The sequence below is a fragment of the Neofelis nebulosa genome, chromosome X (assembly GCF_028018385.1).
Source record: "Neofelis nebulosa isolate mNeoNeb1 chromosome X, mNeoNeb1.pri, whole genome shotgun sequence".
Taxonomy (NCBI): domain Eukaryota; kingdom Metazoa; phylum Chordata; class Mammalia; order Carnivora; family Felidae; genus Neofelis; species Neofelis nebulosa.
Window position 1 is genome coordinate 126,289,642 of NC_080800.1, and position 115,505 is coordinate 126,405,146.

Genomic DNA, 115,505 nt, shown 5'->3' on the forward strand with positions numbered 1-115,505 from the left:
CAGCGCCCTCAGGGGGCACTGGCTGGCCGGGAAGGGCAGGCACCCCGGCGCATCCTAGGGGACAGAAGGGCGCGCGCCGGGAGTGTGGCTCTGGAGCCCCGCGGCCCCCGCGCGGCGCGCCGCCCCCCGCGCCCGCTCCCTCCTCCCTTCTCCTCCTCCCCCCCCCCCCCCCGCGCTCTCTGCCTCCCTCCCTCCTTCCCTCCCTCCCTCCCTCCCTCCGCGCTCAGAGCTGCGGCTGGAGCCGAGCGCGCCGCGTCGCCCGCCGCCGCCGGTGCGGAGCGTGGGGAGCATTCGGCCGCAGCCCTCGCCTGCCGCGGAGGGTCGCGCCCGGCGCCTCCAGCCAGGCCGCCCTGTGCCCGGGCCTTTCCGTCCTTGGAGCGGATCGTTGCCCGCCGGGCGTCCGCCTGCAGCGACAGCAGCCGCTGGAGCCGAGGCCGCGGCGTCGGCCGTGCCCAGGACCTGGTAAGTGGTGCCCGGGGCGCGCAGGCAGGGGCGGGCGGGGCGGGCAGCCCGGCAGGTGGCGCGGCCCGCAGGTGGGGGGACGCGGGTCCCCGCCCACGACACCTGCGCCCCGCGTCCGGCCTGCGTGTCCTTGCCGCGCCTCGCGTCACCCCGGGGACCCTGGGCCGGCGGGCAGCGCCCCGCACCCCGCGCCCCGCATCCCGCGCGCACGCGCATCTGCGCCCCGGGGTGGGGGGGGGGGCAAGAAAAGGCCGCCGGGGGCTGCGGGCGGGGTCCTCGGGCGGGGTCCTGGGCGGGCACAGTCTGGGCGCCCGGGCCTGGGCCAGAGCCAGGCTGCGCCGAACGCACCTTCCCCGAGTCTCTTGACACCCCCTCCCCCCTCCATGCCCTCACACTGTGTCATCTTCCCCCAACACGCTGAGAAACCCTCACACGTTCCCACACTGCCCCCCGCATGCCCACACGGCTGCCCTGCAGACCCTGCTGCGGGGTCCGGGCAGTGCAACAACCAGCCTCCCTGGCCACATTTGGGTAACTCCTTTTCTATCCCTCCAAGCGCAGCTGTCCACCCCCTCCTCACCTGTGTGACCTTGGCCAGATGGCTTCTCCTCCCGGCCTCAGCATTCTCTAGGTTTAGGATTCTGGAATTTGGAAGCTGGTATGGCATTTCCCAGAGGAGGGAGCCCTGGGTCTCCGCCTCGGACAGTCAGGTTCTCTCTCTAGGACCCGGTCTCTTTCCTTCTGCCATCCCTGCAAGCTTAGCAGCTGGCCAGCTGACAAGGGGTGGCAGGCAGGACGGGGGCATGGCCCAGGGCTGATCTGTAAGGATCCTTGGAGTGAGGGTGGGTGAGAGGTTGGGGGAAGGTGTGGAGACACTCCCTCACCAAACAGGACAGGGCCACTATCCCTCAACTAGGAGCTTGACAACCCGGGTCCAGGCAGCTGAGTGGGGCCCCTAGGTATTCCTGACCCTCAGACCTGAAGTGGGTCCCTGCCGGCCAAAGGGTGGACTCCAGCCTTGACCCCGGCCATCCCAGCCTCCCCTGGCTGCCAGCCTGGAAGGCATCCCCCTCGTTGCCCGCTAGCTCTGTGCCCTCCCCACCGCCCTCTCCCTTTAGTGGTCTGTGAGCATTTTAAGGCAGGGACCTCTTGAGTGCCCAGCACAGGCCCGGCTCAGAGTGGGTACAGGTTTCAGTGCGGCACGTTCACGACCTTGACCTCACTGAATCTGCAGAATCACCCAGTGAAGAAGGCAAGGCTGGGATCTTTGTTCCCATTTTTCAGTCGGGATAATTGAGGCCTCAAGCGGGGAGGGGTCCTAGCCCTACATTGACTGGCTGGGTGGAGGGCTGGGGACGCTGCCAGCAGCCTGGTGGGGCAGAGTGCCTCCCACGTGTCCCAGCACCATTGTAAGCACCTTCTTGGACTCCCCCCCTCCCCCCCCCCCCCCCCCCCGCCCAGCTGAGTCTCTCCGTCAACACCACTGTTTGCATCTCCCCCTTTCACAGTTGAGGAAAGCAAGGCCAGGTGGCTGCTGAGGAGGGAGCCGGGAACCCCTACCAGAACCGGCCAGCAGAGTAGAGGGCTGAGGGACTGCCAAGGCCTTGGCCTGGCAGAGGGTCTGAGGGTGGAGCTGGCCCCTGGACAGGGAGCCAATTGGAAGGGGCCGGGCGGTTTCGGTCCTGGGGCATCGATCGTCCCTGCTGTTGGCCTGGAGGAGAGGGAAGGCCAAGGACACAGCTAGTCTTGATCAAATCAACCTGGTCCCTGCCCAGCGCTGCCAGGTGGTTTGAGAGAAGGGGCAGGCGGCTCTGGCACAGAAGTGTGGGGGGGACGGGTGGGGAGGGGTAACGCAGGCAGATGGAACCGGGGTGGCGTGGGAGGGGGCTTTGCGCAGAGCCAGAAGGAAAGCCATTCCTTGGGGAAGGAAGCCCCCGAGGCTAAGAGCACTCTGGGTAGAGAGCTACAGCGGGTAGCAGAAATGCTACGGCAGGGCCCTGAGGGGCACAGAAGGCTGGTCGGAGGTGTCTTGGCCCAGGCAGGAGCTCCATTTTGGTGCCAGCTCTGGGCCCAATGGTCTTCGTGACCTTGGCCAAGTACCTTCCCTGCTCCAGGCCTGGAGCTTTGGAGGTTGAATCATTTGTGAGCGAGTGGGGAGAGGCCAGGCCCCGAGTCAGTGAGTGCTCTCCACCCCAGCACATCTTCTCCCAGCCCAGGAAGGCAGCCAAGGGTGCTGGGGTCAGCTTCGGTCCCTCCGCCTCCCCTAGCGTAGCTTATAGAGAGGGGCCCCTTGCCTTCCCGGTGGCCAAGGTGAGGGCGCCCTGGGTCCCCGGGGGCTTCGAGAGCTGAGCTTCAGCTGGTTCTCCTGAAGCCAGCAAAGCCAGGCCCAGCTTCCTCCTCCTCCTTACAGATCAGGTTGTCAGCACATAGGCAGGCTATGCATCGCACTCCCTTCCAATTCTAAACTGAGGGCTGCCATCTCCGGCAGAGGTTACGGGCACATTCAGTAATGTCAGTAATGACGATAATAGTAATGGCACTTGTCTTGCGCCAGACACCGTTCTCAGTGCTTCACACACATCCCCTCGCTTCACCGAAACCACAACCAGTGAAGCAAGAGCTGTTACTGTCCCCATTTTGCAGATGAGGAGACTGAGGCCCAGAGGGGTTAGGCAACACGCCCAAGATCACGCAGCCAGCAGGTGGCAAAACCAAGATTGGAAGGCAGGCCAGCAGTGGTACACATGAGCTGATTGTCGCGGGCACTTCCTCTGTGAAGGAGCAGTCTCAGTGCGTGTCAGTGGCAGCTGACAGACGGGGACCTGGGCTGTGGCACCAAAAGCAGATGCTCACCTCTAACCGATGGCGCGCTGCCCCGGGGCCTCGCCAGTGCCATCTGTGAGATGGGCTCAGGAGCCAGGCTCCGGCTGTCTCTTTGCTGGGGAGGGCAGGCAGAGACCTGGAATGTGCAGATGTCTCCTCCATAACCCGCCCCCCCCCCCCCCGCCCCGTCATTTCCCGGAAGCCACTTCTTCGGCCGAGGCTCCGGCTCCTCACCGCTCCTCGCTTCTCTGCCCCGCCTGAGCAGGCAGAAGCCAGGCCAAGTGGCGCCCGGCGGGAGAGCCCTCCCCTGCCTATGCACCTTCTGTTGGGTGGGAGGTACTGGAAGGTGGCCTGGGGTACAGCCTGGGGAGCGGGATCTGAGCCCACACGTCACCAGGAGGGAGGGAGAGAGGATCCCAGATCCAGCAGTAAAGGCTGGGCGTCCTGGACTGCCAAGGTTGGGAAGGGGAAGAGACTGAGGTCGCATGGCTGAACCCAAGCCAGAGCTGTGGGGGGTGAAGTGGCAAGGCCCAGGTGGGAAGAAAGGGCTGGAGGTTTCTCCTGACCCCCACCTCTGGGGACCGAAACAGGAGGTTTCCAGAGGGCTGCCCGGTCAGTGTTACTGGGGAGCACCTTCTCTGAAGTGGTCCTGAGCCTGCTTTGGGTTCTGCGGATGGGCCCCTCAGTAAGACGGGACCCTTTCACTCAAATGCGAGGCTCTTGCCCGCAGCTACGATCTCGAGGCACCGCCTAGAGCCTCGTGGTCCAGTGCAGTAACCACTAGCTGCAGGTGGGAATTCAATTGAAATGAAGTAAAATTAAAAATTCGGCCTCTCAGTCACACTAGCCACGCTTCAGGTGCTCAGTGGCCACATGTGGCCAGTGGCTACTGTATCAGACAGTGCACATAGAGAGCACTTCCTTCATTCCAGAAGGTTCTGTCACACAGCACCACTTCAGGGCCACTGCAGGCCAGACCCCAGTCCTCACCCAGACCCCGAGCTCACTCCCCTGCCCGTCCCCTGTTGGCCCCCTGAAAGGGAGCGGGCCGGGTGGGCGTGGACACCTCAGGGCAGTGTCTGGGGAGTCTGGGAGCCTTGTCCACAATTGCCAAGGGCTGGCCCAGGTGCCCCGACAAACGAGGCCCCGGCACGCTAGCTTGGGGCAAATCTGGAGCCGGCCCCACTCCATTCTGATGAGGCTCCTGCCGTGTGCTCAGGCTCGCTCACCTGGAACATGCCGGCGGGGCCCAGGCGGCTCCGCACAGATGGGCGAGGCTCTTGGGTTTCAAAAAAAAAATAACGTTTGTGTCTCTCCATTTAAAAATAATGCTCTTAACATGCATGCTGTTTATAGAAGATTCATAAAACCCAGAGAAGTAGAAGACGTAGGAACCCCCCTCGGTCCTATCGCCAAAATGCAAGCCAGTGTTTCCATCTTATAGGACTCGTTGCCACGCCGCTTTCCTTGCATAGGCTATTTATTTTCACATTACTGTAATTATACCATGGGCACAATTGTGTAATCTATTTTTTACTTTACATAAGCAGTTTCTTTATTAATATAATCCCTTCCTAAATGAATTTCTTCAAAATGGATATGGTTTAATTTTTTTTTTTAAAGATTTTGAAAGCCGTAAGTGCTTCTTGCAAAAATCAAGAGAGAGCTCGAACTGTGCTCATTTGCCCATTCGACGGCGACGTATCAAGCACCCAGGATGTATCCAGGCGGGCCTCAGGACTGTAATTACAATGTTTAATGGCTGAATAATATTCTCTCAAGAGATTATAACTCGCTTAATTATTTGGCTATTTGTGGAGATCCAGGCAGTCGGATCCGTTTTGCTGTCATCCTTGAGGCTCTGCGGACAGAAGCTCATGCTGCCAAATTGTTCTCCAGAAGGGCTCTTCAGTACATCCGAAAGCCTGGCCCACTGAAGCCTTGCCAGCATTGGGTATTATAATCAAACAACCTGGCATAAATATCCGGGGCCAAAATATCTACTTCGATATCTGTTTCTTCCATGGTTCCTGAGAGTGAGCATTTTTCCACGGGTTTACTAACTGTATTTCTCTTTTCTAGTGATGCGTCTTTTCCTCACCTGGTATTTTCCTGGTGGGTTTGAATAAACTTTCCACGTGAAGGATGTCGACAATGTAGCACACTTGTTCCAAGTCACTTTTAAAATTCTTTGCTCTTTGCCTTTGAATTTTTTCTTGTACCAGGTGAACACTTTCTATGCCACATTTTTGGGGGGTTTCTTCCCCTGCTTCTGGGCTTACAAAATCCCTGACAAAACCCTGAGAGCTATCCATTTCTGGGTTTGCCCTGCACGTGCGTGTGTGAGTGTGTGTAGTTGTACTTTTAAGATTTTTAACCCTTTCATTCGAGGGTGGACAAGCTTTTTCCACAAAGGGTCAGATAGTAAATATTTTCCCCTTGGCAGGCCACACAGTCTCCGTCCCGAATGCAGACAGGACAGAAATGAATGGGCGTGGCCCTGTGCCAATAAAACTTTATTCACAAAAACACTTGGCTGCCAGATTTGGCCCTTGGCCATGGTTTACCAAACCTTGTTCAAATCCAAAGGAAATCTGTCTTGGGGAATAATAGGAGGCGAGGATCTAAGGTACACCGTTTTCCCGAGGGCCAACCCATCATCCCTGTTTCTTTTATCAAATGATTTGTCACCCAGCTGATGTGTGATGCCTCCTGAGCCCAGACGGATTCTGACGTGCAGGAGGGTCTGTTTTGGAGCTGTCTGTCCCATTCTGTGGACCCGTCTGTGGGCTCATGCCTTTTATCTTTTAATACCTAACCTGCAGTCACACCTTAGCAATCTTAAAGCAAAACAAACCTCTTGCTTTCCACAGACGCTGTGGATTTTCCTCACAGAGATACACAGGGGGAGACGGGTGTGGGCAGGAGAGTGTGATCAGAAGCAAAGGCTCACAGCTGAAGATGGCCAGACAGCCCAGGAGCACCAGAGCCTCCTGATTAAGAAAGAGAGAAGCAAAGCTGGCAACCCAGGAGGAGACAGGGAGATGTGGGGATCACCGCAGGCCGCCCCCACCCTGGCTGCCGGGGACGCAGACGACGGGGCTTTGGTCTTTTTGCTTTTCTTTGGGAGTCGCGTCTCTGGCTTGCCCCAGAGGAAGGAGTATTGGAAAGAGCCACCGCAGTCAGGGTTTCCCCTCACTGGCCTGGGAACACCGTGGGTCCCTTCACTGTCCCCATCCTGGGAATCCCCGCGCGCTGCCGTTTTGGCACAAACCCTGAACACGGGTCGAGGCGCGGGGAGCAGACACCTTCGGCTTGACGAGGTGATCGCCGGGACCCCTCGATGGCGGCCCGGGACGTGACCCAGTCACATCGACCAGCCCTACGGAATGCGCTCGGCGCCCTGGGCGCATAGGATGGCGAACGGCCTGGGCACGTGCCTCCCGGGCCACGTTCGTGCCTCCTCCCGCCCCGCCCGGTCCAGGGGACCTTCCCTGACTCCCGTCCCCTCAACGGGCTTCAGCTCTGCTCTTCCTGGAAGACCTCGGGGCCAAATTTCCCATCTTGCTTTGAAGCCACAGGCGCGGGAGGGGTGCACTGGGTCCAGGGAAACAGGGCAGTCTGGGCTCCTCGGGCTGCTGGGGTCCGCGAGTGCTGCCCCCTGAGTGGGGCGACCCCCGCGGTCAGAGGGAGGCTCATACCTGAGTGGCCCCGCGACGGCAGCAGGACCGGAGCGTGGGGCACGGGCACGGGCCCCTCGAGGGCGGCCGCCACCCCATCTGTTCCCTCCTTCCCGCGGCCCCTGGCTCCTGGCTGATGGGCTGTGGTGTGGGGTGCGCCGAGGGGGGAGACTCAGACCCCACCTTGTTGTCACCGTCCAGGAGTCCCAACGTGAGACGGGTCCTCCTGCCTTCACACCAGCCCTCGGTCCCTCTCGGCACCTCCCAGGCCTGCAACAGCTTTGCAGCATCCTCTCAGGGCTTTGTGGGAAATGCTTCTGGATTTGTGTGCCGGTCCTCCGCCAGACATAGGCTTTCAAGACCTGGCAGGGCTTGATCTGTGTGATTGAGATAGCAGCCAGGCCCCTGGTGAGCCTCAGGTCCTGCCCTGGTCGCTGACCGGGGTCATTACGGGCCGCTAGAGCTAAGCCTGGAGCCCTCGCAGAGGCCCCTCCCCCGACTGCAGCCTCCAAGGCACCGTCTCCTCCATCAGTGTATTGGGCAGCGGGCCTCCGAAGTCAACCTGGAAAGGTGGCGGGAACACTTTGGTGTGCCAGTTCTTTGCGTCTGGGTCACAGAAGGCCAGCTGGGCTCAACTCCCATCTTTAGTCTGAACATGTCTTCTCTGCTCCACCCAGCACCCTTGCCACTCCACTGCCAAAGGAATGGCCAAGGCCAAGGTCTTTTCTAAGTGCTCAGAATGACCCGTGTCTAAGTTCCCCATGTGGTGATGGTCTTGGTCAGTTCATTCTGCACGTTGAGTTGGCTTTATGGACCTGACTTGAACCTCTAGCCTGAGTTTGCCCACAAGTCTCCCATCCCCCACTGGGGCCTGGTCTTCTGGACTCTTACTGGCCATGGGGACGTGGGTCTCCTTCCTTAACAGTCCTCCTGACCCCTGACTTTGACCCAGTGAGTGTTCCCAAGGGCTTCAGCCTGTTTCCAGAAACCAGATCCTCTCCCCATCAGGACCCACAATGGGGCCTGCATGGACCCTACCCCCAGGGGACACCTGTGTTTCCTGACAGTCTCCTTATCTAGTCAACCCTGGGCCTGCAGTGTCCCGTGGCCTTCAGCTGTCTATAGTTTCCTTAGTTACTTGCCTAGGCTTTGGGTGCTTGTAGTGGCTTACAGCTGCCTTTGGGGATTGGAAGCTGGCAGGGACAGCCAGCCCAGTACCACGGACAGAGCTGGGGAGACTTGTGGGGAGGATTGGGATCGGGCACTCCTCATTCTGTCCCTGTGTTCTCTATGAAGGCCTGGAGGGCAGGGATCTGCTACCTCCCAGACCCCAGATGTATTTTCTCTGCTCCTTTGTGGGCTGGAGAAATGCCCCAGAGGCAGCCATGGTGTTTCTGGGTCCCCTCCTGCCTGCTACTCCTGAGACCACATGCCAGGCCACGCTCTGCCCTCTGCGGGGCAGGCCCGGGACCTCACTACCCGCCAACTGCTCGTGGGATAAAGCAGGAGGGGCGTGGGCCAGAGTGTGCCAGACCACGGGTATGGGGGGAGGGGGCGGCTGGCTCAGGCTCCCTGCTGCAATGCAGTTCTCTCCTGAGCAGCCCGCTGTAATTGGATAATTAGTGTCATTATGCTTCCTGCCCATCAGCTCTCCTCTCCTGCTCTCTCGCACTCTCCTTTTCCAGCTCTCGCCTTCTCTGGCAGGAAGACAGATGACTGCCTTCCCCAGGGGAGGGTGGTGACCCCCACAACGACACTTCAAGGCCCCAGCCAGAAAGGGGCTTCCGACTTCCCTCTGGGACCCAAGGGCACCTGGTGCTCTGAGAGCCACCCATGTGGGAGTGTGGACTTCCCTCCAGAAGCATCCTGGGGAGCCAGCTGTCCCCACAGGACCTAGCACTCTCCAGAAGAGATTCGCAGCCCTGGCCAGCTTGAGGATGGCCCCAGAAATGAGGAAGCCTCTGAGCATTGCATACAGCCAGCCCCTGACCAAGTGGAATGTTCTGGCCTCACTAGTGGAGCCAGGTTCTGACCTATGACTCCTGGAGTCCAGATGGGCTCAGAGAGAACTCAGGGCTTCAGGGCGGATGGAGGGCGAGTGGGTGTGGCAGATAGATGAGTCAACAAGGGGCATTCCCTTCATCGTCTTCCTGATGGAGACCTGACGGACACCAAGAAACCCTCCAGGAAAGAAGGTACCCTGGCGACCTTGTTAGGTATGCGGGCATGGTGTCTCCCTGTCCTCAGCAAGGAGGAACAGTGATCCATTTCCCAGATTCAAAAATGGACACCCAGAGAGGTTGAGGGACTTGGGCCGACTCAGACAGCCAGGCTGCACTCCCAAGCCCTGAGGTTTACGGGGACACATTGCCTGTCTAGACACTTTGTTGAACTCTTTTAATTGGTTTTAATCATGTGTTCATTGCTTTCCCGGGGTTTCCTGGGCAGTCACTTGGCAGAGGAACAATGTAGAATTCTCTGGAGCCAGACCACTTGAGTTCACGTTGGCCTCTGCTCCTTGCTGGCTGTGTGACCTTCAGTGAGTTCTTCGGTTTCTCTGTGCCTCAGCAGTGATGTGGAGATAATCACTTAGCGGCTTAGAGGCTTATGGCACCAAGCAAATGGGTAACTCCGTAAAGCGTGGAGAAGGGTTGCCTGTGACCTGACTGCCATTCTGTCTCTCTTCAGTGCTCCCATGGTTCTGTCTTCTGCTTTGGCTAGGGCTTCTAGGACCACGTTCCAATACACAGGCAAGAGGGAGCCTAGCTCCGGGTCATCGCATGTCCCAGAGAGCACATGGAAGTGTGGGCCTTTGTTAAGTCATAGAGACTTCGGGGAGACATGGGGGGAGCAGGCAGATGGTGACATTCGTCCCCTTTAAGGACACAACCGTGAAGTTGGCCCTATCCCCCTTTTGTTCCATGTGCTGTCCCAAGTGTAGTCCAAGGGTAAGGTGTGTCCCTGTCCCATTTGCTTGAATGCCATTGGCCAAGACATAGTCACATGGTCATATGTAGCTGTACCGGAGTTGGGGGAATGTAGTCATTTTCTTGGATGACAAGATGCCTGATTAAAAATTAAAATCCAACGTTGGAAAAGAGAAACAGAAATCGGGGAATGTCTAGCAAGTCTCTGACACAACCTCCTGGGGGTTCTTAGCACTTCCTAAAGCCATATTATATAAACAGAATGCAGATCTGGAGGCCAGGCCTTCCCCAAGTGTTTTGGCCATCCCTTCTGGTCCCTTCTGAGGGCAGGGTGGGGTCAACACCTCTGAGGAAATGCATGCTAGCATGTGGGCGACACGTAGGGAGCGGGACCACACTTTCTCCAGGTAGAGGGGCAAGAACGGTGACAATGGCCTCCAGGAAGCCCCACTTCCCAGCTCCTCTGGGTCCCTGCCACCTAATAGGGCAACCACCCAGCTGAGGCGGAGTGCGGGTGCTGTCGAAGGTCACTGAGGCCAAACGGTGGGGGTAGGGCGTGTGCAGAACAATCTGCTCAGGCTTCCATTTCAGACAGGGATGCTCCTGCAAGTTACAATTGCCACGGGCAGAGCCATGGGCTCACCGCCAGTCACCAGTCGGGGCAGGGGGATTCCTGCGATCACTGGACACAGCGCGAAAGGGGTGGCAAGACCCGTTTGGTTTTTCAATTGTGGCGAAATAACGCGTAACATCAAATTTGCCGTCTTCACTATTCTTTTAAGTGTCTAGCTCAGCGGCATTGAGTATATTTACTTTGCTGTGCAACTCTCCCCTCCGTCCTTCGCCAGAACGTTGCCATCTTCCCAAACTGAAACTCTGTCCCCGTTGGACACTAACTCCCCTTCCCCCTCCCCCAGCCCCGCCCCGCCCCGCACCCACCCTGCTTCCTGTCTCTCTGAATCCGACTGCTCCGGGCAGCCCATAGGAGCGGAGTCCTCCGGTATCTGTCCTTTCATGTCTGGCCTCTTTCACTCAGCCGTGTGTCCGAGGTTCATCGACGTGGGAGCAGGTGTCTGCCTCCCCTTCCCTTCCAAAGCTGAATAACGATGCATTTGGTGGACAGACCACATTTTGCTGATCCATTCATCCCTTGATGGGTCCTTAGGGTTGCTTCTAGCTACTGGGAGTCATGCGGCATGGAACATGGTTGTGCCAATCTCTTAGAGACCCTGCTTCCAATTCCTTTCGTAGGTATAGGCCCAGGCATGGCGATCGTACACGTAGTGTTTTTGATGAGCCACTGTTTTCCGTAGCAGCTGCACTCTTTTACGTTGTCTGCCGGGGCTTGTTTTCACTGGACAATCCTGGACGCTCCCTGGAGCCCCTGAAGGCAGGCAGCCGTGTGGCATCAAACCTGGCCGAGGCCTGGGATCCCCAGGCAGAGGGCTTTACAGAGTCCCAGTGCCACCCCCTTCTGACTATGGAGCTGCGACTGGGACTGTGCATTTTTAAAGCCCCTTGGTGGAAAGGGGGGCCCTCCGGGTCTGGCATGTGCTGCTCTAGATTAAAGCACTGGGCCATCAATTAGCAAGGGGTGCTACAGACGTTCACCCACCCATAGGCAGGGGCTGCACCAGGTAAACCCCAGGTCCCTGCCACCTCCGGGAGTCTAGACTTGGGTTTCTCTGGGTTCCAGAACCCTCCTTCGCCCGGCTCTAGTCAGCAAGGACTTCCCGATGCTTGAAGTCCGTGCATCTGTCTTCCTGCTGGTCTCAGACAGTCCTTTGAGCCTGGACCAGGCGCTGGATGGGAAGCATCCTTCGCCCTTGCTGGCAGCCCCCAGAGGGTCCCTGAGGTGGCCCTAGTGGCCTGGTTGCAGCACAACAGTCCCTCCCTGGGGGCAGCCCTGCAAGGGCAGACGTGCCTGTGGATGGCCGCGTGCATCAGTTTGGGGAGAGGGGGCCATGGAGTTATTGTTTTTGCCCAAAGCTGTTCGCTGTGAGCGCTGCTTGGCGCGTGCACAGATTGTACCAGGAACAAGGGGGAGGAAGGAACGGAGGGGGGACTGTCCCTTTAAATCTGTTTTCTCTGTTTTATTTCCTTCTTTCTTCCCATCCTCCTCCTTCCACTAGCACAAGTGGTGGAGCTGTGAGGGCCCAGGAGCTGCAGTGACGGCGCCTCTGAAATATTAATGAGGCTGTTCTCTGCCTCAGCTCCCCCCTCGACGCCTGCTCCCTCCCTCCCCAGCTGAATGCAGGCTTCATCCTTGGAGCCCTCTTTTCTCCTACCAGGTGGCAAGCCAAGGTGTGCCGAGCAGAGGGGAAGGACAGGGGCCGGGCAATAGAGAGGGCCCAGGAAAGGAGGGGGTTGCGAGAGAAGTCAAGGGTCAGAGGGCTGTCCAGCCACATGTTCACCTGCCTGGGATTAAAACCAGGCCCAGGAGAGGGCAGGGCTCTGCCAGTGGGGTTTCCGGAGGGCCCCTGCACCCACTCCCCACCTGCTCTCGGCTGGCCGCACCCCACATCTGCAGGTGTGAGGGAGGCCTGGGCCGGTATATGGGGCCCTTGCGCTCTTCCTCTCTGGGTTCTGTAGGGCCTGGCCTGGGCTCCAGGTGCCTGGAGGCAGAGAGAAGAGGGGACGGTTTTCTCAAGGAATCCCCACAGTGAATCACACTGCTGAGCCGTGGGTTCTTCTGGCGGTGGGTCTGTCGGGAGATGCCAACAGGCAGTGTGCATCATGGGGGGCAGCGGTGGAGGGCATGTGCCTGGGTGGGCCCTCGGGCCCACATCTCCTGCCCTCTGACCCTGCCTCAGACATGACCTGGCTGTGCCGGATTCTGCTCTGTTCTTGCCTCGGGCAAGCGCAGGGGGAATATTCTTGTCACCAGTTTACTGATCGCAGGGCTGAGGGCACAGTGACTTGAGAGTGACGCAGGGACCTGGGACTTCCTGGCTTCTAGTTGGTGCTCCCGGCCAGGTTCCATCCATCCTGGGGTGGGGGCAGGGAGCGGTGCCTGGCAGCAAACGCCCTCTCACCAGCCCGGGGACACATGCCCGCTCAGACACACGCGGCAAGCACGGACTGGTGGTAACGTCCAGTGGCCGCTGCCCACAAATGAGTGTGACCTCTGACTTGTGGGGTTTCACCCTCTGTTCCTGTCCCCTCTGTGAAGGCGACGGCGGGCAGCCCACACAGAGTAGGGACTGAGCAACATGGAAGGCAGGTCCAGGAGGTCTGGGATCATCGAGCCTCCCTGAGCCTCAGTTTCTGCATCTGTGAAATGGATAAATGTGTCCTTGCCCCTTGTTTATGAGGTACGATGAGGAGAGCATCTGGAGTAGGGGCCCGAGAGAAGGGAGCCTGGGAACAGAGGTGCTCCCACCTCATTCAGGAAGCTCCTACCTTCCTGGAGGGTGGTCGGCTGCCCAGGGCCTTAGGGGAGGTGGTTGAGGAAGCAAAATGGGGGATTCAGGCAGATTAAGTCAGAGGTGCTGGGAGATCCTCCCAAACCTGATTAGAAGTGGCCAGGAAGGGCCGGCGCAGAGGGGACGAGGACTCCTGGGTTTCTGGTTAGGCAGACTTGAGTCAGCAGGCCTACGGACAGGGGGCGTCAGGCCACACTGGAGGGAAGGATCCAGAACACGGTTGGGTGACTGGTGTGAACGTGGGCGATCTCCTGCAGTGCTCTGGTAGCAGCCTGTTGAAAGTCCCAGAGCAAGGGTGAGATGGTCCCGGGGACGCACTACAGCTCACTACTCTCGCCATTGCACTGCACAGGCCAACTTATGCCACGACAGAGCAAGTATCGGAAGGTGTGAGTCCGTCCCTGTGAAGGTTTGCAATTCAATTAAGCCAATTAAGGTCTGGAAGATGGTACATTGCCTGCACTTTTAGTGCCTACAAACCGTTCTAGGCAGCCAGCCCAGGCCGGAAAGCCTCTGTCGGGCCTGTAGAACTGATAGGCCTGGTCACTTCCGTTCTCGGCCATTTCAGTGATGGCTGCCGTCCTTATTAAGAATGAGAGAGGCAATTGCCCAAGCTTACAGAGAACCCAGAAAAACAACAGTATATGCCATTTGGTCTCTACAGCAGCCAACAGTCACTCAAGACAGACTTTGATTTAACTGATGGCTCCTGTCTGGCCTACAGAGTTAATGAAGACGAGGAAGGTTAGCATGAGCACAGTCTTTGACTTGAGGGGGTCCCCCCAGAGCTGCGTGGAGACCCTGGGCACACTGCGAGTAGCCTGCTGGGGGTCAAGGCATCTCTGCCCTGCATCCCTGTGCCCCACCTCATGCTCTCCAGGAAGGCGATCCACACCCCCCCTCAAAAAAAAAAGGCTCCCCGCTCTTCCTTGGCCAGCCAGGCCCCTGTTCGCTCCCTCCTCCGGGCCCCCATCCCCAGCCAGGGCTGACCATTCAGTGAACTTCCTGCCAACTCAATAACCGCATATCTCAAAAAGCTTTCACCCCTGGGAGTGGGAGAGAAAGCAGAGAGCCATAGGAGCGGTCGGCGGATTAGAGACTCGGCAGCGATCAATTTTGGCACAGACTTTCTGGAGAATGTTCCACTTGAATTGCCACTCAAATTCGTCAGAGGTCATCAGGCGGAGAGGGGACAGCAGGCTGTGCGGGGCGGGGCACATATGGAGTGCTTGGAGCTGGCAAGGCTGTGCGTGGCGGCCAGGTGAGCGCTGACGCGGGTAGATGGGCATGGGGCACAGGCGGGAGCAGGAGAGGAGCCGGCTTTTTGCTTGAGGGGGGCAGGGGGGGTTACCTGCACTGGGGAAAGTGGTGACCCAGAGCCGGGTGGTGACAGGCTGCCCAGCTGGAGGGAGACAGGCGACGTGGTAGGCGGGGACACGGGGCCTGCTCGGCAGGGGATGAGGCAGAAGGACCAGGCCACAGCCGCAGGCGGGGTGCCAGGGGATGCTGAGGTGCAGAGGAGCAGCAGGGCCAGCTGAGAGGCGGTGGTGAGGGCGGGCACGCTCTGTGTCCCACAGAAGGTCAGGCCTCGCCTCCCTGCTCAGCTCCCTTACCGTGAGTCACCACAGGCACAGGAGGCCTCAGTGATGACAGCACACAGATTGGGAGCAGCTCAAGGACCCTGTGTGGCTGTCTGGGCCACGGCTGTTGCTCAGTCGAGGGCAGGGCCACTCCTGGGGGCCGAGTAAGGAGCAGGAGGCAAGGACAGGGCTCACCTTCAGTGAACCCTGTTTTCAGGGAGCGGGCGGGAGAGGCCGGCGCCTCCCGTGGAAGCAGGCGTGTGAAGGTGTGACCTCCACCAGCCTGAGCTGCTGTCTCCCACCACCTGCCTCAGAGCCCACCCAACTATGGGCCATTCCTCTGTCACCCCCAGGAGCCCTCCAGTGCCATACGGGCGGGGTCGGGCGCCTTCCACCTGAGCCTTCTCTGAGTGGGTACAGGTACCGAGAAGATAAAAGGGTTCCAAGGGAATAAAATCATTCATCTGACTTCACTTTTAGAAAGAACCCCCGCGGAGTCCCTACACAGCTCAGTGGGGGCCATTCGGGCACATAGCTAGCCCCTGGGGCCTAGGTGGAAGGTGTGGGATGCAGGCCCGGGGCCTGCCTGCCAGGGGCGTCAGAGCCTCCCTTGTGCTCATCACTCCCCTCAGCCTGGGAGGAGGGGCCTACAGGGCACCCCACGGTGCTGTGCTCAGGGACAGTTGACTCCCCCCCACCCCTGCCGGGACCCACACAGCCCATAGATGGGTGTTCTCTCAGCAGCCGAGTGTGCCCGGGACCTACTCGCCGGGGGCTCTGTGCCTATGGCAAACCAATGCCCGCACACGTGAACCAGCCCCTGTCCCTCCCGTCCAGCAGCCAACAGGCCAGGGGGCTGGGGACACAGAGCCCAGCCCTGCAAGTTTCACCCAAGTTGCCTGGTATGTGGGAAGGGAGACGCATGGCAGCGACACTCGGGGTCAGAGAAAGGAGGGGAGAAGGGACACCCAGCAGGGGCGCTGTCCTGAGCCACAGTCTGGACTGGGGAAGGAATCTGGCAGGACGAAGGCAGGGGTGGGGGTGACAGTCAAGGCCATCTAGAGAGGTCAAAAGCCACCAACGCTGCCTCCAATGGCTCCTGAGATGGCCTGAGGTCGGGACAGCCAGGTCTCCCAGTGGCCAAGCCTCTGTTTCCCGCGCTGGTGAACGGGCCAGTGATTCCTACGGCTCCCACCCAGGTGCGTGGGCCACATTCGCAGAGCACCCCCGAAGGAGCCCCACGTGCCATGGAAATAAAAGGTTTGCCCGCTTGAAGCTCTGCGTGCCGGTGCTGCCGGGAGCTCAGGGTCACCCGCGTTGCCTCCGCCCTCTCCCCCACGTGCCGAATGACCTAGCAGCTGACTGCAGCCCTCCCTCATCTCTAGGCTTCTGCCCCTCCAGTCTGGCGTCACCCGGCAGCCGTCTGCTCGGTGATGGCCCATGTCACTTGTGGCCCCGTGGGATCTGCAGCCCCATTCCCCCACCGACCCGTCCCACTACCTGTCTTCTCCTTAGGATCAGAACACTCTTTCATCCAGAAGAACGGCTCGCTCCTCCCCCTTGTTCTGGTCTTTTCACAAACGCGCCCCTGCCAAGAGGCCTTCCCTGCCCCTACCCCCAGCGGAAACCATTCTGTCCATCACTCTGTCACCTGCTGCGAACCCACCTCCAAGCCAGAGAGCACAAGGATGCACTCAGTGCTGTCACCTCTGTGTCCCCAGCACGGATGACCAGTGCAGGCCTGTAGTAGATGACAAAGTGGAAGGATGGGCAGTGGGAAGATGCGTGGGAGTGGAAAGGACGGCACGTTCTCGTGTCTGCCATTTTGTTCCCACATCTTCCGGCACCGAAGGCTGCTCCATGTGGAAACTGTCTAAAGGATTAACACTTAGGTGCCCAAACTTATAAAATGGGGATCACTTTTGATGGGCATTTTTTGAAGTGCCTCCCTGGGTCCCAGGCCTCCTGGGTAGGACTGCCCTAGGTATATGTGCCTTTTTTTGGACACGGCAGGGTCAAGCGTGCAGAGGAACTAAGGCCCCCACATGTTCTGAACCCCCTCGGGCCGGTCTTGTCCCCTGAGGGTTGTGGTGCACCCCTGCTTCTGGTGTCCCCTGGGCTCTGAGTAACAGGTGGGTCCTCTCCTGAGAGTAGGCGCCATAGGCTCTGGGCTGTGTTTCCATGGGCAGTTCTAGATCAGGAACCTGGATTGGTAGCCAAGTTTTGCTTCCAAGAGGATCCTTCGGAGCCTGCAGCCTCCCCAAAGGCAAAAGATTGGGCCCAACTGAGCCATGCCGTCGGGAGGCCTCTTTGCTGTTGTGAAGGCCAAGGCCATGTGCACTGACACTAGTTTAATCCTGGGAGTTTGACCTTTGGGGATGCTTGCACTCATGCTCCCAGCCTGTGTGTGTGTTGTGGGCAGCCCCCCAATTCAGCGCCTGGAGGGCAGAAGGGTGTGGAGGGGAGGGGACGGCACCGTGCTGTGGGCGGGCTGATGGGGAAGTCGCCAGTGACCTGTGGCTGCTTTCCACCTTCTCCTATGCGCCCTCTCCTTCACCCCTCCTCTTCTACTCCTTTTATCCCCTCCTTTCCCCTCCTGCCCTCCCTCTCCCTCCTCACCCCCTCCCCCCAGGCCACCTCCCTTCCTTGCCCCAGACCCCCCAGGTGCCCTCGGGGCAGCAGAGACACCCTGCACACTAAGTCTTGACCTGGCTCCCGGCTGGCCCCGCCCATGGCCTGGCCTGCTCCCTGGACCCCCCGCACAGCTCCAAGCCTGAAACCGTGAGCCCCAGAGGCTGTGCCAGGCCGCTGCAGGGAATTTATAGCACATCTGCTACACCGGGCGAGTGTTAATCAGGCAAGAGCAGGGAGCATGACAGAGGGGACAAGCTTTCACCCACGGTGGGGCACGGACATGAGAGAATTGTGGCACAGATAGCCTACCCACCCGTGCCAGTAATCAACGCCAGGACATCACCTCTGCTTCGGTGTGGGTTCCCAGACGGATTTGGGAGGCAGTCAGAGTCTCCATATCGCAACAGCAGACCCCTTCCAGGAGACACGAACGCTCCCTCCTTCCCCACCTAAGCGAGTCCTCCCGCCTTGGGTACTCGGGCTGGGCAGGACTAGGGGATGGCCTGGCAGCTGGGCCTGGCAGGGCATGAGGGCCACTGACCCAGCCTAGGAGGTGAATTTTGCAATCGGCAAGTCATGGCTCAGACTGAGTGCCGATTTTCGGAGAACGTTCTGGAAGAGTGGACCTCAGTCTTGTCTCAACTTCGCCCCTGGCTTCTTCTCACCTCTCCCCAGGTGTCCGTGCTCGGCCACTTCCCCGCTGCAGCTCCCTCCACTACACCTCACCCAGGCACTGGGACCTCGGGTGGCTGCCTGCCCCTAGCTGAGGCCGCACCTGTGAAGAGGTCGGGCACCCTGTCCTCCCGGCACGACAGGCGGGATGGGCGACATGGCCAACAGTTCCATCGAGTTTCACCCCAAGCCCCAGCAGCAGCGGGAGGCCCCCCATGCGGGCGGCTTTGGGTGCACACTGGCTGAGTTGCGTTCCCTCATGGAGCTCCGAGGGGCTGAGGCGCTGCAGAAGGTCCAGGAAGCCTACGGGGACGTCAGTGGGCTTTGCAGGAGGCTGAAGACCTCGCCCACAGAGGGTAAGGCTCCCAGCAGAGCCCCAGCGCAGGCCGCGAGTGCGCCAGGGATGTAGGGTCATGGGCCACCGGACACTTCCCCCAGTCTCCAAGGGCCATCCTGAAGACGTCCCGTACCCCCGGGGCGGGCCTGGTCGAGGACCGGGTGGTGCTTCTGCAGCAGCTTCCGGAAGCACTCTTGACCCTGACTGTGCCCTCCCAAGGAAGCCATCCTGCCCCCGCCACCACCGAGCGGGAGATGCTCTGTAGGGGGGTGAGGGGGATCGTCCTCTGGGTAACCTGGGGTCCTCCGGGAGCCGTGGCCTGACCCCCTCCATCAGCAGCAGCTCCCTGCTCTCGCTTCTTTGGATTAAATAGAAATCGAGCAAAAGAGGAGGGAAGGAAGAGGACGGCACGGTGTCAGGCTGGGCCCCAAATTGAAACCCCAGAAGCTCTTCTGGGCAACAGGGCAACAAGGTGGGACAGAGGAAGAGGAAGGCCAGGCCCCTGTCTGTATGCTCCAGGCTGTGTGCCCAGCCCCGTGTCTGGTTAAGGGGCACAGGAAAACGAGGGTGCCGGCCCTCTGCGGGCTTGGGTTGCAGGGGGCTCTCTCTGGAAAGGGGGGGCAGAGTGCTGAGTGGAGGTGCCACTGGCCACAGGCTGTCCCAAAGAAGCAAAGAAGCAAGTCTGGTGCTTGGGTGGTTCAGCGGCAGAATTCTCCCCTGCCAAAGAGGTGCAAGCCTCAGGCAGCATAGATCTGAGGAGATCTGCTGCCCAGAGCCTTGAGGAAGGCTGAGGAGCATTGTCTAGAAGGTTCCAGAGGCAGAGGCCTGACTGCCACCTTGGGTCCCTGCCTCAGCCCTGTAGCCCTTGCCCCCTGCACTGGAGGCAAAACTGTGCCTTGCTCTGCACCAGCCTTTCCCGGTCCTGCCTGCTGGGTCTGCTGGGAGGCCGGGACCACCAGGACCCAGGCTTGGCCCCAGATTCCAGGAGTTGGAGTGTTTTCTGGCCCAGCTGGCACCTCCCTGGCAAGGCTGCTAGGGCTGTCCCAGCCCAGTGCCAGGCCTGTTCTCAGCCAGCCCTGATTGATCTCATCAGCTCCCATCTCAGCTGTCACACCTTTGTCCACCCAGGGCTCTGGCCATCACCCTTGTCTGTTGCTCCCTGTCCCTGTCTGTGGATGGCACATGGGCTGGAGCAGGGGGTAGAGAAGGCCCACCCGGGAGGAGATGGGCCCAAGGGCCGGGTGAGAGGGTGCCCACCCAACCAGGTCAGGAACTCCAAGCCTAAGTGGCCTTCTCAGGGCCGCCTGGGTTCTCTTGTTTTGTGCTCTAAAGGGACCCAGCCTGGTGTGTTGTGTTATCAGGGCAGATGGCTTGGCTCGGGGCCAGAGGGATCTCTCTCCTTCCCCCCTCCTTGCCCCCCCCTCCGCCCAGGATTTGGGGCAAGGGGGGAGGCTGGGGTGGAGGGCCATTTAGCCACAAGGGCTCTGGCCTCTTCCAGATAAAAGGAAGCAGATGGGCTTCAGCTGGCAGCTCTTTCCTCTGCCTGTCAGGCCTTGTTAAATATTTAAAATGTCAAGGCCCCTGGGAACCTGCCTGATTCTGCCACAGCGGCTCTGGAGCTCGCCCAGTGCCTATGGAGGGGCGGGCATGGAGAAGGGCAAGTGCCCAGGTGGGTGGCCAGGCCGCAGCAGAGGGAGCCGGCCAGGCCTGACCTGCCTCCTGAAGAATGAGCAGTGCGAGGACTACCCCTCCCCACACCAAGCCCAGGAGCCCTGGCCCCCAGTACACCTGCCGACTTGGCCCTGGAGTGTTCACCCAGATGTCCCTGCTCCTGCCCAGACACAGTGGCCTGAGCTTTAGGAGGGGCCAGCTTAGCCGCACCCTGGGCCCCACATCAATCCCCTGGCAAGGTGTGCTGGCAGATGGGTGCTTTGGGAAGGGTGGGGGGCGTGGGGACGTGCATGGTGTACTGAGGGGGGGGGGGATTTTGTCTGTTCCCGGCAATAAGCACGTCAATGGGCTCAGGCTTTGTAGCTATCCAAGAGGATTCCAGAAGCCAGAGAACCGGGTCTTGGGCCAAGCTCAGTGGGAAGCCCACCAGGGGGACCTGGGCCCCAGCCCTTCCCCTGTCTGGCCTTTACCAGCAGCAGTCATGGAAAGGAGAGGGCGGATTATCCAAGAGCCGCACGATGTGGTCCTAATCCAATTCTGATGGCATCTGGCCTCTGCTCTGGGCAGGACACTCATCTGTGTCCAAGCCAACCAGCCGGCCCCTGCCCCAGCACCTGGACCTGGGCCGCTGTGGGGGCCTGCCGACTGGGCACATGCTTGGAGCCAGAGGGGCTGCAGCTACCTTCTGTCCCCCACATGAGTACCTGAGCAGCTGTCTGGACCCCCAAGCCCAACAGGAAGGCCATGGTCTTGGGCTGGTGCAGGGCAAGGGAGAGAGAAGCGTTGCTAGAGTATCAAGGGCAACCCAAGGCCAAGGGACAGGCTGACAGTGGGAGGGGAGGAAGGGAGCCAGCTCACTCCTGGGGAGGGGGCCCCAAGGGCCTGGCTTCCCTTGGGGACAATCTGGCGTATGGGGTGAGGCAGGCAGGATGCAGACTTATGGTGGCACAGGGACCCATGGGCTCTCTCTTGAGGGTCTCCAGATCCGTGCCCTTTCTCAAGGCAGGGGCAGTGGAAATTCCGGGTGTCTGGGAGAGCGGGGGTTCAAGCACTTCCATAGTACTGACCTCACTTTTCATATCTCTTGTAGCTTAAAGATGCAGGCCTCAGTTAGGAGTGGGGCACAGGCCCTCAGCTGGGACCCCAGGCCCTAGGAGCTGAGGTCCTGAGCTTGTCCCAGACACCCAGGTGGAAAGTTGCAGCCTTCAGAAACCGGAGCCCCGGCAAGGCCCAGGCACCATGAGGCCTGGGGAGAAGGGCAGGGGCAGCCGCAGCCCCACTGGGTGCAGAGATGTGCCCAGGCTGTGCCCGCTGTGGGCTTTTGCTCTTGTCAGGCCTTCCACCTCTGGTGGGCTCCACCCTGCCCCTCCCCAGGCCCCTTCCCTGCCTAGTGGACAGCCACCCTCCTTCCTCCCAACTCTTTCTGCACCCCACTTAACACTTCCTTGCTATCAAGTCCTATGTGCCTTCCCAAGCCAGCTGAGATCACCCCCATAAGCTGGGGAACCCGCCCCCCATCTGCCCTGCCGGTAGCTCCCTGCCCCCGGGAACTGCAGTCCAGTGTCTGCCCACGAGGTGTCAGTGTGGAGCCGGACCCTTGGGTTCAGGCCTAGAAGGAAACAGCATCCAGAGGGATGAGGGTGGGGCCAGGGGTCGGTGTCCGGCGGGCCCGCCTCTGGGGAGGGTGGCCAAGTGGATGTCTGGCCTCGGGAGGAGGTAGCCTGGATGTCAGTTCCACATGGAGACTTCTGGTAGCTCCAGGCATGGGCCTGAGGGGACTCATGCTGTAGAGGCAGAGCCCCAGAGGGCTTGGTGCGGGCCTGGGTGGGAAGTGGGCTGTCCCAAGGATGGGAAGTAAGGTAAGGGCCCAGCCTCGAAAGCCGGAGCTCGCCCCTTGGTGAATGTTGATTCTGAGCCCTTCACCCCAGCCCCAACACACTAGAGTGCCTGCGATGTGGCGGGGGCCTCCCAGGGCTCTAGAAGTACGGGTCAGGCCTCTCAGCCTCTCAGCCCTCCTTCAACATGTTTCACCTGCTCTGGCCACCAGGGGTCCCCACTGAGACCGGCTTCTTCACCCTTCACTCTCCTCTTCCTCTGCCTGGTGGCCTGGGGACACCGTGGCATCAGTATGAATCACTCACTGACAATCCCAGAGCCTCAGAGACATTCACCAAGTGCCACATGTGCAGCCCCAGAGGAGGCAATAGGTGGGGGCGTGGGCAAGGCAGGGAGCTCATGTCCCATCCCTGCCCTTCGCCGTGACCCCCAGCTCAGAGCTCGAGGTTGGCACTGCAGTGGGGTCTAGGGAAAGCATTAGGAAGGAGGCAGCTGACTCCTTCCTGACGGCCACGAGAGCTCGGGGCAGGGGCAGTTCCTACGTACCTCCTGGTGCCACGGGTGCCACACCCATGCTCAACGGTATGGGCAAAACTGACGATGTTTTGGGGCCGCCAGAGCCGACTGTCTCCCGCGTCTCGTCAGATGACACAGGTTCTGTGTCCCTCGCGCATGGCTTGGCCACGCCCCCCTGTTGATGGCTTAGCATCTGTGAGGCTCCCGTCATCCTGACCTAGGGTCAGGTGCACAGGGCAGCAAAGGAGTCCTGGGCTGCCAGCAAGAGCTCCGACTCACAGGCACAGGGCCCTTTCCCTCCCTGGACTCAGTTTCCTCCTCTGGACCCTGGAGGGATTGTACGAGCACCTCGGCCCACTCACAGCCCACAGGGGATCAGCTACCCCTGATCTGGGCCTGAGCCCAGGGCCAGGCTGACAGCAGGCTGCCACACCTGTGCCCTCCACCCCAGTCTTGTACCAAGCCCTGCACTCCTGCGAACACCTGGGCTGTTCTCTTCTCCTGTCTCCAGGTGACACTTGGCCATCCCTGGCCCAACTGGGTTCCCTCTGCCCACCCCTACCCCGTGGTGGCCGTTATCACCGTCCTTCCCATCTTCCCTCTGAAGGGACCCACCGTAGCCCATAGACGTCCCCAAGCATATCAGGAGGACCACCGAACCCTTCCTCATACCAGGGGCTCCACATTGTTGCGAGTCGCACGCCTGAGCTGTCCAGGCAGCTGGAGGGCACACACGCCCACATACCTGTCCTCGGGGTTTGCAGAAAGGCTTGGAGGACCGGGCAGGTGCAGTTCCCGCCTTCCAGGGGCTTTCAGGCCAGAGAACAAGACAGGCACTCTGGGCGAGCAGGGGAGAAAGGGGCAGGGCCTCACGCTGTTGGCCCTTCCCATCTTCTTGCTCTGTGTCCCTGCTCTCCATCCCTGCACCACACAGGCCTGGCCAACAATGCCAATGACTTGGAGAAACGCAGGCAGATCTATGGGCAGAACTTCATCCCTCCCAAGCAGCCCAAGACCTTCCTGCAACTGGTGTGGGAGGCCCTGCAGGATGTGACGCTAATCATCCTGGAGGTAGCTGCCATCGTCTCCCTGGGCCTTTCATTCTATGCACCGCCCGGAGAGGAGAGCGAAGGTGAGCAGGGGAGGACCCGGCAGGAGGGAAGGAATGGGACCTGAGCCGAGGGGCCTCAGCGTGACTTTCCTGCCACCCCACCCTTCCCTGCTGTCCTCGGGTGCAGCATGCGGGAACGTGTCAGCTGGGGCAGAAGACGAAGGGGAGGCCGAGGCAGGCTGGATCGAGGGAGCCGCCATCCTGTTGTCGGTCACCTGCGTGGTGCTGGTCACGGCCTTCAATGACTGGAGCAAGGAGAGGCAGTTCCGGGGCCTGCAGAGCCGCATCGAACAGGAACAGAGGTTCTCCGTCATCCGGGACGGCCAGCTGCTGCAGGTTCCAGTGGCCGCACTGGTGGTGGGCGACATCGCACAGGTCAAGTACGGTGAGTGCATCTGGCAAGGGCCTTCCCCACCCCCTCCCCCCCCCCCCCCCCCCCCCCCCCCCCGGTACGTGGGCCTTCACCTGCGGGACAAGGCGGGGCAGGGGCAGCAGTGGGCGGTGGGGGGGGCTCAAGCTGGAGACAGAGCCCCAGGAAGCAGGCCGTAGGGGGCGGGATTTGAGGGCCAGATGACAGGGCTGGAGGTGCAGATCCTCTCCAGAAAGGAGGAGCCTGAAGCTGAAGGGAGAGGGCCCCACCCCCTAGGTTCGAGACCTCTCCTGGGGCAGGCGGGAGGCAGCAGGGCGGAAGGCTACCTGGACCCACAGCGTGTGGTTCCGGCTGCCTGGCCGGCCTTAGGAGACCTGCTACCTGCTGATGGCGTGCTCATCCAAGGCAATGACCTCAAGATTGATGAGAGCTCCCTGACAGGCGAGTCGGACCACGTGCGCAAATCAGCTGACAAAGACCCCATGCTGCTCTCAGGTGAGGCCTCGGGGCACTGGCCAAGCTGTGGGGGGGGGGGGGGGGGCGGGGGCAAGATGCAGGCTGGCACTGCCCTCTGGACCAGTTCGGCACCAAAGAGCCTTGGAAGCCATCTGGCCCAGCCACCCCCTCAATCGCAGGCCTCCTGAGTCGCCCTTCTGGCTGGGGAGTCTGAAGTTTTTGCCCCCAAGAGGCCAGAGTGGCCCGTGGGAGGCCTGATGGTGGTCGCTCTAGCCACTGGGGAAGGAAATGGGTGCTCCCCGCCTCAAAGGTCCCCTAATATCCTGAAGAAAGCTCCTAGAACGTTTTGGCCTAGCCCAGCATTTATCCCGGTGGCAAATGCAGTGTGAGACAGGACAGAGAGGCTGGAGGCCCCAGGTGGACGCTGTGAAGACCTCACCTTGTGTTTCTGGGCAAGCAGCTGCTCATGTGTGTGCCTCCGGGTCCCCTCCAAGCCAGGAATGAGGCTTCGTTCTAGGATTAGGGTCAACATAGCCTCCAGGGGCCTCCAAACACCGAGTTCGTGCTTCTGGGATTCCTGGGGGAGAACTTGTAGGTGTTCAGCCACGCCTCCCTCAAGCAATGCAAATCTGTCTCGGTCCCCCGTGTTCCCAGGTACCCATGTCATGGAAGGTTCTGGAAGAATGGTGGTGACTGCTGTTGGTGTCAACTCCCAGACAGGAATCATCTTTACCTTGCTTGGAGCTGGTGGGGAGGAAGAGGAGAAGAAGGATAAGAAAGGTAAGGAAATAGTGACCTCCGGTTCCCAGCTGCAGCGAGAGCCAGCCTTGAGCGGTGGGAGGCCGTACCTTCTCTTCCGATTCCTTTGGAGGACCTGCTTCTGGCATCTTTGCCCAAAAGCTTTGGGAAGTGTGTGCCAGGGTGGGGGGAGTGCCCTGCCTGGGGAGGGACGGGGTTGGAGGGACAGAGGCCAGCCGCCTTGGCTTGGGAGAGTGCCCCCAGGGACCCTGTGCCCGCTCTTGGGTGTGCTGACGCCCCGTGGTGAGGTGCCGAGGGCCCCACCAACATGGCAGCCAGGGAGATGTGAGTCATACAGCCAGAGGTAGAGGGCTCCCAATCGAAATGGACTGGACTCCCCAGAGGATGTCTGAGGCCAGAGGAAGCTGGGATGGGGTGGGGGCCCAGGGGAAAACAGTGTCAAGGGACAACTGTCTTGTGAGAGTCCAGCTCCCTGGCACACGGCCGTCCCACTGCCTCCTTTCGCCACTGCCCCGAGCCCCAGGCGTGGCCTCTGTCTCCTCCAGTCCTCAGAAAAAAACTATGGAGCAGTCCTCAGCACCACCCCACGCCCGGAGTCCCAATCCCACCAGGCAGGACCCCGTTCGGTTCTTTGTTTCAGGCCCGCACCAGGTCACGACTCACCTTGATCTAACCTGGGTCTCCCCCGAACCAGGCGGGGAGCAGAGTTTCCTAGAGGTGTGCCTTCGAGAACATTCGCTTGGGTCCACTCGGAGTACAAAGAAGCTGCACACATGTGGAGACAGCGTGTGCTGAAAGCCCGCAGCCAGGGTCCCCGGGGGGAAGTGAGACAGAGGGGTGCCGGTCACCAGCCCTACATCAGTCAGTCAGGGCACCTAGACCGGGCAAACAAGCGGCGAGGGGACAGGCCAGCATAAGGAAGGATGTGCCAGTGTCTCCAGCCCTAGGCTGCCCTGCTCCTGGAGACAGTGAGAGAGGAGGTGGGTGACCTGATGTGGCCTAGAAGCTTCCGTGGGCCCCGTCTCCCAGCAGCCAGCCAGCACTAGCAGACCCTCATCCACATTTGCCACACCAAGCATCCTCTCCCTGCGGGGCTCAGCGCAGTTTCTCTCCACCGTGAACAGCCGAGGGGCCGCAGGCAGGCAAACAGGCGGGTGGGTGGGCCCTGGGCCTCCTCCAGGCTGGACTGGGGTACCCATCCCCCTCTCCAGGGAAGCCTTCTCCTCCCCTGCAGCCCTGTCCCTGAGATGTTGGTGGTCTGCAGGACTTGGTTTTGGGCCCCTCCTCTTCAACCTTGACAAAACCCCACCAGTCCCCCCAGGCCCCTCCCCAGCTCTGGCTCGTCTGACCCTCCCTCTACTTCAGCTGCCCTAGGCTGAGCTACTGAGGGGTCAGAGGGGGCACCTCCACAGCCGGCTCCCTGGAAGAGGGGAACCCTGAGGGGGGTGGGCTGGAGGAGAGGGGAACAGAGCTGGCCAGGCTCCAGGCAGGGGCAGCAGCACCCACAACTCCCCACCGAGGTGTGAGCCCAAGGCCCGGCTGCTGCTGCGGTGGCCAAGCCAGCGCCCCACCCTGGCCCCCATCCCCACTCCTGCTGCCTCTCAACCCCATCTCTCAGCCCGATGCTCCCAGGCCACCTGCTGCCCTTCAACCTGTTTCTTGCCTTTTGGCCTTGACTCCTAGTCGCCCTCCTACTTGAGGTGCTCTCCTTCCCCTCCTCCCCTCCCTGGGCTTCTGTCTTCCTCTTCCTGTAGTGCTGATCCCGCACGTCCCTCCCTCCTCCAGAGGCCTCTCTGGGCCCTTCTGCATTGTCACCGTGTGTCTACAGGTGTCTCCTCTCCCCCCAGGAGTCTCCTTCACCTCTGAGCCTCCCCACTCTGACAGAGGGACAACCTGCATACCACCCCAGCCGGGAGGGGGCCTCTCTCTCCTCCCTGGGGCCCCCAGACTAGACCCCACTGCCTAGAAGCCACCTGGCACCCTGCCTGCGCTCCTGGATCCCCAGTGACATGAGTTATTGGGTATTGGTCAGCACACAAACCCCTCCTGTCACACGTCAGTCATTTCCAGATCCCGGGCTAGCACTTGTGTGGTCCCTAAGAGAGCTCTTTGAACTGATGCCCCCACCACAATGCCCTAGGGAAGATGAGGCCAGAGGGGCTGGTACAGAGCCCGACCCAGAGCACAGTGCTGGCCTCACTGCCAGCGCCGTTTACCTTGGTCTTGGAAGCCAGTCACTGCCCTGGTCCCCAACACCCAGCTGCGGGCTTTGTGGTTGCAGACCACATTCACGAATGCGCCCCCCGTCCCCGCCGCCGACACACAGGTCCAGCTGGGGCCCAGCCCATTCCGTGTACCATTGCTCCCTCCAGTGCCGGGTGCCTGACACCCATGTGGGCATTCAAGGCCAGCAGGTTTCTAGAGTCTCCCTTCTCTGTCCCTCCAAACACTCTGCAGAGCTGACTGCTGGCTGCGCTGCACAGAAAGCTGACCGCTAGGCCACTAGGGGTCAGGGACCACCTAGGTAGACAGTTCATGCCACTCCTGTGGAGGGGGGGTACATATCCCGACTGGGGGGGCCCTGCTCAACGTGGCAGACCTGGGACCAGACACCTGGCGGCTCTCACTCCCCGTGGCGGTAACCTTTTCAGAGACTTCCCCCACTGCTGGGCACACATGACCCAGGGGTCGTCCAGGACTGGCTCGGGGAGTTCACTGGAGGGCCGGGCCCTCGTCTGGGAAGCCAAGAGTGTGGCTCTCGTGGGCCGAGAGGTGGAGAGAGGGCATCAGAGCAGGCCCGGGGAGCACAGGGCCCTCCTCCCCGCCCCTTTGCACCGCGCTCTCTGGCCTCGCTGTCTGTGTCCCGCTGTCCTGTGTGCGTGTGCGTGTGCATGTGCCAGGGCCACGTGGATGTTCTGAAGCCTTCGTGTCTGTCATTCCTCTTCCGTTGTAGGCAAGCAGCAGGATGGGGCGATGGAGAGTAGCCAGACCAAAGGTAATGCGCGCCCCGTGCTCAGGGTGGGGTGGCGGAGGGGTGCGGCACAGGGTGGGGGGCCGCCCGCATCAGTTGCTGGAGCAGCACCCAGAGACCAGGTGAGTGGGGCGGGGGGCCCCTGTGCAGACCCTGCCAGAAGTATGCAAAGATCACCCGTGAGGAAACTGAGGCTCAGAGAGGGTGACTCACCCAAGACCACACCAAGCCTGTGGGTTTCCCGGTCCAGCTGCCTTTCTTCTGGGCTTTTGAGGCAGGGTGACCGGGTGCCGGTCCAACACCCACTCTCCTCTTGGCCCAAATGCCTGGTAGGTGCTGATGCCGTGTGGCTGGGATGAGGGTTGTCAGCGGTGAGGGGCTTTGGAGGGAATCCAAAGGTGTAAAGCACGATACTTGCCCTCAGGAAGGTCAGAACGCAGAGAAACGGACCCAGGGGCAAGACTCAAGTGCATTGTGGGGCCCAGGGGCCCAGGGACCAAGACAGGGTCAGACAAGCAAACTAGAATTCAGAGGATAGCTGAGGTTGGGAGGGATCTGGGTCAGGGGGACAGCCTGATGGCTAGGGTCCCAGGCCGGGGCAGGAAGTGCCAGTCAGTGGGGCGCAAGACTAGAGTGACCCAGCTGGGTGGGGCATTGAGTATCACTGAGGCCGTGGGCTCTGGCCTGAGGCCCCTGGGGACAAGAAGCCTTGTGGGTCAGGGGCAGTGTGAAGAGAGCAGGACCCAGTGAGGGAGCCACGAGGACACCACCTGTCCCAGACAGAAGGCGAAGAGGCAGCTAGAGGAGAGAGAGGTGTGAGGCTCGCCCATGGTGGCCCATTCTGGCAGGAGCCACCTGCAGCCAGGGAGCGGTCTGAGGAGGGGCACACAGCGAGCCGGGGCTCTGATGGAAGTCAACGCGCCCACTCGAGAGGCTGACAGGAGAATAGACAGCCTAAGCAGGGAGCAGGGGAGAAGAACGCAGGGGCTCCTAGGCCTCCTGGGGAGGGGGGCGGTGCTTGGACACCAGTGGGCCACTGACTCAGTTCAAGGTTCTGGAACGTTCCCTGGGCCCCAGACCTCTGCTGTCAGGTATTGAGATTTGGGGCATTATGGGGCTGGCCATCCTGTCTGTGTGCCCAAAGTTGCTCATGCTTGTGTCTGTCCTCCTTTCCCCTGAGAAGCCCGAGACAACCGTCTCTGCACTGACCACAGCAGCACTGGAGCCTCCCACCCATCTCGGGAGGGCCTGAGCTGCCAGGGAGACGGGAGGGAGAGGAGACAGCCCCTGGGCTAGGTCACACTCAGAAAGCAGAGAAACCCCTTGAGCCCCATTTCCTCTCGTATGGTGTGGCACGTCTTTCCCTGTGAAAGCCCCTTGTAGCTGCTGCCTGGGCCCTAAGTTTGGCTGTGGGGTTCCTCTGTGCGCAGCCAAGAAGCAGGACGGGGCAGTTGCCATGGAAATGCAGCCCCTGAAGAGTGCGGAGGGTGGGGAGACTGAGGAACGGGAGAAGAAGAAAGCCAGCGTGCCCAAGAAGGAGAAGTCGGTCCTGCAGGGCAAGCTCACCAAACTGGCCGTGCAGATCGGGAAAGCAGGTAGGGCCAGCGGACGTGTGGTCCAGGGGCCACCAATGGGCGAGGACACCAGGTTCCCGGGCCTGAGGCCAGGCTGTGGAGGGCAAGTGGGAAAGGGATGTTCCAGGGGGCGCGGGCCAGGTAGCAAGGGGACCCCGCCAGGGGCCGGCAGTGGCCGGCAGGGGCCGGTCCGGCCCCCATTTGGAAACCGTGGCTTCCAAGCGTCCGTCCGCAAGGCTGGGGACCGAGTGCCTCCCCCGACCTGGCTGGCCGTGGCGCGGTCTGCAGCCTCCCTTACCACTCCTTCGCTCTTGCTCTCTCCCTCCCTCGCCCCGGCCGACTCCCTTTCCCGCACCCACCCTCTGTGGCTTCCGTGGCTGGGCAGGGCTGGTGATGTCTGCCATCACCGTCATCATCCTGGTCCTCTACTTTGTGATTGAGACCTTCGTCGTGGACGGCCGGGTGTGGCTGGCGGAGTGCACGCCCGTCTACGTGCAGTACTTTGTGAAGTTCTTCATCATCGGTGTCACTGTACTGGTTGTGGCCGTCCCGGAGGGCCTGCCTCTTGCTGTCACCATCTCCTTAGCCTACTCTGTCAAGGTAATAATTATAAACACAGTACGCGTGAGAATGCCTTCATACTAGGGTACAGACCCAGAAACTGGCGTTCCAAGCCATTAAGCAAGTTGGGATCGGTTGAGGGGAGAGTGGGGCGGCTGGGATGAGCTGGACGGCAGTCAGGTGGAGGGATAGACCTGGCATCTGCAGGTCTGAGGACACTGCTGTCCCTTGCAGAAGCGGGTGCAGGCGCAAAGGGTGATCCGGAGAGGGCCGAGAACACCGGGAGACAGTGGGGGGAGATGGCATTGGGCGGGGGGAGCACAGAGACAGCCAATGACCTGAGCGGGGGGCCATGGGCAGGGGGGAGGCCCCGGGGAGCCCTGGGAAGAGGGAGCGCCGCGAGTCGACCGCTTGGCCTGTCTCACGAGAGTCCTCCCGCTCTGCCGTCACTCCAAGCAGTACCCGGCCGCGAGGGTATGTGCCAGCTGACACATGACCGGCTGATGACCTCTTGCTCCCCTACCCCATGGGCCAACCTTTCCGAGGACAGCTGGCTACCTAAGCCCTCATCTATGCCCTTTACAGAAAATGATGAGGGACAACAACCTGGTCCGCCACCTGGATGCCTGCGAGACCATGGGCAATGCCACAGCCATCTGCTCAGACAAGACGGGCACGCTCACCACCAACCGTATGACCGTGGTCCAGTCCTACCTCGGGGACACCCACTACAAAGAGGTTCCGGCCCCCAGCACCCTGACCCCCAAGATCCTCGACCTCCTGGTCCACGCCATCTCCATCAACAGTGCCTACACCACCAAAATACTAGTGAGCAGGGAGCAGGCGGCAGGCTGGGCCAGGTCGGGGTGGGATGAGGGCAGGGCGCCGGGCCGGAGGCTGCGGCATCAGGGGTCACCAGGGCCCCTCTGGACTCCTGCCCTGGCTTCTGGGAGGGACCTGCAGGTTCTGGAAACCCCCTCTGAGCCCAGTGAGTGGTGGGAAGCCTGCCCACGTTGGAGTCCGCATGGAGGCCCTCCTCGGCTCCCTGCCACCACACCCTAAAGACATGGTGGCCACAGCCAGGCCGGGGTCCTGGGGACAGCAAGGAGGGGAGACTTGGGCCCCCAGTGCCACGCTGGTTCTCCTTGCCTCGTAGCCTCCAGAGAAGGAAGGCGCTCTCCCACGCCAAGTGGGAAACAAGACGGAGTGTGCTCTGCTGGGCTTTGTCCTGGACCTGAAGCGGGACTTCCAGCCTGTGCGGGAGCAGATTCCAGAAGATAAGCTTTACAAAGTGTACACCTTCAACTCGGTCCGCAAGTCCATGAGCACAGTCATCCGCATGCCTGACGGCGGCTTCCGCCTCTTCAGCAAGGGCGCCTCGGAGATCCTGCTGAAAAAGTGAGCGGGCGACGGGAGGCAGCCTAGGGCTGGGCACTGCAGAGTGCAAGGCTTCTGAGTTTACTGTTGTGGTAAAATAGACATAGCGTAAAAGTGGCCATTGTAATCTCGTGAAAACACACAGCAAGTATAGTCCCGGTGTGGCGCATTACAAAACGTTCTCGTCACCAGCCCCCCAAAGGCAACCCTGTCCCCATTCAACAGTCCCTCCTGCCGCACCCCCAACCAGCCCCTGATGGCCACTCATCTCCTTTCTGTATGGATTTGCTGATCAGAGACATTTGACATAAACGGGATCGTACGATATATGGCCCATGTGTCAGGCTGCCTCTACCGAGCAGAACGCTGTCAGGGTTCATCCATTCGGCCTTCGGCCAGTCCCCCACCCTTGGGCTGCTGTGAGCCTCGCTGCCGTGAACAGGGGTATACAGCTGTTCGTTGGGGTTCGTACTCTCAGTTCTCTCGGACATACCTGGGAGCGGAAGGCTGGGTCCTGCCATAACACAGGTTAACTTTTTGAGGAACCACCCAACTGTCTCGCGCAAGGGCACCATTTTCTATCCCCCCAGCTTCTCCTTATCGCTCTTCTTATCGCCATCCTAGTACACGTGAGCTGGGACCGCACAGGGGCTTGGTTTGCATTTCCCTGATGACTAGGGATGTCGGCCCCGAAATGGCCAAATTTCAGGCCATTTGTGTGCCTTCTTGGGAGAAACAGCCACTCAAGTCCTTTGCTCGTCTTTGATTTGAGTTATTCGTGGTCTTGTCGTTGTCCTGTAAGAGATCTTTAGCACATACCTGATTGGCAAATGCCTTTTCACTGTCTTCATTCATTCTTGGAGGTGCATGTGTTTTTCACTGATGAAATCCTGTTTGTCTCTTTACTTCTTGTGTCCCTCGTGTAGGGCTTTTTTTAGAGGTGATGGAAATGTTCTAAAGTGCACTGTGGTGATGGTGGCACAACACTGCGACTAGACTAAAAGCCACTGAATTATACATTATATTTTTTTAATATTTTTTAAATATTTATTTTGAGAGAGAGAGCACGCATGCATGGGGCGGGGGACAGAAAGAGAGGGGGATCGAGGGTCTCAAGCAGGCTCCATGCTGACAGCAGAGAACCGATGCAGGGCTCCAACTCACGAACTGTGAGATCATGACCTGAGCCGAAGTCAGACGCTCAACCGACTGAGCCACCCAGGCGCCCCTGGATTGGACATTTTAAATGGATAAGTTGTGTGGTGTGTGAATGATATCTCAATAAAGCTGTTATAAAAACTGAGTGGGGCGGGGAGCATGGAGCTCCACCTCCAAGTGCCCCCCCAAACCCCCCCCGCTGCTCTGCCCTGCCCACCTGGCTCCTCACTTATTCCAAGGCCACCTTCTAAGAGAGAAATGTTCTCCCCCAAGTCTCTGCCCAGGCACATACTACCTGGGTGCAAAGGCCACCTCCCCCCTGAAGCTGTCCTACCGCATCCCAGGAGGTGTGGCGGCCGGGTTTGGAGGCCCCAGCTCTCTTTCTGTGCTTCCTCAGCCTCTGGCAGGTACCGTGGCTAGAAGCCCCATTCCTGTAGTTGGGCGCTGGGCCCCACTCCTGGCTCTCCTCTTTGCTGGCCGTGTGGACATCGACTCACTCCCCGGCACAGCCTCAGTTTCCCCTACGTGGAGACAACAGAAATACCTCCTGGGAGTGTTGCGAGAGTTACGTGAGTGACTCCACAAAAGGGCGAGGTCCCTGCCAGCTCCTCCTTTCCTCCTTCACCAGTCTGTCCAGGGCTCCCATTCGCCCCTCCGCCATGCCTGCCTCTGGGGACCTCGGTTCCTTTGCTCCTTCTTCTTCCGCACCTGAATCCTGCTTCTTTGTCACGGCCACACTCCATGGCATTGCCAGAGCAATGTACCCCAGAGAGTCCACAAAGAGCTGGGGTGAGCCCTGCACTCTAGGGTCTCCTCACCTACACCAGCCTATGAGTTTCCAGCTCCTGGGGCTTCCAGAACGGAGGACCATAAATCTGATGGCTTAAAAACACAGAAATCTGTTTTCTCACAGTTCTGGACACCAGAAGTCCGAAATCAAGGTGTGGGCAGGGCCACGCTCCCTTCGAAGCTTCCAGAGGAGGGTCCTTCCTCGTCTCTTCCAGCTTGTGGCCATGGCCAGCAGTCTTTGGGGCTCCTTGGCTTGTACACGTATCACCTCTGTCTTCACGGTGCCTTGTCCTTGTGTGCGTCTGTGTCTCCATGTGTTCTCTTCTCTTTTGATAAGGACACCAGTCATTGGATTAAGGGCCCACTCTAAACCAGTATGACCTCGCCGTGACTTTGCAACAACCCTATTTCCAAATAAGGCCACATCGTGAGGTTCTGGGAAGGATGTGAGTGGTTGGGGAGGGTACACCGTTAGGCCCCAGGAGGCAGAACGCCTCCCTCCTTGTACAAGCCTGTCTGCCGCGCTGAATGCGGGGCTCACACCGACTCCTGCCGAGACTCTCCGTTGCTCCGGCTCCCCTCGCTTCACTGGCACCAACGCTGTTGTTCTGTCCCCGCCCCAGGTGCACCAACATCTTAAACAGCAACGGGGAGCCGCGCGGCTTCCGCCCTCGGGACCGGGACGACATGGTGAAGAAGATCATTGAGCCCATGGCTTGCGATGGCCTCCGCACCATATGTATTGCCTACCGGGACTTTCCCGCAGCTCAGGAGCCCGACTGGGACAATGAGAACGAGGTCGTGGGCGACCTCACCTGCATAGCCGTCGTGGGCATCGAGGACCCCGTGCGGCCCGAGGTAGCCACCCTCTGGTCCGGGAGCGGCCCGGGTCGTTGGATGGGTGGAGGGGCAGCCCTGGTTCCCATACGGCCTCCACGGCACGGCCCCCTTCTGGTGCCTTCGCCACTCTCACACTACTTCCTGCTGGAGCCCAGAAAGGTTAGGAAAGGTGGGCAAGGGCAGGGCCCCGGGGTCCTCCAGGTCAGACCTCCCCGGCAGGACTGACAGGCTGGAGGGAGCGGCGAGGGAGAGGGAGAGTCAGGCACCCCTCCCAGGGCTCTGATTAGGAGGCGGCACTGGGCCACTGGAGCGGGAGTCCGACGGGACGCAGGTTTGGGGGGCAGGGGGCTGTCCCCGGTCACGGGTTCGGTTGGGGCCAAGTGATGTTCGGGACATCCCTGCAGAGATGTCAAGTGGGCAGGTAGCTGCAGGAGTGGAGCACTCAGAGCAGAAGGTCCTGGCCGGAGAGAGATTCCAGAAGCATGTTTATATGAGCGATGTCGCAGGGTGAGTGGACAGCTGGGACGGAGGTGGGAGGAGCCTGCAAAGAGACTTGAAGGAAAGGGCCAGGCAAGGAGCCAGCATGTGTAGCCGGCTTTACCAAGAGCTTTTGTGAAGAGGGAACAGAGAAACTGGGCAGAAGCCGAACAGGCTGTAGAGCGAAGAAGCAAAGGGGAGGGTTGCCGGTCCATAAAGACGGAAGAGCCTTGAGACAGGGAGAGCGAGCGGGCCCCAAGGGAAGAGAGCAAGCCACAGGGGTGCGGGTTGCCAGAGGCAGGGAGGGACCCTCTCTCACCTCCCAGGGCCTCTCCAGTGGCACCCACCTCATGTCAGAAGCAGGGCCACCCCGATCCTGCTGATTAGCCTGAAAACACGCGCGTTGCTGAGACGAGGGAGGACAGGCTTCTGGGCCTTTCTTCAGGAGACAGGTATTCACTGACATACCGGAGCAGGCGCCTAAGACCGGCCAGTTCCACAGTCAATGCTCGCTACGTGTACACAGCGACCGCAGGCCCTCGGCAGCAGTGTGTCCCCGCATTCTGAGGACACTGGGGCCTCTCTGTGCAGAAAGGGGACACCTGGAAGCTGGCCTGGGAGGAAGCGGATGGCAGCAGAGGGGACGGGGAGCAGCAGCCTGGGGGAGCAGGGAGAGAACATGCTGCTGTGGGCGACAGGGCCATCCCCGGAGACACAGGGCCTTGCCCTTCGTCAGGCCAGGGAGAAACTGAGGCATGGATGATTGGCCTGTGTCCAAACGGCAGAGCCGAATCATAAAGCTGCGTTGTGCTCGCATAGACCTGACGGCCCCCCCCCTTCTGAATGGAGATGTTCACCCCCCCACCCCCACCCCTGCCAGGCCGAAGGCGCCCGGCTGGTGTTCAGTGCTGCTCCTAGGCTGGCGGGTGCCAGAACACCTCACAGACCCAGGAGGGCAATGTCCCTGGACTGCCAGGACCCTGGCCACAACCATTTCTACTCCACAATAACCAGTCTGCCCCCACCCCTCTACCTCAGCCACGTGTCTACTGGTTCCAAGTAGTGAAAATACCTTATCATGTAGAACCTATAGCTGTGAATGCCTCTGGTTCTATGTTGTAAAATGGTGGGCGGCAGGGGCGGGGGGGGGGGGGGGGACAAGTGAGAAGTGTCCAGAGCTTGGCCACAAGCCAGCTGATGGCCAGAAGCCTGCCCTGAGTCAGGGCCCCAAAGCAACAGGCCTGCCCTTGGCCTTGCCATCTGGCAGGGTAGCTGGGGACAGAGGTCTCTTTGCCATTCTTCCAGAGCTAAGTGATACAGCCACCCTGGCAGCCAGCCTGGTAACCAGGGCCGATCCTGGCTCGGCCGCTCTGGACCTCCAGTTTGCAGAGGAAAATGAGATTGATGGAGCTGGTGATTTCTGTGGTCACCTTTCCAGACAAGACTCCAATGGTGCCCCTCAACAGCATAAAAGCTTCCAGTGGCTTCTCCCGGCTTTACTTGTGTCAGGGCCTGGGTCCGAGTCGTCGCCGGTCCCGGGGCCCAGCGCAATGAAGGAGGCACCTGGGGTCAGGGGGTGGGGGTGGGGGTCATGCTGAGGGAACGAAGGAGAGGTGCTGCGGAGCCGGACGGAGGGCAGGGCTCAGCCCAGATGCGGATGTGTCTCGCCTCGGTGGCCGCACCCATGCCTTTTGTCTCTTCCAGGTTCCTGAAGCTATCCGCAAATGCCAGCGTGCCGGCATCACAGTCCGCATGGTGACCGGGGACAACATCAACACGGCCCGGGCCATCGCGGCCAAGTGTGGCATCATCCAGCCCGGGGAGGACTTCTTGTGCCTGGAGGGAAAGGAGTTCAACAGGCGGATCCGCAACGAGAAAGGCGAGGTAGTTCCTGCTTCTGCTGCCCTCCCACCTCATTCCGGGGCTCTGGCTGTTTCTTCCCCCCCCCCTCCCCCCCCCGCCTCTGCTCGGTACCCCCTCCCCCGCTCCAGGCTCTGCAGCGTCTGTGTGCTTCCCCCTCCCAGATAGAACAGGAGCGTCTGGACAAGGTGTGGCCCAAGCTGAGGGTCCTCGCCCGATCGTCTCCCACCGACAAGCACACTCTGGTCAAAGGTAAGGGAGCTCGCTCACCCCTGCTGCCCCCTGCCGCCCCCTGCCGTGCCCCTTCCTGAGGTGCCATGATGCTGGCTGGGTGTGGCCATCGTCCGCACATGTGCTCTTGCCCCGGGGTTCCCAAAGCCAAGCTCCAGGGCCTGCCTAGGAAGCGGGGTCCCGGGCTGCACACGTGTTGCTGCTGGACATGGCCCTCCCTAAACTTCAGTTTCCTCCTCAGGAAAATGGGGATAATGATGGAGACGCCCTCGAAGGGCTGACATGCCAGAGCTCACTCTGCTTCCCTGGCTAGCAGCATGAATGGAGGACACCACTAGAGAATGGCCTCTCATTGTAACAGATGGGGAAACTAAGGCCCAGGACGGGGAGACATTTCTCCAAGTCACATAGTGCTTGACCGATGACACTTCATAGTTGACCGATGACAACTTTACCACCTGCCTCCCACCCAGTCACACCACCCTGTGTCATCTCACTGGGGGATGGGCCAGGGCAGGAGGAGGGGAGCAGGGCTGCCGGTCGAGGCACAAGGACTTGACCCCGAAGGCGACAAAAGGGCAGGGGATTGGGGGTGGTTGGCACGGTCGCGATCCCGAGGGGTTTCCCGAGTCAGCCAGCTGCCCCCACAGCCCCCAGACAAGGACCCACTCTGCATTCCAGGGATCATCGACAGCAGCACTGGCGAGCAGCGGCAGGTGGTGGCCGTGACCGGGGACGGCACCAACGATGGGCCAGCCCTCAAAAAGGCAGATGTGGGCTTTGCCATGGTAAGCCGCCCAGTGCCGGCCTGGCTCACCACATCAGGCGGGGCCTTGTGTCTCAAGGACATTGGCTTCGTGCAGAAAGGTGCGGGCTAGTGTTAAGGCAGGTTGCAGAGTGCTGAAGTCTGTCTCTCACGTCCTGGCCCCTGGGACCTCCAAGGGCTCATCTGGTCAGGGGATACAGGTGTGAGTTGTTTAAAGGCATTTGGCATGGGGATGCCCGAGGTGACAGTGGGCCTCAGGGGTGTGGGACGTGGGGCCTGCCACCTGTGCGCCCGCCTCAACCACTCCCCATGCAGTCTAAGCAAAACTCGGCCCCAGGGGCGATCACTGGAGTCCCCACATGAGCTTTTCCTCTGTGTTTCTCTCTGGTTACTTGTATGGAGCTCGTTATTTCTATAAAACCCTGACCCCGCCGCCCGGGTGGCCAGCCCCGGCATTCTGCAGCGAGCTGCGCTTGGTCACTGAAGGCACAAAGCAAGCGAGCCCCTTTCCCCACCTGCCACGAAGGAGCCCCCTTCACTCTGCCACATTCAGGGTAGCCCACTGTGGGCAGGCACCAGGGGCACGGGCCAGTCCGTCCCAGAGCTCAGGACAGAGAAGGGCACTGAGCCACAGCCCCTGGGCACTGTGAGAGCCAAGCCGAGCTGCTCAGGACCCGACCTCAGGGTGGCAGACAGGGTGTGCGGCTGTCCCTGCATCAGGGGCTGTGAGCAGCCAACACCCCCACGGGCCGGCAGGACATGTCCCTGCTCTGCGGAAGGCATCCCCGCCCAGGAGTCATGGAGCTCCTTATACAGCAGGCCGCTCTGGCATGCTAAGACCGGACAGAAGACCACTTGGTGGTCACGTGGTGGCAGCTGGGCCTCGTACGTGAGGCCGTGGTGGTGGCCGTGGTAGCAACACCCTCTCTGTTTATGAGCAAAGGCCCTTACCAGGCCATGAGACAACCTGCCCACTCCTAGTACAAAGTCGCATTGGATGAAACCAGATCTGTCTGCAGCTGGCGGGGAGCCTCATTTGGAAGGGAAGCCAGACAGTAAGCCCGGGTAGGCTGGGTCGTCAAGGGGGCTGGGGAAGAGGGGCCTGTGGACACTGTGTGTGTGCCCCCCAGGGCATTGCGGGGACTGATGTGGCCAAGGAGGCCTCAGACATCATCCTGACCGATGACAACTTCACCAGCATCGTCAAGGCGGTCATGTGGGGCCGGAACGTCTACGACAGCATCTCCAAGTTCCTGCAGTTCCAGCTGACAGTCAACGTGGTGGCCGTGATCGTGGCCTTCACGGGGGCCTGCATTACTCAGGTGGGCACTGGGGACCGCTGTGCCCAGGGAGGGCCCTGGGCTCTCCCTTCCACAAGGCACAGGGCCTGCAGGAGGCAGCTGGTTTCCCAGGCCCGGCCTGCTTCCTGCACCCTGACCCCAGTGCAGAGAGCAGGCCCCGGAAACCCCATCCCGGGAGTTGCAAGAGCCAGGGGGTTCTTTGCCACAGATTTTTTTTTTTTTTTGAGATAAAAGTCACATACCAAAAACTTCACCATTTGAGAGTACACAGTTCAGTGGCAATCAGTACACGCACAGTGTGCACGACCACTGCCTGTGTCTAGTTTCTGAACGTTTTCATCTCCCCTGAGAAGACCCCGGGGCCCATTAGCGGGCACTCCCCACCCCCTCCCCCACTCCCCAGCAACCACGGATCTGCTCTCTGTCCTTACAGACTTGCCTATTCTGGACATTTCATATAAAGGGAACCAAATAACATGTGGTCTTCCATGTCTGGCACCTTTTCATTCAGCACAATGTTTCCAGGGTCCATCCATGTTATAGCCAGTATCGGTACTTCATTCCTTTTGATGGCAGAATATTGCTCTGTCATATGGAGAGAGCACATTTCATTTGTCCCTTCCTTCGTCAGTGGGCATTGGGGTCATTTCCACCTTCTGGTGATTGTGACTGATGCTGCTGTGAGCACACCTGTACGAGTCTGTGTGTGGACCTACGTCTTCATTTCTCTTAGGTGTGGATCTAGGACTGGAAGTGCGGGCTGAGATGGGAACTCCATATTTAACCTTCGCAGGAACCTCTTCCCCTTTCCAATAGTCTCGTTCTCCCCAGTAGTGAGTGTCCAGAACTCGTCTCCCTTTGAAAGGTTTTTTAATTGAGATAAAATCCACATAACATAAACTGCACCGCAGTAACCATTTGAAAGTGCACAATTCAGTGGCCTTTGGCGCATTAACAATGTTGTCCAACCACCACCTCTAACTCATTCTACAACCTTCTTGTCACCTGTGTGCCCACTAAGCAGTCATTGCCCCCTCACCATGCCCCCAGCCCCTGACATCCACCCATCTGCTTTCTGTCTCTATGGATCTGTCAGTTCTGACTGGAGGTCAGAGTACCCACCAGTCGAGCACTTTCACGGTCTGGGATAACACACGGGTTGTCAATCTCCTGCTGACAATTTGGACCACACCTTCTAGGTCACTGCCACCAGGTGAGAGAAGGGAGGCTGGCAGCATTTTCAGAGCAGGAAATCCAAAAGCCCAGTGAAAACCCACTGCTAACCTTCGCACAGGGATGGAGATGTTAGATTTTGATGGGAAGGTCAGATCTGCCGCGTTTCACTGGAACGAATCCTTATGATGTTGCTCCCAGGCTGAGTTTCTTCCCACTGGAGTGGTGGGCCACTGGGCCTTCTGGCCCCATGTTAGGGTGACTGCCTCCTCTCGACAGGACTCTCCTCTCAAAGCTGTGCAGATGTTGTGGGTGAATTTGATCATGGACACATTTGCCTCTCTGGCCCTGGCGACAGAGCCACCCACTGAGTCACTGCTGCTACGGAAACCATACGGCCGGGACAAGCCCCTGATCTCCCGCACCATGATGAAGAATATCCTGGGCCACGCGGTCTACCAGCTCACCATCATCTTCACGCTGCTGTTCGTTGGTAGGTTGGCCCCGGGTCACACTGCCCTGCCGCTGGCCGCACAGGTTCGGGCCCTGTTTGCCAGTGGAAGGGACAGATGAGCACCCATGAACCAAATTTCCAGCACGGGCCCCTGCACGCTCACCTCCCCGCTGTCTCTCTGTGTGCGTGCCCCGTGCAGGTGTCATAGGCCCCTGTGCATCTGAGAAACTGCTGTCCTTCACTGAGACCCAGATCACCCCCATCCATCCACTCACCCTATGGCCATTTCTCCAGGGCACGGCGAGCAGAGCACTGTGCCACAGACAGTGGGAAGACGGGGACCAGGAAAGACAGGTGGAGGGATAGGGAGGGGATAGGAGAGATAGGAGAGGGAGAAGCAGTCGAGGTGAGGCAGAGAGTGGAAGACAGAGAAGAGGCCTGAGGGGCAGAGGAAAGGAGGGCGAAGGGGGAGAGAAGGAGGAAGGAAAAGGAGGAGGAAGGAAGAGAAAGAGGAGGAGGAGGAGGAGGAGGAAGGAGGGGTGGAGGGAGAGGAGGAGGAGCAGAGAGGAGTAACTGTCAGGAAGCCAGAAGAAGGGGGCACGAGAGAAGGCGGCTGTGGGTTGGGTATCCAGGGCCGGCTGGGCTCTGGCTCTGTCCAGCAGTTTCCTTGGGGTGGGTTTGTTGCTTTGTCTGCTTGTGGCGTCTCTCCGTTATGTCACCAACCCTGACCTTGAGGGCGCAGGCGCGTTCCCGGGAGCAGATTGGAAGCTCAGTTTGCAGGACAGTATTTGCTGAGGGGCAGGAGGGACAGTGTGTGGGGACCACAATGTCACTACTGGGGATCCTCTCGGGGGGCCTTTCTCTGATATCTCGGGAGCAGAAGCTTCTCTCTCATGGCCTGCCTGAGGGTCTACGCCTGGCCGCCCGGTCTTAGGGACAGGGCGGAGGAGGGCTGGCCCACCCTGTGCCCAGCCCCATTCAACCCAGAAGGCAAACGGTGTCTTCTTCCGGGGTTTCTGCGCCAGACCTCTGCTCCAGGGGTGAGCACGTGTTGTGGGGAGATACCCGTTACTTTCCCTCCAGGTCCCTGTCACCACAGGGTGGGGCTGCCTGTGGCCCTGCCACAGACCCCCTGGCGCTCCTCAGGCGACACTGGCCGGGAGCTGCCTCCACGCAGGGCTCCGCCCCCCTCACGTGCCCCCTCACGTGCAGGGGAGCTCTTCTTCGACATCGACAGTGGGAGGAACGCACCCCTGCACTCTCCACCATCAGAGCACTACACCATCATCTTCAACACCTTCGTCATGATGCAGCTTTTCAACGAGATCAACGCCCGCAAGATTCACGGCGAGCGAAACGTCTTCCACGGCATCTTCAGCAACCCCATCTTCTGTACCATCGTCCTGGGCACCTTTGCAATTCAGGTAGGCGGGGGGGTGGGGGGAGGGGGGGGCGGGGGCGACCGTATACTGGCACCAGACGAGGAGCAGGGGACCATGCCCACTACCGGCCTCCCCATCCCCGTTTACAGAACCAGAACCAGTTCCACCCCTCCCACTGTCCCAGGCCCCACCGGCATGCCTTGTGACCCCAGGCCCTCTGCGCTCCCCTGCTGGCTTCCAGAGAGCCTTCCAGGGCCTTCCTCAGAACGAGCCTCCTCATAGTTCCCTCTGCGTCTTCCACTCCCATTTCCAGCGCTGGATTCCTTGCCAGGGGACTATCATAACTTTAGAAGGTTCCCTTGGGATACTTTCTGTCCCCAGTGCTGACCATCGGCCTCTGCCTGCCACCGTGCTGTGGACAGGCTGGTCAGTCAACTCTTCGGGAGTCTGAGCCTTTAAAAGTAGGGTGTATTCATAGAAAGCATGACGTATAGTGAGGACAACAGGCCAGGATCGTTTGCTCCTCACAGGGATCAAAGGAGGGGGCCTGCCACGCCATGAGGGGTCCACCTGGGGAAGCACCTGGGTCGGTTGGGGACAGAGGGAGAGGGGGAGCCTTTACTGTGGTTTCTGGGGGAGAAACTGGGGTGGGGCGATCAGGCCGAGGACTCATGACTACGAATAATTTCAGGGTTCGGGGGGGTGCATAGCGCCATCTCTGCTTGTGTGCGCCCTGGCCTGGGGAATTAGGGCAGAAAGGACAGCACGGTATCAGAGGCGGTGGTGGCCTGGGCTCGGGATTGCTTGGTCTGTATTTAAACAGCTCACCCCCAGGAGGAGGGTTCTTCCCTAGGAAGGGGCAGTGAGGCAGCAGGAGTCCCAGGCAAGGCTGGCTGGGCATGTCACTGGGGCACCCGGGATGAGGCATGTCCAGCACGGGCGTGCAGGGCACACGGTAAAGCGTCAAGTTTACAGAAGTGGGAGATGTGGCTCATCTGCTGAGCCACGGCCAGAGCCCCATCTGCCGGGGGGACCCAATGGCCCATCTCTGACCTGCCTCCCTCCCATCCCACCCCTGCAGATTGTCATCGTCCAGTTCGGCGGAAAGCCCTTCAGCTGCTGCCCCCTGTCCACGGAGCAGTGGCTCTGGTGCCTGTTCGTTGGCGTTGGGGAGCTGGTCTGGGGACAGGTGAGTGTCTGCCTCGTCACCTTTCCCAGCCCCGACCCTTCCTTGTTTCCAGGGATGGACACAATGCCGGGTGGGGGTGGGGGGGGCCACGGCACCTCAGAGCCCGTGCTCAGGAAAGCATTCGGTGTGCTCAGGGTGGGCAACACAGCAGGGCTCAGGCCCGGGCCAGGCCACGGCTCAGGTACACGGCCACAGGCGACAGTTGTCAGCAGAGAGAGGGCAAAGGGCCACGTCTGGGATGTCACAAAGCCCCGGCAAAAATCACCCAGCACTCCCCTTTCCATGATAGAAGCCCAAAATCGTCCCCTAAAACTGGGCGGCTTGGAAAACGCTCACGGATGTGAAGCTAGACCACACCGTGCTAAATCCTCCAAGGGGCAGAAAGAAAGTGTCAAGGAAAATGAAGAAATATTTTGAGATGCTAGAACGTGAAAGTCAGACACCTGTAGCCCTTGATGGTTAAAGGCATGCACAGAGGGAGGCTTCCAGCACCCAATGGTGACGTGAGGAAGAAGAAGCCCATGCCACAGGCACGCAAGAGGCTTCTGAAAGCATTGCTCTGCAGTTCTAGAATATTGGTGCAGGACCCACTTTGCCCTGCGTCTTAGTCATATCTCAGGAAGCTGGAAGTCTGAGATCAAGCATATGTAAGGCAGGGTCCGAGAGAGACCGGGAGTGAGCTTCCACGGAAGCTTCCCTGAGCACCGGGGACTTCAGTGGGGGTCGGTCCTGTGGGCCCAGGGCTCCCGCGTGGCTGACCTCAGATCCTCAGTCTCTGACCCCCAGACGTGAAGCCGGGGCCCCACCAGGAATCACACTGTCAGCGTAGACGGCCCGGCAGGGCCCTCGGGGAAACTGAGACTGCCTTGTCAGGCAGGATGTGCCAGGGGCCTAGCGGTCCCCTCTCAGGAGCGGGGCGGGGGGGTGGGGCGCCAAGGCCAGACCTCCCCTCGCTGGAAAACGCTCCTTGGCCCCAACAGCTCCCGCACCCTGCTCCCCGGGGACCGCTCCTGGTCATGCAGCCTCGGGGACCAAAAAGGATGTCCCATCCCCCAGTCTGCCCACAGAGAACGGGTGTTTAGGAAACAGTGGTGCATGATGCTGGAGTGCAAGGGGCATACGCACTAGCTGTCAGAGGGAGGCGGGAGGTGTGGGTCCCTCCCCAGCCCCAGCAGAGCTCCTACCCCAAAAGGACCAGCTGTGCTCTGACAGCCACCTGCGCCTGCTACCCCTCGCCTCTGGCCCCCCAGGTCATCGCCACCATCCCCACCAGCCAGCTCAAGTGCCTGAAGGAAGCAGGGCACGGGCCAGGAAAGGATGAGATGACCGATGAAGAGCTGGCCGAGGGGGAGGAAGAGATCGACCATGCCGAGCGGGAGCTCCGCAGAGGCCAGATCCTCTGGTTCCGGGGCCTCAATCGGATTCAGACGCAGGTAAGCCACCGTGCCGCTTGGCTTCTCTGGCTATCCTGCCTTGAGAGGGTGGCGAGCAAGGGCCATCCCCGGATGTGCGTGCTGGCTGCGGTGCTGCAGACATGGCCCACCTCTGACGCTTCTGTCAGAGCCCAGGCGGCTCTCCCCCGCGCTGGGTGCCGGTGTCAGCTAAAGACGTGTGTTGTGATCAGTGGCTGTCTCTTGGGGTGGGTTGGAGGGGGCGCAGGCCACCCACTGTCTGCACGGCCGCTGGGCCTTGCCTCATTTGCCGGAAGCAGCCTGGTGACAGGGAGGTGACGTTGTTGGGAGGAGACAGATGCCCGTTCCAAACAGCCTTTGGTGAGCTCACCGTGCACTGGGTTATATCGTGAGCCCTATGGAAGCTTCTTTCTATGGAAGCTGCTTCTTTCTCTTCATCTCCGTCCCTAAGTCACATAGTCACAATGACCACTCAGCCACGGGCACTTTCGAAGGCTTCAGGAGACCCGTCTGCCAGAGCAGCCCCTGCTCTTTGCCCCAACCCTTCCCAGCTAGCCTTCTTGCCAGAATGTTCTGTACTCCGTCTCTCCGCATCCTTTCCTCACACTCGTGATCGCATCGCAGCCTGGCCTCTGCCCGCAGGGTCCCAGACGCAGTTCTCACCAAGGTCTGTGCGACCTACAGGGCCCGGAACTGGGCTGTCCCTCCATCCTGCGTCAAGCCCTCAGCTGTAGCCTCTGAATGCCACACCTTGAGCCAAGATGTCCACGGTGGGCTTGGCCAAGACCACGGTCCCTGAGCCAACCTCCTTTCAGCCCCTCAGCTCCCAGACACTCTTCCTGTCTCCCCGCACAGCTGGCGCAGCAGCATGGCCCATCCGTTCAGGTCCGCCCCCTTGAAAGCACGTCCCCAGTCCAGCCACCCCTGCCCCCCATCCTCCCGGCCTAGTCACCAGTGTCTGACCGGAGTAGTCTCCCTGCTGCCTCCCTAGCCCCCAGTGACACCTGTCACTCTCTGCCCTTCCCGTGCTTCCCAAAGCCCCGCCTCTGACCTTTCTCCACGTGCTGTCCAGGACCCCCAGCCCCCGTGCTTCTTCTCCTGGGGGTCCCACCAACGGGAAGGCCACTACCCTACACGTAGCCCTGCCCGGCCCCGCACTCCTGCCGCGGGCCCCTGGGCCTGGGGAATGGCTTCAGACCACACCTCTGCCCTGTGTCTGCCTCCAGCCTGTCACACATCACCACAAGCTCATCCCAAGGAATCTTTCACGCACCTCACCCAAAGCGCCCTCGGCAGCCGGTGCCTACCCTGCCCCCGGCCTGAGGCTCCCCGTACACACAGCTTGCCTGCTATTCCCATACGGTCCCCAGAAGTCTCCCGGGGCTCAGCCTCAGGGCCCCCTACTTCTTTCTTCCGCAGGCCCCAGCCTCAGCTCCAGCCACAAGCTCTCAGCCTCCTGCCCGCTGCTCCCACCTTCGTTCAGCTAGCTTGCCCCCTGCCCCGCCGTGGCCAGTGTAGCCTCTCTTCTGGTCTGAAGGGTCAAGTCCAGAGTCCTGACCATGGCCTTCAGGCCCCTGCCTCTTGGCATCACCCCACACACCCTGTGTCCCTTGTAACCCCTGCTGCTTTTCCAGATGTGCACCCGCTGTGCCTCCATGCCGGCCACGATCTGGGCCCCAGGGCTCCCCAGCTGCCGCTGTGTTCCCTCGGGGCCCCCCTCATCCGGCAGCAGCCCAGAGACCACCACTCTCTCCCGCCCCCGTAGGCCCTCGCGTGCCCAGGGCACTGGAATCAGTGAGGAGCAGAATGCCCCAGGGAACTTTCCAAAGCTGCAGACTCCTGGGCTGCCCCCAGGGCTTGGGATATCGTAGGGCTGGGTGAGGTGGCCCCAAATAAGTCCGGTTTAAGGAGCTCCCCAGGGATGCAAGGGGCTTCTCCAGTGGAGAAGCAGGAGTCCAGGTCTGTGGCTCATTCCCCCTTGCGCCCCAAGCCCCTAAGCCAGCGCGGCCAAGCAAGAATGTCTTAGGCCCCGGGTGCGCTGTGGAGCCTGGAGCCTGACACCCGTGAGCCCGAGGTGGTGGCCATTCTTCTGGCAGCTGGGACAGCCCCTGCCCAGTCTGAGGCATGGGGGGGGGGGGGGGGCTCAGTGGTGCCCGACCAGTGTGTGTCTGTGCCTTCCATGCGCCTGTGGGCTCTGAGTCCTGCCACCGCTTCCTGGCCGGTCGAGCGGGTCTCCTCAGTCAGAGCCTGGGAGTCACTGCCCCAGTAGACACTGGCCAGTCAGGTCCCTACTTCAAACATGATGCAATGGGGGGGGGGGGGGGCGCCCAGAGAGAAGGGACTTGCCCAAGGTCACCCAGTGACAGCGTCCCTCCCCCCCCCATCCCCTAGCATAGTGCATGTCCTTTCCAGAGAGCCCCTCACTGCTCCACAGGATCATCCCTTTGTCACATCCGATTCACCACCCTCCTCAAGAATGCTGAGCCAATCGGCTACTTGAGCTAACTTTTTAAGAGCATCTGTTCTTTTTGATTCAAAATACCTGCTTGAAGGACAGACATAAAGCGCCCCAGCGTGTAGGTGCCGGCAGCCAAGGGAGACATGCCTAGATTTCTGGATTTTGCAAACAACGGAGCTGCAGGGTTTGGGGGCCAGCACAGCTTTGCTAAGTGAAGGCATTTTGTAACCTGCTACCTGCTCTCACCGCCATTCCATACTAACATATTACTGCACCAGACAGGGGGGTCATTCCGGCATCAAAAAGAGTCCTTGAAACCCAGAACACGGAGCTTCTCGAAGCACTCACGACGTGGTCCATTTCACATTCCATTATAAACCAACGAGAAGCTTCAGCAGCAACTGGGTTTTGGGGGGCAGGGGGGGGCAATTGTGAGGTATTTTGATTGACACCGTCATCCCATCCGGACACCGTGAGGAGAGGGGTCCAATCAGAGGCAGAAAAGGCATCTTTTCCTTGCCTCGTCGCCCTGGCTGCAGTTAAGAGTGCATCACATCACGGGCCATCTTCCTTCAGGTCATCGGGGCACACTAGACACACTGTGCCAGCCCCCTGTGGCCACTCTGCGTTACGCACGGGTCTCAGCCCTGGCAGTGAGGTTGCCCTGCTCACGAGCGGGGTGTGTTGGGGGCAGGGGGCGTGGGGGAGGAGGGAGCTCGGGGGCAGAGTATGGGACAAAAGTCTTTTTCCACCGCGCGTGTAGGGATTGAAATGATGCACATCTTCATGTGCCAGCACTCAAGCTGCCTTCTTCCCAGAAGCCTGGCCCCATGTCAGACTCCCTGCCGAGTCTAGGGGCCACCACAAAGCCACCGCAGGGCTTGGGTGTGGCACAGGGCCGCCTACTCTGGGCCCAGAGTAGACAGCCAGTGGGCTCCAGGCTCCAGGACTACACATTTGCTTTGCCGCTCACGTCATCCAGTGAACTGTATGGCACTTTCCAGAAATCAGATCCACCTTCTAAGGCCAAAGATCTGCACACACACCCATCTCCCCACCCCACCCCACCCCCACCCCCGGAAGGCATTCCCAAAGGGGCAACCAAAGGTGTGCCACGTTGGCCTGCCCTCCCAGAACGTAGACACACGGTCTCCGGATGGGGAAACATTCACTGTGGCCACTCAGTCACAGGTCTCAGGTCTGAGTCACCCCCAGGCCCGCTCGCCAGTCAGAGATGGGGGTCGGGAAGTCAGAAGACACTAGGACTCCTAGTGAGTCCACCCCATGGTTGTCATTTCCCATAGACCCACGTCCCTTTTGACCCCTAGGAAGCCTAAGAGGGAGGGGGCTGCAAATAAAAGCCATCTCTGCTCCCGGGACACTCCAGTCTCTTTGCTCTCCCTCCTGCCGGGCCTGTGGCTCTGCAGAAAGGAGTCTGATAAAAGAAAGCAAGTGCTTTTGCATTTTAAATCCTTTCCTTTCACGGAGGCTCCCCCAGGGGCACCCGCCTCCATCACTCTGAAGAGATTGAGCCTCCCGGCAGGGCAGGGCAGGGCAGGGCAGGGCAGAGAAGCAGTTTGCGTCTGTTGCTTAGAGCAACGTAAACAAAGGGCATTTGGGGAAGGCCCCGGTCCCGGCACCAACCACGAGCACTGCCACAGGGAGCCTTGTCCTAACGGGAGCGGGGAGTGGAGCGAGTCCTACCCCTCAGGTATATCGGGGCGGAAAAGGGGGTGGAGAACCAGTGATCTGGGATCTCAAAGGACTGCCAGACCCAGGTATTTGTTGACAAGTGGCTCGCAAAGAGCGGCTGGTGACTGCGAGTGGCTCTTTCTGCAAAGGCTTGCCGCGCGCCCCCCCCCACCCCCGCCTCCCCGCCCTCCCGGTCTTCTGAGTGCTAATCATTTGCTCAGCAAACCCTCTCTCGGTGGAGGACACGGAGGCTGGCCCCAGCCGTGACCACGTGACCACGGCCCCGTCCGAAGCGCTGTCAGCCCCAAGGGGGCGGGGCGGCCTAGATGCCGTCTCCTGTCACCATTCGTGTACCCAGCGTGGCCCCTGCCCTCACCCAACCCCACCCCCGTGCGGTAGCCGGGACGCAGTGCAAGCCAAACTTTATCTCATTTTCTCTCCCACAGATGGAGGTAGTGAGTACCTTCAAGAGAAGCGGTTCATTTCAGGGTGCTGTGCGCCGGCGGTCTTCAGTCCTCAGCCAGCTCCATGACGTAACCAATCTTTCTACCCCTACTCACGTAATTCTCTCTGCTGCCAATCCCACCAGTGCCGCTGGGAGTGAGTCTTGAGTCCCCTTTTCTCTCATAAATGGCATCTCTGGGGGAGCAAAAGCCTCCCCAACTCTTCCTTCTCTTTTTTCCCCGTCCAGTCCTTTCTGCCCAGACGGTGTGTGTCTCCAAAGCCATATCCTCTTATGAAATGTACTGAATCCATGGCCCTGCCGGACCTTCTGTTCTTTGCCTTGTTTGGTTGTTCGCTGTTCGTTCCTCCTGTCGTTGGTTTGCTTTTCTTGAACTTGTCTGCATCTGCCAATGGTTCTTCACGAACTTGGGCCGCTTCTGGTGGCGTCCGGTGGCAGGATGGGGCCTTGGTCGGTGTTCTGCGGGGCAGCCAAAGGGAGGCTCGGGACCGCCTCGCAGGGCCGCAGGGGGAGGCGAGTGCCTTTCCGGCATCGTTCGCAACAGAATAATCCGGCCCACCTACTTGGGACTAAACTGACAGCTTCCAGAACTCTCCTGGAGGTGGTTTCCAAAGGCAGTGCACCTGAGGTGGGCTTCGGGAGGCCGCTGTCACGTGTCCCCAGGTGGGCTCAGTGGTGGCCGACTGCTTCTGCTCGGGTGTTACCTGCCCTGTAGGCCTTGGCCCTGAGCCGCCCGTATGTGAGGTGTCTGAGGGGTTCCTCAAACAGGAGTCATCCTCACACCCCCCGCCCACACTCTGCCATGTGTCCCTTTTGTTCCCAAGGCACCTTTGCTCTTTCCAAACAGGCGTCAGGATTGGAAGGTCTTAACATGGTCTGGTCCACATTCTCTCTCCTCCTTCCTCCAAGAAGCCGGGACAGGTAGATTCCTTCCTACATGTTCCAGTGAAACGTTCCCACCATGCTAGTCACGTTTTCAAGAGAACCCAGGGGCTGTCGTAAAGAGAGAAACTTCCGTGTTTGCTCGTATCTTTTTACAAAGACGAAGGGAAAGCTCTTAGAACCCACCGCCCCATGGTTTCCCTAATGAGAGAGAATGCAGGGAACGTCCCTGCTCCCGGCCACGGCCACCTGCTTTTGTAACAGACTCGACATCTCAAAAACCAAGCAGTAAACTTTCAAGTATGGGCCCAGAGCCCTTGCTGGGATGGTTCAATGCTACCTCTTTCCTTTCCTTCCAGTGAAACCTGGCAACTCTCACCTCCGTGAACACATCACTTCCCCACAGACGGGAGCTGTTAACCGTGCCTTTTTCCCTCACCAGACTCTGGCATTTTTCTTTTTGCTTGATTTCTTCTCTTTGCCTTTTGCCTTTTGTCTTGTCTTTTCTCTTTTTTTCTTTTTGCATTTTCTTCGCTTTTTTTTTTTTTTTTTTTTAGGAACTGGTGAGAGGTCCCCAGTGGGGGGGCATCCCTCCTCTTGCTCAAACTGTCGTTTCAGGCCACTCTGCCCTTTAAGGAAGGGATGTGGGCCGCACCAGACCCCGCTGGACCATGTGGTCCCCTTCGGAAACAGCACATACATGTGCGTGCACGCACACACCCCACCCCCAAACCACAGGCCACACACACCTCCGGCTCCCTTGCACACTCACTGGGCCCCCCACCTGGGCCACAGACATTGGCCAACAGCCATCACAGACAGGCTGGAAAGCTCCAGCCTTGTCCCAGAAGGGTCTCACCACCAGTCCACCCAGACAAGTCTCCACGGGGCTCAGCTACCTCCAGTCAACTGAGGACAGAAACGGTACTCAGCCTCCTGGGGGCGCGCCAGCTAGGGCAAGACTAGGACAGCGCACGTTCTTCCTGGAAATGAAGGGACAAGAGGGGGCGTGGTCTGCCGAAGGGGCACATACTGACCTGCCCCTGTCCCTCCCTCACCCGTGACTTTTTTCCACGTGTTTCTTTGCCATCTCTGTCTGTACTTCCTCTCTGTCTGTCTGTCCGTCCATCTGTCTGTTGACTTGAGGCAGGGGAGGCAGCCGACACAGCCCCCACTCCTCACGCCCCTCGGGCCTTCTCCATACCTCTGGCCTTGTTCCACTCCAGGGCCAGCCCGGGCCTCCCCTCCAGGATCCTGGCGAGGCCTGCTGTCTCTTGGCTCCCTCTGGATTCCTTGGGCTTCCTCCCTGGTGGGAGACTCTTTCTCTCCTCTTCCTAGCACCTTCCTTCCTTCTGCAGCCATCTGTCACCCCCGTCTTCCCACCTCTGGGAGCCCAGCAGTGCCTGGTAAGAACAGTGCGAAAGACACCACCCCTCCCCCTGGTCCTGAGCTACTCCAGGGGCATCTAACTAGTGCCTGTCTTAGGAGGGTGCTGGTGTGATAGCAAGGGGATCCCAATGTCCCAGCCCATCCCAGTTGAGCAGCAGCACCTCAGAAAAGACCCCACTGTGGAGGAAGATGCTGGTTGGAGGACCAGGCAACACCAGGGGACATGCCTGCTTCTGGAAGCCACCAACCAACACCACCTCCTGCCATCACCACTGCGTGGCAGATTGGTTTGGAACTCTCTGAGGGCCTAGAGAAACCATTAAACCCAGCACCCTCATTGTGCAAATCAGGGAAAGGCCCGGTGGTGGCGGCGGCGAAAAAAGTGACTAGATGCAGGTCCCCACCCTCTCTTGGAACTCACTGGAAGGAAGGCAAGGCACAGACCACAGCAGAGCTCCTAGCCGAGCATTGTAGAAGGTGCTGTGGGCGCAGGCCACAGGGTTTTCCTGAGCAGAACCCCAGCTCTGATGGGACATCTCCTATCACCCACCGCCCGGCCAGCCTGGCCCTTATCCCACATGCTGGAGCAAGGCCGCTGGTCTGACAGCACTTCCACTGAGAACCTGAGGCCCTCTGGGCCTTAGATGGCCCAGTGCAGGTTGTGTACAAGGAGCCCGAGGGCCACAGTGATAGGTGACGGCGCTCACCGACACGGGTCCCAGCACATGGCACCCAGGCCAGAGGTGGCCAGAGAATGTCCCTGGGGCCAGAGGGAAAGGAGAGCCCCTAGAGGGGTGACCAGGGAGAGTTAGAGACGCAGAGACCCTCGGAGTTCAGCACACCCACAGCCTCACCTCCTCAACCTTCTAGCCGACCTCTGACCCCGCCCCCCCAGGCTTCCCGCACCCGGCCACCCTCCCTGAGCCACACACAATACTCATTCTCAACCTGGGGTGTGGCATCTGCCCTCCATGGCGTCCACCTCATTTCACGGGACCTCAGCCGTGGCCTGGAGGCCAGCCCCTGTGAGTGGCTCCAGAAAGTGCATCCGTTAATAATAACCGCTTTCGGTCTTAAGGAAACCAGCCAGGAGGGAAATCTTGTCCCCTGCTGGGATGCCGGTCACCCCGGCTCCTCCCCGCTCACACACTAATGCCAGAGGCTTGGCGTCACACCCTGGCTGCGTGTGAGGGTCCAAGCCATGGCCCCAGATGGTATATGGGGTTCACCCACGTTTACTACCCAGCAGCAAGCCGGGTGCCAGACGGCTGCTTCCAGGTGTGAGCGGAGACACGGACACACCCCAGCCGCCCCCCCCCACCCCGCCACCTCCCCAGCCACACCTTCCAAAGCCTGTCCCCTGCAGCAGCACTGGGTCTCTATACTCGAACATTTATTGCTACAGTGCTTCACGATACGGCTCCTGACCCAACCGGGCGGAAGGCGCGGAGGTGGGCAGTGAGTTTGGTCACATGTGGCCTTGAAGAGCTCCCTCAGGGCTCTTTAGTTCGGATGAACCTAGCCTGAAAGAGATCATAGCAGTTGCTTTATTTTAATTGCCTTTGCAACATGAAAGCCTTGCATCCAACTTGGCAATGCTGATGCCGGGTAAGCCCCCATGATTTCCTTGCACACGTCCTTCTGGGGCCTGAGGAATCGAGCCAGCCCCATAGAGGAAGGAGCCCCGCAAAGCGAGCGCAGCCTCGTCTGCTGGAGTTTGCTCCTTTCTCAGGCAGTCCATCCATTTCAAGCCAAGTCTCTCTCTCCCCTTGGGTTTCTGGGTACTGGCATTTCTTCTCAGCTATTTGACAGTGTTGTTTCCACTCTAGGACTGGTATCACCCTGTCCTGCACGAGCCCTTCCTGCAAGCATGGGCCCCACCCCAGGGAAGGACCTTCCAGGCAATTCTTACAGTACGAGCCAGCTCGCAGCCCAAGGCAGACCCCAGGACCCCTGCTCCTAGGCCCTCCCCAGTGGGCACTTCCAGGCCAACTCCCAGGGCTGGGGGCTAGGGCCCAGGGAGCTCAAGAGACTTTTTTGAGGCCCTGCACCTGGCCACGGCCAGGATGAGAGGCAAGGCCCACTACCCGAAAGGCCAGGGACCCACCGTACCTGGGTCACCTCAGTGCCACGGCTTGTTGACATCGGCAGCGTGAATCTGGACTCTCCCAGTCCTGGACACAGATGCACGCACACAGGATGGGAGGTGACCTTCACGAAAGTTGCCAGCCGCTAGCATGTCTGATTTGCCCACATACACAGAGCCCTGCCTTTGGTTTAGGGTTCGATCCATCAGTGGGAGGGCCAGCTCTGGAGTTCAAGTTTCTTAATTCCTTGGTGAGGAAAGGGAACCTTCCTCTTCAACTGTGGGTATGTTGCCCCACACCTCTTTGTGTCGCTTTCAAGTCACGATTCACCCTCATGCCTGCAGGGAGGGTTTGGGACCTGGGAACCCCAAAGTACTTGGAAAGCAGTTCCCCTGGCTCTCCCCAGCTGCTCTGCTCAGAGTTTGCCGTAAACCCAGAGCTTGAATGCCAGGAGAGCAGAAAGTCCCCTCCCTCCCACAGAAGGTTCTGGATTAGTGGCTGGCACAGAGACAGGCATGTCCATCAAGCATGTGGTGGGCAGGGGGTGGGCGGGAGGGCTTTGCAGGAGCAGCAGTGAGACAGAAGTGGAGGGCGGAGAGCATGAGGACCCCTCCCCATCTGGGGCCTGCTTGTCCTACAGCACAGAGGAGAAAAGGCCAGAAGGTTGTCAAACGCAGTTTCTGTTGTTACTGTTGTCATCATCGTTCTGGAGCCTTGCTTTTGTTTTTCTCTTCTCTTCTTTTCTTTTCATTCCCTTTGTGCATTTCTTTAATGGGGCGGGTGCTCCCTCAGGCCTCCCCTTGCCTCCCAGTGTTCGCATCCCTACTCTGCCCCCATCACCACCTGCATTGCAAACTTGAGCGATTGAAGGTCAAAACAAAAGCGGAGTCCATCCACTTTGCCCCACTTTCAGCCTTGACCTTCAGCCCCTCTGCTCGCACCCCAAGCATCCATCAGTAGCATAGTGCTGTTGCAGAGTCTGACATAAGCATCCCTTCTGCTTTGGCTCTATGTGGCTGGCGTGGTGCTGTGAGTTTGGGCCATCACCTGCCCTGTCCCCACTAGTGGAGCTCATGGTTCAGGTGAAGGCAGGCCAGCGCTCACATGTCGGGGCGGGCGGCGGACAGCAAGGAACAAACAGAGAAGTAAGCTTATGCTAAGTGTCCGGGACAGCTTCTAGAAGGATGTATGTGTGAGCCGGGTTCTGAATAAAGAGAAAAAGCCAGCACAGGACAGTCTGGCAGAACAGTCTAGGCAGGCGAAAGGGCAGGTGTAACGTTGCTGGAGAAGACTTTCGGCAGAGTTGCCCACTCACTGAGCCCTTGCTGGGTGCAGGCGCTGTGCTGGGTGCTGAGAGCTGAGGAGCTCGGTGAATCAGACGGAGCCCTGTCTTCAGGGGGCTACGGCAAGGAGACGGAGGGTGAGGGGGAGCCTTGAGGCTCAGTGGGGAAGAGCTTGTGCACAGGCCCTGAGGCAGGGGTGTGCCAGTGTTCTTCCCGGAAGAGCCAAGAAGCTGAGGCTGGAAAAGAAGGATGAGAAAGAAAACGGCCCGAGGCAGGCCCTGACTTGGCAGGAGGTGCGGCTACAGAAGGGTTTAGACCAGTGGAGGATGTGACTTGTTCGGGCTCTTATTTGAAAAGATTGCTTGGGCTGCCATGCAGAGAATAGACGGTAGAGGTCAAGGGCACTGGCAGGAAGACCAGGGAGGAGGCGTGGGGCGGGTGAAGCTAAAGTAGCAGCCGGAGCCCACAGTCTGGAGATAGGGACCCGGCACTCATTAGAAGACAGATGGAACTTAGGGCCACGGCAGATTCGAGCACCTGGGAAGTGTGCGGGTGTAGATGAAGAGAAAAGGTCCCAAGATGAGCCCTGGGGCCCCCAGATGTGAGGGGGGTGGGGGTGGACGGAGACCCTGCACACCCGTACCCAGCCAGGAAGCGGGGATGTGGCATGGGGAGCGCTGGATGCCCAGCTGGGGAGGTACCTGGGGAGCAGGGGGTGAGGCGAGAAGCGGCCATTGCCAGCATCTAGAGGGGACCGCAGCGCCAAGACAGGGTCTCTTTTAAGAGAGACAAATGAGTACGCTAGGCGAGGGAGGAGGCAACATCCGTGAGTGGGTGCAGGGCCCGGGGCGGGGTACCCAGGCAGTGCAGGAGCAAGCTGGCTGGCGCTCCGATGTCAGGAAATTGGCGGGGGGGGGGGGGGGGAGCACGGCGGGTCTCGGTTGGGGTGAGACAGGAAGGTACGGAAGAGCCCTCCAGCCCCAGCCCGACCTGATCCCCCTCGGCCTTCCCAGGCACCTTGGCTGTAGCCTTAGGAGTCAAGTTTACTGGAAAGTGCTTTCATGTCTTTTACTTTCAGATTAGCCCTCAGCAAAATGGAGTTTCGGGGGGTTCAGTGCACGGAGTGGACCCAGAGCAGCTCCTTCACCTGCTGTGATGCTCAGAGTCCCGACACCAGCCAGGCTGGGAGGGCAGGGCCTGACTCAATAGTCGGAGAGGAGGGAGGCTGCAAGGCACCCCGGGGATGTCAGCCACACAGGCAAGAGCCAGGGAGAGATCAAGAGACCAGGCAGTCGGAGTCTCCGCCCCTGGGGGCTTGAGTCCCAAGGGGCCCCCAGGGCCCTGCAGGTGTCACAGCAGTGGAGGTAGAGGGGCCTCCGCCGTGAAGGGGTTGGGGGACTGGGGGCCATGGGGCATGCTGCTGTAGGACGCTGGGGTCGGGGGTCGGGGGTCGAGGTGCCTCTGTGGTTTCGCAGGAGCCCGGCACTAGAACCGGAAGACCAGGGCTGATGGGGCCAAGGCCGAGGGCCCTCCTGAGCCTCCTTCAGTCCGGTAGAGCCCTCGGCCATCCCAGGGGAGGTGGAGCAGTGCATGCTGGGAAGGGGTGCACGCTGGCCGCAGCCATAGGCGGAGGTGGTTCAAAGGGGAGATATGGTGTTACTGCAGCGTGTGGGCTGTCGGTGGCACTGACAGCCTTGAGGGTGGCAAGGTCCCCTTGGGAGTGGTAGAGATGGAGAGGCGACCTGATGGTCCCAGGTCGGGAGAGTAGCCTGAGGCGGCCTGAGGGGAAGGGCAACGTTTCCGCTCAGCCGTGGTCACTCTTGGTGGGCGGTCCTGAATTCGGCTGTGGGGATGTGGTCAAGCCCCCGTGGGTGAGCTCGGGTCTCTAGGGCAGGCCTCTCTTCGACACTGCTGGCTGTCACCAAACCAGTGTCCCAGGAAGTGACTGTGTTCTTCAGTGTTGGGTGGCCTGAAAACACCCCATCGTAACACCAATACCAGTGACTTGTTAACAGCCCAGGATGGGAATGCGGGGAAATGGGACCTGTAGGAAGGCCAGAAGAGACTCTGGCGGCCAGGAGCCCCAAGAGCCCCAACCGTGAGTTTGCGCCAGCGGCCCTGGCACCCCCTGTTGGTGATTGAGTGACTGCTCGAGTCCGCACTCTGTTGATAGGCGGAAAACAAGGCTAGGGACAAGACAGTCATTAAAGTGAGGCTGGTTATACCTGGGAGGAGCACCCTGAAGGAACATTCCAGAGCTGCAGAAGCTGAAGAGGGAAGGGCTGGCTGCCCTTTTTGGGCAGAGACGATGGAGTTCAGCCAGGTGCAGGGAGACCTGGGATGGGTCTCAGCAGGGCTCTGGCCTGATCACTTGACCCAGATCCAAATGAGGGGAGGAGCTCAGCTAGAGGAAAGGGTGTAGCCCAGGTCATCAGATCATTGCAGGAAAACTTACCACAAAGGCCCCCAGGGTCAAGGGCAGTGGGATCCAGCTTACTCTCCTTTCTCCACCACTGCCAGGTAGCCGCAATAAACGTCCCGGTAGCTCTCCCACAGTTCTGGCACCAGGAAAGGCCCAAATAATGAGTCCACATCTGCCGTGACTCCAAAAACTGAATTCTATTTCTTTTTATTAAAAATGTCAAATGATGCTTACCTCAATTTCTGTGTTAGCCCTTTCTCAGGAGCCAGTCTGGGGGAACTAAGGAACTGAGTGCAAGTAGTTGGCCATCTGTAATCCAAAAGATGTGACTTCACCAAATTCAAAGAAAATCCTAACCAGACTTAAGATCTGGAGTTAGAAAATTCCAATTTTACGGAGCTCTTTGGCTGATTATTTTTGCACTCAAATGACTGAGATTCAACTGGTTTAAATTGATTTAAATTGTGCTTGGCCAAGCAGTGACAGTCCTGGGTTCCAGACACTGGAGGGTTGAAGGAGACTCATTGTCAGCGCTGTGATTCATGGTCTAAACTAGGGGGCAGCAAACTTCTCCTATAATGGACCTTAGAGTAATTATTTTTACTTTGCAAGCCAGGTCTCTGTCGCCACTACCCAACTCTGTCCTATGATCTCAAAGACCCCCACGAACCATGCAGAAATGAATGGGTGTGGTTGTGTGCCAGTAAAATTGTATTTATAAACCCAAGCCAAGGGCCAGGGTTAGCCCCTGGGCCCCAGTTTGCCGACACCTCGTCTAAACCAAGAAAACCAAATCCTAGAACCTTTGACCTGGAAATGACGTTACAACCGATGTTGTGTCCAGCCACTCACATAGGAAGGAGCTGGCTTCCCCATCTCAGCACAAGGCCAGCTGGCTCACGCGGGGCCCTGCAGAGGCCTTCCCTCTGCCCAACAGAGGTCGACTCTGGCTTCTAGAACCCAGAGGGAGCCCAGGGTGGGGGGCCAGGGTGGGAACAAAGAGAGGCAGCAGCTCTGTGAGGATATTTGAGCACACATCTAAGTGCAGGTGGGACTGAAGAGACGACAGGGTAATTCTGGGAGCACGAGCCTGTAGGAGGTGGCTGAGCCCAGCTGGGGCCGAGGGCCACGGTAGCCAGGGATCAGGGCATTGTGGGATGTGCTTCCCTGCGGGGAGTTATGCTGATCTGAGGTCTGCAAATGCCAGTGGAGCAGCCAGGAACAAGGGCAGGAGACGCACAGGCAGAAGTCCTTGAAGGGAAACGACCACCCAATCAGCCACAGGCCAGGAGGGTTGTAAGGAGGCTTGAGGAACCATCTCGGTGGGTCAGGGCCTCCCAGCAGGATAGGCTTGGTGGGTGCAAATTCAAAGCGGGGCCATTTTCAGTCTTGGATGCCTCCAGATGGGAGACTGGCAGGCTCTCGCGCCTGGAGCTCTGAGGAGACGCCGGGGCCACAGTCTCTGATTGTAGCCAGATGAGTCCCCGGCGAAGAGGTGGGCCTGGGCGTTTGAATAGAGGGGAGGAGGACAGGTTCCAGGCCGGGGCTCTCGGGCACCATGGGACAGAGGAAGGAGAAGTGGAGGAGACAGGGCCAGAGCAGTCAGGGAGGTAGGAGGAGGGTCACGCGGTGGCAATGTCAGGGAAACCAGGAGGGCTTTCCAGGAAGCAGGGCAGTCAGCTGTGTTGAGTGGCCCCAAGATGGAGACACAAAAGTAGCCAGTGCGCTTAGCAGCAGGAAGACTGATGGCCACGTGGGTCCGGGCACGGTTCGTGCTAGTTACAGTTACGAGAGCTGGCGGGAGAGAGGAAGAGTCTATAGAGAAGCTGGGGAGGGTGACCCATTTGAGGATAGGCTGGGGACTTTCTCTTACCAGAAAGTTCTTGAGACTTTCTGGTAAGAGAAAGTGGGGAGTCCACTCTCTACCATTCTCCCTTTTTCAAATCATCTTTTTGTTCTACCAAGTTGGAATTCAGATTTGGCAGAGGGCCCGGGGGCCACCTAAGCCAGTCCTGCCCGCTCCTGGAGCTGGGAAAGTGGGGGTAACAGCTAAGAGTCCCAGGCATTTACCACTCATGAGTTCCAAAATATGTGCACAGGTCAGCCTAGAGAAAGCTACCGCCCTTTGTCCCGCATATGGATCAGTTGATGAGACATAGCCCCAAACCCGAACACCCTTACTGCAACCACACAGAGCTGCCCGTTGTTCCATTCCAATGGATGGCCATTTGTCAGCGGTGACCTTGTGCTATTGGTGTGGGTGGAATTTGCCAGCATTAGCCAGCCATTGACTATCTCCTTCCTTCCTTCCTTCCTTCCTTCCTTCCTTCCTTCCTTCCCTCCTTCCTTCCCTCCTTCCTTCCTTCCCTCCTTCCTTCCTCTCCTCCTTCCTTCCTCTCCTCCTTCCTTCCTCCCCTCCTTCCTTCCTCCCCTCCTCCTTTCCTTCCATCCTTTCTCCCTCCCTGTCTTCCTGCTCCCCCCTCGCACCCCTGTCCTTGCACCTTCCACTCCAGATCCGGGTGGTGAAAGCGTTCCGTAGCTCACTCTATGAAGGCCTGGAGAAACCGGAATCCAAGACCTCCATTCATAACTTCATGGCGACGCCCGAGTTTCTGATCAATGACTACACCCACAACATCCCACTCATCGATGACACGGACGTGGACGAGAACGAGGAGCGCCTGCGGGCCCCCCCGCCCCCGTCCCCCAACCAGAACAACAACGCCATAGACAGCGGCATCTACCTGACCACGCACGGCACCAAGTCAGCTACCTCGTCAGTGTTTTCTTCCAGACCTGGGAGCCCGCTCCACAGCGTGGAGACGTCCCTCTAGGGGACCCCGCTCTCAGCACGCGCACGCCACACGCACGCGCGCTCGGGCGGGATGGCGCAGGCCTGCAAGGAGGATGGTGCCCCGACGGCGCTTGCGGGAAGCCGATCCATCCAAGGCTTCCTACCCGGGACTGAAGACGAGGAGGGAGAAACTAGAGAGTGACAAGAGCTGTGTTTCCCTTTTTTCTATCGAAGCATTTTTTTTTTTTAACGGACACTACAACTCTGCCAGACGGGTCGCTGTCCGGGCTGTGTGGTGGGGCAGGGGCCCGTTCGCTGGGAGCTCGGCGGCACCCTAGGGAGAGCCCTGCAGGGCCTGGAAGGATGCCCAGCCCGGACCACCCACCGCCGGGAGCCGCCTGCAGGTGTACCAGCGCCACCAAGCGCCCGTTCCCCGGGACACATGTGCAGTCCGTATGTGTGTGCGTGTGCATAGATATGAGCGTGCGTATAGACATATACGTACCTATATGACCAGATGCATATTTAAAGAATAAGGAGCTATTTATCAGCATGAATTTCCATTCCTCTTATCGGGTGTTTTCATTTTGAAACCTCATTATTTATTGTGGCAGGTTTTTTTTCAGGGAACTAGACTGCAAGAATATCTTTTTGGTGGCTTGCCCCCCCCCTCGCTGCCCCCCACTTTCCGCCCAGCCTCCGTTCCCCATCCCAGCCCTTCCTCCCCGCACAGTTCCCGAGGATGTTGCACTTTGAGACCCCTGCCTATAGAGGAAAACAAAACAAAACAAAACCCTTGCAATGGAATTTTTTATTTAAAAGGAAAATACCAAAGTATTGATGAGAAAGATCCCCTCCAGGGCCTGGAAAGGGGACTTTTGCTTTCGGTTTCAACTGGTTTCAACTCCAAGTCCTGGATTCTGGCTGGTGGGCTTTCTTTGTCCGCACCCCTACGTCAACAGCATGAAGCACCACCCCCTGCCTCGCTGACGCCTTGGGAGAACCCAGAATTCCTGGAGCAGCCCCAGGAGAGCCAGGGCCAGAGGTGGGGGGTGGGGCAAGCAGCAAGAGTGAGGCAAAAAGCGGCAGAGGAAGAGGTACCATCACAACCCAAGAGGAGCTGATATGACTGCAACCGAGAAGTTGTACCGAGGTGTCTGTCGAGTGGCTGGAGCAAGTTCTCGGTCATCGCCCGCCAAAGCACTCTTCCGACCCGGATCTTCTCCTTCAAGGACAACTGTGACCCACAAAGGCAGCCACCTACGGTGACGTGGGGGAAACAGATGTGGCAGCGAAGCCCCTGGGAGCAACGGCACCTCGTCGCTGTCGCTGCGATCACACCTGGCGCTCTCTCTCACGGGCGGGGAAGGCTGAGGAGGCCAGCCTCGCCATGCCGGCTGAGCACCCCGTCTGCACGTGGGAGAGCTGGGCCTGGGCTCCCCAGACGGTTCCCTCGGGAGCCTCTCCTTGCAGTGTGGGCACGCCTCGTGCCAAGCCTCAGTTTCCCCGTGAACGTGCACTGACCAGAACAAGCAGAGGTCCCTTTACCTTCTGAGTTCACATGTCTTGTGTTTTGCAGAGAGGCAGTTCGGGTGCATGTGCCTACCACTTGAGCCTGGGGCTGAGCCACTGAGGGCCAGCCGCGAGCGGAGGGAGGCGGGAAGGAATGGGAACCGCCGGTGTGGGTGGCCGGCAAGGCTGGCTCGCAGCACGCACCCTGTCCTAGGCCCACGGGCAGGGACTCGTCTCACCTCCACCCGCATCCATGAGCACCGAGGTCGCCATTCCCACCGCTAACAGGAATGGCGCGTCACCCCTGAGCGGGAGTAGTCAAATCTCGGGCAAAGGAATTTTGGTTAGAAAAGAAAATCCCACTGAAAATGCCAGCTACAGATAACTTAAAGCCATCCCTTTATTCCAAAGGGCACATTGAGAATGTTACCCATTTGTAAATTGTTCCCTAATGTCCTTGTTTAACCGACAAAAAAAGGGCAACTCAATCTGTTGAGGGTCTGTGTGTTCTGAAACTAGAAATAACATTGGAAATCTTTTCATTCTCTGTTATAGACACATCAGTAGAACTAATGGTCACTATAGATTCCAAAAAACCCTCACTGCTGCTGTACAAAGTTGCCTACGGTACGTGTGGATTGTTTAGTCCCCCAGGTTGCCAGGTGTGGGGTTCAAAAAAGGGGCGCCGTGACCTCGGAGTGTTGCTCTGCTTTCTGTACGGTCTTCAGGCCGAGGCACCTGTCTCATCAGGAAGCCCGTCTCTATAAAGCATATTATACGGAATGGCTTGGTCAACTGTGTTCAGTTATTAAATACGTTTTCCATTTTTATCTGCCTGTTATAAAGATGAACGAAAATTATCTTAATGAGGAAGACCAGATGCATCATAACTTAAAGTCTGTAATAATTTCCTAATTTAAAGAATAGTCCGAAATTTCCATGTATTAAAAAAAAAAAAAATGAAAGCCTCCTACAGCCCCAGTCTGGGTAACGTGTGTAATTTGTTAGTTTTTCGGGAATTGTCATCCGGAATGAAAAGGAGGTGTCTGCATCCACTTCGCCAGGCCGAGATGAGCCCCAGGGGAGGCAGAGCACCCCCCCCCCCGCCACCAGGTGTGTGGCCACCTCCCCAATCCTTCAGGGAGGCAGCAAGGGCTCGCCTGCCCCATCGGGTCAGAGGCGCTCCCAGTGGAGGTCTGCGTGGTGACCCTCTGACTGTCTTGACCTAGAGGGGCCTGGCCTGGACGTCCAGGCTGGCGTCCTCAAAGGAAGGCGAGGGCTGGGAACAGCAACCCAAACGGGAGAGCCTGGGACACACTCGGGCTCCGTCTTTTTTTCTTTTTTTCTTACGGCAAAATACATACCACGTAAAGGTCGCCATCCTAACCGTTTTTAGGCAAACAGTTCAATGGCATGGACTACTTGCACACCGCTGTGCAGTCATCCCCACCGTCCGTCTCTAGAACATCTTCATGTCCCCAAACTGAATTCTGTTCCCATTAGACACTAACTCCCCACCCCGCTCCCCCAGCCCCTGCTACCCACCATCTTTTCTGTCTCTGTGAATGTGAGTTCACATCTGTGTGAGTCTTAGAGTTACTCAAAGCAACTCGCAGAACTGGAATCCTACAATTTCTGTGTGCGACAGGCTCATTTCGCGCAGCACAGGGTCCCCAGGTTTCGTGCATGTTGTAGCCTGTGTCAGAATTTCCTTCCTTTCTGAAGCCGGGTAACATTCCATCGAACTCGTAGACCGTAGTTTCTTTGTCCACTCATCTGTCAGTGGACACTCGAGTTGCTTTTACCTTTCGCCTGCTGTGAATCGTGCTGCTGTGAACCCAGGTGTGCAAATAACCCTGTGAGTCCCCGCTTTCGATCCTCTTGGGTCTGCACCCAAAAGTGGGATTGTTGGGTCATATGGTAACGCCATGTGTCATTTTTTGAGGACCCCTCCCCCACCAGCAGTGCACATGGGTTCCAATCACAGACTTCCTCTTTAATCCAAAGCCATGGAAAGAAAACCCATTATTTTACTCCTTCCCTTGCTCTGTGGGTCATTCCCCCATCTGTTCCTTTGCTCACTATGTGTCTTTGAACACCTGTTGGGAGGACGTCTGTGCCCCGTGACCCACCCCTCTGCTCTGCCAGCAGAGCCATGAAGGCAGCTCGGGTCTAAAACTTGCCACGTCTCCTCTCCTTGTGCTTCTATTTCTCCACTCCACACATCACCCTTTTAAACTTGGCAATGCCGGCGGGTGCATTTTCCAGGGAAGCTGCCAACAAAGGACAAAAATGACTTCTAAGTTCCCTCCCAACCGCCAGAGCCCACACTTCTAAAAAAGGCAAAGAGACAAACACCAGAAAACAGCAGAAAAACAAATAGCGGAGAGCCCTTGCTTCACTGACGTGGGAGTCCATCTGAAACCACAAGGCGAAGTGAGTCTAGCTTGGGCCAAGTGCCTTATCATGAGAGCTGGCACCTCATGGACAGATGTTGCGCTGCCCCAAAACCGTTCGTTTCTGTCCGTGGAGACTCTTGTCCAGTCCTGCTATCAAATATGGCCCAGGTTCCCGTGGAAAAGAATCGGTAGCCAGCCATCCCTCCACAAAGCCGCCCCCGTTTCCCCACCCAGCCAGAGGTCAGAGAGCAAGGTGTCGGCAGGGCGGCGCTCCCTCCGAAGGTTCTAGGGGGAGGCTCCGTCCTCGTCTCTTCCAGCCTCTGGTGTTGCTGGCAGTGCGTGGCCTTCCTTGGCCAGTAGGCACAGCACTGCGGTCTCTGTTGTCACATGGCCTGCTCCCTGCTCGTGTCTGTCACCGTGTCTGCTCTCAGCTTCTTATAAGGATACCAGTCCCGTGGGATTCAGGCCCACCCTACTCCCGCAGGATCTCATCTGACACTGACAAAGACCCTATTTCCAAATAAGGACCGGTCCTCACATTCCAGGGGTTAGGACGTAAACACATCTTCTGGGGGACACCATTCACGCAACCACAGCTGGAAAAGAAGAGTCCCTCACAGGACCTGGATTGCCCCCCTCCTCCCACTGGTTTGACAGGCCAAGCAAGGCTCAGCCATTTATCACGTTACAGTAATTAAGACATGCTGGGGGGGGGCGCTTGGGGGGCTCAGCCGATTTAAGCGTCTCACTCTTGATGTCAGCTCAGGTCTTGATCTCGGGGTCCTGAGTTCGAGTCCTCCACTGGGCTTAAAATAAAAGACATGCTCTGGACTAAAAAGCTCCTGGAAGTTTTAGGTTCTGGAAAATCTGTCAACCCCTTATTGTGACCAATCCCTTTCCTTCATCAGGAAAACACAGACGCCCCCTGAGTGATGAGCACGGACAGCACAGGCCCCCAGGCCAGCACACAAGCCAGCAAGTGCCTGGGCAGCGTGATAGGCACACACGAGGGTCCAGGAATTTTCAAGTAGTAAGCAGCAATCGCCGATCATTTGGGCCAACCTGCTCAATTTACAAGGTGGGAAACTGAGTCCCACAGACGGGAACTTGCTGGCTATGCAGGCATCGTAAAAGGAAACCTAGAGCTACAAACTGCCCAGAGAGCCCGTCATTAGCCGCAGCAGACCAGAGCTGACGGAGCCACGCTCTCCCCGTTCGGCACAGCGGCTCCCAGCCAGGGCTGGGGATGTTCACCAAATCCCTACAGAGCTTTATCCAACTATCCTCCCTTCTTTCTGGTAAGTCCTGGGGCCGAGGGTGGGGAGGAAACAGAGTGGAACAGGTGCAGATGGAGAGAGCTCTCTTAGATGTACCGTCCCCTCCACCTGGCCCTCCCATCCAGAGCAGGGGGTTCTGGTCTCTGAGAAACTGACCTCACATCGATTGTGGGGGAGCCAGCTGCCTCGCTGGGGGCTAAACCCTGAGGTCCAAAGATTTCCAAAGCCATCGAAGCTTCTCTAAGTGCCGGTGATCTTGTCAGGGGAGAGAAGACAGAGAACCCGCCAGTGAAACACCCATCACCTAGTTCCATTCCAATCAACAGTAAGTGCTGGCCAAGGGCAGTGCCCGGTCAATGCAGGACAGGCAAGACTGGGATACGGGGGGGAGGGGGGTCCTGGGCCCAGCCTGTTGGGCGGAAGGACTTGAGAGAGACAAGGTGCTTTTTAAATAGCAGAAGACAGAAAGGACCAGTGAGAGAGCCAAAGCTGCCCACAGAGGCCTGCCGCTGGCCCCTCGCCACCCACCCCCCTCCCCGTGCTCAGAGCGCCAGCCCCATGCCCTGGGCCTGGGCACCAACCCTGTCCTCGGAGAGCTCCCAGGTGAGCTGGGTGGACACACACGGAAAGGACCTGGTGGAAACGTGGACATTTTCTCTGATCCCTCATCCTGAAGACAAATAACACAGCTGCTTAGTAAACTCACGCAAGCCTCGCTGCCTGACTTGTCACCAGTGTGTGAGCCCTCCCTGTCTCCTCCACCAGAGACAAGCGCTTGGAGGCACCCTGGCCGACCCCAGGCATTGCAGCGGGTTCCCACACCTGTGGGCGCCGGAGGGCGTGGCAGCCAGTCCCCAGAGCCCATGCTCCGCTGGCCCTCACACCATCATGTGTTGAAGGACGGCCCCACCAATGTGTGTCGAGCCCAATGTGCATCCCCACGGAGAACAACCTAGGCTGCTCTGTTTCTCTGGGCAGCCCAAAGCAGTTCTTCTGGAAAAAGGGCCTTCTGGGTAGGTCAGGAGGGAGCCATGGCTCTGAGATTCTCTAGACTCTCCCAAAGTAAGCCTCGCTCGCTGAGCGGGACTGCCAGGCTCTGCGAATGTTCCAGTGGAGGAGCGAGGACACGTGGACTCCCTCGGGGCACGCCACCGTGACGTGAGCACACGCTGGGCCATCACGCCGTGAGAAAGCGATGGATACCCCTGCCCCCAAGAACACCGCAGGTGCACGAGGGGCAGTTCCGCCCAGAGAGAGCATTTTAGGGGAAACTGAGGCTGGGTGGCACCCATCAAAAGCCCAGAGCAGCACAGGCCACAGGGCAATGACAGGACATCACATTTGACTTGTATCATCTTTTATTATACAAAATAGAATTCCATCTATGTCACACATTCATCCTTTCTATAAATCTGGCTTTTAAAAAATCCCCAAGGGTGCAGTCTTATCTGTTCTCTGGTTTTCCTTCCAATGATGTCACAGCTCAACTGCATTTAGTGCCCTCTCAAAGGACAAAATCAGACAGGGACGCCTTGCGGGCCCTTCCCCTGGCCCGCCCCGGCCTGCCCGCAGGACGTATGGCTCCTGTCACCGTCTGGACCACAGCTGCTAGGGACAGTCAAAGCATGAGAATCAAAGTGGCAGCATATGTCATCGCCTTCACCAGCCTGTCTCCAGAAGCACAAAACCAGTCCTCGCAGCTGGTCCTCTGGGGACCAGCTGTCACGGCGATGTGGTGGCGCTGTCCCCAGGCGGCCGAGCATCCCGGGCTTCTCTTTGGGCAGGCCTGGACCAGGGCCTTAGGGGATCTCTGTGTCCATGGTATAAATCTGAATGAGATCAGACACAATGTTATCAATGATTGGCTTGGTAAGGTCGTCACTAAACACCTAGAAAGGAGAAGGAAAACAGGTTCTGATTAGACACCCTCTGCATCAGACAAGGCACCCTCCAGTAAGCGCGGAATCACACTGCATAGGGGAGACAGCCCGGGGACTTGGCTATCACAAATAATGGTGGCTCTCTGCAAAGCCAGTTTACTTCCAGCCTGCCAAGGCTGATCACAAAGCAGAGAACATTCCAGATGGAAGAGGACTTGGTGATCACCCAGTCCAGATGGGACAGGGAGTTGGTGACCGAGCTGGGCCAGGAGTCCATTTCCAGGGGTTAGCAGGCTAGATCACCCAAAGCCCCCTCCACCGTGGGCCGGGCCTGGAGAGCACCTGGGCCAGACGTCCTCCTGACTGTGCGCGAGAGCTCATCAAAGCGTAAAGTGAATCCCCAGGGACCCAAACCACGAGGAGTGTGCAGCTCGGGGCTAACCCTGCATGTTCCCAAGGAAGTTCTGGCCCTTGCCCAGCCCCTGGGAAAGGACTTCTAGGCCCCTGGCACATCCTGCCTGACGAGAGGGTCTCGGATTCCCTGAGGGCCCTGCCAGGCCGTCTGCACCGACAGCGTGATTCCTGGTGGGGCCCCGGCTTCACGTCTTGGGGGCAGAGACTGAGGATCTGAGGTCAGCCACGCGGGAGCCCCGGGCCCACAGGACCGACCCCCACTGAAGTCCCCGGACGCCGGCGCTCAGGGGAGCTTCCCCGGAGGCGGCATCCTGCGCGCCTCGTCGCGCGTCACCGCGGGACGGACCGCACTGCCCCACGACCCCCCTGGCCAGGGACCCGGAAGCCCGGCCCCGGTCTGTCCCGGACCCCGCCCTACGCCCCTTGGTCCTTGCTGACTACCCCCGTATCCTCTCACTGTAAGCAGCCATTGTAACGGCCACAACCACGAGTAGGACAGCTCTGCTGAGTTCCGTGGCCCTCCTAGTGCAGCACCGAGCCCTAGGGTGCTCTCGGGGACCCGTGATGACATGGAAAGTAAAAGGCAAAACAAGGAGATCTTGGTTTGATGCTGTGGCCCACCTCAGGCCCAGGGCTTGCTGCTTGGGGAACCAAAGTGCCAGGAGGGTTAAGGTTTTGGGCCGAGCCAGGGCAAAAAGTAGACCCGAGTCCACCCCCTCTACGGCCCCCAAAGAAAGCTAGGACCCTCCACAAGCCACTACTGCAGGTAGGAAACAGTGACCTGAAAATCCCCTAAGCCCTGGCTCACAGAGATTGGCCATCTCACCCCAGACTCTGGGTAGAAAATCAATGCTTCAGAAACATGTGTGTTCCTGGAGACCCCAAGCAGAGCAACACCGTTAAAAAGTAGTCCAGGGCCAGAAGCTGGAAGCAGCCCAAGCGTCCATCCACGGAGGAACGCGCAGACACAACGTGCTCGGTCCACAGCATGGAACAGAATTCAGCCTTAGCAAGGACAGAAATCCTGCACCTACTACAACATGCTACGGCTTGAGAGGCACTGCCCCGTCCGCCCAGCGGCCCGACACGGCTTGGCACAAAGGCCCGCCTCGCCACTGTCACACGCCAGTGCGGGCAGGCTGCTGGGGGAGAAGCACATCAGGCTCGACCGAGTGTCCCGCCCAGCCCCCAGGAGACAAGTGACCACAGACAGGCGGTTACTGCAAGGAGGAAAAGCGTTTCCCAGCTCAGACTTCAGTGTCCCGGGGCCGGGCAGGCGGGGGCGTCATCCGGAGCCGCTTATCATTAGGCAACTGGTCCTTGCACGTCACGAGCCCCAAGGGCAGCTTCGGCTGCTCCTGGCACGTGTGGCCCAGAGCCAGCCAGAACAGGTAAAGAGCTGAGTGAACGGGGATGCGCCACCCCGTCCTGCCCGGCACCTTTGGCTGGTGAGGGCCATGCACGGCAGCCAGAGGCAGCAAGGTGGCGCCCAGTGAAGTTCAGGAGCAAGTGAAAAGAAAGGAGAGAAGAAAGGAAGACACAAACAGAGGCGAGCGAGACGATGGGAAACAAGCGATGGCACCACAGGTCTAAGCAGCCCAGAGACGGGCTGCCGTGCCCACCAAACGTCCTGTGTGAGCAGGGCCAGGAAGTGGCAGCCCCTTGTGCTCCCACCCGATTCCAACAGAGCAGGGACACCACGGTCACGTGATCTGGAAGCCCCCGAGAAGCCCCAGCATGGAGCAAGATGCCTCTTCAACCCCATGCTGCCAGAGGAGGCGTGTCTCACCCGAGAGCGGGACGACACATGCGTGTGCTCAAGGGTGCACGAGCACCTACTATGTGTCAGTGTGCTCAAGGGTGCACGAGCACCTGCTATGTGCCAGCTCTAGGCCCTGGTCATAGGGCGGCTGATAGAGCAGACAACATCCTTGACCTCCAGGCACTGACAGTGCGATTGGGTGGGGGGTGGGCGGTTCCACAGGCAATAAAGGACATAGAACAAAAAGCAGGAAAAGCCGGGTGTCCGGGGAGGGCAAGCAGGCTGGGGGAGGAGCATCAGGAAAGGAGAGACATCATCCGAGCCAAGAGCGGCAGGAAGGGAGGGGCAGCCAGGAGCACACACGGGAAGGTACCCAGGTGGCATCCTCTGTTCATGAAACAGATGACACATTTTAGATTTCTGGCCACTGGGGGTTTTGCAGGGGACGAAACCTTCAGTCACCGAAAATACTGCTTGCAGAGGACCTCCTACAGGGCAAGGCCACACAATGAGGGGTTATGACAAAGGAGCAGCAAGCTTCAAGTATGGGAAAGGACAAACTGCAAATGATCTCCAAATTCCAAAGTCGATAGGGCTGCAGAAGTCCTTGAGGGCAGCAGCCCTTCCCACAGACTCGCCCTCTACAAACAGCACTGTGCATTCGGCAGGTCTGGGGGAGGCCAACGAATCTTCCAAGCACCAGGCTCCTTATCCACCCTCTAGCCACCCACCCAGCCCTCCACCCGTCTGTCATCTATCTACCTGTCTGTCATCAGTCCATCCTTTCAGAGGACCCCCTATAACTTCTCCTGATGCGAATCCATGCATATTAAGCCGTGATCTATGGTAAGCTCCCACTCGGTCCAATAAAAGTGCTCGGTTGAGCAAAGTGCCTCTCAAGTGGCGGCCATCCCCACCCCGGGACACTTGGTGATGTCCGGAGACACTTCTGGTCGCCATGATCGAGGCAGGGGATACTCCCGGCACCTACAGAGCGTGATCTAGCCCCCAACGTCCACAGGGCCAAGGTGGAGGGCCTCTCCTGCCTTAGACTACTGTGACGGGCGACGTTCGAGCTTCAATGTCCCGCAGTGGCACGTATCTCCCTTCACGGAGAATCACTACAAGCAGGCACAGGCACCCGGGTACCGGGACTCCTGAAAGTCCTCAGGCGAAGGAAAGCAGAACACTCAGCAGTCACCTCACCTGCCACCACGGCTTCTCGGCCTCGGCCTCGGCGGGCACCTCGACCCCGTAGGCCTGCAGGGCCAGGTGGAGCACTGCCACGGCTATGTGCTGAGCCCGGAACCGGAGGCACAGCCCCCCATGGTAGCTGTCCCGCAGCAGGGCCCAGGCAGTGACGGAAATGGGGGTCCGCTGCCAGCTGTAACGATTCAGCCAGTTCTTGAGGGAAATCAGGTAGTGGAGCAGGTACTGCAAAGACACACCAGTCAGCCGGTTGGCCTTCAGGGCTCCAGTCCCTAGCCACCTGCCTCCCCACTGCGAGGCGCTGTGGCCCCCGCGTCCACCCGCCACTCTCTGCTCAAGCCCTCCAACGGCTCCCTGTGTCACTTAGGAAAAAGCCCCGCTGGGGGCGCCTGGATGGCTCAGTCAGCTGAGCACGTGACTTTTGATCTCAGCTCAGGTCTTGACCTCAGGGTTGTGAGTTCGAGCCCCATGTGGGGCTCCACACTGGGCGTGAAGCCCACTTCAAAAAAAAAAAAAAATGAAAAAAGCCCCAGTATCTTCCACTGGCCCCCAAGCCCTGCCAGCCCTGCCCTGCCCCACCCCCTACCATGTGGGAACAGGCCAAGCACGGTTCCCTCATGGCCTGGTCATTTACTGCTCCCTCTGCCTGAAATCATCTCTCCCCACTGAGCCGGTCCCTGTGTGCCCACCCACCGTCAACTGGCGGCCCCGCTCCCGGAACCCGCCTGGGCCGCTCTCGATGGCCACCCGTGCCACAGTCCATCTCCATCACGGGCCCCTGCTCTCGTCATCGTCAGAGGTCATTCGGCACATCCCCCTGCCCAACTCCACACCGGCGCCAGAAATCGCGCCCTCGTCTTCCGGTCCAAACATCGTGCCAGCCTGTGCGCCCAGCCTGAGGTCGGGGACTGCCCAGAGACAGGACGCCTGCTTTCAGGGGGACTAAAACTGGTGACTGTGTGTCCCGGTACAGCCCTTGGCTGTAAACTCTTAACGACCTGTCGGCTCAGCTCCCTGTCAGCTCTCGCTCTGGGAAGACAGCCGCTTTGCTTGAACCGCCCGGTCCACAGGCGTGAACACACAGGCGCGGGACTCTTGCACGCCATGGGACAGGGGGCTCAACTGCTGCCCTACACCCCGTCCCAACCCGACGGAAGGGGAAGGCCACTAGGCTCAGGGTAACGCTGAGCCCCGCTCCCCTGCCCGATTACCCCCTTGGCCGCTGCCGCTCGTCCTCAGACTTGGTGCCACGAGTGCCCCCCCTAGAGCCAGAGCGGCTGCTGCCTTTCCCATGCATCATGCCACCAAATGAAAGCACAACTGTTTCAAAATCTCCACCAGGGGCTTCTGGGATAGGAAAGGCGGTTTGGAAGGGGGGGGGGCGGGGGGGGCGGAGATTACAAGAACCCCCCGGGGGTGATGGGGTGCTTTTATATTTTAACTGCGCTGGCAAACAGATGAAGGCAGTGACGTGACGAAATGGTGTGGCACCGTGCAGTACAAGTAAGAAGCAACAACCCCGGTAACGACTACAGGGTCCCACAGTGTCTCTGTCCCAAGTAGGATTCTCTGTTACTTCCTCCGACTGCTTGTAAATCTACAATTACCTCAATACAAATTTCAGTTGGGTTTTTTATTTATTTTTTTAACGTGCATCTATTTTTGAGAGAGAGAGACAGAGCATGAGTGGGGGAGAGACAGAGACAGGGAGAGACGGAATCGGAAGCAGGCTCCAGGCTCTGCGCTGACAACACAGAGCCCGATGCGGGACTCAAACTCACGAACCGCAAGATCATGACCTGAGCCAGATTCAGAAGCTTAACTGACTGAGCCACCCAGGCGCCCCAATAAAACTTTCAATCAGAAAAGAGGCAAAATCCTGGTCAAGACACCCCCGTCCCAACCCCCCACTGCCCCACATGTGTCCCTGCAGGCCACCTTTCCAAGCTGCCCACATGGGGGCCTGGACCCCAAAGTATCACCACATCCAAGTACTCAAAGGGTGTCACACAGTCCTGCTGGGCCTTGTCGATTCCTAGCCGTTAAAAGTGTGCCACTCAACTCTGTGACTCAGCTCGTCTTGTGGGTTTGTAAGCACAGCTGAGCAGGATGTGAGCTCTGCAGCCGAGCAGCACCTCTCAGGGACAGGGCCTCGGGGAGATCACGAAAGCAACCCCGTTTCCCCGTGGTCCACTGAGCATACCATCTATGTGGGTCACGGGGTCTGCCAGGGCTTTGGAGAATCACACGGATCTCGGCTTGTGGCCTTGGCCACGCAGGCAGAAAGGCAGACGCCGACATCGGAACTGCCCGAGAGAACCCTGAAAGCGGAACAAGCGAGGCCACCAAGCCAGTCACCGTGTGCAGCCGGGGGCCCCCAGTTCCCAGAGGTGGCTCTGCTCTGCCTCGCACACCCGACATGTTCTTGAGGGTTCAGTGGGTGCCGTCTCAGGACAAAAGAGAAAAATGAGCTCGTGCCTCCGGAGACAGTTGCCAATTCCCCAGCATGTACCTTGTGTGGGTGCTGGAAGGAGACTTGGAAACGCAGGACTCTCAGCATGAGGAGTTCACACTGCACTATACTGTCCCGCAGGGCCCAGAAGCGGGAGTCCAGCTCCAAGGGTTCACTGCCCGGGTGAAAGTACCTGCACGGAGAGACAGCAACGCTTATGGCAGCCAGGGAAGTTTCCGTGAGGAGCCCCTCGAGTCGGGTGACATCCAGATACACACTGCAGCGTTCTTCGGCCCAGCCTACTTATGTTTTGCTTTCGTTTTTGTTTTCTTGAGTAAGAGATAGCGCGCGAGTGGGAGAGGGGCAGAGAGAGAGGGAGACGCAGAATCCGAAGCGGGCTCCAGGCTTTGAGCTGTCGGCACACAGCCCGCTGTGGGGCTCCAACCCACGATCCGTGAGATCGTGACCTGAGCGCAAGCCGGACGCTTAACCGACTGAGCCACCCAGGCGCCCCTCCTACTTATGTTTTTATAAGTCATCCTTCATTTATACGTCTAGGATACGGCATCAGAACAGTAACCAGCAGACAAAAAGCAGCCCGCTTCTGGCTTTAGCCCTGACGGGCTGTACCAATCCCTCGGCAAGAGGTCAAGTGTAAAGATGACCTCTCTGCACCTGCTCCGGAGGGACCGGAAGCTCTTACTCTGGGCCCAAGGAAGGCGTGTAAACACATCATGGGGCTGCTGCGTGCAGAAGACTCCATGTATTTCAGCTGTTTGTTTCCCGGACCCTACTGTCCTTATTGGCACCCTATACATCCACGACAGTCCCAGCTACGCAGGATCACCAACATGTACGGATTCCCACTCAAGGGACCAAAATTCTCTGCCGATGATTCAGCCTCCCTAGCTCTTCACTCACGGTCCAACCTCCCCACAGAACACCCCCCCCCGCCCCCACTGGGTGCCATGTCTAATCAGTGATCCACACAATGTCCCCTCTGCCGGTCCTCCCTGCTGGGGACCTGGCAATTACAGGTGGACTCTGGCGGCCCTCCCTTGGTTCCCTCGCCTGTTCTGCTCTTCGTCTTGAACGGTACGCTGTGAGCCTGTCATGCTTGGGGGGTAAGGAGTGCCTTTTCTGCTCCCTGTTTATTAAAAGAGAAGCAGCAGAAAACAGTTTTCTTTTCTAATCATGAGTTTCTAGAAAGGTTATGCCATGCTGCTATCAGTAACTCTCCATAAATTGCTTCCTCCCGGGCCCACTGGCTCTCCGTGCGGCCCGGCTGGCTGGACCCCCACGTCCTTCTGCGATAGGAACAGGGCTACTTGCACCCCGAGGTGCCGCCCACAGAGCACCGCGCCCACACGGGGACAAGAGATGCTTGCCAGCAACTCTGACTCCGTTTCTCACACCATCTCAATAAAGTAATTGCCTGACTCAGTCCACACAACACAACTGGTTTGATCCATCCGGTCCAAAAGTCCAGGTGAATCCTCTTTGATACATCTCTCCAAGATCCCCGTGCTCTAGGCATGTCCCCCAGCCCATGACGCCGGGGCCTCTGCCATACCCAAGTCCTCCGCACTCCTTTGGCCTGTGACGCCTCCCTTCATCTGGCCTCGCTTTCTCTCCCACTGACCCCCATGGCTTTCTGACGGGCTCATTCCTGCCTCTGCTGCTAGTGCTTCTTGCCCCAGTTCGAGACCACCCCCCCGCTCCCGGCCGGGGCTTCCTTCTGAGCTCGACAGCTGGCACCTCTCAAATGCCTGCACCCGGGAGCCATTACCTGTTGGACACGTTGATGATGTCACGAGTGCGCAGGTGCTGTTCCTCCACTTTGCCGGCCAAGTAAAGGGCAGACATGGCGACCAAGTAGGGGTCATAGGCGTCCAGGGTGATCTCGCAGAAGAACTTATGGTAAATGGTGCAAGCAGTGGCAACGGCAATGGACTGCATCCCTAGCTTGACACCTACCGAGAGAAAGCAGGCAGGAGAGGAGTCGGATCCAGCGCCCGCCCTCGGCCTAAGTGAGCGGGGAGGCACGGGTCGGCCCGGAGGGTGTATGCCCCTCGCTCAGACAAGCCCCAGGCCCTGGAGCCCAGCTGGCTGTGGCTGCTGGGTCTTCCGCTGGGTCCTCGACCCGAGGGGTTCTGAGCCAGGCTTCTCAGATTCTAATGGGCTAACAAGCCCCCCGGGGGTGGGGGGGGGAGTGCTCAAATGCAGATCCCACACTTCCACCAAGCCCCCCCCCCACCACCACCACCGAGACACCCGAGCTACGGAACTGAAGACCATATAAGGACAAGCAAGGCTTCAGACTAGTCCTCACTTAGCACTTGGGCCTATCAGCTTCCACACAACATCGCCAGCATCGTGGCCGGGACCACACCCGGCCGTGTGTCCGCTGCTACCTTACCAAACATTTAACTAGAGGTCACCCCCACCCCCATGGCGCACCCAACAAAAATCCTGCCGAGATGACAGCAGGTGAAAAAGCCCTCTACCACAAAGTCCCAGTGTTGCCAACTAAAGATTTTACTCAGCCCTGGTTTCCTTGTCTGAAAGTGAAAAAAGGTGAAAACCCAGCAGGGTCGTTGCCAAAGGCAACTGCAGGCAGAGCAGGGAAAATAGCAACACCTGTGACCTCAGACAGCACCCCCCCCCCTCCTGGGGAAGGACAGTGACACCCTGAAAAGGGAACGGAACTCCAAAACCGGAACACGTGCTGGTTTGATTTGGGGGTTAAAGCCCAGCTCCCACCCCACCTCTGGACGGCTCCTAAGGTAACCACTGCACTGGGTCCCAGAACCAATGATATAAATTCGCCACGAGCAGGGTTAAGAAGAGAAGGTTAGGGGCGCCTGGGTGGCTCAGTCGGTTGCGCGTCCGACTTTGGCTCAGGTCACGATCTCGCGGTTTGTGAGTTCGAGCCCCGTGTCGGGCTCTGTGCTGACAGCTCAGAGCCTGCAGCCTGCTTCGGATTCTGATTCTGGGTCTCCGGCTCTCTCTGCCCCTCCCCCATTTGTGCTCTGTCTCTATCAAAAATAAATAAAATGTAAAAAAAAAAATTTTAAGAAGAGAAGGTTAAATGACTCCCAATAGACTGAAAGAAGGTGGCAATCACATGCAATATCGGCCAAGGCGTAGGAGTTTCCTGGGGCTACTGCAACCAATGACCACAAAGTCAGTGGCTTCAAACATTGTTTCTCTCTCACTGGGTGTGGTGAGAAGTCTGAAATGAGTCTTAGAGGGCTAAATTCCAGGTGTCAGCAGGGCGGGTTCCTTCTAGAGCCTGCAGGAGACAATGTTTCCTTGCCGTTTCCAGCTTCTAGACGTGTCTGCAATCTTCTATGCTCCCATCGTTACATGGACTTCTCGGCCTGTCACTTTGGCCTCTCTCGTTAAGGATATGACAGGTGTGGGGCGCCTGGGTGGCTCAGTCGGTTAAGCGGCCAACTTCGGCTCAGGTCATGATCTCGCGGTCCGTGAGTTCGAGCCTGGCGTCGGGCTCTGTGCTGACCGCTCAGAGCCTGGAGCCTGTTTCAGATTCTGTGTCTCCCTCTCTCTCTGACCCTCCCCCGTTCATGCTCTGTCTCTCTGTCTCAAAAATAAATAAACGTTAAAAAAAATTAAAAAAAAAAAAAGGATGTGACAGGTGTGATTATCTCAGGCCTAGTGAATAATCTAGGATAGTTGCCCCATATCAAGATGCTTAATCCCACCTCCAAATGTCCTTTGCTACCTGAGGTAAGTCACAGGTCCTGTGAATTAGGATGGGGACATCTTTGCAGGACTAGTGTTTAGCGTCACACAGAGGGCTAGGGCATGTGCAACACATTGTATAAAGAAGTCCTTTAAGGGGCGCCTGGGTGGCTCAGTCGGTTAAGCGGCCGACTTCGGCTCAGGTCATGATCTCACGGTCTGTGAGTTCGAGCCCCGCGTCGGGCTCTGTGCTGACAGCTCAGAGCCTGGAGCCTGTTTCAGATTCTGTGTCTCCCTCTCTCTGACCCTCCCCTGTTCATGCTCTGTCTCTCTGTCTCAAAAATAAATAAACGTTAAAAAAAAAATTTAAAAAAAAAAAAAAAGAAGTCCTTTAAGAGTGGTACCTCGAAGAGCTCTTAGCAGTTCAAGATTTGAATTTCAGTTACATAGACAGTTTCTGCAGGGGACCCCTCGCTCCTAGAGGTGTCAGATAAGGTGGTATCACTGCACATGACCCTCCAAGTCTTGTTCTAATTTTTAAATTTTTTAAAATGTTTTCAACGTTTATTTATTATTAAGAGACAGAGCGTGAACAGGGGAGGGGCAGAGAGAGAGGGAGACACCGAATCCAAAGCAGGCTCCAGGCTCCGAGCTGTCGGCACAGAGCCCGACGCGGGGCTCGAACTTTGGAAGTGTGAGATCATGGCCTGAGCTGAAGTCGGATGCCTAACGGACCAAGTCACCCAGGCGCCCCCCTCCTCGTCTTGTTTTCTGTGGCAAATGCTCAAAGCACCGCCCGCTTCCCTGGTGTCCAGGGCCCGTCCAAGCACACGCACGGCAGCATCTGAGCGGTCGCTGCCATCCTCCTTCGGACGTTGTGCCACTCTTCCTCGAAATGAAATGTACAGGGGCGCCTGGTGGCGCAGTCGGTTAAGCGTCCGACTTCAGCCAGGTCACGATCTCGCGGTCCGTGAGTTCGAGCCCCGCGTCAGGCTCTGGGCTGATGGCTCGGAGCCTGGAGCCTGTTTCCGATTCTGTGTCTCCCTCTCTCTCTGCCCCTCCCCCGTTCATGCTCTGTCTCTCTCTGTCCCAAAAATAAATAAAAAAAAAAAAAACGTTGAAAAAAAAAAAAAGAAATGAAATGTACAGATCACTGGGCTTAACTGTCCTGCATCATTTCCACGGGCTCTGCTGACCTTGACTTGACGGCCGACTCCCCCAAACCCCTTTCCCGGCATAGTGCACACGAAGTAACAAAGATCGGAAATAAAGTGTGTGCCAGCCGAGCAAGATAATGTTGCCAGAGACGGAAACAATGTTTCCACAGGAACCTCCTTCGCTTCATTGTGTCGCCTTTAGGAGTAGCCGCGCCCGACACCCGTGTGGACACCCTGGTGGGGCTCAACACGCCAGCCGCACCCTGGGTCCGCGGTGTGACGCGACCTCGGTGACAAGGGTCGTCAGGAGCGTCACCAAGGGCCGCGCCAAAAGCCTCCACGCGACCCAGCGCGCGGGCAGGCAGGCGTGCCCGAAGGCACGGTAGGCCACCCGGCCGCGGGCACCCCGACTCGGCCACCTCCTAGCTGGGGCCGGCCCCTTTCCACGTCCTCTCCTTGGGCCCCCGCGCCCGGGCGAGACACGGCCGTGACCGTGGCCGCCTCGCGGCTCAAAGCCTAGCACGCGGGGCGCGGACGCACCGGGGCCTGTGCCCCCGAGCCGGGCCTGTCCCCCTGGGCCAGGCCGGCCGCGCCAGCCCCGCGTCGTGCGCGTCCCCTCTGCGCGCGGCGGCCTCCCGGGGCGCCAAGCCCGCCTCCCCGCCGCGGTTACCTGCCTCCATGATGAACCGCGTCACTCGGAAGTGCACCCTGGCCTCGGGCGCCGGCCGCCCCTCGGCACCCCGCGCCTTGTCCCCTGCTCCGCCACTGTCGGGACCAAAGGCCTCCATGAGGCCCCGCCCCGCGGCCCCAGACCCCCCCCCCCCCCCCGCCGTAAGGAGAAGGGGCCTGCGCGCGCGGCGGCCGGGTCCGGGGGGTCCTCGCGACCCGCGCGGCCGCCCCGTCCCGTCCCGGCCCGCCCCGGCCCGCCCCGGCCCGTCCCCCAGCCCGCCCCAGCCCGTCCCCCGGCAGCAACCCCCCTCCCCAGGGGAGGGGGTGGAAATGACCGCCAGGCCGCGCGCAGGCGCGGGCGCAGGCGCACAGGCCGGGCCGGCTGGGAGGCTGGCTGGCGCCCGCCCTGTCCCCGAACACCACGTGCCTCGCCCTAGAGCGCTGACGCCCCGCCCCTGGGAGCCCAGTATCCCGCCCCCGAGAGCCTCAAGTCCCGCCCCCGGGAGCCGCACGCCTAGTGCCCGTGCAGCCCGGGACCCGCTGGGCCGCTTCGCGAGGTCACGGGCACCCCCAGGCATCTTAGCCGCAAGCCCCCTAGGTCCCTCTAAGGTGTCCTTCCAGCCTGCTGGCCCAGCGGGGTTTAGGACTGGGAGAGCTGGCGGCGTCTGCCAACCCCGGGGCCAGGGGCGCTTACGGGTGCTTTCGCTGGGACTCCAGCGGCTCCCAGCAGAAGAAAGCGTGTGAGTCAGTGTCAGCGTGCGTAAACGCTGAATCCCGCGTTACCAAAGTCCCCAGACAGGCAGATGAGCCCCGAAAGGGAATGTGCCAAGAATGACTGCATCACGGGGTTTTGTCTCTGGGGTCTTCCTCTGCGTCCCTGAGAGGTCTGGCTTCCGCTCACCTTCCCAGCCTGGCACACGTTAGGAGCTCACCAAATGAATGAACGTTGTGAACCACCCAACTCACAATGCCATGTCACGCTTCCTTTGTGTGCCTTCCACAAGCAGGAAATCATGCATCGGGCCTCAGATATGCAGCACCAAAGGGACTCCGCAGCCAACGACTCAGACCATCTGGGTGGTTCTGATACAGCCGGATGGTTGCCATGATTTGAGAGAGTTGAGAACCTTGAGAGGAAAAAGCCACTGCTCCCAAGCTCTTCCGCCAGGGTGACCGGACTCCGCCGACGAGCCTCACGCGTCCGGGACAGCCTCGTCTCCTTCCTCAGCTGGCCCGAGTCTTCTCTCCACACCAGCTGGGGTTGTTTCCTGTGGCTGCCGTCACAGGTGACCCCAAAGTGAGGGACTTAAAACAAATCTTTCCTCTTCCAGCTGCTGGTGGCCCCAGGTGTTCCTTGGCTCGTGGCCACATCCCTTCGGTCTCTGCCTCTGTTCTCACCTGGCCTTCTCCTCTGTGTGTCTGTGTGTCTCCCGTTTCTCTATTACCAAATAAGGTCATGGGCACAGGTTCCAGGGGTCACGACACAGGCACGTCTTTTAGGGGGCTACTCTTCGGTCCACAATACCAACCACCAGCCAGAGGGAGCTTCCCGAAACGTAAGCCAGAACGGACTCTGCCCTGCCTACCACCTCCCAGGGCCCCTTCAGCTAACGGCTCTCGGCTCCCACCGCTTTGCCGTCCGTGCCAACAGCCTGGCGCGGCTCCCCGGAGGTGGTAGTCTGCCACCTGAGGGTCTTCAAAATGTTCGGCCAAGGGGAGGGACTCGCGCCGCCTACCCTGTCCCCAGCTCTTGCTGTCTGCGGCAAGGCGCGGGCCCCCTGGGCAGAGTACCTGTGTGCGCTGTGCGTTTGTGTGCGGGTGCGCGTGCGGGTGGAGGGACTCAGGGCCCCAAGCCCCCTGTGCAGCTAACCCCCGTCATGCCTGGAGCACCGTGTCACTGCTGACTGTCCCCTACCCGAGGCCGAAACCCAGACCACGCAGAATGGCAGCCGAAAGCGGCATACCATGCACGCCACCCCCCACACTCACCCACAAACGTGCACACGCATCAGGCACGCCCCCCTCCCCGCGCACACAGAGGGCTGCACCGTGCATACACGTTACACACCCAAATCCTATCACTCTGTCCTCTGGCCCCCGGCCGGAGGCCTGCCGGTGACCTCCTCATCCCCCGTGTTTGTCAGTTAAACAGCACGGCTTGAACTCCTCCTTCCCGCACTGCCCCCCCCCCCCCCGGGCCTTTTGTGGTGTGAAGTCTCAGCTCAGCAAGTAATAGGTGCCTGTGAATGTGAGTCAAGGGAATGACTCAATGAACACATTAATTTTTAAAACCCTGGGTCACAGGGCACCCTCCTGGCAGGCAGCCTGGACACAGTGGTTGACAAATGAATAATTCACTAGCCACCGGTCGGAGCCAGCAAACCTCCAGGCTGCTTGGCTCTCCCACCACCAAGCCACACCCACGGTGCCGGCCCTCCCTTCCCGGTCACCTGTCACCACTCCCCGAACGTGGCTTCCCCCCTCTCACCACCCGCCCATCCCCTGACCTTGCCCCGGGGATTATCTCCAGACCCTGTACAGAGAAGGATTCTGTGACATTTGCCAACACTTCCTCCAATTGCCTTGGCAATGGCGCCGTCTCCTAATGAGGGAGGGAGGGCTCGGGCTGAGGCTCAAAGGGTGGGGCAGAGAAGGGAGAGACGCACTGGGGGCGCAGGGGAGAGGCCGTGTCCAGGCCAGGCCACCGGAAGGCTGGGTGGTCTTCATCAAACACAGGGGATGATTTCCAAAGTGCTGACCCTGCCCACCTCCTCCCCAGTGGCCTTCACCCTGGGAGCGGTCGGTTGGAGAGCAGCGTCATCCAAGTCCAGTCCCATCACCTGTCCTTGGAACCTGAGAACGTCACTCCGCTGTCACCCCTTCTTGCCCACCTCGCCCCCTCTCCTCCAACACCTCCCGGGCCTCCGATCGCTCGCCATCAGCGAGCCCAACCGCCTTCCTCTGGGTCTGCCTCCGGGTTTCCGCTGCCCTCTTCCCTACTGCCCTTCTCAGCTCTGCAACTCAGAAGCCGTGGGTGTCCCCGGACGCCACAGGCTCCTGCCTGCTCTGCCCATGGCCCCCTGCACCCGGCCCCTGCTGCGTGACACTGTCCCCCGCCCACACTATCTGTCTCTTGGTCCGTTTGGGCTACTACAGCCAAATACCACAGACTCGGTGGCTCATCTCTTTCTCAAATTTCCGGAGGCGGGAAGTCCAAGACCAGTGCACCGGGACAGTTGGCTTCTGGTGAGGACCCTGTTCCGGGTTGCAGAAAGCCAAGTTCTCACCGTGTTCTCACATGGTAGGAGGGGCAAACCACCGTCTGGGGTTTCTTTTATAAGAGTACTGATTCCATTCATGAGGCTCTGCCCTCGGGAGCTACTCAGCCGCCCCCCTCCGAATACCATCACCTCGGCCATTTGGTTTCACCATGCGGGTTTGGGAGGAGGGACACATTCAGACCCTAGGCCCACTGAGGTCATGTGCCACTTCCAAGCTATCTCCTCCCAGCGACACCTGTGGCAGGCGACCTCCCTGTAATGCAGGGTCTGGCTCCTTACTTTAAAGTGTGATGGCCGACAGCTTCGAAGCCTCATCCTCCCTGTCCCTTGTGCCCCACACGGGGGCAAGCTGATGTCAAAGCCTCCGGGCTCCCTTCCTCGGCATCAGAGGGGAGTTCGCACCACCCACAGGAACCCCCGCCCCTGCTCTAGCTCCAAACAAGACAGAGACACCCCCCCACCCCCCGCCCAGTCTCCTTTCCATGCCCTCTCAAGTCGTCTTCTGACTACCTTGGGGGCCTGCCGTGCGATCCCAGGAAGCCTCAGTGTGTGAGTAAGGAACCTTTTCAGAACCTCTTGGGGGGTGTGGTGCCATCAGTCTCCATGCCCAAGGCAAATTTGGGGTGGGAGGTCAATCCCGTTTCTAAAGGGGGACCACAACACACTCCTTCCTGCCCCAAACACTCTCCTCTTGTGGACTCATCGCCCCCACTCTCCTGGCTCCCTGCCTCCCTCCCCCACGGACTGAGTGCCTGCATGAGCCAGGCTCAGGCCTGCTGCTGGGACGAAGCAGACAGGGTCTCCCTTCAGTTGCCTTGCCCTCCTCCCCCACCTCGCATGCTGCACACAAAGCAACCTTTGTCAAACCAAAGTCTGGTCGGGGGCCCTCCCTTCTCAGAGCCTGCAAAGCCATATTAGCTGCCTGGACACAGCTCTATTTACCTGGCAGGTCAGGGTTCAGTTTTACTAAAGAAGGTGGAAGTTTCCTTACAAGTGGGGAAACTGTGGGGATAATGGCTCTTGGTTAATCTACTACCTGAGATTATTTCCTTTTTCACAGTTTTGAGTAAAAACCAGCTCTACAGAGAGAAATATTGAACAGCTCTGAACACCCATGAGATCTCGTGTGACCAAGTTGGACCCCAGAAGTGTGGAGAGTCGGCATGAGGGTTAGAAAACCCACTCCAGCAATAGATATGTACAAATAGCTGCTACAGCTCCAGAGACAAAAAGTAGATTCGTGGGTGCCAGGGGCTGGGAGAGGGTGGGAGGGGTGTTGGGGGAGCAACGGAAGTAACTGTTAATAGGGACAGGGCTTCTTTGGGGAAGTGATAAACACGTTCCGGAATTAGATTGTGGTGATGGTGGCACAAGTCTGGATATACTAAAAACCATTGCATTGTATAGTTTAAATGGGTGCATTTTATGGTATGTGAATTATATCTCAATAAAGCTGCTGTGTAGAAACATTACCATGGATAGCTGTGCCACCAAGGACAAAATCCTCCCATGGGGAGAAGGCGTTTCAGAAGGGAGAGCCAAAGACTGGCCAGCAAAGGGAATCAGAGGGCAGAGCCGTGCTGGTGGAGCGACCACAAGGTGTTCTTCAAAGAGCTAAGGCTCTGCGTGGACAAGCACACGGACCCATGCAGCAGAAGCTGACAAGCCGGGGGGAGGGCAGTAGGACAGCTGCAGCGAGGGTGGTGACACTGTGCTACAGAAAGGTCCGGGGACCCTGGGGAAGACAGGGAGTTCAGGGAGGACCCAGAGGTGTAACACATGCCCTCAAAGTCCAGAAATGGGGCTAACGGTATCAATTCTGAAACCCAAGACTCTGATAGGTGAGGCCCCTTGACAAGGAAAGCTTGGGTCTGGTGGAAACATCCTGCCTGTCATTCTGCTTACCCGAGGCCCTCCACCCAGACTGAAAGTCGATGCAGACAGACATCTTGACCCGAGTCCATCTGATGGGTGATCTCCTTAACCCATAGGCCACTTGAAAACAGAGACAGGGACCAGAGCGATGTGGCCCCAAGCCAAGGGATGCCTGGAACTACCGGAGGCTGGGAGACTCCTCGCCTCGTGCCCTGTTCTCGGAGGGAAGAAGGCTTGAGGAGGCATAATTTGTCTGAGGGCGCTGAGAAATAAAACAGATGAAAAGGGTGCAGATGAAGAAATCAGATCCAAGAAGGTCAGGTGGCTTCTCAAGGTCACCCAGCACATGGATGCCATTCCAGATGTGGCGCTTTGAGCTGCTGGCGCAGTACTTTCCTTGTTATCCCGAATGGGCCCCATTGAGGTTGGAAAGTGTTGCCATCCTTGCCAGCACCTCTGTCCTGTGTGCTGTGTCATTGTGCCCTGTACGTCTCTAACCGTAGCCCTCCCAGTGTTTCCACCAGACCCTCTCGGGGTTACTGTCCACAAAGCCTTTCCTGTGGTTGGGACCACTGAGGCTTGGGGCCAGAACCGCTGCCTTCCTCACTCTCCCCCTGGCTTCCTCACTCCCATATCTTTGGCCGTGGGGCCAGCACAACGCAGATTTTCACTCACGTGTCCACCGTCATTTGACCAACTCTGTGTCCAGGCTCAAAGTCCAGAGGGAGAATCTGATTGGATGAGCCTAGTTAATGAACACATCACCCTGAAACAGGAAGCCACCTTTGGTCAGCTAGGGGCAGTCCAGTGTTGGTTCTGGTCCCTGTGGAAGGGAACGTGTGAAGGGAGGCAGTGACCGGCCAACTCGGTTCGGGAGCCCAGGGACATCCATTCGACAGGGCCACTGCAAGCACACCTGCGTCCACTGCCTTGGGTCCACACTTTGCGCACCACTCCCTTACACCTAGAAAGGGACTCAGAAAAGGACAAGTGAAGCCAGTCAGAGATCTTGTCTCTGCTATTTGTTTAATGGGCAGGGAACTCAAACCCTCATGGCAGGCAGTCAATAGAGGCAACTATTAGAAGAGTTACAATGTTAGGGAGAAGTCAAGCAAGTGAAATGATAACAAAGTGCTTCTGGACTGGAAAGGGAAAGACAAAACTCTCTCTTCACGGATGATACAATCTTGTATACAGAAAATCTGAAGGAATCCACAAAAACCAACCAACCAACCAAACAACAACCTATTAGACTGAATAAAAAAGTTCAGCAGAATTCTAGATCAATATATACCAACCAACTGTATTTCTGTACACTATCGAGAAACAATCCAGAATGAAGTTAACGGTTCTATTTACCATGGTATCAAAAAGAATAAAATACCTAGGAATAAAGGTAACAAAAGAAGGGCAACATTTGTACAACAATATCAAACAAGATCTGAATAAATAAAAAGACATCTCAAGTTCACGGGTCAAAAGACCTCTTATGAAAATGACAATAGTTTCCACATTGATCTACAAATTCAGCGCTATCCCTATCAAAATTCCAGCTGGCTTTGTGTGTGTGTGTGTGTGTGTGTGTGTGTGTGCAGAAATTGATGAACCAATCCTAAAATTCACATGGGAATGCAAGGGACCCTGAAGAGCTAAAACAATCTTCAAAACGAACAAAGCTGGAGGATTCACACTTTCTGATTTTAAGTGTTTATTTATTTATTTTTGACGAGGGTGGGGGCAGAGAGAGAGAGGGAGGGAGAGAATCCCAAGCAGGCCCTGCGCTGTCAGCACAGAGCCTGACGTGGGGCTCGATCTCACAAACCCTGAGATCAAGACCTGAGCCAAGATCGAGAGTTGGACACTTCACTGACTGAGCCATCTCGGTGTGCCCCGTGATTCCTGTAGCTTGATGGTAACTTTTAAAATCAATAAGTGTGTCAGGGCACCTGGGTGACTCAGTCGGTTAAGCATCCGGCTCTTGATTTTGGCTCAGGTCATGATCTCAGGGTCATGGGTTCTAGCCCCTCACTGGGCTCCGTGTTGAGCATGAAGTCTACTTTAAAAAAAAATAAGCTGCAGGCCTCAAGACTGTGTAGAACAGTCTGTGTAGAACTGAGAGCCCATAAATAAGAATAGCCTCTTCTACAAATGGCACTGGGACAACTAGACAGCTGCCTGCAAAAGAATGACATTGGATCCCCTATCTCACACCATATACAAAAATTAACTGAAAATTCATCATAAACCTAAACGTAAGAGTCAAAACTATAAAACTATAAAAGTCTTATATAGTTTAAAAACTATAACACTCTTTTATAGTTTAAAAACTATAAAAACCATAAGCATAAATCTTTGTGACCTTGGATGAAGCTGTGAGATCACGACCCGAGCCGAAGTTGGACAGCCAGCCAACCAAATGACCCGGGCGCCCCTAAACAGTTCTGTTCTGAGACTGGCTGGGTTGGAAGGGGGACATAAAAAAAATTAAATGGTTCTGTGATCCATAGCACACCACCGAGAAAGTGACTTGTACCTGGAACATATAAAGAACCATTACAACTCAATAATAAAAACACAAATAACCCAATTAAAAGGGGGCAAAAGATCTGAATGGACATTTCTCTGAAGACCGTATACAGTGTGCCATGAGTTTGTGAAAAGATGCTCAGCACCACTAGACATTAGGGAAATGCAAATCAGAACCACGAAACAGTACTTCCTGCCTGCTGAGGTAGCTATCACTAAAAAGACATAATAACAAATGTTGTCAAGGATGTGAAGGAATTGGAACCCTCACACATTGCTGGTGGGAATGTAAAATGGTGCAGCCACTATGGAAAAGTTTGGCATTTCCTCAAAAAGTTAAATATAGAGTTATCATATGGCACGACAATTTCACTCCTAAGTATATACCCAAGAGAAATGAAAGCATATGGCCACACAAAATCTTATACGTGAATGCTTATAGCAGATTTATTCATGATCGCTTAAAAAGCGAAAACAACCCAAGCGTCCATCAACTGATGAATGGATAAGTAAAGTGTGGTCTCTCCATACAATGGAGTATTATTGGGTCATAAAAAGTAATGAACTATTAATAGGTACTACAACGTGGACAAACTTTGAAAACGTTATACAAAGTCCAAGAAGCCAAACGCAAAAGATCACATACTGTATGATTCCATTTATATTATTTATTTTGAGAGCGAGAAGCAATGTGTGCGAGCAGGGGAGGGGCATAGAGAGAGAGAGAGGGAGAGAGAGAATCCCAAGCAGGCTCCGAGACAGGGCTCGATCTCACGGTTCGGTTCGGTTAAATGAGATCTTGATCTGAGCTGAAATCGAGTGCAACACCTAACCAACTGAGCTAGCTAGGCGCCCTGAAATGTCTACTTTAAATGGGTGAGTTGGTATGTAAATTATGTCTCCAGAAAGCTGTATTTGTTTTTAAATGAAAGCCAGAAGGAAACGTTTAAATTGTTACTGCCCTGGGGCAGGTCTAGCTAGAAGATAAAGCAGGTGGTCCTGAGTGAAGGCCACCTCCAGGGTCTCAGAGGCCCTGTGTGAAGCTGCCAGGGAGTAACGTCAGGGGCCAGGTGTCAGCATGGGGGGGACGCGTCCCTGTACTGTCTTGGAATTTCCTGTAATTTCAAACCAAAAACAAAACAAAACAACGATGTCACATGCACCGGCCTCTTATCTGGAGGCCCTGGAAGATTCTGCTTCTAAGTATATTCAGGTCATTGGCAGAACCTAGTTGCTTGAGGCCGTAGGACTGAGGTCACCATTTCCCTGACACATGGCTGCGGGCTGGAATTCTTCTCATTATCTTTGAATCTTTCTTACTCCCGTCTGGTCTCAGCTGGAAAATTCTGCTTGTCAGGACTCCTGTGACAACCTTGGACCCAGCCTATAATCTAGCCTAACATTCCTATATCCGGGTCAGTTGGTTAGTAGCCTTAATTACATCTGCAAAGTCCCCTTGGCCATGCAATGTAACATCTTCATGGGCGTGACATCAGAGGGCAAGGGTCACCAGGGCCGCAATTATGCTTAGCAGGAGTGAATTATTTAAAAGCTATGTCGTTGTACGGTGACAGATGGTTGCTACACTTGTGGTGAGCAGAGTATAACATATGGAGATGTTGAATCACTCACTATACTGCACACCTGAAACCAATGTCACATTGCATGACGACTATATTGAAATGAAAACTAAAGAAAGAAAGAAAAAGTTTAAAAGTGAATGAATGAATGAATGAATGAATGCCATTTGGGATACAAACCCCCCAGAATGGGTGAGGAGTTGGGTGTCGGGGAGGAGGGAGGGGAGCATCAAGGACTTGCTCCCAGTTTGGGGCAACCCAGGGGGAAAGGCCTGGGCAGACTTGAGAGGGACCGAGGTCACCCAAGAGGAGAGTGGACCGCGGGGAGAATGCTCGGGGAGGGTCCGGCTGTGATCCCCTCCCGGGATGCTCTCCTCCCCCTCTCCCGCCCCAAGCTCAGCCTGCGGTTTTCCTCCGTGGACCCGGCTTTGGAGGGCCAGTCTCCTGTCTCCTTCGTCTGCGAAGACCCCCTCCTAAATCAAGGCCGGAAGGAATCCCAGGGAGCGCAGGTGGCCGCCCGCCCCTCCGAGCCCGGCGTGCCCGCTGCAGCCTGCCACTAGGGGGCAGAGTAGCCTACACCGAAAGCCGCGCCGCTGGCGTGGGTGCGGATGCGCGCACGCGCGCGCCCCTGTGCTCGCTCCTGGACGGCGCGCTCGTCTCTGGGCCGAAGGAACTCCGCTCATTCCCCCTGCCAGTCAGAGCGTCCTCCCCCCTGCCAGGTGGCTCACAGGGTCCCCTTGGCCGGAAACCGGAAAGCGGGCTCTGAGAGTAGAGAGAGGTCAGCGAAGGGGGAGCCCAGCGGGTTTCCGTCCCACCCCAGTCGCCCACAAAGCACCGACGTTGCGCTGTTCCGCCCGAAGAAGGGATCTAATCCGGGGTAGAGACTGAGGGTTGTGGCGGCGCCCACGGACTGGAAGGTTGGGGCCTTCAGAGAAAGGAGGGGAGCGCGTCACCTCTCCAGCCCCGTCAAACTCAGGCCCGGCACCCTCGGTGCCAGCTCTCCAGAATTGAAATTCACGGCAAAATCCAGAACTAGTGAATAACTGGGCTCAGGTCCCAGAAATAGGCTGCCCTTTCTTCGGGGTGAGGGGAAGATCCTCCCAGCTTCCTGTTGCCATGGTTTCCACTCCGCTACCAGGCAGACAGCTTGGTGGAAGCCATTTCCTGCAACGGGATGCTGGTGCCGCCGGAATGCGCAGCTGACAGGGGCCAAAGGAGAGCCGGGTGGAAAAAAAGAAACCCTGGTCCCACAGGTCCTGCAGCCAGAGAGTAAATGTCAGGGCGTTACGCGCTCCTCGAGCACACGGGTCGGGAGGCCTTGAAGAGAGACTACACAGGAAAAAACAAAATCAAAGAATGTGAAAGCTAAAACATGCTTTGGCAGAACGTGCGGGTGGTTGGGGCACCGGTCGTGGGTTCCCGGGACAGGGGAAGCCCTCTTGTCTTCTGGCCAGAGAAACGGAGCGAGACCGGAGAGCCCTTAGGCCATGCTACCCACACAAGAAGGTCTTGGGGGTCCCCAGCAGGCACAGCGCGACAGACTCTGAGCTCCAGCTCCCTTGTGCCCTGACATTTGGAGCCTTAGGACATTGCTAGCAGGTCCCAGCCAGGGGCCGCAGGGGCCGCCACTCTCCTGTTGAGCCACGTCTGTTCTCCAAGAGTCCAGGGATGCCCTGTAGGCCTGCACAGCCCAGGTGGTGAGCCCCTCTGGTCCCCAAACCTACAGGCTGCCCCTATGCTGACTCAGGGACCCTCTCACCTCTGCCCTGCTGTTTGTCCTGAAACCACAGCCCAGTGATTTGGGGTCTACACTGAGTGTCTCCCCACCCTGCCCCCATAGCCTCAGTCATGAGAAATGTGTCTGGGGCTGCCAGTCAACCTGGCTTGGCTTGTGGAAAGGAGAGTCCTTTGGGGGGCTGCCCTCTGCCCCCAGACCCCCGTCCTGGCTGCCTTCCGGGAGAGGCCGCTGCCCCCAGCCAAGGCCCACCGCTGGCCCCATCTGGAGAGGACGGAGCCCGGAAACAGGCATCATACCTGGGCCTGCAGCCCCTCTGGCACTTCCTGGGGCTCCACCTACCATTCCAGACCTTTCGTGCTGGTGTAACTGAGGATACGGTTCATTGAAGCTAGTCAGGCGTGTTCTGGCACTTCCCGACCCCCACTCCCTCACCCCTGACGATGAACTTTGCTGGCTCTTTTGAGCGATTAAAATTCAGCCCAGATTCGAATCCCATTCGAAACTCTCCCTCCCCATCCCCACGACTGGAATGGAGTGGAATAGAGACAGGGTGCTCTGACTTCCCCTCCCTGCCCAACACCGCCTGCCTCTGCTGAGGCGGGCAGGCCTGGTCTTGCGCCCCCCGCCCAAGGTCGAAGCGGGAAGGGTGCCCCATCTTCGTCCGTGGCTTCTGCCAAGGGGGTCGCTCCTTTCCCAGGGTGGGCTCAGGCCCCTCTTTGCTAAGGATCCTTTAAGGCCGGCAAGCCCTTCCGTCTTTGGGCCCTGGCCGTGTGCACAGCTCACCCCCCAGGTGACTGCCCCCTACAAGGACAGCCGCCTGGGCCGCACTCCACACTCCGATCTCAGCCCTCTGGGCCCAGGCTGCCTGCTGCCAGCATAGAGGGGAACTGGGGTACGGGTGCCTCAGACTTTCCTTCCCAGCACACACACTCAGTCCCTCCCGGCCCTACCGGGCAGCTCTTCGGAGAAGCCTACTTTCTCCAGAAAGCCCCACGGGCAGACGGGGAAAAGGGCAGACGGAGGCACCCCACTCACAAGCCCAGCCTAGACCGCGCTCCCCATACCTGACTTCCTGCTTGGAAGGCAGCCCAGAAGTGGGTCTTCCAAGAGAGCAAGGGGTCCTTCTCCCCAGACTAAACCATTAAGAGCTTCTGTGTGGGCAGCAGAGGAGGCTTTGCCCCCCAAAGGTGGTGGAGGCTCACAGGGAGTGAGGGCTCAAGGGAGCTTCCAGGGGAGGGTACTAAAGGAGGAGAAGGATCTAGAAGTCTGGGTGGAGTTCTCCAGGCCGAGGGAAGGGGCCAGAAGGAATCACAGGGAGGAAGTGGGGCGCCCTGGAAGCTACCTGGGGGCTGGAGAGGCCCCTACCCTGCCCCCAGCCTCAGGGCTCAGGGCCCCCATCAAACTGGGCCCTGCACCTGCATCTGGGCCTTATTTGCTCCCAACTTTTCGGCGTTTTAAGGATTAAAACCAACAACAAAGGAGGAAAACAAAGCATTCCTCTCAGTGCAGCTTGCTTTAATCCGTGTTTCTATAGTAGTTAACATGGTTCCCCAGGCCCCTCCACAGCAAACAGTTACTGGATTAACTCGCCTACCCCTCCTCTGAAGGACACACTGTTCTTGCCCCATTTTACGCGGGAGGAGGCTGGTGTGACCTGTCCGGGGTCAAGGGCCAGTGACAGCAGAGCCGTTGGGTCCAGAGGCCATGAGAAGCCAGGACGACACCCGGCATATTTGTCCCTTTCTATTTTGTCCTCTCTGGAATACTTCAAGGACTTTTTTGCCTTTTGGTATAAAGATCTTTTTCTAAGGTTGTTTCATTCGAAGCATGAGTACGTTTTATTAACATATTTTGTACACTTTGTGTTTCCCGGTCCCATTTTCTTTGTGAATTTGATGTAGTGCAGCCCAGGGCAGTCACTGGCCGTCCCACTTGCCCCTTCCTGGGACAAAACTGGTGGCGTGGCGTGGCATGGCTGCAGTGAGCGCCCACGTCCGCTGTGCGCCCAGCGCCCCAGGGCGCAGCCAGGGCGAGGCAATGCCAAGTGCAAGGACTGACAGGCAGCTCTAGGAAACGCCGTGCCGTGGAGACCCCAGGGCAGCTAGACACGGCTCTTTTTGAAGGAAAGGGGAAAAGAGCACCCAGGAGACGGAGTACCCGTAACCCAGCTGTGAAGCAATCCTTGGAAACACAGCACGCACACAGAAGGGCCTTCGGTGAATTGATTTCAAAATGCTTAATTTTTTTTTTAATTAGGCAAATTGATCATTAGAGAACTGATTACGCCAGAGTCACTGTTAGAATAAAAGGTGAAAATAAACTCCTTCATTTGAATTCCAAATTCAGGCTTGGAGGTGACCCGGTAATGAGACCAACCAGTCATTAGGCAAACTGGCTAATGGATCCGGTGGGCGGAGGTAACCTTGAGTCTTCTCTCCTCCAAGAGTGGGGGTGCTGGGCCTGGCTGCACAGCGGGGGCAGCAGGAATGTTCCTTGCGCTTGACCCCCCCGGCCCGGCCCGGGTAGGGTGGCTGCTCGCAGGGTCCGGAGAGGGAGTGCTGGCTATGGAAACAGGATGGGGACAGGAGGCCCCCCCAGGAGGCGAGGCTGGGGCGATCTGTGGGTGGGGACCATTTGAGGCAGGAAGTACTTCAGTGCACTAAGCACAGGGTGCCACCCGACCAGTGCCTCCGGCTGGCTGACGTGACCGAGACCTGGGGGTCAGAGCACCGGGCCCTGTTCCGAAGCGAGGCACCAGAGCCTGAGGGCTGCTTCCGAGGTTCCCGGCCACAACTGGATCGCAGCGCCTCTCCACGGGTCATTCAGCGGAACTCTCCGTGTTTAAAACTGTTTCTTCTTTTAGGTACCGAGAAGACACAAAGAATATTTTCAGAACAGGCGTGAATGTGAAGAACAATACCATGCACGTCTGTGTACGCTGCACCCAGCTTGGGAAAAGAAAGGTGATGTTACCTGTGAAGGACCTTGAGTGCCCCTCCTCGTCCCCCCACTGCCCTCGCCCCGTTTCAGAGGTGACCTCTTTCTTGAATTGTGCCTTTACCGGCCCCCGTACTTTTTTTCCCCGGTTTCACCACGTTTGTGTGCAAAACCCCAAACAGCACACTGATCCGTTTTGCCTGATTTGAACTTTATGTAGATGGAATCATGTTCATTGTATTTTCCTGCAACCCGCTTTCCCACTGAGCTCGAGATTCCCAACACTCATCCGTGCTGCTCCATGAGAGCTGGAATCCGTCCGTCCTCTGAGCATTCTATTCTGTTCCCTTGGGGGACTAACTCTTAACCTCCAGCAGTTCAGTCCCCTTGTCGGCTTCAAGGGCAGTGGGGTTGTTTCCGCCTCCTGTGACGGTACAAACAGCACAAGTTTCTCTCCTAATTACATCCAGGGGGAAGTCCCTGTGCCACAGGAAACGTGTGCTCCCCCTTTTCCGAGGAATGACAAGTGATTGCACCAGTGCCCAGGCCCACCTGCAGTATCCGAGTTTTCTTGCGGCTCCCCAGGCTTGCCAACACCTTGTGTCGTCAGACTCTATTTGCCATACGGATAACCAATTGCCCCAGCTTTATATACTCAAAAACGTCCCCTTCCCCCCCCCCTCAAACTGCAGCACCAGCTTTGGTATAAATGGAGTTTCTACACATGCTTTGTCCACTTCCACATTCTCTATTCTGTCCCTTCGGTCGATTTGCCCATCGTTTTGCCAACACCACATCATCTTAAATGCAGTAGCTTTAGAATAATCCAATGTATAAATCAAATGGAAGAGAATTGGCATGTTCAAAACATCGATTGTTTTGGAGAATTCTGAGTAACCAAGATAATGGCAAAACTCTCAACATAGCTTCCAAACAAAAATCAATGACAAAAAAAAAAAAAAAACAAGAACAAATAAAACCACACAAAACCCATGGCCTCAGCATCACTAGAAGACAGAGAGCATCTGAACGTCGAATTACCTCTAATAAATGAAATCACAAGTTTGCAGGGAATTTTCCAAAAGGGAAACACAAATGGATGAAGTCATACATCAAACAATACCATGACCACCCTGAAGGGGAAGAAAAGAACTAACCCAGGTAATTTTCAATGGTGTCCTTGGACAATATGTCCTCAAGCTAAAGACAAAAAGAGAAAGAAACAAATATTGAACTCTAGAGAATAGTTTCCTTTCTTGCGGAGACATGAGGTTACAATTCTGAGACTGTTTTCTGAGCCTTCTAGGGTTGAACAAATACATACATGTAGTGTGGATGATGGGAGTCAGCTTTCTCAGTGACAGAGAAAGAAGTTAGAAATAAGCAAGTGGCAAGAAGGCTAGAAAGAACATGGAATTAGAGGTGTCAGTACAAACTCGTGAAGATAAATGGATGGATGGACGGACAGATGGATGGATGATGATAGAAATGTGTGGAAGGGGCGCCTGGGTGGCTCAGTCGGTTAAGTGTCCGACTTCGACTCAGGTCACGATCTCGCAGTCCATGAGTTCAAGCCCCGCGTCGGGCTCTGGGCTGACACCTCAGAGCCTGGAGCCTGTTTCGGATTCTGTGTCTCCCTCTCTCTCTGCCCCTCCCCCGTTCATGCTCTGTCTCTCTCTGTCTCAAAAATAAATAAACGTTAAAAAAATTTAAAAGAAATGTGTGGAAGTGTACATACATATATGTAGAAGCACCTGTACAGTTTTTAATAAATGTGTGTGTGTATATATATATATATATATATATATATATATATAGTGTGTGTGTGTATATATATATATGTATATATATGTATATATATATATATAGTGTGTGTGTATATATATATGTATATATATATATATATATATATATATATATATATATATATAGTGTGTGTGTGTGTGTGTGTGTGTGATTTGCCAATAGGTCTCTAGGTGCAATTACTCATTCAGTCAGATTGAACTAGGAATGCTAGGATAAATGGCTGGTTCTAGGAATAGGGGACAGGAAAAGTCTGGAGGAGCTTAGAACATCTTGTTCTTCCAGAAGGTAAGAAATCTATGACTTTCCATTGATATAAATAAGTAAGTCAACGGGGAGAAACGAGGCTCTTCCTCACAGTAGAAAGCCAAATAATAAGCGTAGAGGGAATGATGGAACTGGAAAATCTCCATTTGGCAACCATGATAGTAACGATTGATTCAAGCCAAAATGATCAATGGATTAAAAAAGTAGTAGGTGAAAGTATGATGAGAAACAGGATGTTTAAATAGTCTCAAAATGTCTCTCCACCAAAGGAAAATAATAGCAACTTGATAGTGGGGAAACCTGGCAGACATCATTTGAACCATGTGATCAAAGACACCATCGCCAATAATGGAACAAACCGCCATTGTGTGCCTCCAGATCTGACATTCCTACCAAAAGTGCAAAACCTGAATCTAATGCTAAGAAAACATCAGACAAACCCAAACAGAGGGACACGCTACAAGATAACTGCCCTGTGCCCTTGAAAAATGTCAATGTCATAAAACGCAAGGATCAAAGAGCCGCTCCAGACTGAAAGTAGATACTAAAGAAATATGACAACTGAATGTAAGGTGTGATCAGAGGTGCTCCTTTTCTGGATGCAGAGAAAGGGGAACCCTCTTGCACTGCTGGTGGGAATGCAAACTGGTGCAGCCGCTCTGGAAAACAGTGCGGAGGTTCCTCAAAAACTTAAAAATAGAACTACCCTATGACCCAGCAATTGCACTACTAGATATATATCCAAGGGATACAGGTGTGCTGTTTCGAAGGGACACATGCACCCCCATGTTTATAGCAGCGCTATCGACAATAGCCACAGTATGGAAAGAGCCCAAGTGTCCATCGACTGATGAATGGGTATTCATATATCCATATATATCCATATATCCATACATATACCACAAGATGTGGTATGTATATATATATATATATATATATATATATATACACACACACACACACACACACACACACACACACATATATATAATGGAATATTACTCAGTAATCAAAAAGGATGAAATCTTGCCATGGAACTAGAGGATCCTACTCCTGAAATCATTATTGCACTATATGCTAACTCACTTGGATGTAAATTTAAAACGAAAAATAAATTTTAAAAAAGAGGGGCTCCTTTTCTAAAAAGGACACTATTGGGACAATTGGCCAACTCTGCATGAGGTCTGTATGCTATAGTATTGTATCAACGTTAATTTCCTGATTTTGGTAACTGTACTGCGGTTCAATAAGAGAACGTTCCTTGTGTTCAAGAAATACACACTGAAGTTTTTAGAGACACAGGAGCATAATGTCTCAATTGATTCGAAAGATCCAGAAAGTAAATATGTTGATGTAGGGGAGCACTGGGGGGTGAGGGTGTAGATATACCGAGACAGGAATGAAACAAACACAATAAAATGTCAACATTTGGGAAATCTGTATGAAGGGTATAGAAGGAATCTATCCACTATTCTGTTTTTAGCAGTTTATATTGGGATATAATTCACATGCCGTACAATTCACTGTTGGGACTATCCCTATGAATGAAATTGCTGGGTCATGTGGAAACTCTGTGTTTAACATGTTGAGAAACTGCCAAGCTTTTCCAAAGCAGCTGCACCACCAGCAACGTATGAGCATCTCAATTTGTCTACATCTTCGCTAATATGTTTTGTCTGTCTTTTTGATTCCAGCCATTCCAGTGGGTGTGGAGTGGGATCTCATGATGATTTGGGTTTGCATTTCCCTAATGACTAGTGATGTTGAGCATCTTCTCATGTGCTCATTAGCCACTTGCATATCTTTGGAGAAATATCTGTTCAAATTCTTTGCCCATTTTCAGAATTGGGTCATTTATCTTTTTATTGTGCAGTTGCCAAGCATTCTCCATATATTCTAAATACAAGTGCCATAGCTGATATATGATTTCCAAGTATTTTCCCTCATGCTGCCGATTGCCCTTTCGCTTTCTTGATAGTATCATTTGCAGCGATTTATCTAGTTTATCTTTTATCACTTGAGCTTTTGGTGTCATATCTAAGAAACTATTGCCTGATCCAAGGTCAGGAAGACTTACACTTAACTTTCTTCTAACAGTTTTATAATCTTAGCTCTGACATCTAGGTTTCTGAGCCATTTAGAGTTACTTTTTGTGTGTGGTGTAAGGTAGGGGTCCAACTTCACTCTTTTGTGTGTGGATATCCAGTTGTCCTAGCACCATTTGTTGAAAAGACCATTCTTTCTCCCATTGAATCGTCTTGGCACCCTTGTTGAAAAATTAATTGACCATAAATGTCAAGTTTTATTTCTGGACTCTCAGTTCTATTACAGTGCTTTTTCAAGATTGTCTTGGCTATTCTGGATCCCTTGCATTTCCATGTGAATTTTAAGATTGACTTATCAATTTCTGCAAAAGTACCAGCTGGAATTTTGATCGGCATCACATTGAACCTAAATCAATTTGGAAAGTGTTCCCATCTTAATATTAATACTCTGATCCATGAACATGGAATGTCTCTCTACTTATTTAGATCCTCTTTAATGCCCTTAAACAATATACTGTTGTACCAGCCTTGCCATTCTGGACATTGACCTTATATCCTGCAACCTTGTTGAACTCATTTATTAGTTCTAATCATTTTTTAGTGGATTTCTTAGGACTTTCTACATATGAGATCATGTCATCCTTTTTAACACAGAGTTTTCCTTCTTCCTTTCCAATCTGGATAGCTTTTATTTCTTTTTCTTGCATAATCTCCCTGACTACCATGTCCAGGACAATAATAACTGGAAGTGATAAGAGCAGACACTTTTGTCTTGTTCCGTTCTTAGGGAGAAAGTTTTCAGTCTTTCGCTATTAAGTATAATGTTATCTATCAGTTTTTCATACATGCCTCTTATCAAGTTGGAGACGTCCCTTTATATTTATTTCTATTATTCTTGTAAACTGTTTATAAATTTAAAATTATGTTTAAGAAAGTTAAAAGGAAAAAAATTATGTGTTGCAACCCATAAACATAGCATATATTTTTATTGTTTTTTTTCTTTCACTGTCTTTCATAACATAAACTATGTCTCTGTCAATGATATATATTTATTTTATATTCAGAAGCTGTGCTAAGTTTTCTTAATAATTTGAATAATTTACCTTTAGGTTTTGGGGATTTTTTACATAAACTATTATGCCATCTGCAAATTATTTCTAAATCTTTTTTTTTTTTTTTTTTTTTTTGCCTTGCCTTGCCTTGCCTTGCCTTGCCTTGCCTTGCCTTGTTGCACTGGCCAGGGACTCAAGTACAATACCAAATAGAACTGGTGTTAGCCAGTAGCCTTATCTTGTACCTGATCTCAAATGTAAAGCTTTCAACATTTCACAATTAAATAATTTGGTTTTTGGTTATTTTACCCTGATGTCCCTAGCTGGGCATTTCTCTTCATTTATTCTGCATGGAGTTTCGAAGCCATCTTTAATCTGAGATTAATCTGAGATTTGGAAAATTCTCAACCATCATGTTTTTTAATATTGCTTGGGTCCCATTTTTTTCTTTCCTTGTCTTCTGGGACTCTAATTATGCATATGCTAGATTTTACTGTATCCTCTGTCTCTTTCCCCTTTAAAAAAAAAAAAAATTCCCATCCCTTCATCTCTCCCTGCTTCATTCTGGATAGTTTCTTCCGATTTATCTTCCAGTCCACTGATACTCTCTTCAGCTGCACATACACTGCTATTATGCCTATCCATTCATTTCTTAATTTTGGTTACGGTCATTTTTAGTTCTAGATTTTCAAATGGCTCTTTTCTATAGATTTAGTCTTCTGCCATAATTATCAATATTCTCATTTATATCTTTGGATAATGTGTACTTAGTTATTTTAAAGTTTATATTTGATCATTCGAATGTCTGGAGCCACCGTGGGTCTTTTTCTATTGTCTGTTATTTCTGTTGTTTTTCACTCCTATTGCCTTCTCTCTTCATATGTCTACTTGTTTTTATTGTTTGCTGAACATTGTAATTGAAAATATGTTTGTAGCAATAACTTGAGGGTGAGAATGACGTTATCTTCCTCCAGAGAAGATTCCACTTGGCTTTGTAAGCTTCTGAACACAATGTGGCTTCTGCGAGCAATCTAGGATCATCCTAATCCAGCTTCAGGGATTAAGAGGATAAAAAGCTACTTAATCCTAGGAGACTCTTTCTATTTCTGGATCACCTTACTCCTTGGGAGCAGCTTCAGAGTCCCAATTAAAATGAAGAAGATGCACCAGAGTATTTCTTTGGCATGTCTTAGATTCCAGTGCCTCTCCTTCTAGCCACATGTAGCTATCGATAGCCCTCTGCGGTCTCCAACCCACCCATTCTAGACTCTGCAGACACCCTCAGAGGATAATTAGCTCCAAGCACTGGCTTCACCTTCTTCAGTTCCTGTTCTCTGTATCATGGACTGGAAATTCTACATCCTCTTTCTTCTCTGTGATGCCTTCAAGGAGGTGATTTTTATATTTTTCCAGCTTTTCTAATTGTCCCCATCAGGAGGTGGGCATGAATTAACTAATTTCTCATTACCAGGAATGGAAGTCCTTCACTGAATTTTTACACTCGATTATTTTATTTTTCACCTTTAGCAGTATCATTTGCTTTTTTCACATATATTTGGTTGTTTCTTATAGAATTCTTCCCTTTATTATGTTTTCGATCTCTTCTTGTATTTCTCTGAACATATTAAACATACTTATTTTATCCTCTGTGTCTGATAATCCCATCATCTGAAGTCTTTCGGGGTTTTATTGTTTTATAACTCCCTCAGGGGGTTCTGTTCCCTTTTTTATTCGTGTGTTTAGGTTCTCTGACTGGGTATTTTCATTTCTTAGAGTTCATAGTGAGAATGCCTTGAAACCTAGATTGAAGGGGGATTCCTTCAAAGAGCATTTGTATGGGCTTCTGGTGATATTTTGGAGTCCCTCCAACCCAGAACCATTTTAAACTGAAGTCTCAGTGTGGGGAGTTTACAGACTACCCAGGTGTTCTAATTCTAGCTGCAAATCCACATGCTGCTTGCTTATGAACAGAAATGTGCCCAGCAGATCTCTTCTCCTCCCTCTCATGCCAGGTGTGGAAATAAGCCACTCTCCTTGAGGTCTGGTGGATAAAGCAGTGGTGGTCAGTATCTCGAGTTCACCCTTCCAGCGAGGACATAACCTTTTATGTCCCTCCTTCATGCAGTGGGGGGAAGTGCATGAAGGCTTCGGATTTTGCAAGACTTGGGCTTTGTGTTCTGTCCCCACAATCCATGAGGCCATGAAAACTGAAGCTTAAGGTCACCGGGGTCCACAAATGCCCTCAGGATGAAAGTTGGCCTCCGTGTTCTATTTACCTCTCTAGGTGCCTGTCTTGACTTAATTTTTGGACTCTGGGATTCCTAACTTTTTCACCATCTCACTGGTGCATTTAAGAGGATGATTTTTAAATCTTTTATTCAGCAATTTCGGTTATTTTCTTCAGAATGGTCATTCAGAGTACCTAGTTTATAATACTGAAGGAAACAAATTAACTCATATCTTTTGAAATGTCACAAAACTTACACCCACGCTAACATAAGAACAGCTTCCTTTTTGGTTTTCTGATTGCAAAATTCTGGATACATCCATCTAAGATGAATCTTTCTCTCAGTCTTAGTTTTTTGTTGAGGGGTGGCCTTTTAACAGCATTCTTTCATAGATACTTTGCAAAAATAATTACACACTTACCTATTAGATGTGTCAGTAGATGGCTGTCCCCCTGCTAGATAATATCAGAGACCACATCTGTTTTGTTTTTTCATCTGTCTGTTAGGATTAGGTTTAGCTACACACATGAGAAAAAACTCATTATAATGGTGGCTTAGCCAAAGAAGACATTTATTTGGGGGGAACTGGCTGGCTCAGTCGGTAAAGCATGTGACTCTTGATCTCAAGGTTGGGATTTCAAGCCACATGTAGGTGTAGAGATTACTTAAAAATAAATTAAAATTTTTTTTAAAAAAAGAAGACATTTAGGGGCACCTGGGTGGCTCCATAGGTTAAGTGTCTGACTCCAGCTGAGGTCATGATCTCACGGTTTGTGGGTTCGAGCCCCATGTCAGGTTCTGTGCTGACAGGGCAGAGTCTGCTTGGGATTCTCTCTCTCCCTCTCTTCCTGCCCTGGTCCCATCCTCGCTCTCTCTCTCTCTCTCTCTCTCAAAATAAGTAAATAAACTGAAAAAAAAAAGCCAAAAAGGAAAAAGAAGACATTTATTTGTTGTGTGTATTTACGACATCCCGAGGTAAAACACTCAGGTCTAGGATGGATATTCTACAAAATCATTAGGGTTCAAAGGTCCTTCCAGGTCATTCCAACTCACTAATCTCTAGGGTGTGGCCTTCCCTGCCTTGATCCAAGATGGCCGCTAGAGCTCCAACCATCACACCAGAACAAAGATGAGGCAGAGAACAGAGGAAGGAGTGAACAAGAGAATACCAGCATCTCTGACAGGACTTTCCCAAGAGGTGCTATACAAGACTTCCAGTTAAATTTCGCTGGCCAGAGCTGGCCAGCCGTGCGGCTACAAGCAGCTGTAAAGGAGGCTCAGAAGTATAACGTTTATCCAGGCAGTCATGGGCCTGGCTATGAATCCGTTGCCTGAGAAGGATAGGCAAACAGACATGGGGGAAGCAACCAGCAGTCCTCACCATGATCACCACATCTGGGGAGCCTGGCCCATGTCTGGCATATGGCCAGCACTCTGCATGTGTTGAACTAATGAAGGGGAGAGACAGGGAAGGATACTTAAAGACCTGTCAAGAGTAGGGACTTCTCAGGAATGACAAACGACTGGAAACCAGTCATGTCCATCACTCAAGCCTAGTTGAGTCAGCTCTGCCAGGCCTGCCCCTTAGAGCAGTGTGTGGCTGGATAAAGGGATACAGAAGAGCTCCGTATACCCCCTGAAAGGTCTGCAGGGTATAATACTACATCCGAAAGCAAGGCACAGTACAGTATACAATAATATCTGTGTAAGAGATCAGGGGATATAAATATACAAATATTGGTTCATGAAAAACATTTCTATAATTAAGAAAATCAAAAAGGAAACCAAAGCAACCCCTAAGAGTCAGAAACAAACAGAAACAAGTGAACATAACCATGTAACCATTTTGGCATTAGCTGTGCAAAACAAGAAGTATTGCGAGTGTCTCAAAAACGTGGAATTTTGGGGCGCCTGGGTGGCTCAGTCGGTTAAGCGTCCAACTTCGGCTCAGGTCATGATCTCATGGTTCGTGGGTTCGAGCCCCGCGTTGGGCTCTGTGCTGACAGCTCAGAGCCTGAAGCCTGCCTCAGATTCTGTGTCTCTTTCTCTCTCTGCCCCTCCCCTGCTCACTCTGTCTCTCAAAAATAAATAAATGTAGGGGCGCCTGGGTGGCGCAGTCGGTTAAGCGTCCGACTTCAGCCAGGTCACGATCTCGCGGTCCGTGAGTTCGAGCCCCGCGTCAGGCTCTGGGCTGATGGCTCGGAGCCTGGAGCCTGTTTCCGATTCTGTGTCTCCCTCTCTCTCTGCCCCTCTCCCGTTCATGCTCTGCCTCTCTCTGTCCCAAAAATAAAAAAATTAAAAAAAAAATTAAAAAATAAATAAATGTAAAAAAAAATTTTTTAAACACAGAATTTTAACTGTACATGCCTAATGGGATATATCTCAAGGAGACAAAGAACTACAAGACAATCTTACTTGTACTCAGCAGCACTTAGGTGTGGTCTTTCTGAATATCCTTTCCTTCAAACAGGAACTGAGACCCTGTGCAGAAGGGCTGCGGTCCAGGTGTGGGGCAACAAATGTACAAAACGAGCCTGGGACATTCTGCAGTGGCAGGAAGTGAAGAAGGCCTCAGACTACTAATGCCCCATCAGGGGGACCTGGGAGCCACCCTGAAGGAGCTCCCACAGGCCACAGGCAGCACCATCTGAACATCAAAACGAAGTACAATGGCAACAGCAGACACATAGCCAGTACATGAAAGTTCGGGCGTTCTTAATGAGTGGTCATTCTGGAAGTTGCAAGGGGACCGAGTCATGACTCGAAGCGTAATAAATAGAAATAAGGCTCATGCATCTATCTGGCTTTTCCTGGATTACCTGTATTTCATGCTAAGCAAATAGTTGATGAGGGAAAGTTCTTCCGTTACCAAATTGCAAGTGGGAAATGCACGAAGAATGATCGAATCAGAAAACCACCCGTCTGTTTGTAAGCTTACGATGAAGGACTAGGTTTTCCAACAAATAGATGACATGGAAAAGCGGAGAAAGGAGCTGTTCTAGATTTTAAGACATAAGAGGCATATCAACCCCATTCTACTTTTTCAGTGTCTATTTTTGAGAGAGTGCGCAAGTGGGCGGGGAAGGGGCAGAGAAAGAGAGACAGAGGACACCAAGCAGGGTCCATGCTGCCAGTGCAGAGCCTGAAGAGGAGCTCGTACTGCCGAACCGTGAGACCATGACCTGAGCAGAACTCGGATGCTTAACCGACTGAGCCACCCAGGGGCCCCAGCCCCATTGTAAGTATGGAACTTGGTGGCATTCATATCTGAACAAACCACTATGAAAAGGCATCTTTGAGACAATCAAGAGAAGCATGTATTAGGTAACATTAAGGACTTATTTTTAATATCAATCATTAGGTGTGATAATGACATTGTGGGGTTGTTTTTAGAAGCCCTTATCTGCTAGAAATCCACAGGTGTTTGTATGTGAAATGACATGACCTTTAGCATTTATTTTAAAATGTTCCAGGGCGGGGCGCCTGGGTGGCTCAGTCAGTTAAGCGTCCGACTTCGGCTCAGGTCATGATCTGACAATCTGTGGGTTCAAGCCCCGCATCGGGCTCTGTGCGTACAGCTCAGAGCCTGGAGCCTGCTTCAGATTCTGTCTCCCTCTCTCTCTGCCCCTCTCCTGCTCATGCTCTGTCTCTGTCTCAAAAATAAATGAGAACATTTTTAAAAATTTTTTAAATTAAATTAAATTAAATTAAATTAAAAATAAAATGCTCTGGGGCACCTGGGTGGCTCAGTTGGCTGGGCGTCTGACTTCGGCTCAGGTCACGACCTTGCGGTCTGTGAGTTCAAGCCCCACGTCGGGCTCTGTGCTCTCCCTCTCTCTCTCCCTCCTCCGCTCATACTCTGTCTCTCTCTCCCCAAAATAAATAAACATTAAAAAAATTGAAAACGCTCCAGACGAAAAGCAATGTGGGGTCCTGTTTAAAAAGCACACACACACAGGAAAGAAAAACATTCGTAGAAAAACTGGTGAGATCTGAATGAAGTCTGGACTTGAGTTAAGCAAGGGTGAGGAGTACCCAGGAACTCTCTATACTATCTTAGTACCATTTCTGTAAAGATAAGTTCATTTTTTAAAAAAAAACACGCCATGGAAAAGGGTAGGGGGGGTATAAATGAAAAGGATGGGCAGAATTCAACAGCAAAGAGGCCAAGAATCTACTACGAAAACAAACAAAAACCATTTCACCAAAGAGGCCGTGAAAGTGGCAAATAGGGGCATGAAAATGTGCTCAATATCATTAGCCCTCAGGGAAATGCAAATCACAATCACAGGGCAGTATCACTATGCATCTATCAGAGCGGTTAAAATAAAAATGGTAGCAATAGCAAATGCTGGTGAGGACGTGGAGAACGGAGCCCTCACGCCTTGCTGGCAGGCATGTAAAATGGGGCGGCCATTCTGGGAAATAGTTTGGCAGTTTCTTTAAAAAAAAAAAAATAATACACATCTGGGGCGCCCGGGTGGCTCAGTCGGTTAAGCGTCCGACTCCGGCTCAGGTCATGATCTCACGGCTCATGGGTTCGAGCCCCGCGTCGAGCTCCGTGCTGACAGCTTGGAGCCTGGAGCCTGCCTTGGATTGTGTCTCCCTCTCTCTCAAAAATGAATAAACATTTTTTAAAAATCCACATCTATAAAGAGGTAGTGCAAGGATCTGTGTGGTGATGGACCGGCTACCCTTTGATGGCAGTGCTGTGACACGGGTCTACACACACGATGACATTGTAGAGATGCACACGTGTGCACACAAGCGCGTGCACACGTGCCACCTGAGCGGCTCTGGGAGGACACCGATGTCATCTGCTGGGTGTGCAAGATGCCGATGTTTGGGGGACAACTTCCTGTGAAGCTAACATTTCAAAACAGTAAATTCCCCCCAAAAAAAAAAAAAAAACCCTCCAGGACACAAAGAAGGGTATACAGAAAAATGCAAGCAAATTGTTGATAACTGTTGACACTGGCTGATCAGTCTCCGGGGTCTCCAGGCCTCCATTAACGATTCTCTCTCCCTTTGTTTAAGGTTGACATTTTCCACGATAAACAGTTTTCTTAAGAGCCACTGCTAAACCAATGTCTGTTGAATGAATAAATGAAGGATTAATGAGTAACCCCAGTCTAAACCTGTGGTTCTATAGATAATGGAAGCAAGAGTGAGGGAGGGAGAGGTCTGCTCAAGGCCACACGGAATAGCAGAGTCCAAGCCGGGCCTCAACCCCAGCGCTCCTGATCTCCAGTCTAGCTTTTTAAAAACACATCTTTTAAACCTTACACAAGCAGTCCATAATCACACACTCATTGTACAAAAAAGGAAAATTGACCATAAATCGAGGACTCCAACGTGGCGAGTGGGGAAACCGAGAGTTCCAACATGCCGGGGGCTGCAGCGTGGGGGCGCGTTCCCTGGGAAATGGCACGGGAAGACAGGGGACACTGGCTGTGCGCAGGGACAGGGGCACAGGCAGATAGACAGCCGGCGGCCGGTCAGACGGCTCTGCCGCAGGAGATTTTCTTTAAGAAGAAATTACTAGAATGCCTGGTGGTTTGAACGTCTTGAGAGAACATTTACACGCCAGGACGAGTCTAGGGTTGAATTAGGGATAAGTGCACGGGAAGCTGAGCAAACAGCCAGCCGAAGGACAATTATTAACTCCTGGGAAAACAAAATGCTGTGCAGAGAAGAAAAGTAACTGTGGCTTGCATGGCTCCGCTGTGAATGGCATTTATGTAGCTGCATAATTTTCAAGGATGGGGAGAGAGGAGGGGGTGGGGAAAACAGAACCCTGGTCTTGCAAAGGAAGCACTGAAACAGGCTGGAACCGCAAGGGCCGCCGGCTCGGGCAACCTCGTGAGCCAAGGTTTGGCGGCAGGATGGAGGGAGGCGTACGAGATGGTCCTCAAGATGTGGCCGTTCCCTCTTCCAAACTGCTCAAGGGCTCCGAGGGTCATCCCTCTGCTCTGCACACCCCTCGGCCCGCCCCTGCCACAGCCCATGCCTCATATTTTGCGGAGGAAACAGAATCCACCGCGCCCCCCTCCCCGGGCTGCTTGCCTCTTGCTTCCTCCCGTCTCTCCCGATGGCCTGTTGCTCCCATCTGAGACCAGTCCCTCCTTGGGGGCACCGGCCCTTTCTCACGAGCCCACCCCAGTGCCGACCCCTCTCCTGGACACCCACCTGTGCACATGCCCAGCCACGGACACTCCTAGGCCACTCTGTGGTCTGCCTGCGTGCTGGACAACGGCTACATCACAGGGAGAGGGAGGACACTCAGCCCCCTGTAGCCAGGGTGGGAAACGGCTGCAAAGCACGTGGGACCCCCATGAGCCATTGTCCTCAGAAGTGGGGGTGCCTGAGACTGGGGCACACAGTGGGAGGGGTGGCGTGAATGGTGGCCCCCAGAAGGTACGTGCACATCTCAGGACCTGTGAATGTGGCCTTATTAGGACAAAGGGCCTTTGCAGGTGTGATGAAATTAAGGATCTGGTGATGAGATCCTCCTAGATTACCATGGTGGACCCTAAATCCAATGACAAGCGGCCTTACAAGAGGCAGAAGAAGAGTGGAAGGAAAGTCGTGTGAAGACAGAGGCAGAGATTGGAGTGATGTCTGCCAGCTCAAGGACTCCCAGAGCCCCCAGAGGCTGGAAGACGTGGGAAGGATCTTCCCTTAGAGCCTCCAGAGGCCCTCCAATGCCTTGATTTCAGACTCTGGCCCCCAGGACTGGGACAGAAGACATTTCTGCTGCTCTAAGCCCCACAGTCGTGGCGATCCGTCGGGGCAGCCCCAGGAACTCCGACAGGGAGAGAAACAGGGGTGTGAGAGCAGAGCCCCTTGATGTCATGTGGTCTGCTCCTGACCTGGGGGACAAGGGCCATCAGCCTTCGTTCAGTAAGTGCCCCAGACCCAGCACACATCCCCAGCCCACTGTCACTGACTACGAGGGCGGGCCGCGGGGAAGGACGCACAGGGGCCCACAGGGCTCCCCTCCGGCCGCCACCCTCTTGCTCCCAGACCACCACCCATTCAACTTCCACCCAACCCTCCTCTGACACAGCTCCGGCCAAGGTGGTCAGTGCCCTCTGTGTTGCCAAAGTCGGTGGTCACGGTTCGGTACTCACGGCACCTGACCTCCGGGGTTCACCCTCGACCCTCTCCTCTCTCTCTATCATGACCCTCCTCCCTGCAGCCCTGGCAGTCCCATCTACGAGTTCCTCTGTCTGAGGCTTCAGCTCTACGATCTGTGGCCTTGACTGGGGACCGGGGGAGCAGAAGGGAGCCGGGACAGCATTGTGGGCAGGAAGAGTGAAGGTTGTAACCAAGAGAGACAGAATGTTTGTTCATCCCGGGGCACCAGGAGGCCGCAAGTCTTCCCACGTGGGAGCTGGGTGCCGCAGAGGGGTGCTTGCTAGCCTGAGCCCCACACCCTCCCTTTGGGAGCAGGCAGGCCTAGAAGAGGCCAGGCCCACCACAGAACCAGGGGCAGGGCTCCTGGCCCCAGAATGGGCTCATGGCTGCACAGACGCTACCACCTAGGGCCTTGCAGTCACCAAAGGGCAGGGGTTGGAGAGTCAGGGGCCTGCCGCGGCCATGCCGGCCTCGAGGGGCTCTGGGAGGGCCCCCCGGGCCCAAGTGTGCCTGGCTTTGGGCAACTTGCCCTTTACCTGACTAACCGTCTGGCTCCCCCGCCTGAATGTCAGCACCGTGACATCGGTCACCCGGCTTTCTCCACGGCCCATTCACAGACGCTTCACTATTGTTGACTAAACGAGTGGATGGATGAATGAGGAGACCCAACACTCCCTGCAAGGGCAGAGCATGGTCTGGACAGCCCGTGATGGGCCGCTGTCGTCGAAGCATGGTCGCTGCGTCCTCTCCCTCTTTGAGGGGTAGCCTGGGAATCACGGACGTGGCTGACAGTGTCCCCGGGGGCAAGGGGTGTCCTGCTCCAAGTCACACAGGCTGCAGCTCGGGGGCCTTTGGAGACACGTCACCAAGTCCTGCTCCATCCAGCTCCTTGCTGTCCCTGGATGTAATTCTCTTCCCCGTGGTCAGGTCTCTGCGGCCACCCTTCAGGGCGCTGGCCTCTGAGCTGATGGTCACCAGGCATGGAGGTCCAACGTGGCAGAGGTCTCCTCCCTAAGGGAGGCAGAGGAGCTGGGGCGTTCGGGGAGCACGTGACGTGGAGCTGGCGAGGAAGAGTGAGGAGCTGGCAAGGGTGAGGGCACCCCCACTGGCCCTCCCCCCACCTGGCTGGCCCGGCCATCCCTACCTCCCTTCTCTCCTTGTCTGAGCTCAGCCCAGAGGAGCACAGAGGGAGCAGGTGCGTCTCAGCACAAACCGGGGACGCTGGCCAGGCCAGAGACGACTTCCTGGTAGGGGCAGGTCAGCAGCGGGTGCCAGGGACTCCAGCGAGGAAGGGGGCCCGGAGAAGGAGTCCAGGGGGAAGCCAAGAGGTTAATGGGGAGCGAGTGAGCCCCTTCGGAGGGAGGGGTCCAAGTCAGCAGTGGGCCAACTTTGCAGGGCGGGAGTGGCTGTGCGAGAGGCATGCACCATGGGTGTCGTAGGAGCTTGGCGAGTCCAACTCTCTCGGAAGGAAAGTGGAGTTTCTCCTGAAAGTCCGTGGACACACAGGTCAGCGACAACAGCAGTCCTCACGGGGCTACCGTGCTCCCATGTCTCCTCCCATCTCCCTCCCCTTATTGGAGCCAGGGGGCCCAGAACCTTCTGTGAAAGAGGCAGCCTCACCCACTGCACGCGGGGATGGTGCCCTGATGGCAGCAAGGCCTGATTCAGAACCTCGGCCCACGTCTCAGCCGACCAGCGCAGGCAGCTGGTCCACTCAACCGGGGGGGGGGGCGCAGGGTTCTCAGGGGGGCCCCAAGCTGGGCTCAGGCTGCTGCATGGGGGGTGCGCAGGAGATCTGAGTTCACAGATCAGCCCCCGGTCCCCGGCGGGAACAGGTCAAAAACCAGTGTGGGTGGGAGGTGTCCGCAAGGCCCGCATGTGGAAAGCAGGGTCCCGGGCGGGGACAGGCCCAGACAGCAATAGCCCTGAGCGATTGTGCACCCGGGGAGGCAGAGTCAAGGGGAAGCAAGGTCGCAACCACAAGGGAGGGAATGTGCGTCAACTCGGTGCAAAGGTCAGGTATGAGTGGAGCTGGAACAGAGAGGGCAGTGGCCGGGAGCCCCCAGGGGCGGGCAGGAAGGAGGTCCCGCGCGCTGACCCGGGGCACCCGCCCCCACTGCCCGCGATTCCCCGCGCTGAGCCCAGGCCCGCAACTCCGTGGGCCCAACAGCCCACCTACCATGGCACGGGAGCCTCCGGAAAGGCCTGGCCTCCTCTAGCCTGGGCCTGCCTCCCTTGCAGGGCTCCCTCACGCATCCCCGCCACCAAGCACTCTTGCCAAGCATCTGAGCGGTTGAGTGAGCCGCCGTGCCTCCGGCCCTCTGACCCCTCCACGCCTAATTCAGCTCCTGGGGCGATCGCCGCTTCCTTAGGCATATCTCCCTGGCCCGTCCACTTCTCTGCACACGCTCCCTCAAGCACCCATGCAGGCTGCTTGGGGGTTTCTCGAACGCTCTGGCCCTTTCCCTCCCACAGTACCCCGAGGGGCTTGGGGAAGGTTGGGAGACACACACACACACACACACACACGTCTTCTTTCGCCTTGCACATATGGGTGAAAATCATTTGGTCCCCATGGCAGACAGGCGAGGAGGCTGGGCCCTGCAGCCCTGAGACCGTGCACAACCGAGTCTTGGAAGAGAACCCCTTCTCTTCCTACCACATGGTCACCATCCTGTTGGCCCAGGAAGGTGCCTGGCCCCAGAAGTGAGCTTCTCAGGTGAGGACTCAGCTGGCAGGGCACTTAGGGCCTGGCTGTGGGTCCGTGGAGGCCTCCCTCCCCCCGCAGGCCCACCCCGCCCCACGGGGGACCAAGGCTGCTGGGCCCTGCCTTACCTTGCCCGTCCTCCCCTCACCCACCCTCCAGAAGGTACAGAGACCTAGAGGCTGGCCTAGGAGGGGGCAAGGGGACACGTCGGCCAGCTAAGAGGGGTCCATGCCACAAGTGATAGATGATGCTAAGGGGAGCCTCCAAGGACACTCGTCTGCTTTCCGCTCAGCAGAGGCAGAGGTTCTTGGAGATGAGCTGGCATTCAGGATGCATCTTCGGTGTCCTGAGCAGAGGGGGCGGCCTATGCCACCTCCCTCCCCACAGCCCCCTCCTCTGCCGCGGCAGCCGTGGGCTGCGTATGTCGGGCTCTACTACACCTCAAGCCTCACTGGACTCTAAACACACACACACACACACACACACACACACACACACACGAACACGCCCCAGGCCTAGGGTGTTCGCGTCCCTGAGCAGGTTAAGCATGTTCATGCCCCCTGCTCCCCCCACCCCCGCCCCGTGAGCTCCTCTTTCCAGACTCCACTCTGGGGCCCCCTCTCTGGGCACCTTTCCCTGGTCCCGCACTATCTGTGGATAGTTCATTCATTTATTCCACAGACAGCTGTTAGATGCCAACGATATTATGCCTCCTCCCTAAAGATAAGCTCTTAGTTCACATAACTATCAATTACTACGTTGGGATGAATATTTAGCAAAAGCTATAATTTAGAGCAAGGTTTCAAGAAATGCCATCAATTAAGGATAAACTAAGGACCCCGTCTCAATGTCAACTATGAACCATCATTGCTTTTGAAATCTGGGTCTGTCTTGGAGGTGGAATAGGCAGAGATGTCTTTGTGGAACTTCAAGTTTTCTTTTCAAAGCCCCCCATCCCCGGGCGCCCGGGTGGCTCACTCGGTTGAACTTCTGACTCTTGTTTTCAGCTCAGGTCATGATCCGAGGGTCATGGGATTGAGCCCCACGTGGGGCTCCATGCTGAGTGTGGAGTCTATTCGGGATTCTCTCCCTCTCTCTGTGTCCCTCTCCCCCACTCATGCTCTGTGTCTGTCTCTTAAAAAAATTTTTTTAAAAATCATCCCCATCCATGCCTCTGCCATGTTACCATTCCAAGCAGATGGGAATGCCCACCTGCTTTTCCATAGAGAGGGGCACAGGGGAGTGCAGGCTGCCCTTCCTTTCCCTTAATCTGCGTCCAATAGAGCCAAGGGCAGCAAAACTACCTCCTGTGAGCTGAGTTTCCTTTCCTTGCAAGACGCTCTGCCGCTGCTGGTCCCCCTACAATGTGAAAACTACAACTGGTTAAAATTAAAAAAAAAAAATTGCATAAAAAATCAAAAAATTCAGTTCAACGACAACACAGACTTATTGCGGTAAAGGGTCGTCCCACCAAAAAGACACAGCACCCCTAAATGTATATGCCCCAAAGAACAAAGCTTCTAAATACGTGAGCAAAAACTGGTGGCACCGCACAGAAAAATAGACACAACCACAGCATCCCTCTCCCAACGATCAACAAAACAACTAAAGAGAAAATCAGTCAAGGGGCGCCTGGGTGGCTTGGTTGAACATCGGCCTCTGGCTCAGGTCATGATCTCACGGTTCATGGGTTCGAGCCCCACGTCAGGCTCTGTGCTGACAGCTCGGAGTCTGGAGCCTGCTTCCGATTCGGTGTCTCCCTCTCTCTCTCTGCCCTCCCCCACTCATGCTCTGTCTCTGTTTCTGTCTCTCTCTCAAAGATAAGTAAACATTAGAAAATAATAATAAAAATCATTAAAATTAAAAAAAAAATAAAAAGAGAAAACCAGTAAGGATCTAGGAGAACCCCAAAACACCAGCCACAAACAAGATCTAATGCACAGGTACAGAACATTCTACCCAACAACAGCAGACATCCGTTTTGTATAAGTGCCCACGGGCTACATACCAACATAGACCACGTCCTAGGCCGTGAAGCAAATGTCAGCAAATTGAAAAGAACTGGAATCACACAGAGTGTGTTCTCCGGTCACAACAGAATCAAACTAGAAATCAGTAACAGAAAGCTAACAGAAAAATCTCCAGACTCTAGGCAATCTGAAGAAAAATTTTTGAATATACTGAAATGAATGAAAATAAAACTACAGCACAGCAAAATTTGTGATATGTAGCTAAGGCAATACTGAGGTGGGACATTTAAAGCCAAAAATAAAGATCGAGGGGCTCCTGGGTGGCTCAGTCGGTTGAACGTCTGACTTCGGTCATGATCTCAGAGTTCATGGGTTCGAGTCCTGTATCAGGCTCTGCGCTGACAGCTCAGAGCCTGGAGCCTGCTTTGGATTCTGTGTCCCTCTCTCGCTGTGCCCCTCCCTCACTCATGCTCTGTCTCTCTCTGTCTCTCAGAAATGAATAAATGTTAAAAAAAATTATTTTCAAAAAGGGGTGCCTGGGTGGCTTAGTCAGTTAAGCGTCTAACTTCGGCTCAGGTCATGATCTCACGCTTCGTGGGTTTGAGGCCCATGTTGTGCTCTGTGCCGGCAGCTCAGAGCCTGGTACCTGCTTCGGATTCTGTGTCTCCCTCTCTTTCTGCCCCTCCCCTGCTCACACTCTGTCTCTGTCTCTCTCTCAAAAATAAAATAAACATCTTTTTAAAAATTTTTAATTAAAAAAAAGAAAGATCAACTGTTTCTCTCCCTAAAAAGACTCCAGTCAGGCCCAAAGCTTCAGAAATATACACTTTGGGGGTGGCTCAGTCGGTTGGGCATCCGACTTCAGCTCAGGTCATGATCTCACGGTCCGTGAGTTCGAGCCCCGCCTTGGGCTCTGTGCTGACAGCTCAGAGCCCGGAGCCTGTTTCAGATTCTGTGTTTCCCTCTCTCTCTCTGACTCTCCTCTGTTCATGCTCTCTGTCTGTCTCAAAAATAAATAAACGTTAAAAAAAAGAAAGAAATATACACTGTGTCCCCACCCCACCCTGACACACATACTTTAAAATAAAGTTAGAATATGACTCTATCAGGAAGCTGGGAGACTTTAGAAGTCTTACATTTTACTGAATCTAGATTTTTTTTAATGTTTATGTACTTTTGAGAGAGAGAGAGAGAGAGAGAGAGAGACAGAGCGTGAGCAGGGGAGGGAGAGAGAGAGGGACACACCAAATCGGAAGCAGGCTCCAGACTCCGAGCTGTCAGCACAGAGCCTGATACGGGGCTCGAACCCACGAACCGTGAGATCATGACCTGAGCTGAATTCGGATGCTCCACCGACTGAGCCACTCAGGCGCCCCTACTGAATCTGGACTTAAAATCAGAAGAGTGGCATCGAGCCTTGCCTGGGTCTACCTCATATGGGTATTTTAGCATTAAATGATACAACAGATGAGGAGACATTTTGCAAGTAGAAAAGCTGCGTGTGAGCTCACTACTGCTGCCATAACAAAGGACCACAAACTGAGGGGCTTAAACCGCGATCAGGGTTTGTGCCAAAACGGCAGCACGCGGGGATTCCCAGGATGGGGACAGTGAAGGGACCCACAGTGTTCCCAGGCCAGTGAGGGGAAACCCTGACTGCGGTGGCTCTTTCCAATACTCCTTCCTCTGGGGCAAGCCAGAGACGCGACTCCCAAAGAAAAGCAAAAAGACCAAAGCCCCGTCGTCTGCGTCCCCGGCAGCCAGGGTGGGGGCGGCCTGCGGTGATCCCCACATCTCCCTGTCCCCTCCTGGGCTGCCAGCTTTGCTTCTCTGTTTCTTCTTCTTCTTTTTTTAATGTTTGTTTGTTTATTTATTTATTTATTTATTTTGAGAGGGAACGAGAGAGAGGATCCCAAGCAGGCTCCACTCTGCCAGTGCAGAGCCCGGCGTGGGGCTGGAACTCACAAACTGTGACATCATGACCTGAGCCAAAATCAGTGGTCGGAGGCTAAACCAACTGAGTCCCCCAGACGCCCTGGTTCTTCTGTTTCTTAATTAGGAGGCTCTGGGGCTCCTGTTGAAGTCATGTGGCCACTCCAGCCAAGCTCTTGGAGTCGCCTGCTCCTGGAGTCCACGCACGGTGCCCGAGCCCCATCTCACAGCCATGCCGGGTACAGAGCACTGGAGACAACTACCACCATGATGGGACCCCTCTCCTCCAAACATTCTCTCGACTCAGGAGGTGGCTCCTTGGCCACAGACCACAGTGGTCCAGGGCTGGGAGGACACAGATGGCCTGGGCCAGGTGGTCCCAGCGAAGGGAAGACAGAACGCCCCCGCCGGGCAGATGGGGACCTACAGGCAGTGCGCGTGGCAGGTGAAGTCTCTGGGGGATGGCAGGATGGCGGCAATGTATCTTGCCCATGGGCCAGACACGAATCGGGGACACAGGGCATGACATAGTGGGTGGCAGGGTGGACCCACATAACATAGGTCCACCCGGAACCTTGGAACGTGAGCTTATTTAGAATAAGGCACAGGGACCTGCCTCCTTAGTGCAGGAAGTGGTGCTCAGTCTCAGAGGATGAGGCAAAGCCACCCAAGACGTCCTGGTGCATTCTGGCCACCACCAGTAGTGAACTGGGGCCTGGGAGGCCCATGGGCTGTGGCATGTGCATATTGTCCTTGAGGCCACTCGGGCCCACTGAAGGGCGCTGGAGGAGGGGACAATTGCTGCACCTGCCACACAGGGGCTGGGTGGGAGAGCGGAGCCTGGAGGCTTCTGAGAGTGAGGAGAGGGCAGAGCCCGGCCAGGGACAAGGGGTGATGCACCTGCGAGCTCTTTAAGTGGTGAAGTCATCAGAAACTGTGAGGGGCGGTGGAGCGAGAGGGAGCGGAGACAGTGAGTCCCCTGTGGGGTCATGGGGCATTCAGGCGGCCGGGGCCAGTTGCCAGTTGGAACTGTGGGCGTGGCCCCCAAGAGACACTGATGTCACAGTCATCACCCAGGAGAGGAGCTGAGGTCACGGGCAGGAACACCTAGGGCAGAATGGGGGCCGTGGAGCTTGGGAGAGATGGCCGGAACAGTGTGGAGAAGACCGGGAGCAGGGGACAGAGGAGGGGGTGACGAAGAGCAAGACCGAAGAGGGCAGCTGAGCACGCAGCACACGGGGCAGAGGCCAGGGGCCCAGGAGACGGGGCGCCTGAGGGACAGGAAGGGGATTCCGCCTCCTCCAAGCTTGGATGCCAGGTGACAGGGGCCACGGCTGCTGGCAGCTTTGACCAGGGAAGGGCCGGAAGTCCAGGCAGCTCTCGCCTGACCCGTCAGAAAGGGCTTGACGATGTGGGTGGCAAAGGTGCCTGCCGGGAGGGACAGGCCGGAGCTGGGCTCCAGGAGATGTACTGGCCAGGAGTGGCCACCGGGAGCTGTGGGAAGGAGGCTGGCCAGGAGCAAGTAGATGTACAGGCTGACAGTGTGTGTCCGAGTGTAGACGGGACCACCAGAGAAGCAGCGACGAGCAGAGGCTCAGCTGGGCCATTCTGAGGATGAAGGCTGGCGTGGCGGGGAAGAGGCCATGAGCCCAGAGTCGGGGCCCCAGGAGTGGACCTGTAACCCGGCACTGAGGGCTGAGGAGGAAAACCTTGGAAGCCCTGGACTCTGACGGGAGGGTGGTCG

At 56.5% G+C, this 115,505-nt stretch overlaps 3 protein-coding genes and 1 long non-coding RNA gene across 10 annotated transcripts; 3 read left to right on the top strand and 1 right to left on the bottom strand.

Annotated features, from left to right (window-relative positions):
• Positions 1-348: 348 nt before the first annotated feature.
• ATP2B3 (ATPase plasma membrane Ca2+ transporting 3) lies at positions 349-62,303 on the top strand. Of its 4 annotated transcripts, none has more exons than XM_058712187.1 (22): positions 349-462; positions 18,207-18,559; positions 23,498-23,695; positions 23,802-24,059; positions 24,414-24,539; positions 25,155-25,280; positions 28,213-28,254; positions 29,661-29,825; positions 30,190-30,404; positions 30,951-31,193; positions 31,522-31,763; positions 34,313-34,547; positions 36,711-36,890; positions 37,031-37,118; positions 37,779-37,885; positions 38,994-39,185; positions 40,617-40,830; positions 42,004-42,215; positions 43,255-43,362; positions 44,613-44,795; positions 49,371-49,484; positions 59,964-62,303. In XM_058712187.1, the coding sequence occupies exons 2-22, from the start codon at positions 18,352-18,354 to the stop codon at positions 60,282-60,284; spliced, it is 3,777 nt and encodes a 1,258-aa protein (XP_058568170.1). In that variant the 5' UTR covers positions 349-462; positions 18,207-18,351; the 3' UTR covers positions 60,285-62,303. The 4 variants fall into 4 exon arrangements, with proteins under 4 accessions (XP_058568170.1, XP_058568171.1, XP_058568174.1 ...); XM_058712188.1 differs by having other exon boundaries at positions 49,371-49,457; XM_058712191.1 differs by having other exon boundaries at positions 49,371-49,524; positions 59,964-60,173.
• A 4,469-nt stretch (positions 62,304-66,772) lies between these two features.
• CCNQ (cyclin Q) lies at positions 66,773-78,950 on the bottom strand. Of its 2 annotated transcripts, none has more exons than XM_058712192.1 (5): positions 78,682-78,950; positions 74,939-75,122; positions 73,210-73,342; positions 70,695-70,922; positions 66,773-67,321 (listed from the first exon to the last, which is right to left on the bottom strand). In XM_058712192.1, exons 1-5 carry the CDS (start codon positions 78,797-78,799, stop codon positions 67,232-67,234), a joined length of 753 nt encoding a protein of 250 aa, XP_058568175.1. In that variant the 5' UTR covers positions 78,800-78,950; the 3' UTR covers positions 66,773-67,231. The 2 variants fall into 2 exon arrangements, with proteins under 2 accessions (XP_058568175.1, XP_058568176.1); XM_058712193.1 differs by having other exon boundaries at positions 66,773-67,261; positions 78,682-78,949.
• On the top strand, positions 78,258-80,848 carry LOC131501813 (uncharacterized). The gene is made up of 3 exons (XR_009256898.1): positions 78,258-78,393; positions 79,688-79,966; positions 80,134-80,848. It is a non-coding gene; the product is annotated as an uncharacterized LOC131501813 (long non-coding RNA).
• A 240-nt stretch (positions 80,849-81,088) lies between these two features.
• LOC131501981 (uncharacterized) lies at positions 81,089-83,430 on the top strand. 3 transcript variants are annotated; one of them, XM_058712568.1, is made up of 3 exons: positions 81,089-81,926; positions 82,248-82,514; positions 83,022-83,430. In XM_058712568.1, exons 1-2 carry the CDS (start codon positions 81,270-81,272, stop codon positions 82,512-82,514), a joined length of 924 nt encoding a protein of 307 aa, XP_058568551.1. In that variant the 5' UTR covers positions 81,089-81,269; the 3' UTR covers positions 83,022-83,430. The 3 variants fall into 3 exon arrangements, with proteins under 3 accessions (XP_058568551.1, XP_058568550.1, XP_058568553.1); XM_058712567.1 differs by having other exon boundaries at positions 82,248-82,510; XM_058712570.1 differs by having other exon boundaries at positions 82,394-82,514.
• The last annotated feature ends 32,075 nt before the right edge of the window (positions 83,431-115,505 follow it).

Excerpts from the sequence above, each read along its gene's own strand:
- CCNQ (XM_058712192.1), bottom strand. The coding sequence starts at position 78,799 with ATGGAGGCCTTTGGTCCCGACAGTGGCGGAGCAGGGGACAAGGCGCGG. Across the intron at positions 75,123-78,681 it reads GCGGTTCATCATGGAGGCAG|GTGTCAAGCTAGGGATGCAG; the intron begins GTAACCGCGGCG and ends TTCTCTCGGTAG. Across the intron at positions 73,343-74,938 it reads ATCATCAACGTGTCCAACAG|GTACTTTCACCCGGGCAGTG; the intron begins GTAATGGCTCCC and ends CTCTCCGTGCAG.
- ATP2B3 (XM_058712187.1), top strand. The coding sequence starts at position 18,352 with ATGGGCGACATGGCCAACAGTTCCATCGAGTTTCACCCCAAGCCCCAG. Across the intron at positions 24,540-25,154 it reads AGACCCCATGCTGCTCTCAG|GTACCCATGTCATGGAAGGT; the intron begins GTGAGGCCTCGG and ends CCGTGTTCCCAG. Across the intron at positions 49,485-59,963 it reads ATCTTTCTACCCCTACTCAC|ATCCGGGTGGTGAAAGCGTT; the intron begins GTAATTCTCTCT and ends CTTCCACTCCAG.
- LOC131501981 (XM_058712567.1), top strand. The coding sequence starts at position 81,270 with ATGGCGCCGTCTCCTAATGAGGGAGGGAGGGCTCGGGCTGAGGCTCAA. Across the intron at positions 81,927-82,247 it reads ACCGGGACAGTTGGCTTCTG|TGTGATGGCCGACAGCTTCG; the intron begins GTGAGGACCCTG and ends CTTACTTTAAAG.